At 40.8% G+C, this 144,179-nt stretch overlaps 2 protein-coding genes across 6 annotated transcripts; one reads left to right on the forward strand and one right to left on the reverse strand.

The window, feature by feature from the left end:
* Positions 1-8,619: 8,619 nt before the first annotated feature.
* Galc (galactosylceramidase) lies at positions 8,620-77,981 on the reverse strand. Of its 5 annotated transcripts, none has more exons than XM_087553367.1 (17): positions 77,932-77,981; positions 61,972-62,040; positions 61,729-61,792; positions 59,655-59,768; positions 57,475-57,614; positions 53,762-53,800; positions 49,759-49,889; positions 44,903-45,058; positions 42,443-42,567; positions 34,293-34,420; positions 24,329-24,418; positions 21,402-21,488; positions 19,314-19,464; positions 17,938-18,115; positions 15,025-15,188; positions 13,698-13,774; positions 8,620-10,368 (listed from the first exon to the last, which is right to left on the reverse strand). In XM_087553367.1, exons 4-17 carry the CDS (start codon positions 59,746-59,748, stop codon positions 10,222-10,224), a joined length of 1,707 nt encoding a protein of 568 aa, XP_087409493.1. In that variant the 5' UTR covers positions 59,749-59,768; positions 61,729-61,792; positions 61,972-62,040; positions 77,932-77,981; the 3' UTR covers positions 8,620-10,221. The 5 variants fall into 5 exon arrangements, with proteins under 5 accessions (XP_087409493.1, XP_087409494.1, XP_087409495.1 ...); XM_087553368.1 differs by lacking the exon at positions 77,932-77,981 and adding an exon at positions 69,951-71,544; XM_087553369.1 differs by lacking the exon at positions 77,932-77,981 and adding an exon at positions 69,284-69,406.
* Positions 77,982-80,732: 2,751 nt separating this feature from the next.
* Positions 80,733-88,740, forward strand: Gpr65 (G-protein coupled receptor 65). Its single transcript, NM_001106751.3, has 2 exons — positions 80,733-80,779; positions 86,776-88,740. Exon 2 carries the CDS (start codon positions 87,168-87,170, stop codon positions 88,179-88,181), a length of 1,014 nt encoding a protein of 337 aa, NP_001100221.1. The 5' UTR covers positions 80,733-80,779; positions 86,776-87,167; the 3' UTR covers positions 88,182-88,740.
* The last annotated feature ends 55,439 nt before the right edge of the window (positions 88,741-144,179 follow it).

A 144,179-nucleotide genomic window follows, 5' to 3' on the forward strand; every position in this document is an offset into this window, starting at 1 on the left:
GGACAGCCTTTGGAATATTAATTATAATATCTCCAAAAAGATATGGTGGGAGCTTTCTTGATTAACTTAACCACACGTAATCACCCCATCCACCCCAAAAGACCCAAGTAAGTCTAGCTAAACGTCAGTATTTTAATTTTTTTCTCCCATTACTGACAAAATTAATTTTTGTGCTTGATAACCTGCCTACTAGTCAGACAGACTTAAATCCCTCCTATTTGGGTAGGAAAATTCAGCCAGTAAAGTGCTGGCCATATAAAGATGAGGTCCTAAATTCAGATACCCAGCACCCATGTAAAAATCCAGGTGCATCAGTACATGACTGCAATCCCAGCACTAGAGAGGCAGATCCATGAAGATTCCTATGGCTGCTGATAAGACAGCCTGGAGATTATAGATATAGATATAGATATAGATTATAGATAGATATAGATATAGATATAGATATAGATATAGATATAGATATAGATATAGATATAGATATAGATATAGATATAGATATAGATATATAGAAGATGGTCTGCTGCTGATTTCTGACTTCCAAATACACACACATACATGTGCATGTACAAACACATGCACTCATCACATGTGCTTATACACATCTTTTCCTATTCAAAAATCATTTTAGACATTTCACATGGGACTCGGTGGCAATTTCCAGCTTCCCTGGTAATCTAGGAAGGAGTCCTGTGGACTAATCCAGGTGCCAGCACTCCAACATGCTGAGGGTTTTAGTTGCAAACATTATGTTATTTGGGAGGTTGTTACAGGTCTGAAATGACAGAGCACATGGGAGTTACTATTTAACATAGGATGTCTGCAACCTCATAAACACAGTTTACCCATCTGTAGTGGCTTGAATGAGAATGACTCCCTAGGCTTATATATTTGAGTGCTTTATATGTCTGAATGCTTGCTCCTGAATTGGTGGAACTTTCTTTTAGGAAGAATTAGGAGGTGTGGCCTTGTGGAAGGAAATGTGGTCTTGTTGGAAGATGTGTGTCACTGGAGGTGTGCTCTGAGGTTTCAAAAGCCTACACCAGGCCCATCCCCTCTCTCTCTGCCTCATGCCTATAGATCAGATGTAAGTTCTTACCTATTGCTTTAGCACCAAGCCTCCTGCTTCATGCTGAACTCACCCTCCAAAACTGTTAACACCTCAGTTAAATGCTTTCTTTTATATGTTGCCTAGCTCATGTTGTCTCTTCACAATAGAATAGAAACTAATACACCTACTAACAGCTACTTACTTGTTGACTCTATTATCAGGGGGTTATGCTAGATACTACAGATGTCACTCTGCATGGAATCAAACCTAATCCCTGTTTCCATGGAGCTTACAAACTAGTTCTCAATAAATGCCTGCTGATGGTATTTCAAGACACTAAAAACAGAAAGAAATCCATTCACTGGTTAAAAAAAAAATAGTACAAGTGGTACAGCAAGGACTTACAATCCTTTACTTGAACATCCTGTTTCCCAGGGGGGAGGGGGATTTGTAAAGTTTCCTGAAAAGAAATTATGTATTCCCACAGGGCTAGACAACTTCCTACCATTGATTAAGCATGAAGCAATGAAGACTGTGGCTGAGAGAGGCATCTCACCACATCCAAAAGTCTTCCCAAAGCCCAAGAGTCACCTGCTTCACCTCTCCTGGGTCTGTATGTGGGATGCAACCACATAAATTCAGGAGCCTTAAGATGTCAGAGGTGTTCTATCCCCTGGAACTGGAATTATAGGTGATCATAATCCACCTGATGCGGGTGCTGGGAACCAAGCTCAGGTCATGTGCAAGATCAATAAGCATTCTTAACCGCTGAGCCATCTCTCCAGCTCCTATAACATAGATTTTAAATATTGCCATTCAGAAAGACTAGAGAGGAGCTAGGGAAAATAGTACACACACAAGAATGGGTGCAGACTTCCCAGGAGACATTTTCTTGAGAAGTTATCGGATTCTTTTTTTTTAAATTTATTATTATTTATTTATTTATTTATTTATTTATTTATTTATTTATTTATTTTTACACTCCAGATTTTCTTCCCTTCCCCGTCCACCCTCTGACTATTCCATATCCCATACCTCCTCCCTGCCCCCGTCCCCACATGGATATCCCCACGCCATCCACCCCACCAGACCTCTAAACTCCTTGTGGCCTCCAGTCTTTTGTGGGATAGGTGCATCTTCTCTGACCTAACTCAAGACCTAGGAGTCCTCTGCTGTATATGTGTTGGAGGCCTCATCTCAGCTAGTGTATGCTGCTTGGTTGGTGATCCAGTGTCTGAGAGATCTCAGGGGTCCGGGTTAATTGAGACTGCTGGTCCTCCTACAGGGTCATCCTCCTTCTCAGCTTCCTCTAGCTTTTCCCTAATTCAACAGGGGGTCAGCAGCTTCTGTTCATTGGTTGGGTGCGCATATCTGCATCTGACTCTTTCAGCTGCTTGTGTCTTTCAGAGGGCAGTCATGATAGGTCCCTTTTTGTGAATGCCCCATAGCCTCAATAATAGTGTCAGGTCTTGGGGCCTGTTGCTGGACCTTCTTTTCCTCAGGCTCTTCTCCATTTCCATCTCTGCAGTTCTTTCAAACAGGAAGAATTATGGATCAGACTTTTGACTGTGGGATAGCAACCCCATCCCTCACTTGATGCCCTTTCTTTCTGCTGGAAGTGGGATCAACAAGTTCCCTCTCCTCACTGTAGGGCATTTTATCTAGGGTACCCCCCACTTGAGTCCTAAGAGTTTCTCATTTCCCAGGTCTCTGGAGGGCTCTCCCAACCTCCTTCCTTCCAAGGTCACCTGTTTCCATTCTTTCTGCTGACCCTCAGGGCTTCAGTCCTTTCCCCCCACCCAATACCAGATCATGTTCCCTTCTCCCCCAACCCCAGCCTCTTTCCCTCTCCTATGCCTCCCTCCCTTGCCCCCGCCTCCCCCCCCCCCCCGTGTTTCTTTTCTTCTCCCTCCCAAGTGAGATGGAGGTGTCCTCAGCTGGGCCCGTCAGCTTGTTTACCTTTCGGGGTTCTGTGGACTATATCTTGGGTATTCTGTACTTGGGTTTTCTTTTTTGTTGTTGTTTGTTTTGTTTTGTTTTTTGTTTTGTTTTTTTTGGTTAATATTCACTTATTAATGAGTACATACCATGCATGTTCTTTTGGGTCTGAGTTACCTCACTCAGGATATTTTCCAGTTCCATCCATTTGTCTGCAAAACTCAGGATGCCCTCATTCTTAATATCTGAGTAGTATTCCATTGTGTAAATGAACCACATTTTCTGTATCCATTCTTCTCTTGTGGGACATCTGAGTTGTTTCCAGCTTCTGGCTATCACAGATAAGACCACTATGAACATAGTGAAACATGTGTCCCTGTGGCATGGTGGGCATCTTTTGAGTATATTCCCAAGAGTGATATTGCTGGGTCTTTTAATAAATCAATTTTCAATTTTCTGAGGAACTTCCAAATTGATTTCCAGAGTGGTTGTACCAGTTTGCAATCCCACCAGCAATGGAGAACTGTCCCTCTTTCTCCACATCCTCAATAACATGTGTTGTCACCTGAGGTTTTGATCTTAACCATTCTGACTGATGCAAGATGCAATCTCAGGATCATTTAGATTTGCATTTCTCTGATCACTAAGGACTTTGAACATTTCTTTAGGTGCTTCTTAGCCATTCAATGTTGCTCTTGGTTTAGTCTACACCCTATTTTTTGATTGGGTTGTTGGGATTTGTTTGTTTGTTGTGGTTAGCTTCTTGAGTTTTTTTATATATTTTGGATATTAGCCCTTTATCAAAGTTTGTGAAGATTTCTTTCCCAATCTGTAGGATGCTGATTTGTCTTATTGACTTCGTCCTTTGCCTTACAGCTTTCCAGTTTCATGAGGTCCCATTAATCAGTTCTTGATCTTAGAGCTTGAGCCACTGGAATTCTGTTTAGGAAATTCCCCCCTTTGCCAAAGAGTTCAAGGCTCTTTCTCACTTTCTCTTCTATTACATTGCATGTACCTGGCTTTATGTGGAGGTCCTTGATACACTTGGACTTGAGCTTTGTGCATGGTGACAAATATGGGTCTATTTTCATTTTTCCAGAAACAGACAGCCAGTTATACCAGCACCATTTATTGAAAATGTTTTATTTTTTCCATTGTATATTTTTGGCTTCTTTGTCAAAGATCAAGTGTGTGAACTGATTTCCAGAATAATGGCATCTATGCTATAGATTCTCCAAGGCTGGTTGGCTGATTGGCTGATTAGAATATCTGTAACTATGGAGTACTGGGATATTACAGGTCTAGAACCAAACTATCTTGGGCTATCTTGACCCCTTATCTCACTGTCAACAGTTTCACATTAACATCCTTGTGATCCTCAAATAAAACCCTTTTGAGATTGCATGAAAAGGCCCCTGGCTTCCACTGACCCCAAACCAAGAACGTCATCAGCTAGCAGGCTGAGAACAATAGCGGAAACTCTCCCCCCAGCCTACTCGCTGTTGCCCATCTACTGATCCTGCCATCAACTGATCTTTAAAGCTACATTGATGATTTGTTGCTTTGTAACCGTAAGACCTTCAGGAAAATACTACCGTAGAAAAGCATGTGTTTGGGTTGACCTAAATCTGTGTTCCTGGGCTGGACTCAATCGTGTTTTGCTCCAGAATAAGCTATTACTCCCTTTGAAGTTTGATCTGCACATATTCACTGTCAGCGTTACACCTGCTCTAACACATTTCAGAGATTTTAGATGTTTGGCTCTTTGTCATTCTTATGTCCACCCCAGAAAGCAGTTTTCCTAGTTGCCAGCTCCTGCATGCATCTTAGCAAACTTGCAGACCTTCGGGGATACGTTAAACCAGCTTCAGTGAGAGCCAAGCATCTGCCTGTGAGAAAAGCCTCTACCAAACCTACCTTCTGCTATGTCCTTGTAGGCTTCTGCAGCCAAGGAAGTAGCTGGTCTCTATTAATGCTTTCCTTGCATTTTTTAAAAATCAGGACAGGGTGGAGATGAAGCAGTGCTTACTGTGCAGCGGAGGGTGGGTGTCCTTTAATTCACGCTCGGCCTCCTGGGTGTTGGGATTGCAGGCAAACTGCTAGCCCCAGTGGATTCTTGAAGTCCATTAGAGTTCTTTTAGTTCTTAGTACTTCATCTCACTTGGCTCGTTATCATCCTTTGTGTTATAGTTTTGTTGTTTTTTTTTTTTTATTTAATTTGATTTGTTTTTCTGGTGTAGTTTCTGTCTTCTGTCCTTCCTCTAGACCCTGACAGAAAGAACTTATAAATCCTTTTTTTCAATTGTATATTTTATTTATTTACATTTCAAATGTTATCCCCTTTCCCCTCCACAAACCCCCTATCTTGTCCTCTCTCCCTCCTCCCTGCTTCAATGAGGTTGCTCCCCCATCCAACCACCTACTCCCTCCCACCCTGGCATTCCCCTACACTGGGGGAATCGAGCCTTCCCAGAACCAAGGGCTTCTCCTCCCACTGATGTCCAACAAAGCCATCCTCAGCTACATATGCAGTTGGAGCCATGAGTCCCACCATGTGTACTCTTTGGTTGGTGGTTTAGTCCCTGGAAGCACAGGGGGGAGGTCTGGTTGGTTGATATTGTTGTTCTTCCTATGGGGTTGCAAACCCTTCAGCTCCTTCAGTCCTTTCTCTAACTCTTCCATTGGGGACCCCATGCTCAGTCCAATGGTTGGCTGCAAGCATCCACCTCTGTATTTGTCACACTCTGGCAAAGCCTCTCAGGAGACAGCTATATCAGGCTCCTGTCAGCAAGCACTTCTTGGCATCCGCAATAGGGCCTGGGTTTGGTGTCTCTTTTTGAGTTGGATCCCCAGGTGGGGCAGTCTCTGAATGGCCTTTCCTTCAGTCTCTGCTCCACATTTTGTCTCTGTATTTCTTCCCGTGAGTGTTTTGTTTCCCCTTCTAAGAAGAATTGAAGCATCCATGCTTTGGTCTTCCTTCTTCTTGACCTTCATATGGTCTGTGAATTGTATCTTGGGTATTCCCACCTTTTGGGCTAATATTCACTCATCAGTGAGTACATACCATGTGTATTCTTTTGTGATTGGGTTACCTCACTTAGGTTGATATTTTCTAATTCCATCCATTTGCCTAAGAATTTCATGAAGTCATTGTTTTTAATAGCGTAGTAGTATTCCATTGTGTAGATTTACCGCATTTTCTGTATCCATTCCTCTATTGAAGGACATCTGCGTTCCCTCCAACTTCTGGCTATTATAAAATAAGGCTGCTGTGAACATAGTAGAGCATGTGTCCTTGTTATATGTTGGAGCATCTTTTGGGTATATGTCCAGGAGTGGTAGAGCTGGGTCCTCAGGTAGTACTATGTCCAATTTTCTGCAAAACTGCCAGACTGAATCCCAGAGTGGCTGTATCAGCAATCTACACATCCTTACCAGCATTTGCTGTCACCTGAGCTTGTGATCTTAGCCATTCTGACTACTGTGAGATGGAGTCTCAGGGTTGTTTTGATTTGTATTTCCCTGATGACTAAGGATGTTGAACATTTCTTAGGTCTATCTCAGTCATTTGATATTCCTCAGTTGAGAATTCTTTGTTAAGCTTTGTACCCCAGTTTTAATAGGGTTATTTGGAGTCTAACTTCTTGAGTTCTTTATATAGATTGAATATTAGCCCTCTTTTAGATGTACAATTGGTAAAGATTTTTTACAGATCTGTTGGTTGCCATTTTGTCCTATTGACAGTGTCCTTTGCCTTACAGAAGCTTTGCAATTTTATGAGGTCCCATTTGTCAATTGTTGATCTTAGAGTATAAGTCATTTGTGTTCTGTTCAGGAAAGTTTCTCCTGTGCCAGGTGTTTGAGGCTCTTTCTCACTTTCTCTTCTAGAAGTTTCAGTGTATTTGGCTTTATGTGGAGGTCCTTGATCCACTTGGACTTGAGCTTTGCACAAGAATAATGGGTCAATTTGCATTCTTCCACATGCTGACCGCCAGATGAACCAGCACCACTTGTTGAAAATGCTGTCTTTTCTCTACTGGATGGTTTTAGCTCCTTAGTCAAACATCAAGTGACCATAGATGTGGGGGTTCATTTCTGGTTCTTCAATTCTATTCCATTGATCTACTTGCCTGTCTCTGTACCAATATCATACAGTTTTTATAACGATTGCTTTGCAATACAGTTTGAGGTTAGGGATGGTGACTCCCCCAGAAGTTCTTTTATTGTTCAGGATAGTTTTTGCCATCCTGGGTTTCTTGTTATTACAAAACAACTTGCAAATTGATCTTTCTAACTCTATGAAGAATTGAGGTGGAATTTTGATGGGAATTGCTTTGAATCTACAGGTTGCTTTTGGCAGGATGGCCCTTTTTACAATATTAATCCTACCAATCCATGAGCATGGGAGATCTTTCCATCTTCTGAGATCTTCTTCAGTTTCTTTCTTAAGAGACTTGAAGTTCTTGTCATACAGATCTTTCACTTGCTTGGTCAGAGTCACACCAAGGTATTTTATTTTATCTGTGACTGTTGTGAAGGGTGGCATTTCCCTAGTTTCTTTCTCAGCCTGTTTATCCTTTGAGTAGAAGAAGGCTACTGATTTAAGTTAATTTTATATCCAGACACTTTGCTGAAGTTGTTTATCAGCTGTTGGAGTTCTCTGGTGGAATTTTGGGGCTCACTTAAGTATACTATCATCTACAAACAATGATATTTTGATTTCTTCTTTTCCAATTTGTATCCCACTTTTTACCTCCCTTTGTTGTCTAGAACTTATGAGTTCTAAGATTTAAGAATCTCACAAAGTATTAGAGGGAAAAAAAAGAAAGAGAGACTATTTCCCAGTCAATTTCAGAAAGGATCACTCTGCGGCTGAAACCAGACAAAGATATAAATAAAACTAGGGCAATATTGCCCATGGTCATAGATGCAAAAAACCCTTATTCTGCCAATGTAGCAGCAGGGTTGGGAACCCCATTTGGCATGACATATCTAAAGATGCAGAGATATTTAATATCTAGACATTAGATAATACAATATACAACGTAAACAGATAAAATAGTAAAATATATACATAAACAGATAAAAGAAAAACCAGACAACTACCTCATCAAAACAGAGCACTTAACAAGTCTAATTCCTACTTATATTTAAAAAAATCTCAGAAAACCGAAGACAGGAAACTTTTCCTAGATAAAGGGATGTAAAGATAGTAAAGAGTGAAGAGAGAAGAGGAAAAAGAAGCCATTTAGGATATTACACAAATAGGAAAGATATTCTCCCTAAGACTGGGAACAAAGTGAGGGCATATGCCCTTAACACTTCCCAAGGATGGACCTCAAAGTTCCAGCCAACACAAAGGCAGAAGCCTCTGACACAAAGCAGCCATGCAGGGAAGGAAGCACAAACATCTGTAGCCACAGATGACATAACTGTATGTGTAGAAATCTTCATATATTCCAGACACGATGCAGAGCATTGGCAGCTCTAACACTGGTGGGAGTGTACATCACAGGACCATTTTAAGGAATAATGGTGGTTTCTTATGAAGTTAAACAAATCTTAACATAAGAGCTAGTAATCTCTCTCCCCCCATTAATCCGGAAGAAATAAATGCAAATTCTCAAAGATTTGTATGTTAATGCTCTTAATGAGTTTTATTTTTAATCTCATAAAAACAAGAGATGGGAAAGCAAAATTGTGGTACATCCATTCAATGTTCCCTTCAAAAATGAGGAATGTACCTCATTGGCAAAACCTTACACTCTGGACAAATCCTACAGCACTGCGCTGACAGAAACATCCACTCAGAAGAGTACACAGCATATCCTCTCACTTTCAAAACAAACATTTTTATTTTTAGCAACAGAGATGTCACTGCTGCTTGCAATGAGGAGTGATGAAGACTGTTGTACAGTGTAACAGAACTTTCTGGAGGGATGGAAATCGTCAATAGCTTCACTGGAGTGTGGGTTACCAGGGAATGTTTACATTTACCAAACTATACATTTAAAATGGAAACATTCAAATGTATAAATTGTACCTGTTTTGCTACTTTTCAAAAATACTCAAAGATTTAAATAGTAAATCATCTAGCCTTGGTTTCAAGTTTTCAAAAGTAATACAGACCTCACAGTTTATCTACCCATGTTAGAGCAGCACAAATTCCCAGGGAGTAGAGTTAATTCAGTGAGTAATTTTTCCTTACAAGAAATTCCAGAATTCACTTTACCCACATGGAAAATTCATTGGTGTCTAAGAGTTACATTAATGTTAAATGGATATTATTAGTATAATCATACTAATGAGAAACATGCTTGCCAACATGTAAATATAAATTGGGGATATAACAATTGCATCTATCCAAACTCTCGAGGAGATGATCCAACTCTGAGCTAGTTAAAGCCCCGGTGGCCCCTCCTGCCACACGTAGATAGATGAAGGCATTCGCTGGTGCTGGGCTGTGTCCAGAGCCCCTTGTGAGGACGAACTGCAAAAGGCACAAGAATCGTACAGGGAAGCTGCTAGACTTCCTGCAACATGGGAAATGTTCTCAAGAGGGTTAAAAGTTGGAAGTAAGAGAGTTTTAAAGTACAAACAACCCAATTAATCTGGTTGTGTTTTATTAGTGCAAAAATGGCTTTGGTATTAGTTTATTACTTTTCAAATCATCCCATCATCATTTGTGCAATTCCAAAAGTATCATCCTGGAGCAGGGAGGAGACAGTGATAGAGGAGAGAGGGGAAAGGAGAGAGGGATGGGGTGAGGGAGAGAGAACTGAAAGTTCAAGTATTCATGGAAGTGCTCATTGGTATCTTCTTAAGCATCAGCATCTTCTAAGGAAGCCTCGACTAAGGCATGGTCCAAGCTCACAAAAACACCCCTGTGGTCCCAGCCATCTGCATGAGCATTTACAAACAACTTAGGGTGAGCTACCTCGGTATCAGTGCCAAGGCTACAAGGCCAGAACCACTCAAAGCACTCCTGAAAGATGGGACTGACCAACAGTGGGCCGTAAGGGCCGCCACAGACAGTGCCAAAGACTATCTGCATCCCCTGTGTAATTAGCTCTAAATAAATCTTTCACGGGATCCAGCAAAAGTGCACCATTTCCCCTATTTACTCCTCATTGTGAGCCTCAAAGGATATACAGATCCATCAAAATGAGAACCAGCTCTGAACCAAAATCAAAAACAGAAAATCCAAATCATGTCTTGACGGCCTGTGAATATTAGCGAGCAGCTTCCACATGAAAGTTGTCAAACTGCGCAAACTCGAAGGTATGCGTTCCGATCGCAGCCCAGCCATGCCCTGGGTATTTCACGGGCACATTTTCCCACAGGATCTTGCCGTTCAACATACCAGAGGCGAGATAACCCTGAAAGAGAAAGAAATATGTTCCTTGAAATGGAAAAGAGGCTCTGAAGCAGATTTAAAAATATACTTCAAGCAACTTAGTGGAACAAACATCTCGTCTCTCTCATCCAAGGCCTAAAACTGTAAAATACAATTTTATATGTTTCAGCAAAAGCCCGAAATAGACCAATTTTTTTTCTGAAAGAATTAGTAAGAAGTACCTATTTAAACAGTTCCCCAAATACATTAGATCTTGATATTTCCTGATGTTTCACCCAAAATCAAAACAAAATATAAGCCCATAATATTTTCTAGTATTATGAAGCTTCAGAGAAAAATTCATTAAAATAACTCCGTAGTTGCATACTCTGGTACTTTGGCTAAGTGGAGAGATTCCTCCAGAGTGTTCTGGAGCCCAAATGCCTTCTGCAAGCGGCTACGTACTTAAGGTCTAATTAAGGGCTGTGCACTGAGCTAGAAGAGGAATTAGCGTTTACTTCACTCTTTTTGTCCCCACGAGGAGCGCGTCACTACAAAGTCATATGGAATGCTTTCCCTTACATCAGAAGAGCAGTAGCCATGGGTTGAACAGAACAATGGGGTAGAGTGGAAGGAAGAGGGAAATACACATGAGGTGGGATTTGCTGGTAACAATGAAAAGAAATCAAGTGTTCCCTTCTCAGAAAGTGGCCAGTCCATCCCCCTCACTGCCGGGCACACAGTAAGTTGTAAATGTCACACTTTTCCTCCACGCCGTAGTACACTATGAGCACACACTCAAAACACACCAAGTGTACAGCCAGCCGTGTGGAAGAGCTACTTTCAAAGGACAAAGAACTGGAGAGTCAAACCATCAGGCCGAATCCACCACAAATCTGTCCGTCTCAAAATGACAGTGCACTGCTCTTTAATTTTATGGATGGAGACACTGAGGCTTGGGCTGACTAAAATTCCATGTCAAAGATGTTCCAGAGGAGCCAGGAATTGAGTCCAAGTCACCTAATACCCAATGTGAGGCCAATGCCTCTGACTACACACCTGCCCAGTTGTCTCTATCTCAGAGCACTTCCTGGATATCCTCTGCTACTTCCTGAGCAATAACTGTTAGCACTGGGTCAATGGACGGACAGACAGACAGGCAGGCAGGCAGGCAGGAGGACACACACACACACAAGCACAAGCACACACACTATATTGAACACAGTTTGTCTCAGGGGGCCATGGTACCTCCTGGACCTACTGCCCAGGCTCCAGTCATCCTGGAGTCCCGGATGCCCCTTTCACAAGGCTAGACCAACAACCTTTTATACCCAGCTTGCTCTCTGCCTCATACATCTAACCTCAAGCATCACTCGCTTGACACAGTCTTCTCTAACTTCCACAGTTAGAAAGTCAGAGCAGGGGGCTATTTTATCACACTACCCCAAACTTCTTCATAATTAACGTGTGTTCTCACGTCCAACTTACTGACTTAGAACAAAGCTCAGGCAGACAGCGGCCTCACAGCCAACCCCTGTTTCTGCAGTACACCGTCACAAGAATCAGGTACACTCATCTTTCAGCGCCTGTCTCCCATGGCTTGCTCACTAACGGCTCAGTTGAAGAAGTGCAGCACAGACCACATGGAGCCCAAAGCCCAGCTATCTCCTGGCCAGCTTCTTCAAGTAAAATGCTTGCCCAGCCCCAGTATGACTTCCTCATACAGCATGTACCTCAAGAGTGTCAGAGGTTAACCGATTTGTCCAAGGTCTCAAACCGTTAGTGGCAGAATTGGACCTAGGAACAGAACTTATAGTGTTCTCCCTTACCTACCTGGCACCATTATCAGGACCAAGAAAGTTTGGCTAGACAAGTCTTAGGATCCAGGAGAGATCCCACCACTACTATCATTCCATTTAACATACATACTATTAAGCCAACTCTTAATGACTTACGCCCAGAGCCATAGACTAATGCATCTTTCAGCCACCATCAGAGAAGCCTCCTTTTGTAGTAGACGGTGATAAACAGAGACCCAAATTGGTATAGGTGCAGAGAGTGAGAGGCTTCTAAATGTTCTACCCTAATAGGACGCCCATAGCACTCATCCCATCTTCCCAAGGCTCAGGGATCACTGGTGGACGGGGAGACAGAGGGATTATAAGAGCCAGAGACTGTGGGTGACTATAAGGAAAACTGTTCCCTGACGTAGCAGGGAGCTGTACATACGAAATCACGGCAACTGTTACACCACACATGAGACCTGTACAAGCTAAAGCCGGACAAAATCCACACAAGCCCAGAAGAGATGGCTGTGAAGTCCCACCCTGGCTGAGAAGCCACTGGCCACTGACAGCAGCAGTGAGGGAGAAACTGTTTCCATTCTAAGAGGGTTGGATGGACGGAACATGCTTGAATGGAGAACCGCATACCCCAGAGGATATGGGCAACATAAACTGGACTTGAGGGGTTTTAAAAAAGAGGACACAGTTATGTGGGTAGGGATGAGAGATAGATCTGGTAGGAAATGGGGGGTGTGTGAATATAATAAAAATACTTTATATAAAATCCTCAAAAATAATTTAAAAAATAAAATGCAATTCTTCTTCTAAATACCCACCTTCACCAACAATACCACATAGGCAGTCAGGAGCTATGTCTGGGATCATTCTATCAAAGAACAGTTAGATCAAATTATAGGCAGTAAGAATAGTATGGTCAAAAAAACTACCTCACATCCCAACTAGATCTTCAACTCTTATATAAACACCTTAAAAATGAGAATTCTCATTTTTAGTGGTTGGATGGGAACAGAGAACAAACTTAAAACTTCTTTGGATCTCAATTTCAGTTTCTGAACAAAAGCAGGGAAGAACTGCTTCAGGAGAGCCACGCGTCGCAGACGCTTTCTCTGCACAGCATCCTCGGGAATGCTGTCTGTCTCTACCTTGACCAAGCGAGGCTGCTGATGAGGATGGTAGAGCCCCTTTAGCCCGTGCCTTCTCTAGTGCCCTCCTCTGATAATAAAACTGTAGAAAACTGTGCTTATACCAAACTACCAGAAATAAGCCTCTGATTCTGCATAGTACTCTAAGTTCTATTTCTACTCTCGGCTCAAGCACAGAGCGAACCACAACTCACTTGTTGACTTGACTAATGACTCTTGAATTCACAGGGCAACGACAAAGCTGAAGAAAGAAAACGCTGGGTCCCCATGAGCCACCGACATGCACCTTCACACTGTGGGTGGCTGTTTGGATTCCACAGCAGACTTGCTCTTCGTCACTTGTCACATCCCCCCATTTGTTTTATAACAGGAAATTCTAGAACATTACACATTTATCTCCATTCTGTCCCATCAGCAATACCCACCTTAATGCCTAAGGTGAGTGTATACCATCGCTTTGCTGTAACGTCAGCATGTCCTGAAGCATATGTTATCCACCCACCTGTAACACAAAACGAGTATCTCAACAGGCTTGCTTTTAGGCCCTAAGTCCTAGGATCATGCAACCCAGGGCACCTGTATGTACTTAAGTCTACCTCAGTGGGACACTGTTCCTTCATTTCCAGATCTATGCCTGATATAAAAGGAAAATACCTTATTCAGCTGCACACGACACAACATGTATTAAGGTTCTATTCTACACCACAGAGCATACATACACTCACAGCAGAGTGAATGAGATATACCTTAAAACTAACCGTAGTCTAATAGATTACCATCTAATGGGTAACATCTGGTTGGAGCAGCCTAAGACTGCAAAAGACTGCGAGCGAGTGGATCTGCTCACAGGAACTGCAGTGACTTACAATAGACCGAGAATAAGCTAATCTTGCACGTATGACATTTGAATGCTGGAAGAAACCCAGGACCAGACATCAAGCAGGTGATTTAATTCTGCAACAGTGGGAACTGAAGATGCAGACTGAAATTCCTAGTTCCAGTTCCACCACTAACTAGTTTTAGGGATTCAGGGAACGTCAATCCATGTCTCTGGTTCTGCTCTGAATCAAAACCTCAGTGAGGTTCAGCCCGGATGGGCCGCGCTCTTACCACCAGCTACCTCTACTTACAGAGCTGGGGTGAAGAGCGGAAAACTACAGAACAGATTGGTTTTGGTTTTCTTTGATTTTCTTTTTTCTTTCTTTCTCTTTTCTTTTCATTTTTTCTTTTTTTTTCTAATGCAGGAGTAAGTCGAGAGACTGAGAATCAAGAAGTTACCACCACAGGGGCTTGTGCCAGGACAGCAGTGTGAGGTAGGTGTAATTCAGTGTCGACCCTGCCCCAGAAGCTGTTCTGCACAGGCCAATGCTACTGAGACGTGCCAGCCAGGAAAGGCAAACTCTTTCCAAGTAGATTAGGGAAGAGGAGCTTTCCATTTTAAGAGGCTCCACTTGTTTTGATTTCTGTGAACACCAACATTTTAGTCTCGAGTGTCTCCTCAGTGTTTTTCTCCTGTCACTCCTTCATCGGGTTCCTCACAAACCTTCCCCTCATGGCACTGCATGCCCCAATGCCCTAAAGGCCTCCAACTGCTATTTTCTCAGTTACCAAGATGCCCTTTCCTCACAAATCAAATAGCTAGGACTCTGTACCGCTTACTACTTGCCAGCACATGCTGAAATTCATCCCAGTAGTCGCAGACACGTAGACAGGCTAAAAGTAAGTAATGACCCATGAAAGTATGTCATTTACCCAGGTCGGCTGTAACTCTGTAAGAGCCATTTGCAAAAATCCAGAAGAAAACTCCTGAAGCAGTTCTGATCAAGATACCACCTTTATTCACTCTTCCAGCAATGAACACACCGCCAGTCCGAGGAGTCTCTATGTAAACATCACACTGCACAGTCATGTTGCTCCTGCAGAAACAAAGAGTCCATTACATTACCCTCTTCAGCTACGCTCCAATGTAGCACCAGCACGATGCGTCACAGCCAACGCCTGCAGTCTTCAGCTGAGAGCGACTTGCCACATCTTAAGCTGGTAGCAAGGATGGGCCTCAAGAATGCTCACTGAGGGCTGTCTTAAGTTTTACGTGCTTATATTAATCAACTTTATTGATTCTTTTAGCGGGTTACTGGACAATATTTATGAGCTTTAAGCACTGTAACAGCATGTTTCTTGTCTAGAGACATTGAAACACTTTGTCATTCCGCAAGGGTGACATTAAAAGGAGGCACTTCTATGCTGCACATGGGTGGTTTACAGTGACTGTGAACAGAAAGCTTTACTTGCATTCCCATCAGCAGGGAAGCATGCAGCCCATGAAGAGATGCCTGCAGAACTTAAGCCACTATCATTTATACCTCTCAAGATTTAAAAATGCCCGAATAAAGAGTTAAGTAAGTTCTGACTCAACACGATGGCCAGTTTGGGGGCTGGAGGTGGACTCAGCAGTTAAGAGCACTGACTGCCCTTCCAGATGACCCTGGTTTGATTCCCAGCACTCACAAAGAGGCTTACAACCGTCTAAAAGTCCAGTTTCGGGAGACCCGATGCTCTGTATGGACTCTGCCAGGTCTGCACACACATGGCACACAGACATAGGCTTGTTGGACAACTCTGCCTGAGAGTACCGTCGCCCAGTGTCTAATTCAGTCAGTCTGAGGGGGGCCCTTGAATATCTCTATCTAAACTTCCCAGATGATGTTGTCTTGAGAAGCATTTTACACTGCACAGGCTGCCTGCCTGAGAGCCTTACAGATGCAGTAAAGGTTCACTGTCCACGGGAACGTATCAAGGATGAGGACTCTGGCAAGCAGCACCAGAGCCTTTACAACGAGCTCTCCTCCAGGAGCTTTCCTTTTAAAGATGTTACCGGGTGTAGCACGTTCCTTCTGAGACATTCCTGTCACGCTAAACTATCATCCCTGTAAGCAACACAGTTCACGCTCAGGACCTAACTGCAAATAGGAGAGGAATGTGCAAACTGTCAAGTAACAAACCCTACACCTTATCTAAAGTAAGACTGGGGACACAAGGTAAGGGTAACGGGTCCTCACTTGCCCTTTACAGTTCTCAACGTTCTCAAGTGAATTCTGCACAGCTGAACCTTATCCCATATAGACAGGGGGAGAAAGGGAGAGAAGGGAGGAGGGAGGAGGGAGAGAAGGAGGGAGGAAGGGAGGCAGAGAGGGGGAGGGAGCCTGGCCAATTAAAGCAAGGCTTCTGGCATAGACCACCGAACCAGAGAGGCCAGGTCCCGGTTCTGCCACTTATTTCAAAACCTCACTTTCTCAACCTGCAAGTTGAGCATGATGCATCCACCATCATGGCTGTGAAAGTTTTACGTGTGCCCCTGACTGCTCTCACCAGCCCACAGTAGCAGGCATGGCATCAGTGTGGCTCTCTAAACAAACCTTGCCACTTCCAATAGAGGATAAAACATTGGAAAATAAAACAGGATAAAACTAAAACACCAAATCACATGGAAATTAGGTAAAAAGGTGTGGGGCTGCCTTAGCACAGAGGAGCTTCTAGGCTCCTCAGACAGAAGAGCAGGATGGAAATGCCCTACAGTGGGGAGAGGGACCTTGTAGAGCCCACCTCCAGCAGAAAGACCGGGCATCAAGTGTGTGTGTTGCCACCCCACAGTAAAAGAACACTGGCCCAGAATTGTCCTTGTCTGAAAGAACTGTGGGTACAAAACTGGAGAAGAGACTTGGGGAAAGAAGGTCCAGTGACAGGCCCAAATTGTGATACAGCTCAAGGGGAGGCTGCAAGGTCTGACACTATTACTGATGCTATGGTGTGTTTACAGACAGGACCATAGCATGGCTGTCCTCCGAGAGGCCCAACAAGCAGCTGACTGAGACAGAAGCAGATACTTAAACCGAACCAATGGACAGAATCCAGGGACCCCTGTGGTTGAAGTAGGGAAAGGCTGGGAGAGGGCGATCCCATGGGAAGACCAGCAGGCTCAACTAATCCAGACCCCTGAGATCTCTCAGACACTGAGACACCAATGAGGCAGCATACAAGATCTGGTCCAAGGTCCCCAACACATACACAGCAGAGGACTCCCTGGTCTGGGCTCAGTGCCAGACTATGTGCCTAACCCTGGAGAGACTTGTGGTCCCAGGGAATTGGCAGTCCATCCTCTTGGAGACAGGGGTGGGGGTGGAGGAGAGGAGGAATGAGATGAGGAACCGTTGGAGGGATGACAGGGAGGAAGTAACAATTGACTGTAAAAAATAAAAGTAATAAAAGAAAATTTTAAAGTACATCTGGTCTACTTTTTAAGTAGCTTCCTGCACTAGCTAAGGCAGTGCAATTCTACTGTTTGTCCAGCAGGTGGCAATACCAGCTCAACAAATCAAGTCTGGAAAACTAATCACAAGGCCTACAATAAGTATTAAACTATAATCAGGTCCAGAAATCCTCAATTTTCCCATTAAAGTTAAATTTCTATGACTGCAGTTATTTCCAAACTGGAATGATCTGAAGGAAGGACATGGAAGCTAATTTGCTTATCTGAGGTCACATAATTCTGACCCACCGCATATTACGTTCTCCACCCAGATAGGTCTATTGGAACCTCTTCACTCAGAATGTACCCAAAGGCACAAGCGTATGCACCGAGGGCAACCGAGGGCAGCTCTCACACACCAGTGGTGATCGCCTATGACACTGATCGTGCTGGAGGCATCCGCGGCCCAGGTAATAGGTCGTTGGTTGAGAACTTGGCGCAGTGTGAAGCGATGCTCAAGGTCTTCGTTATTCGTGTAGTACTCGAACACGCCGGTCTGATCAGCAAAATTCGGAGCTTCACTAAATAATGGGTACTCTGTTCAGAACACAAAAATTCCTCCACTTAGTATCTCGGCGGGTAATTATCAATCTCCTACCTGATATCTGTGATACACTGCGAAACACTTGAATAATTTTTAAAACATAATACTTAGAAACAAAGTGTAGGTGTGTGTGTGTGTGTGTGTGTGTGTGTGATATATCTAGAAATAATCCAAATAATTGACCAGATGCCTGTAGCAGAGCCAAAGGCCTTTCTAAGCCAATCAGCTGAAAGATCACGTCCTGCCATGGGACTGTGAGACCCCGTAGTGAGTGGCAGAGTCTCCGTGGGGGGGGAACAGGAGGTGCTGGCCCCTGAAGTTGGGTACAGGTACATCACTCTGGCAACGCTAATCCTCTCCCTGTTGCTTTCGTACAGTTATCAAATTTGGGAACAGCTTACAGAGCTACCCGACTCACCTTTGAAAGAATCCTTCAATCCCACCAAACACTTAGGAAGCAAGGCAGTTCTTGCTGGGTCCTCTGAGGCCAGCACAATGAACACGCCTTCTGTTTTCCTACGGTTCTCCCCAGTTACCCAGCCACCATGACTTCCAATCACTCTACAGCAGATCCTCCTAAAGACTTGAGGGCTAAACTATGACCTCCCACAAACAAAGGACAAGTTGGAGCCCCTCACTGTGGCATAACTGTGTCAGGCACTCATGTCCCTCACACTCAGATAGAGACATGATACGGTTTAACCTCCACATGAAAGGGAGAGACCAGTGGTAGCCAGGACAGTAGTACCTAGTTATACCCTGCAAGTTGCACCCAGAACAACTTAGAATTAGAACTTTCATTCTCACAATGACTTCTGCATTTCTTCTGGAACTGAAAGAAAAAAAGAATTCACATCAAGGAGCTAGAAACACTAGCTCTCTTTTAACCAAACACAACGCTAAAGCAGTGCTTCTCAACCTGGAGGGTCGCAACACTGGGCATCCTGTATATCAGATATTTATAATTCATAACAGCAGTTATGAAGCAGCAATGAAAATGATTTTATGGTTGAGGGTCACCCCAGCATGAGGAACTGTATTAGAGCACTGCAGCATGAGGAAGCTTGAGAGTCACTGCTCTAAGGCCTAGAGGCGGACTTTTGACGTCATGCTATTGTTCATCAGTCTGAGAAGAAACTGCCCTACCTATACAGAAGGCGGATGACAGGTCACCTGGTTAAAACTGCTTACCAACGTTGAAATCATCCTTATAGCTGGTTGGGAAGGGCTGTGACTTGGGAGGGGGACGGTAGCTGCCTTTGTGCCCTGTGGTCAGAGTGGTGAGTGTGAACATCTCATCCTCCTCCAGTTCCAGTGAGAAACTGCCGCTGCCGTCAAGGAGCTGAAAAAGAAGACAGCCCCAGGTTCAAGGCCAGTGCTAGGTGTAAACAGCCATTCCAGTAGGACTTCCTACACGTGTGAGGAAGACCAGAAATAAACACCAAGGCCCTTGACGATTTTAAGGGTATTTTAGAAGCATGCGTAAATAATATTTTATAGAAAAAGCTTCAGCAGATGAAAGGGACAATGACAAGATTCCGGAAAGTCTCTATCTGTCATTCAACCCTTCCATTCCACTGTAGCTCTTGAATACTTGAGTACATTGAATTAATGCAACTCAGCAGGCTGCTTGTTTCTTTAAGAGCCTTACGAAAGGAAAGAACAGAAAGAACCCACAAAGCCCGACAGACAGCTCAGCTGCTAAGCACGAGAAACATCTTACAATTAAGAAATAAAACATTAAAAACCTGTTCATTATATGGTCAGTGTAAATTTCAATTAGTAGGCTAGCTTTGTGTCACAGTTTTGATCCTAGCAACTCAGCCTGTCTAAGTTTTTCATCTCATCCTTGAGGCTAACAATACATGCACCAGGGGACTGTTCTGAGGATTAAACCAGATGTTTATAGAGGCCTTGCTTAGCTCACCTCAGTGTGTGGCCAGGAGAAACACTCCCTAGAGCATAGGTCCTACAATAAGCATTTGAATCCCTGCGTAACTAGTGTGGGCACTGAGCCTGCGCCACCCTTGAAACTTCAATGAGTTTGATCTTTAATAAGTTTCACGTCAGATCATTGCTTTAAGAGTAAACAGATGCAGAACCATGAATATCTGATCACATTCTGGTTCAGCACTGACTCCAAACAGCACTCCTACTTGGGAGTTCGAGTTGATTTTATTATTTCTAGTAAATTATCATACAAGTAGAGAGTGGTCTAATGGGTATTTAACCATTGATATTGACTAATCATAATATTAATCATTAAAAACCCATTAGATTCAGTCGAGTAGATGGTGTAATATATTTGCTGGGGCCACTTTATTCTTTGAAAACTTTCTTGAGAAATCACCAAGTACCAAGCACCACATGCTTCTGGTCTAAAACCAAAATAAGGTAAAGCCCCAATCTCAAAGTCACAAAAGTGGTGGGGGAATCTTTAATGAGACCCACACATAGTCCTACACTGGGTACAGTGAGTAAGGTTTCAAAGAAACTGACACTTGAGGTTACATATCTTCACAGATATGAAGGAAGCTGAGAAGTTTACTCTGTGAGGAGACAACAGCTACTGAGATCTGCATCTGGAAAAGGAAATATGTCTTCTACTTCATGAGAGGACAGTCAAGGTCATGTGACAGGTCAGTGGGGGTCATGTGACAGGTCAGTAGGGGTCATGTGGTAGGCCAATGAGGGTCATGTGACAGGTCAGTGGGGGTCATGTGATAGAACAATAAGGGACATTTGTCAGGTCAGTGGGGTCAGGTGGGGAATGTGTATCTATGGGGAAAGCTGCTGATACATTCCTAACAGGGTTTTAGGCACAGCACTCTTATAGCATTGTGAATGGCTGGCCCTGAGAGTCAGACTCAGTACTGAGACCTGGACACTTTCTGAATAAGGAGGCATAATGAAATCCAAACAGAAACAAGCAGCAGGGAGGAGGAGGAACAATAAAGAGTAAGAGAAACCCAGAGAGGGCCAGACTACCTACAGTCAACTGCTATGGGGACATAGACCAAGGCAGAGGAGGACAGTACCGAATGAGGCAGCCAGGCACTGGCAGCACATCTACCAGTGTAAACCAGCATGTAAGGACAGAGCACATCTACGGCCCCAATGGCTTCCCAACACCTTAATCAGAATCCCTATTTAAGGAAAATATGAATACATTTTTATCTGTTCTGTAGCCATAAAATAACTTCATTTTAATTCATTAATCGAATTTGTTCCTTTTTACTGTTGTAACGTCCCAAACATAGAAATCAATTGTAAGACTACCCATAGAGTTTCCAGTTGTTTAAAATGAAGTTTCTCTGGTGTTGTTCCAAGCTTGGTGTACCACACCTGCAGCTCTTGTATTTCTTTCTGGGGAGAAAACACAAGAAAACACTGAGAAATTCATCAATGCCTGATATTAATACCTCAAAAAGAAAGCAATGCCTGCTGTTTCCAGTTGCTAAAAGACCGCCTCTGTCTAGTTTAAACTCTTCTGAAAACAGCAAGACTTTGTTTAAGCAAATTGGGTTTTTTTGGTTTTTTGGGTTTTTTTTTTGTTTTTTGTTTGTTTGTTTGGTTGGTTTTTGGTTTTTTTGTTTGTTTGTTTGTTTGCTTCAACTAAGACATTTCAGAGAAACCTGAGGAAAACTGACACAGCCCTGGGGACACCAACCCGCTTTGTTTTAGAGAACCACATCAGCTAGGTCACTGTGACACTCAACAGGGCATGCTCAGAAGCACTCCCGTCACGTCATTGTCCCCCTTCTGAAATGTGCCCTCTGACCTTCGCTGGGTAGGCACAGGAGGAGTCCACTCCCACTCCTGTCAAACTACCACTTCACTGAGCATGCTCGGGAACGTGCCTGCTTCTAGCATGCTCTCCTCCAGGGCTGTGACAGCGTCCCTGAGGAAACCTGCCATGCCTCCCTTTACAGAGGAGAGCACTGTAGTCCAGAGATCTCTACTCACTCATGTAACTCATTTAAGTAACCCACTGCATTAACACCAGAGAGCACTGGCGAAGATTAAGAACCGGTCTTAGGGCCTTGGATTCAAAACAATTTTCCTATGTAAAAACCTTGTTAAACATTTAACTATTTACTTTAAAATGTCTTTATTTATTATTATAAAATCTTAATCTGTTTTTTCTGCCTTCATGTATGTTACTATCATCATATAAAATTCACCTTGTTCAAAGATTGTTCTAACATTTTTTTCAATGAATATTTAATAACTCAAAACTGCTAAGTGAATAATGATCTGATAGGCTGACAGATAATAACCCAGGACAGAAGCTCTTGCATAAATAAGCAATAATGTTCTAAAAGACCTTAAAATGCTTTTCATATTTAATAATTATCATGAATTATGATTATTACACACACACACACACACTGAGAAGCTTCCAAAAGATTTTGAAAGGAGATAAATCTCCATGTTCACAGAACAATGGCATGAAAGTAACAGATCCACATGATTTTTAACAACTTGGAGAAAAGATGTCAAGTGGCATCTTCAGACTTCTGAGCAACAGCTTGCCCGTGTAGTTAGGTGGTCTTAGCAGTTGAAGGGTCTCTGGATGTCTTTGCCACTTGCTTTAGATAAATGGGAGGGAAGGCACTTGGTCCTGAGCAAAGGAGGATGCTAAAGGGGTGAAGGAGGGGTGGCTGGGTGTGTGGCAAAGCTCAAAGGCGAAGGGGAGGGGGATGGGATGTGGGGGTTGCAGAGGGGAGACTGGGAAGGAAGACAACATTTGCCACGTAAATAAGTAATCGATAAGAAAAAGCAGATAACATGAACTCGCAACTTTAAAAAATAGTTTTTGGCTTGATTTTGGAGACAACTGTTTGATTGCAAAAATTTTATATCAGTGCCTCTTTCTGAAGCCTCCCAGCTTAATGAAGTCAGATGTTTAATCAAATACAGAATACAACTATTCACCTTGTGTTTTGTGAGCAAATTTAAATTTCCCTTTGCTAGATGTTAGAATAACAACATTGCTTTCAGATTATAATGATTAGATGTTTTGGCTAATTTTCTTATAAATTTTGTTCTCTTAACAATTTTATGCATGTATATAATGCATTCTGGTTGGTTATCATTCCCCCCTCCCCTGCCTCTCTTATCCCCCTCCCAGCCCTGCTGGTCCTCTAATAACACTCTGGCATAAACAAACAAACAAACAAACAAACAAACAAAAAACTAGTCCTTATGACATTATTAGTAAGAAAGCACATTGGCTTCTTCCAAACAAAATCCAATAAGAGGCCTTTAAAATGGTGACTTTTGGGTATTTTGTTTGATTTGACTTTATTTTGTTTTGTTTGTTTCTCGGTATAGAATACTCTAAGTTTTAGTGCTTGACGACTCCTCAGGAGGCGGTGGTGGTGCATGCCTTCAATCCCAGCACTCAGAGGCAGAGACAGGCAATCTATGATTTAGAGGCAAGCCCCAGTCTACAGAGTGAATTCCAGGACAGCTAGGGCTCACAGAGAACCCCATTTTGAAAAAAACAAAAAGGAAAAAGAAAATTCCTAAGACCATGCAGCTGGTGCTCACCCCACCAAGGGCAATCATGCCCCAGGCAGGCAGCTTTGTTAGGTGTTGGCTTTTTTGCCCTATTTCATTACGGGGCTCAGAAGAAACCTCGCTTGGTGGAGGCTTTGCCTCACATGCAAGAAAGTCTGGGGTTCTCGCCCCACATTCCCTAAGGCAGATGTGCCAGCACATGCCTGCAATCCCAGCATTCTTTAAGTAAAGGCAGGTACGCAGAAGTTCCTGGACAACCACCACTGTTAAACAAGGCTACCTAGATTTCATGAGACTGTGTCTTTTAAAAAAAATGTCAAGAGATGAAGGCACCAGGGCAGGTGACTATTCATACACAAATTCTTAGCAATTTCTATAATAAATGACGCATAAAAATTGATAGCCTGCAATGGAACACAAAATTTTCATAAACTTTTAAAAATGTGTTTTATTTATAAGCTGTGTTTCTATAAGCTCACATGTGTGACCTTTCGAGGCCAGAAGCAGGCACCAGGTCCTCCGTAGCTACAGTTATATGTAGCCGTAGCTACCTGACAAGCGTGCAGGAAACCAGTTCCACTTTTAGGGGAAAAGCAGCAAGCACTCCTAACCACTGAGCCATCTCTCCAACCCAGAGATAAATTTTGAAATCAAAATAAAAGTTAAATGCATGTACTTACCAAAGACCCCTTTAGAATGAAGGTGGCCAGCTGACGTGAGACATTATAATACGGTAGATATGGCCGTATACACATAGAATGTTGACGACTCTAGGGGAAAAGTCAGGTAAGTTACCCAAGCTATTTTGTGGGGAAAACATAAATAATCAACGCCTGAAAAGCAGCAGGAATGGCAAACATTTATAACAAATATGAACTTATTTCAGTTTATTAAAATAAACTGCTAACGTAACTTTAATTAATGTACACTGTGTGTGCCTGGACAAAGCTCAGAGTGAGAACATGACCGTAATGGTAACTTAAATATAGAGACCAGATCCAAAGAGCCATACTGTAAATAAAATAAATGTAACGTGATATAAATAGATGCTCTTCTCTTCTGTTCTCATGGACTTTTTTTTAAAAATTACATATAAAGTAATGATTTCACAGCATTCTGTTATCCTTCTGCTGGGGCTGTGGCAGGTACAATAAAATTGGGAAATATAAAAAGTGAGAGAAGAACAGCGTTCCTTCTGTGTCCCAGGGTCCAGTCAGTTTAATCTGAAGTGGTCCTGAAGCAGGAAGGTATGTGTGGTAAACTCTGAAGCCATTGCTGAGATACGACCCTCTAAAGGGTCGCGGAAAGATCATTACAGGAACAGAAAAGCCTCAGAAAACACTCAGTCAACGTCAAAGAAAACAGCAAAGGAGGAATACCAAAGAGAAACAAAACCATGAACTGTGGAAAACAAAGACCGCAAGGCAAAAATAAACCAAACCATAGAAAACTAAGGCCATTCAACAGACAAGGCTAAGAAAAGCAAGATCAAACTACATGCTATTGAAAGGGGACATGCATCACATTAAAAGAAAAAAAGCAATAACAAATAGTAACAGAGAACGTTGATTTTAAAATAATAGGAAAAATATAAACAGAGAAAGTTTAAAGCCAGAAGTCAATACATTAAAATATCAGAAATAAAGACAAAATCTGAAAATGCCCCAGGGAAGCTAGCAGGTTGAGGTGGGAGAGGGTGATGGGTGGGTGGAGGAGCACTCTTTCAGAAGCAAAGGGGAGTGGGGAGGGAGTGAAGAACCATGGAGGGGGAACCAAAAAGGGGACAACATTTGGAATGTAAGTAAAATAAAATATTTAATTAAAAAAAAAAAAACCTAACAGGGGGGAAGACGAGAGACAATCCTGTAGTAGTTGAGATTTTTACTTGTTGAGATTTTTCAGGCAAAACAAGAAATGAACACAGACAGACAGACAGCAGACAGACAGACAGACAGATCTGAGACACAGCCATGGGGAATTCCACAGGCAACAAAGCAGCTATTCTTCCAGGGCAGCGCTCAGTGTGGCCCACAGTGAGGCAACGACTGCAGTCCTCTCAGAGGAACACCAGGGAGTAGCTCTCCAATCAGAATGGGATGAAATGAAACTTCAATACCAATTGCAAAAGTCACAGAAACACAGATATAAAAGTGTTGGAGATCGGCTCTGCGGCTTTGATTCACTCAGGAATCTGCATGTTCAAATGCTGAAGATCCTTGTCTCCAGTTGGTTTTTGATCAGTAAAGATGCCAGCAGCCAATAGCTGGGTAAAGGGAGACAGGGCAGGACCCTCAGAGTTGCACGGGCTGAGATGCAGGGGGAGACTACCCAAAATCGCCATGCTTTGGAGGAGAAGGGTGCGATGTAGGAGCTACGGGAGAAAAAGCCAACCAGCAATGTGACAATTCAGGTGGGTGGCCACTTCCCTGATTGGGCCTGGGGTAGCAGGGGAAGTGCCCAGCTTCAGGGTAGCCAAGGCATTTTAAAATTAACTGGCATATGTGTGCACTCGTCTTCCACTTCTGAATCCAGATCGCTCCTGGGCAAGTACGCATGTGCAACCTGCTGGAGCCAAAGTGTGGTAGCCCAAACTCACAGCTACATAAAAGGACCTTGCCACGAAGCAGTTAAGTCGAGGAGGAAACCACGAGTACAATAAAAAACAAACTCTGTGGTCGAAATATTAAAACAAAACCTAAAACAGATAAACTACACTAAAGTATCAGATACAGAGGAAGTGAAGGCTACTCGTGCCTATATATTTTAAGTGTTTTCTAAGAGTAACCTGGCCTTCTACTTTAAGAAACTGGACAGTTTCAAAAGAGCAAACCAAAACCATAGCATACAGAGGAAGAGAAAAAATACTGCTGTGAAATACTGAAACACAGAAAATGAACAAAACAGCATTGTTTCTTTAAAAAAAGACAAATAAGCCTTCCCGGAAGATCAATCAGGAAGAAAGAGACATGACTCAGTAACTAAAGAGAACGGCAGAAGGGCACCCTGCCAGCCTTATACAACTAAAACAGGTCTACACGAGGGGTTCCATGCTCAACCACACAGATCAGGAAGTCAAAATGACAGAAACACAAAATTCCATAGCCTCTGAAAAAATTTTAACACCTGACTACACCTACAATAAGTAAAAGAATTCTTAAACTGAAACTCATGAAGGAAAATCCTGGGGTCAGGTGACATCATAAATGAATTCTGCCAGACAACTGAAGACCATCAGACCTTCAGAAATTTTCCAAAAATGTTCCCAAATCACTCCATGTGGCTACTAATTACTCTGATACTAAAACCAAACAGGACATAACAAGGAAAGAAAATTCTAAAGGATCTAAGAAGTCGAGTCCAACAGCAAATACAAAGGACAATGTCACATTGAAGAATGATTCATCTGAGGGACGCATGGGTCTCCCCACACAAAACCAGTCAGTACAATGCAGCACACAGAGTTCACGGAGGACAAACGCCACATAAGTGCGTGCTTGGTGGAAACCAGAGCTCTGCGTAAAAAGATTCAACAAAAGACAAGCTCCTCAACCTAAGTTTTAAATACTGGCAAAATCTCCAGCTAACAAGCATACGCTACAGAGTTTCTTCTGGATGAACACCGGGCAGGGCAACAGGGCAAAGAAAAGAACCGTAAGGCTTCTAGGATGATAAAGAGAGGACTAAAAGCATCTTACTTGAAGTGGGAATACTCATGTAAACAAAATTCTCTAGTAACCATCAGAAAAAGCAAGTTGTGAGGCCAAGATTAACACATTAACAACAGCATTTCTACACACAAGAATGAAGCCCTGAGAATAACCTTGAGGCATCCTACTTACAGTAGAATAACCTTGAGGTGTCCTACTTACAGTAAAATAACCTTGAGGCGTCCTACTTACAGTGGGATCCAAAAGAGTAGGTAGTGTTACTAAAAAGAAACATGGTTCCCACAAGAAATGCCAAAGTATCATAGAGAAATTAATAACATAGAATGCTCAGAAAGACGGCCCACATTTGTTGACTGGCAGGATAGAATGGTAATGCTATGCACATTACACACTGACTGAGTAAGTAAAACATCAATCTTAGGTTGTATGCTCGCAATAGTTGATTATGTTGAAATCCAAAGTAACCAAAATAGCCAATCTTGAAAATGATCAAAGCTAGGAAACTGACCCCAAACCCTCACTTAGAAGTACAGTAACTAAGATGCATGGCTACCACAAAACCACAAGCATAGAAAAACTCTCAAATTTCTTACAGATTGCTTTTCGGTGTGTGTATGTATATATATATATATATATATATATATATATATGCAAAGCATGGTGGAAACCAGCTAGGTGCTGGGTGGAGCTTGGCTGCGTTAACGGGCAGTGTGACACAGTTCCTGCCCGTGAAGCATTGCTAGGTCATGGATCCCACTATGTGCTGATGGTTACTGTTGCCCTTAAGCTGATCTGCACTCTATTCAATTTGCTTTACTTCCAATCTCTCTCTGAGGAATACACTTCCCTCATTACTCAGAGCTAATCATTCCATAATAAATGAAATAGATGCACTTTTCAGGAATGAGGAATGGAGGTGGTCATGAGGCTCTGGAGGATGAGGAATATGCATTCTGCTTGACCTTTAGGGCCATGGGAAAGTATCCAGACAACAGAACCGAGTCCATAGAAACCTACATTGCCCACTGTAGAAACTGCTCATTATGTGACTTGGCCAAACTTGGAATTATGAGGAGATACATGTGCCCAATGACTGATGCATTAATAAGCCGAGTGAACTTGGGAACTTCATGAAGAGGGAGTAAAAGTGGTCTCAAGAAGAAAAGGCATAGACAGGAAAAAGAGGAAGAATCTATAGAGAACAAGCAAATGTTAGATGGGTTTACATGAGGAAGGGTTGTATACGATCCAGAAACAAAGAGTGTTAGAAGAAGAGTATGGTTTAATGGAAACGAGCTATGGGCTAGTGAATTAATGTTTATAGGGAGGTTGTCAATTTTGGACCTAAGGCCATGGAATTGCTAGGATAAGGAAACATAGTGGAGAATTGAAAGATGATGTACAGCACATAAAAAGTTGGTACTTCATTCTCCTCGCTACTTGAAGGATTAGAGAGATATCGGAGAGAGCTAGCTGCTTTACTAGCATAAAATTTAAAGCTTTGTAAGAAATCATTTTAACCTTAGTAATCTGTCACCTTTCTGTCCTTCCGTGAAAATAGCCACTGTAAAGATTGCTGTCTGCTGTACCAGGAAACCACAAGCAGCTACAGGTGAAGAACAGGCTGTGTAAAGACTATAAGGAAATGTACTTTTGATTTGTGTTTTAAGGAAGGGAGGGGTAGGACTAAAGATCTGGGGTTGTTAGAATTTATGTAAATTAAAGGATTTCTAACGATTAACAATGGTCAAAGCCTTGATGATGTAGCTCTGGGTTGGGGCTCCCTGGTCAAAAGAAGGAAGAAGGAAGAATGGGGAGACTGGTGAGGCAGAGAGCAAACACCTGAACTGAGAGCTGCATCCACTACTGACCCCGAGTAGTTACCCAGTCAGGACTGCTCCACTTCCCCCTTTCTCATGAACCCCTCACATGAGTGCTGAGGCTGGACCTCAGCAGCTAGGCATATGCACACAAATGAAGGAAGTGGACCAAATGCCAAGCACCTCAAGAAATAACAGGATCAGAAACTTACAGGAGGAGGGCAACCCAGTAGGAGGACCAGCAGCCTCAATTAACGTGGACCCCCCAAGATCTCTCAGACACTGGACCACCAACCAGGCAGCATACACCAGCTGAGATGAGGCCCCCGACACATACACAGCCGAGGACTCCCGGGGCTGGGTTCAGTCAGAGAAGATGAGCCTAACCCTCAAGAGACTGGAGGCCCCAGGAAGTTTAGAGGTCTGATGGGGTGGGTGGGGTGGGGACATCTTCACAGAGAAGTGGGGAGGAGGTATGGGATGTAGACCAGGAGGGGAATAAAAGCTGGAGTGCATAAATAAATAAATAAATAAATAAATAAATAAATAAATAAATAAGAGTTTAAAAAACTTAAAATAACAGCAATCTTACAAAAAAAAAAAAAAAAAGACTACCCTTCAAATCTGCATGACCCTGGATTAGTCAATGTTTTCCTGTGTCTGATACTAAATGTGCAGAAAACAAAAGAAAAAAAGTCCCAATCTGAACTTCACACAAGTTTAGAGCTTTTTTTACTTCAAAGGATGCCATTAAAAAGAAAGAAGTTGGGCATATTCTCCAGCACTGGAGAGGATGAGCTAGCAGGATTATGAATCTAGGATCCAGCTGACTTACCCTATAAGCATGAGAGCAAATATAGAAAAGCCACGTGAAGTATGTGCTAGACAGTGCTACCAGCCAGCACCCTGGCTCCCTTGGATCTGTCTGTGGATGAAAGACACACACACACACACACACACACACACACACACACACACACACACACACACACACACACACACACACACAAGCTTATTTTAATATGCTTTTTAGCTCAATGTCTGGGTTAAATCTTAAGATTCCCACAGCTAATATGCCCTTACCTTCACTCCTAGCTCAACACCCTAAGTCTGCCCTCAGCTTAGCTGCATTTCTCATCTCCCATCATGCTACCGCAGGCCCAGTGGGGGAAGCAGTCAATGGCCACTCCACCTGAGATCTCACATGACTAGTGGTTCTTTCTCCCTCCAAAGCATGGAACTTTTCTTTCCTCTGCCTGCCTCTCCTAGTATGCATGAGGGAACCTGGAAGTCCTGCCTCTTCTTCCCAGTCATTGGCCCCTAGCATCTTTCTTGATCAACCAAGAACCAACTGGGAAACAGGACCTTTAGCATTCACACACAGATTCCTGATCAAAGCATCAGAGCCACACCCTACATCTCATCTTTTTTGTCCAATTTAAAGAAAACAACTCTTCCCTCAGACATAAATTGGACAATACCATAACAATCATATAAATTACAAAGTATGATATGTAATTGACATCTAGTTCATCATGTTTGTCAGATAAAGTACTCTATCATCTCTAACTTGAAGAGTTATAATTTTATCTTTGAATTATGTTTAGACTTTAGCTTGTAACATTATCTGAAAACCATGTCCTTTATTTTATAACCTCTCTCAATGCTAAAAACTTGTTTGATTGTGAGACTATAACTGGTCTTTAACCCCGTTAGAAATCTGAGAACAAATTAAATATTGTCTAAGCATATAGAAAGTACCAAACATAGCTTTCAAAACTTAAACAATTATAGAGACAGCTGACTATCTGGTCAGCCTTTAATTTTTGGTGTTTTTGAAGACTAAGTAAATTGTTTTTGAACTGTTAAACCTTAACTGCTCAAGTCATTTTTATTTGAGTAAACTGAAAACATGTTATAGTATTAAATCAGACTCTAACATAACCATGACTTTGTTATCTGGACCTTAACTTGTGTTATTGAGTCATCTTAATCAGGTTGTGAAGTAGTTATTAGAAGAACTGAGTCAAGACTTGTATTTTTGAATAAGTCATACAGGCACAATGTCTATCTAAGAGTAACAATATTAATTTTAAATTTTGTATCAATATATACATTTATACCAGTGAAAACCACAATTTTATATTAGTATATAATTTTTATATCAATGTAAGAGATTACAGGTTTAATTTTATATCAATTATTAATATTTTTATCAATGTAAGGTTATGGCTATATAATTAAGAATAAAATTTAGTAATCTAACTCATCTATTTTCCCATTTAAAATTATGACCAATTTTACATTATTTCTTAAAATGAGTATCTATAATTTGTAAAGTAACCATTACCAGATATCCAAACCCAGGGAATTGGGCTGAGAACTCTATAGCTTTTTTTTGTTGAATAAGGATGATGAGAAATTTTTTAAAGTGATGGGAAGGGGTAAGAAAATTAGTAAAACTGGTTAGACTTTACAAAGCTAGCTTTAGCATCTGTTATCTAGTCTCTGTATTCTGGAAGGTTCAGATCTTGACCTAAATTTTAACCAGATTTGTCTGAAAGGCTGAATGAGGCAAGATAACCTGGAATTCAGGGCAATCCAGAAGCTGTTTTGGGCAGCAGCTGGAAGCAGGGCACCAAGCAGGTCAGTTCAACATCTCTGAGGATGAATCTCATCCTCACTACATTTTATAATATATCACAACCGAAATTTAGTATAATTAAGATATTTTTATAGATTATGAAGGATGTGTAGATCAATTAAGGATGCATTTTGTTCTGTGAGTAGTGAAAGACAGCTGTCTTTTTCGTGAGTTAATTTTATTAATAACCAATTGTAATGTCGTGTGAAGGATTGCATGAAGAATCTTTATCTGTCTTGTTTGATTTTTTTTAACCTTTTTAGTTCTTTAGGGGCCTCCCCCGTCATATGTGATCTATGGATGGAGTCCAAAGCCCTCTCTCCTTTCTTGTCAGCACAAACACAGAGTCTCTCTCCCAAAATAACATGTCCTTGGTCCAATAATCAGAAATCATTAAACATTTAGCTTGACCGCTCTCCCAGAGGAATTTTAATATAACCACCAAACTCTTAATTACATTTATTTTGATAATTAAAGCAATTTAAAGCTAATAAAACAATGTAAATAAACGTTAACTTGTGAGACAGTGTTTTTGTTGTTCCCTGTCCTGACCATCATGAGATCAAGGCCTAAATTATTTATATAATATAAGCTTAAATTTTCTTTTGTTTATTGTATAAGCCTATGTCTAGGCTCTCTCTTTATATGATTTTTAGGACCTAAATTTTTACTGTCTAAGATAGGCTAGGTTTCCTACCCCTTGCCTTTGGTCTAATTTTTTAAGATTGAATGTCTCAATATTTTTATTTCTCTGTATCTTACTGTAATTACATTTCCTTTTGTTTATTGTATCACTCTCTCTTAACTTTTCTCTTTCGTGGAGCTTAATACCTGTTTATTTGAGAACATCTGAACCATTACTATTATAATCCTTACTATCCTTAAAAACAGTTTAATCAAATTTTAAAAATCTGTCCTTTGATTTTTTTTTGATGGCTGGAGACAGGCAGCTTTATTGTTTGTTTCTCAGTGCCTCTCTTCTAGGATTTGGGGAACCAGTTAGCTTGTTTGCACAGCAGGCGTTCCCAGCCTCTGGCTTAAGCTCTCTCTGGCAGATGTGTTTCCTTGTTTCCATGTGCTGGAGCCATGTGACTCAGCTCAGCTGAGAAATCAATTCTCCCCTCCTCTCAGACTTCTCATCCGTGTGTGCAGGTGAAAGAAACACAACTGAGCTGAGGGCAGATTTAGGGTGCTGAACTAGGAGAAGGTAACCAGACAATTAAGGTGAGGGCAGATTTAGAGGTGTTGAGCTGGGAGTGAAGGTAAGAGCATGTTAGCTGCAAAAGGTTTAAAAATGCCCGGCCATTGAGCTAAAACATTTAAAAATAAACTAGTGTGCTCTCTCTCTCTCTCAATATCTCTCTCTCAATCTCTCTCTCTCTCTCTCTCTCTCTCTCTCTCTCTCTCTCTCTCCTCTGTGTGTGTGTGTGTGTGTGTGTGTTTTATCTATGAATCCAAGGGAACTACAGTGATGGCTCATACCACATTCTACCCAGAGCTTAAAACAGGGTAGTATGATCTACACATTACAGCGGCCATGTGTCTTCTGAGGGGCTTTTAGATAGATTATATGAAGAACTCTTACAATTCAAGAAGAAAACTAAAAATACTCTTAAATGGGCAATGGAGATTTAAATAGACATTTCTCCAGTGAGGAAATACAGATAGCCAAAAATTATATGAAAATATAACTGGCATCATTAGTCAGTAGGAAAAGGAAAGTCAAACGGTAATAACATCACCTCACACCCTCAAGAATGACTATAAGCAAAGAAATGGACACTAACTGCTGGCTAGGATGAGGTGATGCTGGAAGCCTTATGAACCGCTGGGAGCAAGGAGAAATGGGACAGGGAACTGGCAGCTCTTCACACTAGTTACTGTTTAACTGGCAGCCCCAGTCCTGGCTACACACCCAAAGGAACTGACACATATGTTCGCCAGTTATCCCAATATATTGTGGAGAGAATATCTTGTATATTATATTGCTACCTTTCGATTAAAAAAAACTATAGCCTATAGAAAAGAGTAGAATAGAAGGTAGGACATCCAGGATACAGCAAGGCAGGAGACCCTCCTGGGAAGATGTGACGAGACAGATGCTTGGGACCTGAGCACAGGTAACCAGCCACATGGCAGAATATAGATTAAAATAAATGGGATAATTTAACTTATGATCTAATAATAAAAAAGCCTCACAATATAACCAAGGTATTTGTAAATATATATTTTGAGTCTAAATCTTATTCTGGGAGCATGGGGCTGGTTGGAAGAACTGGTTATTACTTTACATCAATATATCTTTAAAAAGAGAGCTGTCTTAAAACAACAGAAGGAGCAAGGTAACCAATAGCCTTCTCCAACCTTTCTCCCAGGGCAGCAGTCACAAGAATCTTGGAGATATGCCCTCCTATGCCCAGAACACCACAATATCCTATCCGTCTGTCTAAAGACACAGTTCCTGGTGAAGTATGAGATGCCCACTACTTGAGTCCCAACAACGGACAATTACCATAGTTTCAACGATGATGGTGAAATTCCCCAAGCCATCAGTCAGAGCTACATAGCTTCCTCCTTTCTCTAGATGGCCAACTGTCTTCAGGTAATACCAGCCTGGTTGAGTAAATTGAGTTGTATGAGCTATGGAAAAGCAGAAAAGGATGTGAATGAGACGACTTTAAAAGAAAATAGCTCTCTATTGTCTGGTTGATTCTGTGCAGCTAGAGTCAGTTTTAAGTAAGTATCTCCCAAGTTTCTGCTCCTGTTTTTAAATATTTCAGCTGAAAAGCATATCTGCAGGAAGGCTTGCTGAATGACTGGTAAAATTAAATGAACCTGGTAATACAAGAATATTAATTATGCATTTCTTTTCCCAAAGGGCAAACTTGAGTGACTGTTCACACCCCTTACCCACTTACCTCATTCATCTTCCCAACCCTTGCCCACTTATCACACTTAGCACATTCTACCAGAACAAAGAAAATAATTAAATAAAAAAGACTTTTAAGTTAATAAATGTACCCCAGAACTACTTTAAGGTCTCAAATTTCTTTCTGAGTATATATGTATGTATGTGTTCACACACAACTCACACACACACATACACACACACACACACACACACACACACACACACATTTCCCAAGTCACAAAATTAGAAGAGTGTTACTTTACAAATTCCAACAACCAAGAGGCTATCCAATCAACACACAAGTCTTACCTAACTTCTCCACTATTTTGAAGAGTGATGCTGTGATTACAGATCTTAGAACAACACAAATCTGCAAATGATAATTATCAAAGCACGGGCTTAAAATTAACACAAGTGGACTTAGAATTGTCTTCCTTTGAAGAAACTGGTTTTAATGAAAGATAATGGTATAATTTTGAAGTAAAAAAATAATGTTGAGACCCAGTGGGAGAGAGACCTCACCGCCTGGTAAGGGGGGCACTCCTGAGGCTGCAGAGCGGAAGAGACCACCAACACTGCTCACCCCTGCCCACATCCCTGGCCCAAGCGGAAACGGTATAAGGCCTCTGGGTTCCCATGGGGGAGGGCCCAGGAGCGGCAGGACCCCTGCGCCTGAGACACCTCCGGAACCTGAAGGAACAGACCAGATAAACAGTTCTCTGCACCCAAATCCCATGGAAGGGAGAGCTAAACCTTCAGAGAGGCAGACACGCCTGGGAAACCAGAAGAGACTGCACTCTGCACACATCTCAGACGCCAGAGGAAAACACCAAACGCCATCTGGAACCCTGGTGCACTGAAGCTCCCGGAAACAGCAGCGCAGATCTTCCTGGTTGCTGCCGCTGCAGAGAGCTCATGGGCAGCACCCCGAGGGCAAACTTGAGCCTCGGGACCACAGGTAAGACCAACTTTTCTGCTGCAAGTGACCTGCCTGGTGAACTCAAGACACAGGCCCACAGGAACAGCTGAAGACCTGTAGAGAGGAAAAAGTACACGCCCGAAAGCAGAACACTCTGTCCCCATAACTGGCTGAAAGAAAACAGGAAACAGGTCTACAGCACTCCTGACACACAGGCTTATAGGACAGTCTAGCCACTGTCAGAAATAGCAGAACAAAGTAACACTAGAGATAATCTGATGGCGAGAGGCAAGCGCAGGAACCCAAGGAACAGAAACCAAGACTACATGGCACCATCGGAGCCCAATTCTCCCATCAAAACAAACATGGAATATCCAAACACACCAGAAAAGCAAGATCTAGTTTCAAAATCATATTTGATCATGATGCTGGAGGACTTCAAGAAAGACGTGAAGAACTCCCTTAGAGAACAAGTAGAAGCCTACAGAGAGGAATCGCAAAAATCCCTGAAAGAATTCCAGGAAATCATAAATAAACAAGTAGAAGCCCATAGAGAGGAGTCACAAAAATCCCTGAAAGAATTCCATGAAATCATAAATAAACAAGTAGATTCCCATAGAGAGGAGTCACAAAAATCCCTGAAAGAATTCCAGGAAAACACAATCAAACAGTTGAAGGAATTAAAAATGGAAATAGAAGCAATCAAGAAAGAACACATGGAAACAACCCTGGATATAGAAAACTAAAAGAAGAGACAAGGAGCTGTAGATACAAGCTTCACCAACAGAATACAAGAGATGGAAGAGAGAATCTCAGGAGCAGAAGATTCCATAGAAATCATTGACTCAACTATCAAAGATAATGTAAAGCGGAAAAAGCTACTGGTCCAAAACATACAGGAAATCCAGGACTCAATGAGAAGATCAAACCTAAGGATAATAGGTATAGAACAGAGTGAAGACTCCCAGCTCAAAGGACCAGTAAATATCTTCAACAAAATCATAGAAGAAAACTTCCCTAACCTAAAAAAAGAGATACCCATAGGCATACAAGAAGCCTACAGAACTCCAAATAGATTGGACCAGAAAAGAACCACCTCCCATCACATAATAGTCAAAACACCAAACGCACAAAATAAAGAAAGAATATTAAAAGCAGTAAGGGAAAAAGGTCAAGTAACATATAAAGCAGACCTATCAGAATCACACCAGACTTTTTGCCAGAAACTATGAAGGCCAGAAGATCCTGGACTGATGTCATACAGACCCTAAGAGAACACAAATGCCAGCCCAGGTTACTGTATCCTGCAAATTTCTCAATTAACATAGATGGAGAAACCAAGATATTCCATGACAAAAACAAATTTACACAATATCTTTCTACAAATCCAGCACTACAAAGGATAATAAATGGTAAAGCCCAACATAAGGAGGCAAGCTATACCATAGAAGAAGCAAGAAACTAATCGTCTTGGCAACAAAACAAAGAGAAGAAAAGCACACAAACATAACCTCACATCCAAATATGAATACGACAGGAAGCAATAATCACTATTCCTTAATATCTCTCAACATCAATGGCCTCAACTCCCCAATAAAGAGACATAGATTAACAAACTGGATACCCAACGAGGACCCTGCATTCTGCTGCCTACAGGAAACACACCTCAGAGACAAAGACAGACACTACCTCAGAGTGAAAGGCTGGAAAACAACTTTCCAAGCAAATGAACGGAAGAAGCAAGCTGGAGTTGCCATTCTAATATCAGATAAAATCAATTTTCAACTAAAAGGCATCAAAAAAGAGAAGGAAGGACACTTCATATTCATCAAAGGAAAACTCCACCAAGATGAACTCTCAATCCTAAATATCTATGCCCCAAATACAAGGGCACCTACATACGTAAAAGAAACCTTACTAAAGCTCAAAACACACATTGCACCTCACACAATAATAGTGGGAGATTTCAACACACCACTCTCATCAATGGACAGATCATGGAAACAGAAATTAAACAGAGACGTAGACAGACTAAGAGAAGTCATGAGCCAAATGGACTTAACGGATATTTATAGAACATTCTATCCTAAAGCAAAAGGATATACCTTCTTCTCAGCTCCTCATGGTACTTTCTCCAAAATTGACCATATAGTTGGTCAAAAAACGGGCCTCAACAGGTACAGAAAGATAGAAATAATCCCATGCGTGCTATCGGACCACCACGGCCTAAAACTGGTCTTCAATAACAATAAGGGAAGAATGCCCACATATACGTGGAAATTGAACAATGCTCTACTCAATGATAACCTGGTCAAGGAAGAAATAAAGAAAGAAATTAAAGACTTTTTAGAATTTAATGAAAATGAAGGTACAACATACCCAAACTTATGGGACACAATGAAAGCTGTGCTAAGAGGAAAACTCATAGCGCTGAGTGCCTGCAGAAAGAAACAGGAAAGAGCATATGTCAGCAGCTTGACAGCACACCTAAAAGCTCTAGAACAAAAAGAAGCAAATACACCCAGGAGGAGTAGAAGGCAGGAAATAATCAAACTCAGATCTGAAATCAAACAAGTAGAAACAAAAAGGACCATAGAAAGAATCAACAGAACCAAAAGTTGGTTCTTTGAGAAAATCAACAAGATAGATAAACCCTTAGCCAGACTAAGGAGAGGACACAGAGAGTGTGTCCAAATTAACAAAATCAGAAATGAAAAGGGAGACATAACTAGAGATTCAGAGGAAATTCAAAAAATCATCAGATCTTACTATAAAAGCCTATATTCAACAAAACTTGAAAATCTGCAGGAAATGGACAATTTCCTAGACAAATACCAGGTACCAAAGTTAAATCAGGAACAGATAAACAAGTTAAACAACCCCAAAACTCCTAAGGAAATAGAAGCAGTCATTAAAGGTCTCCCAACCAAAAAGAGCCCAAGTCCATACGGGTTTAGTGCAGAATTCTATCAGACCTTCATAGAAGACCTCATACCAATACTGTCCAAACTATTCCACCAAATTGAAACAGATGGAGCACTACCGAATTCCTTCTATGAAGCCACAATTACTCTTATACCTAAACAACACAAAGACCCAACAAAGAAAGAGAACTTCAGACCAATTTCCCTTATGAATATCGACGCAAAAATACTCAATAAAATTCTGGCAAACCGAATCCAAGAACACATCAAAACAATCATCCACCATGATCAAGTAGGCTTCATTCCAGGCATGCAGGGATGGTTTAAAATATGGAAAAGCATCAACGTATTCCACTATATAAAGAAACTGAAAGAACAAAACCACATGATCATTTCATTAGATGCTGAGAAAGCATTTGACAAAATTCAACACCCCTTCATGATAAAAGTCCTGGAAAGAATAGGAATTCAAGGCCCATACCTAAACTTAGTAAAAGCCATATACAGCAAACCAGTTGCTAACATTAAACTAAATGGAGAGAAACTTGAAGCAATCCCACTAAAATCAGGGACTAGACAAGGCTGCCCACTCTCTCCCTACTTATTCAATATAGTTCTTGAACTTCTATCCAGAGCAATCAGACAACAAAAGGAGGTCAAGGGGATACAGATCGGAAAAGAAGAAGTCAAAATATCACTATTTGCAGATGATATGATAATATATTTAAGTGATCCCAAAAGTTCCACCAGAGAACTACTAAGGCTGATAAACAACTTCAGCAAAGTGGCTGGGTATAAAATTAACTCAAATAAATCAGTAGCCTTCCTCTACACAAAAGATAAACAAGCCGAGAAAGAAATTTGGGAAACGACACCCTTCATAATAGACCCAAATAATATGAAGTACCTCGGTGTGACTTTAACCAAGCAAGTAAAAGATTTGTACAATAAGAACTTCAAGACACTGAAGAAAGAAATTGAAGAAGACCTCAGAAGGTGGGAAGATCTCCCATGCTCATGGATTGGCTGGATTAATATAGTAAAAACGGCCATTTTACCAAAAGCAATCTACAGATTCAATGCAATCCCCATCAAAATACCAATCCAATTCTTCAAAGAGTTAGACAGAACAATTTGCAAATTCATCTGGAATAACAAAAAACCCAGGATAGCTAAAACTATCCTCAACAATAAAAGGACTTCAGGGGGAATCACTATCCCTGAACTCAAGCAGTATTACAGAGCAATAGTGATACAAACTGCATGGTATTGGTACAGAGACAGACAGATAGACCAATGGAATAGAATTGAAGACCCAGAAATGAACCCACACACCTATGGTCACTTGATTTTTGACAAAGGAGCCAAAACCATCCAATGGAAAAAAGATAGCATTTTCAGCAAATGGTGCTGGTTCAACTGGAGGTCAGCATGTAGAAGAATGCAGATCGATCCATGCTTATCACCCTGTACAAAGCTTAAATCCAAGTGGATCAAGGACCTCCACATCAAACCAGATACACTCAAACTAATAGAAGAAAAACTAGGGAAGCATCTGGAACACATGGGCACTGGAAAAAATTTCCTGAACAAAACACCAATGGCTTATGCTCTAAGATCAAGAATCGACAAATGGGATCTCATAAACCTGCAAAGCTTCTGTAAGGCAAAGGACACTGTGGTTAGGACAAAACGGCAACCAACAGATTGGGAAAAGATCTTTACCAATCCTACAACAGATAGAGGCCTTATATCCAAAATATACAAAGAACTCAAGAAGTTAGACCGCAGGGAAACAAATAACCCTATTAAAAAATGGGGTTCAGAGCTAAACAAAGAATTCACAGCTGAGGAATGCCGAATGGCTGAGAAACACCTAAAGAAATGTTCAACATCTTTAGTCATAAGGGAAATGCAAATCAAAACAACCCTGAGATTTCACCTCACACCAGTGAGAATGGCTAAGATAAAAAACTCAGGTGACAGCAGATGCTGGTGAGGATGCGGAGAAAGAGGAACACTCCTCCATTGTTGGTGGGGTTGCAGACTGGTACAACCATTCTGGAAATCAGTCTGGAGGTTCCTCAGAAAATTGGACATTGAACTGCCTGAGGATCCAGCTATACCTCTCTTGGGCATATACCCAAAAGATGCCCCAACATATAAAAAAGACACGTGCTCCACTATGTTCATCGCAGCCTTATTTATAATAGCCAGAAGCTGGAAAGAACCCAGATGCCCTTCAACAGAGGAATGGATACAGAAAATGTGGTACATCTACACAATGGAATATTACTCAGCTATCAAAATCAATGACCTTATGAAATTCGTGGGCAAATGGTTGGAACTGGAAAGTATCATCCTGAGTGAGCTAACCCAATCACAGAAAGACATACATGGTATGTACTCATTGATAAGTGGCTATTAGCCCAAATGCTTGAATTACCCTAGATGCCTAGAACAAATGAAACTGAAGATGGATGATCAAAATGTGAATGCTTCACTCCTTCTTTAAAAAGGGAACAAGAATACCCTTGGCAGGGAAGAGAGAGGCAAAGATTAAAACAGAGACTGAAGGAACACCCATTCAGAGCCTGCCCCACATGTGGCCCATACATATACAGCCACCCAATTAGACAAGATGGATGAAGCAAAGAAGTGCAGACCGACAGGAGCCGGATGTAGATCGCTCTTGAGAGACACAGCCAGAATACAGCAAATACAGAGGCGAATGCCAGCAGCAAACCACTGAACTGAGAATAGGACCCCCGTTGAAGGAATCAGAGAAAGAACTGGAAGAGCTTGAAGGGACTCGAGACCCTATATGTACAACAATGCCAAGCAACCAGAGCTTCCAGGGACTAAGCCACTACCTAAAGACTATACATGGACTGACCCTGGACTCTGACCTCATAGATAGCAATGAATATCCTAGTAAGAGCACCAGTGGAAGGGGAAGCCCTGGGTCCTGCTAAGACTGAACCCCCAGTGAACTAGACTGTTTGGAGGAGGGCAGCAATGGGGGGAGGGTTGGGAGGGGAACACCCATAAGGAAGGGGAGGGAGGAGGGGGATGTTTGCCCGGAAACCAGGAAAGGGAATAACACTCGAAATGTATATAAGAAATACTCAAGTTAATAAAAAAAAATTGAAAAAAAATAATGTTAAATATCTTATTAGGATAGTAAAGGAAAAGTTTATTATTATTTATCTTATTTATCTGGTTGTTGGCTATTATATTGGTATACTCCATATTATACATATACGATAATATTTTATCTTTTTCTAAAGTTCTTATGTTCAAATATTTAGGAACCAATGCAGAGCCATACTATTTCACAAGCACACATATTTCTTTTGATTAGTGATTATAATTTTTGCAAAAATAATATACACTTAATTTAGTACAATCTATAAAATGGAACTGACATAAAGAATAATCCCCAAACTTCTAGACACACTGAGATGAATATAAGCACATTCATTCCATCACTATTATCATGACGTGGGACCACATACTTGAATGACCACCTCTGTCTCCATCACTGGACATCCCCACTCCCTGGGCTCCTTGCCTTTCCCTCTTCCCCCTTTCTTAAGGGCCTAGTCTTAAAATAACAAAGTATGGGGTTGGGGATTTAGCTCAGTGGTAGAGCGCTTGCCTAGCAAGCGCAAGGCCCTGGGTTCGGTCCCCAGCTCTGAAAAAAAAAAGAAAAAAAAAAAAAGAACAAAGTACGAAATACAGAAAGCAATCAGGTTACCCAATATAACATCATAAACACTGGCAGAGCTCCCTTACAACAGTCACACCCTTGAAGCATGGACAGCTTGCATAACTTCCCTTGGTGCTTTCTGGTTTGTCTCTTAAAAAGAATCTGTGAAAAGAGGATAGACTCTAGACATCCATACCTGATACCCAGATAGGAGATGCTACTACATAATGTCCACTCCACGGCTCCTGGGCTGTCATCAATCCACTTCGTCCATAGGGCAATTCTTCATAGTAACTAGCCACCAAATTCCAAGCAATTGTGCTAAAAGATTAGTTTGATTAAAAAAAGAAAAGAAAAAAACACCATGATACTATGTCTTTAAAACATAAATTATGTCTAAAAGACTGAAGGAAAAGTATCCTTCATAATTATATTTAAGTAAAGCAACATTAACTTTTAAATACCCCAAACAAAATGTATGTTGCCTCAGTTCACTCACAGTTTTAAAAATCCAGTTCAATGTCCACCCAAATATCTTAATGGTGAATCAAAGAACTAAAAGTAACACATACATGTAAGAATTCTGTTTAATAGTGATAAAGCCAAAAGACGAATGATGCTTGATGTGTCAAAGATTTGAAACCAGTACAAGCAAAAGCTTTTTCTGTAACTGCCCTCCCATTGACAGCTTTCCTAAGACCCAGATTTCACATAGGTGATGAACTTGACTTGGGAACTGCTGCAGTTTTAAAAGGAGAACTTTTATTAGAGTCAGGCTGCCTGGGTTCAAATCAGGCCTCCAGGAGTTGACCTCTTCTGACCCTGCTCCCTTACTTATGCACAGGACATGACTGTTCTGAATCAGTGGGTGGCAGAGGATGACACACATTAACGCAACTCTAGCCTGCTATTTCTGCTTCCACTGACTTACTAACTGGATCAGCTTGCTGGCCTGCCTCTAGGCCTTGCTTCAGATGACAGACACTAATAATTTACATCTCATACTGAGCTCCAGGGACAGAGTTGTGGCCCCTATGGCTTTCAGAAACTTCAAGCATAAGATGTAAATTTTCATATCTGAGTGTTTTCCTCTCAGCTGAGAACAAACAGCACTCACCCAGAGAACTTCACCTCCCTGACCAAATTTTCGCTCAACACACAAAGCTACTCTGGCATGCTTAGAAAATCTAACCTTTCTCATGACCTTATTGCAAAGCGAAAATAATAATAATGCTGACCAAGCACACAGAGACACACAGCAGTGGGTATCATAAGATCTTCCTATCTGGATCACACGTGCATGCCATCCTCTATTTTGTTACACTGGTGTTTCTCAAACTAGGGCATCTTCAGAATGGCCTGAGTACTGACCAGATGTACAAGTTCCAGGACCCTGGGTGTCTGAGCGGCTGCCTACACATCAGCATAACTGCAGACTTCTTACGACAGGGCAAAGTTAGGAATACTTCTTTATGTGACAGAATATGGAGGTCAGATAGTAAGTATCTGGATGTGGTGGTGCATGTCTATAATCTCAGTACTGGGGAGAGTTCAAGGCTAGCCTGAGCAATAATAGGAAGAGCCTGTCTCAAAAAATGACAGAAAAGATGGGGAAAAGGCATGAAGTAAAAATATACTTAATATGAGAGAAAAAAGTCCTAACGCCCTGTTAAATAAAAAGCAACTTACTCAACAGACCATATGTTAAGGTGTCAATTTCATATTTAAATGTATATAAAATCAGGAGAGTGCTTTAAGGACCACTGCCTCGAGGTGGAGAGATTATAGGCAGCTCTGTCTCACTCTCGTACGTATCTTCCCTTTCTCAACTGTCTGCAGTGAGCATGCACTAGCTGAACACCAAACAAGCCACCAGGAAGTCTGCACATCGGCTTGTTTTCCGTAGCTATAATAATAAGCCTCCTTTTAGACCCTAATTGCTCCTAAGCTGTCATCAAAGCATGTAGGAAGCATCCCTTTAATAACAAAAGGGATTCTGTTTTTTATTAACTTTGTTTTGTGAAGAGTCGGATAAAGTTAAGGGAGCTAGTCAGAGTGGAAGTAGGTACCAAGGGAAGGCTACAGCCCTGATTTTTTGTTTGTTTGTTTTGTTGTTGTTTTGTTTTTGTTTCATTTTAAAGGTAGTTATGAAAGAAGGGTGAGTAACAACTCTACATTAAAAGAGACTTTGGGATCAAAACTGCTAAATGTAATGCACAGAAATGTGCTGTATCTTTCTTTAAGTAAATAAATAAATGTTACAAATGACATTTAAAAAATATGAATGAAGGCCAAGAATTAGAAATATTTTATATGCTCATGTTTATGAAAATGAGGAAATATTCTTATGTTAAATATGATGGTATAATATGACAAAGTACAAATTGTAAATATATGTAAATTATCAAAAATCACTGTGCTGCCTGAGTAAACTGTACCCCAATAAACCCAACTTTACTTAATACGGACTTTCCTCAAATACAGAAAAGAAGGCATAGATTAGACAAATATGAGGCATATGCAGATTAAGTCAATAAAGCATATGTTTACAACCATTGGATCTAGAGTATAAAATTATAGTGATTCTTTTCTCCACTTCCTGTGTTTTCTAAAATTTGTGATAATAAACACCTTCAAGAGACTGTCAATAACTTACGCGGTCATATTGCCGTTGATGTAATTCTGGTTCAATATGCGACCCCAACAGCCTGCGCCAACATTACTGTTGACAGTGCTAAAGTCTTCCGACGACCAAAGCTTCTTCCCTGACATCTTTGCATTCCAGACTGTGTAGGTTCCGGGATAATGAGCTCTAAGAGAAAGGGTACAAGTGGAGAAGTCAGAAGCGCCACCTTCCATAACGTAGATGGGTGAACTCATATACGGCCCTGCACAAGGCTTGCTGTTAAAAACAGTCAAGCGGCTTCCAGAAGACAGTTGGGGGGGAGGGGCTCCCACTACTTCATCTGTGGGCACTCGACAAACACAGCAAGTAAACACAACAGCCCAGGCCTGCAACCACACGAGAATATTCTGACACCCATAAATGGATGCAAATGCAGTGATCGGTGAAGGCCCAAGAGGCCACTACCTGGACCACTCTAAGTGGAAAACAAGGTTAAAAAAAAAGATTCAGCCTTTCTGGGGCACCTAGGGAGCTCTGGAAAGGACAACAGCCAGAGGCCAAACAAGATGAGTCAGGCCAGGATGTCCGTGAAGAAGCGACCTCTCCTCTGTCTCTGTCCTCTTGAGACAGAAGCCTTGACATTTACTTCGAGGCAAAACACTGAAACAAATCCCCAAGAGCCCCAGAGATATCAGTGTACCGTTAATCCTTGTGTGACAAGAGTGAACTACACTGAGAAAATAAAGGTCCTGTCTCACAGCAGCAGGGATCCACAGCCCTGAATGGGCTACGTAGCAATATCTAGATGCTCTGTCAAGACCTCAAAAGAGATGCTTGAGAATCTGTCCCAGAAAACCAACTCCTTTCATGCCTGCATGTGATCAGCCAATCAGGTGAGGTCTACATAGATGCTGATTGTTACAACTGTAGACACTATTGATTAAGCTTGATTGAGTGACTCAACACTACTAAGATAGTAAATGTAAATCAGGTAATACAATCATAAGAGTGCATGTACTAACTTCAGGAATAAGACTATAAACTTCCTAGTTTAATTATTTACAAACAGTTTGAAAATAAAAGACACTTCTTATATCACAATTTTAACATCTGTGCTTTCTTGGAGTAGTACAACATCAGAAGAATGACAGTGAAGACTTTTTAATCAACATCATTTTAGTCATGGTCATTTTAGCAGAAAGCCCTGATCGGGAGTTGTTTGTATCAGTTCCTGTCCGGACTTGCTTCAATGATGGATTATGATCTGGAAATATAAGCCAAATAAACCCTTTCCATGGAAACCAATAAACTTGGCTTTTGGCCATGGCGTTTTCATCCCCACAATAGAAACCCTAAGCATTCTAGGTCATTCTGACCTAGGGAGGACTGTCTGTAGTGTACAGTGTCATCAAAAATCATAAACAGGTAAATTAGTGAGTCAAGCCTGTAACCACATCCTGGGCCAAAGTCAGAAGGATTGAGATCAGCCTTGGGCCAGAGAACACAACAAAGAAGAAAACCCCCAATAAAGGCCTTTCCCTCCTATCTGGAATTTGTTACTGACCAACCAGAAACCAACATCCTATGTGGCCAACAATGCATTTGTACAAATGGCTTGTTAAAATCTTGAGATCTGCTTGCTTCTGCTTTTTGAATACTGGGGCTAAAGGTGTGCATGGTTTCATAAGTTAGAAGAGGTAAATGTATATACATGATCCAAAAGGTTAGTAGCTCAAAGTTCATTCCAAGTTCAGACATGACATTAAAAAGAAACGTTTTCTTGTTTACTGATGGTGTGCACGTCTGGCTGATTTGCAAACCTATTTTCTTTCTGATAAAGCTATGATAAGAAGATGAGAACTGCTTTGTCTCCCTTCTCGATAAATGTCTAAGTGTTCAGTACAGGAAAATGCTACTCTCCAACATGAAAGAAATGCCATCTTAATAATCGGCAGATTGATCGCTGATGTTAGAGGTCAGATTAGTAGTTACAATATGAGGTAAATGTGTAGAAAGGTTCCCAACCTAACTGAGGACTTTAGGGTTTCCCTGGTGATAGGTCCACATGGATATTCACCCCCTCTGTGGTAACCTAGCTACAGGTCTATGTCTTAGACCCAAACTACCAAAAAGAGTAATCGCCTAACATGAGAAATGCCAACCCCAGATTCAGTCTGAGCCTCTTCACCACTGTTTAAAAACTAAACACCAACAAAGAAAGCAGCAGATGGGCATAAAGCAGTCTCTCAATTTCTGCATGACTGATACTACAGGCTCGTTCTTCTTTTACGTGGGAGAGCTGACCTGAGTATCAGGAATGTTTGCACACAGTTCTGGCATCTACCCATAAGATATTAAGAGCGCGACTTTACCTAGCTAAGATAATTACAAATACCTCCAGACAGTGCCAAATGTTTCCTAGAAGATAGAATTATCCCCAGCTGAAACACCTAGCATCAAGGTGTAAATGAAAACAACTGTGAACAGCAGAAACAAAGACAAGTCTTGTTAAACAAGAACAAATAACTCCTTAAATAAGAACCGAAAGGGCAAACACTACAGCAAAAGATCTTTGCATCAGCAGAATCATAATACAGATCGTTTGATAACAGAGAACATCTGTAACATGGAGAACACAGCATCAGTTATATCATAAACTGTAAGCATGGGGCTGGAAAGATGGTTTGGTGGTTAATAGAGCTGCTGCCCTCTTCAGGGAGCTGCAGATCCAGTTCCCAAACACACATCACACAACCCACAAACCCCTGTAATTCCAGCTCGAGAGGATTCGAGACCCTCTACTAGCCTCCAAGTGCATATATTAAATGAGGCATACACACACACACACACACACACACACACACACACACTCACACACACAGACACAGACACACACACGCGCACACACACATTTAAAAAGAAAAGAAATACAATGATTTTTCAGAGTCGTATTGAAAAACAAAACCCAATTTAATGCAAGAAACTATCTAATAAAATGATCTTGAAAGTAAAAGAATTAATTAAAAGTAAATAAAAATGAAAGCAAGATTCTCTTAATCATACATAGAGCAGATTTCAGTTTAAGAAGTACGTAATGGGTCACAGGACGGCATTTTCTATTGCCAATGGTTACAAAGCACAGTGATAAAACATTATCTGTGTGCAAGTAACAGGGCAGCCCGTCTCACAGACAAACTGTGTAAAACTGAAGGAAGTGAGAGGAAACATGCAGGGCAGCTCTGCACAGATCACATGGACAATGCAAGCTATATCAGTGAATTTATGGACTGAACCCATCTGTATCCTAACAGGAAATCTATCCTAAGTCAGAAAACAATTCTCTAGGAAAAACATTTAAACAATACATTGACCATTATATGACTTAATGTGAGCAAAAGAAACTAGTTTACTGAAGTGAGGGCTCAGAGGGAAAACAATTGCACCAAATATCCACCATAAGGAGTGAGTAAGCAAACAGCAGGTGATCTCCTGAAGTGCAGTAGAAAATATCCTTCAACTCAACAGCTTTCCTAGTCCAATCATTCAGAACACTCTCACTTCCCTCAGGCCTGAGCGAGCACAGCCATTCTAGAGAAAGCTAAAATCTTCCATTTTAGCGTGTGAGTGCTTAAAAATAAATTTATAAGTACACTTTTTTTTGCAAAAAAAAAAGGTCCACGTCTAATTTAATTGTATCAAATTCCAAAAAAAATAGGGTAGACATATGCTAAATAAAATACAAGAATGGAATTGGTAAGATATTGGCTAAGGAAAGTCACAGAGCAAGCAACCGGGTCCTGCATTAAGCTATAAGGACAAAAGAAGCCAGAAGCTAGCTGAGTCACAGATCCATTGGAGAAGACTTAATTACCATCCGATACATTAATACTGAATGGATCCAGATCCAATCAATTAAAACTATAAAACAAGAATAACCCATAAATCAAGAAACAATCATGTTTAGTTATAAAAATGATGTTTATGATAAAAAGGAAAAGAATCTATATCATTCGAGAGACATGATAAAATCTGTATAGAAGAGATACAGCACAGTGTCTAAGATTTGTTCCAAACCATGGAGAAGGTGGAAAGAGAAGTGGATGGACACGGGGATGAAGAGTGGCCACAGGCTCGTACTGTCGGAGGCTGCGTGGTCTGGTCGGAGCACACACTCACATCCGGCTTACTTCTGTATACACTGAAAAGTGGAGAGAGCACTTGCCCTAGCACAGATGAGGCCCTGGCCTTGCTCCCTAGACTGGAAATGAAAGACAAAATTAAAGTACTAAAAAATAAATAAATGAAATAAAGTCCAAGATTTTCATTTAGAAATAAAGTATGTGAAGAGATTAACCCATCTCCCAACGGATGAAAAGTCAAATCTCACACACAGCATGCTTATGTGCTGTCATGATACATAGTTTCAAAAACAAACTGCTGAACACAATTCAGGACAAAAGTAGGACCCAGAGAGCTGTAAGGCAGAAGCAGATTAGGAAATAGAGGCAAAAGTCTAAGAGTCAAAACACGGAGGGCACGAGAAACAGTTACAGTTCAAGCTGCACGTGAACAGCGTCACAAGAAAACCCAGTTAGGCACCAATTTCACAACACTGCCTTGGTAACTTGGAAAATTAAATACCTGCATTTAAATCTAAATAAAGCCCCGTTTTATTAATCTCAACATTAACTCATTTATTTAACAAGTCACCAATGCACTTCACCATTACAGGGCCCAAATACACATCTCAAAGAGAAAGGAGTGAGTCGTGAGCAACCAATGTCTGATGGAGTAAACACTGCCGTAGGAATGTCGTCAGAGGGGTAGAGAGGCAAGGAGAAAATCATAGTCGCAAACTGTCGGTGTTCAAAGTAAATTCACCTTACCCTATAACATCAACCACCTTCCAGAGCTCCTGGTCAAGCAGCACAGAAGAGGAAATTGGCTCCCAGAGATTATCACTTGCTATGATTCTCACTCGCTGGAGACCTTCATAATCAAGCATTTTTCTTAATTCCTTGGGAGACATAGACAGGACACAGCACAGGTTACATACAAGCGAGCCTTCAGCTACTGCAGTATGACCAAAACTAGCCAGTGTATCTTTCAAAGTCCTACGTTCTAATGTCAGTTTCAGCACTGCTTCTCACAGGAATGAGTTTCCGGCATAACACCATAGAGGCCACTATCTTCCTCCTGAGTCTAAAATTAAGCTTAACAATAGAAATGAGGGATTTGGAGGGGACAGGTGTACATAAAACTTATCAAATAGTATTATGTAGAAATAATCTATAATATGTGATAAAATACTCTAATATCATAGTTTAAGTATTTCTCTGTATATTTAAAAGTTCTACTATCGTTGAAAATGTAAGTCCTTCAATGTTTATAAACCATCTTTCCTACAAACACTACATATTTGCTTTTTGCTTTCCTGTCTCATGCTTATAAACAGGGCAGGAAATAAGATTAAATCGCAGGGCCATCGGCTGACAAAACCTAAGGGCCAACACAACATTCTACAGGAAAACATGCTCGCCAGAACACCAAAATGGATAGATTACTTCTGTGGAAAACAGGGACAGAGGGAAGGCCACCAATTTATCCACGATCAGAAGGAACAGATTCTAAACCAAAGGTGTTTCTTGATAAATTGACACCATCAAGTCTCTGACATACATATCAGGTGTTCGTTGACATTTGGACAAATTAACATAAGAAAAAGTGAAGGTTTTCACCAGCTTTTTTAATCTTCTAATTTTCCTGACTTATGAAATTTCCAACGAATATACTTTTAAAGAAGCAAATAATGAATTCTGTAATTAAATCCATGGTGTACTTTACAATAGATTTCTTAAACTTATGATATTGTATACTGTACTAGGTTAGGAAACATAATGACAGATAGATGACAAGTGGAATCCATCTCTCAAAGACTCTCAGTTGAACCCAAAAGGCCAGGAGATGAAGAATCAATCCCTCAGCCTACACCAGGAAATCAAATTTTCTGTTTCATTACTCAAGTTTTTTCTTATTCTTACAGAAAAGAAAAAAAACTTAGTCAATTTTGCATTCATTTATCACTGTCAACACTTCTAGTCTTCATAAACTTACTCTTAAACAATCATCAGGAATTTTGTGCATATTTCTATTTCTAAGTGCCCATAATCTGTAAGCTATGATTCATGGATGAGTTCCGATCCCACAGTCAGTATGATTTACAGCACTCTGTGCAGAGTCCGTGGCATCTCAAATGCATCTTAATTGAGCACCTGGCCCTCCCCAAAGCCACACCCACCTAACTACTTACGCTAAAGAAGGCAGGTCTTAGAGGCCCAGAGATTCACACATTCACATCTGTCTAAAACCCTCATATTCTACAAGGGAGTTCCCAGACACCATAACTACAAATTACCATGAAACCGAAGTCAATCTTAAACATACCTACATAGCAAAAATGATCCCAAAAGAACTGGTACATTTGACAGAATACATAAATAACTGGTATTATATATATTCAATCCTTAAGAACAAACCCTCTCTCCAGAGGACATCTCACCGCACAATAGAGGCTATGTATTCGTTAAGGCCACATGAGCTGACCTAAGGTCACTCTGCAATAGGAATTTCAAAAGATCACAGAATCCAATAAACCCTCCTGCTCTAAAAGTGGAAGGCATAGATTACATGCATCTATATCCTGAGACATTTAGGAAAATCCAAGGTCAGAAGAAAAATAAATGAAGTCTGACTACTCAAAAACACTGCTAGTGGATCTTAGAGCAACAATTCAATCACTAACTTAAAAGAAACTGGAAACCAACTGTTAATAATTCTAATGTCCCCCAAATGAAACAAACCCTATCATGGATACTACACTAGGCATGCACTAACTTGGGCTTCTGTTCCTGCCTCTTTCTGACTCACAAAGCTCATGCTCTCCCACTAAGGAGCTTGGGCTTCAGTTTTGTAGTAGACCCACGGTGCCATCTCCCATACCAACCCGGCCCCTCTGTGAACAAACACTCACAGCAAGATGTGGAGACTGATCAGAACTTCAGTTCTGGGGAGAGGCTGGGAGGTGCCAGGCCCAGAGCTTAAGTATAATTCATAGGCTACCTTTAGCCCTCTAACTCTCCACATCCAACAGATAAAACATCTGGGGATGTAGTACTGAACTACTTTCTGTTTTCTACCAGTCAACAGGCCCAAAGTGTTATCAGACCACATCTGATGCCTACAGTTGATCTTTCTGTTTTGCTGTGACCGCCTACTTAATGTTTCTACTAATGCATTTGACAAGTATCTCCGTTTATGACTTTCTTTATTCTGTTACTATGGAATTTCATAAATCTGCTTCCACACTGAACATGAAATTTGGAGTAAGATAAATCTGTGTTCTTAGCCCTACCATGTAACTTGCATTTGTCTCCAGAATAAACTACCTTTTAATCTTTGCCACTTCGCTGACATCACTTTTTTGACCATCCTACATCATGCCTGCAGCCTGGCACTGACTCTGAGTCACCTTACTGTGGCAACCATGAATCTCCTCAAAACAATACCCTGCCTCCTTCTAATGCAGATTTGTTAAAAAATGAATCTACCACAGCATGCCACAGTACCCTACTGACAAGACAAATAGAGATTAAAAAAAATAAGCTAGTAAACATCTAAATCCAAAAGGTAAAACTGCTGGGCTCTTCCAATGGCAGGAATCAAAACGTGCAATTGTCTGTTTCCTAAAACTGACAACAAGAGCAGCTGCCTCCTGGGAGGGACTTGAAGGTGCTAAAATGGCCTGAGAAAAGTAGTGCAGGATAAGATTTTTAAATACTGCGGACTACCTCTTCAGGGATTTCACACAGAATTATGTTATGTAACATATTCTGTCTATAACATGTTATATAACATATACTTACCTACAACTGTCACCTGGACACAGGCTAGAGTCCCATGAGAGTCTCGCCTGAGGCATTTCCCTATGCTCATGTTTGTGGGGGATTACCCTGACTGCTAACTAATACAGGAAGGCCCAATCCACTATGGGCGGCTCCATCCCTAGACAGATGGTCCAGGCTGTGAAAGGAAGCTGGTGAATCATGAACCCAAGGGTGCGCCAACAACCAGCACTTCCCCACACTCTCTGCTCATGCTTCTGAAGCTGGCACTGGCTCAGTGATGGACTAACCTAGAAATACAAGCCAAATAAGGTCTTTCCCTCCCAAAGTTGCTTTTGGTCAGAGTATCTTATAACAGCCAAAAATGTAACTAGAACAAACTCCACCAACATGATGAGGATTTCAAAGAAATTCAGAAATAGGATAAAGAATAAAACTAAATTTCTTGAGTCTTTAAAATCCAAAATAATCCAATTGTTGTAATGTTTATCAGGATTCTAAATTAAGATCATACAGATAAATATGTACATATCTGTGCATAACAGGTTTGTTTGTTGAGATCGGGTCTCTCTATATATCACTGACTTCACTGTGTAGACCAGGCTGTCCTCACAACCTCAGAGCCCTGGCTCTGCCTCCCGAGGACTAGGATCACAGATGTGCGGAAGTTTGCCTCCCTAATGCTTTTTTGTTTTGTTTTGTTTCTTCTGATGCTGATGGTAGAAGCAGTGAGTGTGAATCCCACCGTTATCCACAACCACACCCTAGTCCAAAGTAAAAGGAATGCTCAACCCAACTCTTCATATATAGGCCATTCCGGATGAAGAGTTCTATACATATTCTTCAATACTAGGGGTATAGACATTACTCCTAACTTTATGTCACATCTAGCAAATTAACTATGCTGTCAAAAAATAAGGTTTCTATCTAACTGTCCTCCAAATTTCCTTGTATGAAGTATAAGCAAAAAGAGATTAGTTTTACAAACCTTTATATAGTTGGCATCAAACGGCCTTTCATTCCATATCTGCAAAACAAAAATTCAAAATGTCTGAAATGAAACTTTTCAAATGTCAGAAAATGAACACAATCATTGAGGCATCACACCTCATTTACCTGGTGAGTAAGCTTCCAATCTTTAAAAACTGCTGTCATACAATTTAGACTTTTATAAAGCCAAATGACTTTTAACAGCTTACAGTTTTGAAAAAAGATTTTAAAAATATTTTTCAAAAAGCCATTTCTGGGGCTAGAAAGAGCATTTTTGCTCTCTTAGAGGACAGAAATCATTTCCCAGCACACCACAGTGCCCAACAACATCTCCAACTACAGTTCCAGGAGATGCAGGGCCCTCTCTGGCCACTATGGACAGCAGGCATACATGTGGTACACATATACACATACACAGCCAAACATTCATAGACATAATTTTTTTTCAAAATAAGGCATTTATTCCAGAGCTTTCCATCAACAGAATATTGATGTAAAAAATATTAGAATTATAATGTGCACAAAGCTTACATTGGACATTGGAGAACAAACAGGTGTGAGAATCATTGAAATAATTCTAATATGCAGACATAGTAAAAAGCAAAGTATTTATCATGGAATGGTTAGAAGGAATCTTAGAGGGAATTTGTGTATGCAGAGCAATGCAATGGCCTGCAAGAACACAAGAGCAGGATCTTCCTGAGGAAGTGTACAAGGAAACACGCTTTGCTCTCCTACGTTCAGAATCATGAGGGTGTGGTTTCAGTGCTGGAAGGGAACTTCTGGGCTCTTAGTCTTGTAGTCTAGACATGAGCCTAGGTGTGATAAAGAGCTTATCTAAAAAGTGCTACCTCACTGTGTGCAACTAACCAGAGACTAAAATGAGACCGTTTACCATGATTCACAGGAAATATTTTGTGACTGTACCATATCAGAAATCTCAGAGATCCATCTGCATTTTATCACACTAATGGGTTAAACGTACCAACATTTAACAAAAAAGTTCCCAGATACAAACTGTCAGTTCTACTTTGAAAAAGGAGAGCAAAAGCAGTGTGTCTTGACTGCCTTCCTGCGACCATGACTCATCCTCATGCCTTAACCATCCCATAAGAAGATCATGGATCTGCATCAGTGTTGGTCTCTCGCTGAAGAGCTCAGGATGCTGCTGGAACATGGCAGCCACTCTTCTACCACACAGCAGAAACTCTGGACAAGTTGACTGATAATTTATACTGTGAGTGCATGAAAACTTCAATACAACATCAATCTTAGTCAACGGTGTATTCAAATGCAAATGCTTATGGAGACCCACTATGGCTATGTGTGAGACTTTTGGGGTACAGTTTGAAGTATGTGGCTAGCATCCAACAGTCAAACTCAGTAAAGCTGCAATATAACGTTTTATACCTTTTAACACATTAAAGGACGCTAAGTAACAGTTTAGGACAGAAGGAGGCAGATTTCTAGCAGCCTGCAAAATCTTGTCCATCACTTATATTTTCAAAGTCTAAGAAGAGTGAAAAACAGCTTCAGTATGAAACAGTCACACTGTGAATGTGTATGTATCTTATACTGCCAATGACATAGCAACACCAATTTAATATTTATGCACTAGCTCTTTATTTAAAAAAAAGAGACACTTTGATCTCTGGTTCAGGGCACTAACAGAAAACTCAACAAATTAAGAATAAGTTTTAAAGTAAAAAGGAACCACATTGTTGTTTAAAAACTAGATAAAACCTTTAAAGGAAAGCCAGGCGGTGATGTCACACACCTTTAGTCTCAGCACTTGGGAGACAGAGGCAAGGCCAACCTGGCTAGTTCTAGGACAGTCAACTCCACACACAGAAACCCTGACTTAGAAAACAAACCCCAAAACAAAACAGACAAAACAGAACCAAAACAAACAAACATCAACAACAAAGGCTTCGAAGGAGAATTTGAATTGGATTTTATGAATAAAAAAAAAAATCCTAACCACAGCCAATTAAAATGCAGACTTGTGGAGTCCCGCCCCAATGGCTAGATCTACAAACACTCCCATACACACCCAAGTTCAGACAACATTCCAGTGGACAGAGGAGTAAGATTGCAAGAGCTAGATGCTCAGGAAGTTTGCTTTGAGACTGTGACTCCTAGGAATGTCACAAATGACACCCAGAAAGTCTCCCGACTATGACTGCATAAATGTGAGCTCAACAAGGACAATACCAATAGACATTCGATGTGCAGGGGAAGCATGAGGCCTCAAAGAACTCCAGGCAACTGAGGAAAGCTTTGAGGGGGAGGGGTGGTCTTCCCCAGAGAACAGCACACCAATTGGTTGTCTAAGACCAAATGGTCAGCCCTGAAAACATACATGCAATACATTATATGGACTGAACAGGCTATATGTGGGAATATATATGCATACACACATATGCTTGCAAGAACAATTAGTGGGGAAAAGAGGGGCTGTGAATGTCCAGGAGAGTCAGGAGTGGTATGTGAGAGGACTTGGGGAAAGCCAAGGAAAGAGAGTCACGTGAGATTATATTATAATCTCAAAAGTAAAATTAGAAAAAGAAAACTTTCTAATTAAAAATGTTTTACTGTGAAAAAATTTAAAAGAGGAAAATATTCGTACTGTTCAAAGGCAAGAATAATTTAGATTGACAAAGAAAAGCAATAAGAGGTCAGCTGCAGTTCATTCATAATGTTATCAGACACCAAAATAATAAATCAGTCTCATGACACAAAAGGGTTAGTCAACAAAGAGTCACAGTTCAAGCATTAAGTAGGAGGAAGGACTGAGTCTTTTTTCTTTGTTTCAACTCCATCATAGCAGGTTTAGTTTCGTTTTCTCATGGTAGATATAGGTGCTCAAGTTTCTTTCTACTGAAATAACAAGAACTATTTATACATTCCCTGAAAAGGGCAACATTGGTTTGGGGGGTTGTTTTGTTTTAAACCAAGGATATACACCTTGGGCTTCCTCTCAACCCCATTGACTAGGAATTAAATAAAACCAGTCTCCGAACACATTTTTCTATTTATCAATTTAGAAAGAGTACTTTTTAAAATCTGGTCTGAATTTTGTAACCTAAAGTATTTCCCTGTTTTCCTTCTTAAAACTATAACAAGGGGCTGGAGAGGTGGCTGGGTAGTTAAGAGTACTGACCGCTCGCTCTTGCAGAGATCTTTGGTTCAAGACCCAGTAGCTACAATCGGGTTCACAACTATCTGTAATTCCCAGGTCCGGGAGACATGATGTCCTCCACTGGCCTATGAGGATACTACATGCACATGCTCATAGACATACAAGCAAGCAAAACACCCATATACATAAATAATAATTAAAAATAAAACCTATATCAAGATACCCTGCTATGGTATTATGCAATATATAAAGTGTATTTGCCTATACCTAAAATATGGCTGTAAATTTTTTAAGATTTATTTATTTTATTTATATGAGTACCCCATAGCCATTTTCAGACACACCAGAAGAAGGTGTTGGATCCCACGACAGATGTTTGCAAGCCACCATGTTGCTGCTAGGAAATGAACTCAGGACCTCTAGAAGACCAGTCAGTGCTCTTAACCACTGAGCCATCACTCCAGCCCATAAATCTTTTTAATAAATCAAAATTGAATCAAATTACTTTCTAAAATTATACATACATATACAAAAATAAAATTAAAGTGTGTTAAAAATGTGTTACTAACCCCAATATAATCAATGTCCAGGTCATGATAATGCTTGGCACCCAAAATCCATCTCACAATATAGAAGGCAGTCAGCTGAAGATTTACATAAGGCCAACTGAAGCCTTTGCCCAGCCATCCAGGGAATGACCATGGCAACCCTGCAGGGAGAACAAAGGTGAAAGAGGAGCGTGTGAAACCATGCTGGCACCACTAGGACAAGTGAGAAAACAGTGTACTAGGCAAAGGCCACCACAAGGCTGGCTCAAAGGAAAGACTCTACCACACACAAATGTAAAAATGGTCTCTATTCAGTAAAAACCAAGCGTTCTTACTGACCCTTATAGCTGTGCCCTCTACTTCCAACTGTATATTCCTTTCAAGAAAATGAAATTAAATAAAAAACGACTCCCTCACAGCATTTTCTAACAAAGAAATGCACGTTTTAACATCTCTGTTCTCTATAGGAATGTTCAATATTACACTCCTGTTTTCTGTGGTCAAACAGGGAAACCCTGAAAGGCTTCTTCCAAAACAACCCTAACGTGATAAGTGCAAAATGAAGGTCTCATTCACAAGGATATCATCTTACAAACTAAGGTTAAATTGTCAGGCAACCAAGATCAGCAAAGCTAACTGGACCATTAGGTAAGCACATAAATGCCAAGTCAGGAAAGTGCTGCTGAGGGAGGGAAGTCACCCACGTGCATGACCTTCAGTAACTCTTGCCTGTGACCTTAGGAGAAAGCACCGGAAGGCACTAGTGATAATTCCTACCTCAACTACAATATTTGAAAATTACCAATCTAGTTTGCTGCTAAAAGAACCAAAATCAACCCAGCACAGTATTTTTTTCTAAGCTAATTTCACTACATGAAAAGTGTGACACTGAAACAACAGAACATTTAAAACAATGAGCTGCTCACGGGGGAAGGTGAGTCTGCCATGTGAGCCTTGGCTGGGATGTGGTTTAGCATGCCCAGCGTGTACACTTACATGAGGTCTCACCTTGGAAACGGGACAATGGGGAGCACGCGCTCAAGGGAGTGATGCTCAGACTCTTCCAAACACTTTTGGAATCTCTCATAAAAACCCACTTGGAGAACTACACTCTTCACTGTTCTTTCATTTTGGGAAGCAATACTCTTTGGCTTTAATTATCAAGAGAACTAATTTTCAGTAACAAGGTACTTAAAATAAGCCATAATTTGATTTATCTCAGTCTGAATGTAATCAAAAGAGCAAATTTACTTCAAGTGATAAAAGCCCTATGCTCTGGCTATTTAAAGCACTTCCTGCTGCTAAGAATTGTGAAATGAACACAAGCCAGCTTGAGCAAGTATCCAGTGTGTCCGAAGCTAATAACCTAATATGGGTAGAAACTGGACACCACCGGATTTGTTTAGAATCCTCAGTCTCTGGTGACCTTAACATCAACAAGACTGCCAGACAGTTTTATGTCAACTTAACACAAGCTAGTCATCAAAGAGGAGGAAAGCTCAATCAAGAAAAAGACTCTACAAGGTCGGGCTGTATGTAAGCCTGTAGGGCATTTTCTTAACTAGTGATTGATGGAGAAGAGCCCAACCCATTGTGGGTTGTACCATTCCTGGGCTGGTAGTTCTGAGTTCTATAAAAAGGGAGGCTGAGTAAGCCATGTTGAGCAAGCTAGTAAAGCAGCATTCTTCCATGGCCTTTGTATCAGCTCCTGCCTCCAGGGTCCTGTCCTGACTTCCTTCAATGACAATCAGTGATCCAGAAGTGTACTGCAGAAAAACACACAAACAACAACAACAACAATGCAACTTGCATTGTCTGTCATTGTATTTCATCACAGCAATAGAAACCCTAGGAAAGCAAGGTTTAAAATAACAAGCCAGGCATGATGGGAAGCCTAGCACTTCTGAGACAGCAGGAGAATAAGGTAGAGGTCAGTCTGGGGTAATAGCAAGGTCCAGGATACCTTAGGTCACAAAAGGAGACTCTGTCTCAAAAATCAAACAATCAATCAATCAATCAAGGCATGGATATACAACATGATAAACAGTGACAATGAAATTTCACTCCTGGTATATGCTTCATAGCTGGTAGTACAGAGGTAATATCAAAAAATTAGTGCTTTAATAATAAAAGAGACTTCACACACATGAGTCCAAATTTAAGAGTGAAAGGAAAAGAGAAGGCTAAGCACTTTACCTTACCCATAAGTATAATATTTGGGTTCCTCTTCTTAGCTTCCTTCATTAGCCACCACTCATAGCCTCGGAAATAATTCTCATCTAGCTCATAGTGCATGTGGGAGGGTTCAGTGCCGTCTGAATAGGGAGAGCAAAAGGAAGGACATGACCCAAGGATGTGCTTTCCAGAGCCTCTGAAGAACATACACATATACATATAGTCTCTTTCTCTCTTACACACACACACACACACGCACAGTCTCACACTCACACTCACACACATAGTCTCACACTCACACTCACACAGTCTCACTCTCACACATACACTCACACACACACTTGCATGCAAACACATACTAAAACAATTTTTTAAAGTGGTACTTTTCTTGTACTCTTAAGTCTGGTTCAAAAGTTGTTACAGATGAGAATTTTGTAAGAAGGTGGCTTTGCAAAGTATCTTTTTCATATTTTTATTATCTTAAACACAGTACAGTTCTTAAATAATAAAGCCATAATGTTATTTTCAAAGCAGTACGGAGAGAAATGCTATCACATTTTATTACTGAAAAATCCCAGCACTAAGTTCTGCTGAGTGTTCAATCTTCCTGAGGTTTCCCAACCTCAAGTGCATGCCCCTCTCAACCTTGGCTGTGAATCCCTGTACTCCGAGCCCCAATCCTTATATTCCACAATGTCCTGATACAGCAAGCTCTAAGACAAGGTAAATGTATATGCCTACCACAGTGATATCAAAGTCCTGTGCTAGCACCCATCCAGCAGAGGAAACACCAAGGCCAGAGGTGGGCCTCTGAGGCCAATGTCCTCATGTGCACTCATGGTTCACAGACACCAGTCTTTGCTAAGTGGGGCCTTATGAGGAGGGAGATCCTGCCAGCCCAGTTCTTCTTCAATGTCAGCATGAGAACTCCTGAGAGCTGCCCTAATGTGTCGCTATCTCTAACTCAGCTTCAGCAAATGCACTGCATCAGCCTTAGCTCCTGGTCTAGAAGGCTTTAACATAGGACATTTTTTTTTCTGAGAAAAGCTTCTGTTAGGAGGTTCCAGCTGTTCATCTGACCACAGCCTGACCACAGACGGTTACCTACTCTGCCAACTATGACAACTCCTGCTAACCAAACCACAGATGAAAGATCATTCCCCTTTTCAATAAAGCGTCAAAGTCCTGTCGCTCCCCAGACAAGCCATGGGTCCTGTCATCACCACTGCCATGTCCCTGATAAGGGGCCAAACCTAGTTTATTACACTGGAAGCCAGGGCTTTTGTGCTAAAACTCCAGTAAGAGTACATCTTCAGATGAGACTCGGCATAAAGGCTGCTCTTCTAGAGAGCAAGGGCTCGGCTCCCAGCACCCATTTGATGGTTTAACAATTATCGAAACCTCTCCTGTCAGGAAGTCCAACACTCTCTTCTGGCCTCTGCAGGCACTAAGAATGTACATGGACAATACATTTATATTCATAGCTTAAAAGTAAAACCTTTTTAAAAAATTACCTTGAAATCACTAGCAGGAAGACAAATATACAGAAAATACTCTCAAGTAATATTACTGGACTTGATCTATAAACATAAAATATATCTAATTACTGAGAGAAGTACTTTGAAATTTTGTTATGGTTGTGTCTTTATTTAAATGATGTTTGTTTTTTTAAAGCAATATCTGTGTCTCTAAAGTACATTTGATGTATTTTAAGTACATTTTTAAAGTTAATTACATCTAACATATTCTATGCATAATTAAATTATTCTCATAACTTTTCCATAAAATTCCAAATGTGCATGATTTTTAGAAAACTGGATTTGTTTCTCTAATGACTACATCAACTAAATGAGCAATGCAGAGTCTCAATACTATTTTGGAAATTTTGCATTTAACATGATTCTTAAAAATAAAAATAAGAAAAGCCAGACCGGCAATTTGATGTCACCCAGCACAAAGTATGCAATTCACACCTGAAAAGTGGAAAAGGAGAAAAGTAAAGCTCAGTCTGCTGAAGAGAATGAGGCTATCTTCCTTCTGTCCCATATGTTTAAGTAGAGGTAAAATGTCAGGGAAACCGCTTGTCCCAAATCCCCCTACCTGTTGTTTGTCCATCGCCACCTATTTCCACTTTTAGAATATGCAGAGAGGCACCGAAGTTTGGCTATGGAAAAAGTAACAGTGTTATTAGTGTGATCCGTCATGCAAAACCTCCTAGAGGCCTTGGGCAGTACGGTGGAAGAAGAGCCAAACTTCTATCAGAAAGCTGAGAAATGCCAAGGCTGGACTTCACCATGTACTTTAAAAACACCACAGGCCCATTAGGTGATGATTTTTCCTTACCTTAAATAGATAATCCAGTATTTCAGAACGATAGGGCTCTGGGTAATTTACTAGAAGCCGGGAGGTTGCCTGGGAAAAAAAGTTTTCAAAAATATCAAAACAATTATAATCTTCTGTATTTGTCTATAGTGTACACACACACATGCACGCACACACATACCAGTCTGTGGAAAGTCGTTTGCCATGCTATTGGTCTGTACCCAATCACTGGGTGCACAAGCCTATTGTTTTTCCGAGAGTTAAGAGGTTTTATGATGGTGTAAGAGTTGGTTGAGTGATAAGCCATTAAAACATTGTGATGGTCAGCATTGTCAACCTGACAGGATGGAATATCTATCACTGGGGAGAAAATCTTCTGGGTGTGTCTGTGACTGAGCTTCTAGAGTTAACTGAAGTAGGAAGGCCCACCCTGAATGTGAGTAGAAACATTTCATGGGCTGACACCTCAAAATGTATAAAATCTAAGAAGGCTACTTGAGCACTGGCGATCATCTATGTGCTAACTGCAGCTATGATGTGACCAGCTGCCATGATGAACCAAACCCTCAAACTGGGAGCCTTATATTGTTTTTGGGGTGTCTCATCATATCAACAAGAAAAATAGCTATTATAAACATGATTCTAAATGTATCTTGAAACTGAAATATTCTATCCTAAGAGCACTCATCTGGGGGCTAGGATAAATTAGATGAATCTCAGACAGTTTTACCCATCAATATCTTACAGCCATGTTAAGAGCTATCCTGAGGCAGACATCCCGAGGCCACAGGACAGACTGCCACCTCTGCACACCTCGGCCCACATCCCTGGTCCAAGGGGAAACTGCACAGTGCATTTGGACAGAGGGATATAGGAACAGACAGCCGCTGGTACCTGTGGTTCTGGTCTGCGCCCAGGACTGAATTGATCCAGCCAAACAGCTCCCTGCACCCAAATCCCATGAGGGAGAGAGCTGGAACCTCAGAAGTGTGGACTCCTGAGAAGTCAGAGGAGCATACCCTCTGCCTACAATCCAGACCCAAGAGGGAATCGTATAGTGCCAACTGTGCCCACTGGGTGCAAAGACCTACACAAGCAATCAGGCACAGGACCCTTTGATTCCTGCCCACGCCTAGAGCTGGAAGACAGTCTCCAGGAACGCTGCCACAGCTCAGAGCAGAGCACCTGTTCTTGGAAAAGGATGAAAGAAAACAGGAAAACAGTTCTACAGGAGTGCTGACACAGAGGCCTATAGCAGGGCCAAGTCACTCCCAGAAACAGCAAGACAAGCAAACACCAGAGACAACCCAATGACTAGAGGCAAGCACAGGAACCTAATCAACAGAAACCAAGACTACTTGGCATCAGCAGAGCCCAGTTCTCCCACAGGATATCTGAACACACCAGAAAAGCAAGATTTAGATTTGAAATCACATTGTTTGATAATAATGGAGGACTTAAATAAAGAAAGACATAAAGAACACCCTTAGAGAAATGCAGGAAAGCACAAGTAAACAAGTAGAAGCCATTAGAGAGGAAACACAAAAATCACTGAAAGAATTATAGGAAAGCACAATCAAACAGGTGACAGAATTGAAAATGGAAATAGAAACAATAAAGAAAGCACAAAGGGAGACAACCCTGGATATAGAAAACCAAAGGAAGATACAAGGAGCCATAGACACAAGCATCACCAACAGAATACAAGAGATAGAAGAGAGAATCTCAGGGGCAGAAGATACCATAGAAAACATTGACACAACTGTCAAAGATAATGAAAAATGCAAAAAGCTTCTAGCCCAAAACATACGGGAAATCCAGGACACAATGAGAAGTTCAAACCTAAGGATAATAGGTATAAAAGAAAGTGAAGACTCCCAACTTAAGGGGCCAGTAAATATATTCAACAAAATTATAGAAGAAAACTTCCCTAACCTAAAGAAAGAGATTCCATAAACATACAAGAAGCCTACAGAACTCCAAATATATTGGACCAGAAGAGAAATTCCTCCCATCACATAATAGTTAAAACAGCAAATGCACAAAACAAAGAACGAATATTAAAAGCAGTAAGGGGAAAAGGTCAAGTGACACATAAAGGCAGATCTATCAGAATTACACCAGACTTCTCACCAGAGACTATGAAAGCCAGAAGATCCTGGACAGATGTCACACAGACCCTAAGAGAACACAAATGCGAGCCCAAGTTACTGTATCTAGCAAAACTTTCCATTAACATAGATGGAGAAACCAAGATATTTCATAACAAAACCAAATTTATGTAATATCTTTCTACAAATACAGCCCTACAAAGTATAATAGATGGAAAACTCCAACACAAGGAGAGAAACTACACCGTACAGAAAGCAAGAATATAATTTCCTTGCAATGAAACCAAAAAAGAGACAAACAAACATAATTCCACCTCTAACAACGAAAATAACAGGAAGCAACAATCACTATTCCTTAATATATCTCAATATCAATGGACTCAATTCCCCAGTAAAAAGACATAGACTAACAGACTGGATACATAAAGAGGACCCAGCATTTTGCTTCATTCAGGAAACATACCTCAGACACAAAGACAAACACTACCTCAGAGTAAATGCCTGGGAAACAATTTTCCAAGCAAATGGCCTGAAGAAACAAGCTGGAGTTGCAATTCTAATATCAAATAAAATTGACTTTCAACCAAGAGTCATTAAAAAAGATAAGGAAGGACACTTCATATTCATCAAAGGAAAAATCCACCAAGATGAATTCTCAATCTTAAATATCTATGCTCCAAATGCAAGGGCACCTAATTCATAAAAGAAACCTTACTAAAGCTCAAAGCACACATTGCACCTCACATGATAATAGTAGGAGATTTCAACACCCCACTCTCATCACTGGATAGATCATGGAAACAGAAATTTAACAGACAGAGAAACTGACAGAAGTTATGAATCAATAGGATTTAACAGTTATTTATAGAACATTCCATCCTAAAACAAAAGGATATACCTTCTTCTCAGCACCTCATGGAACCTTATACAAAATTGACCATATAATTGGTCACAAAACAGGCCTCAACAGATACAGGAAGATAGAAATAATCCCATGCATTATTATTATGATGCATCCTATCAGATCACCACACACTAAGACTGGTCTTCAATAACAACAATAATGACAGAAAGTCCACATATACAAGGAAGTTGAACAGCTCTACTCAATGACAACTTGGTCAAGGAAGAAATAAAGAAATTAAAGACTTCTTAGAATTTAATGAAAATGAAGATACAACATTCCCAAACTTATGGGACACAATGAAAGCAGTACTAAGAGGAAAACTCATAGCTCTGAGTGCCTGCAAAAAGAAACAGGGGAGGGCATATGTCAGAAGCTTGACAGCATACCTTAAAGCTCTAGAACAAAAAGAAATAAATAAACCCAAAAGTAGAAGGCAGGAAATAATCAAATTCAGAGCTGAAATCAACCAAGTAGAAAAAAAAGGACTATTCAAAGAATCAAAAAAGCAGGAGCTGGTTCTTTGAGAAAATCAACAAGATAGATAAACCCTTAGCCAGAATAACCAGAGGTCACAAAGAGTGTATCCAAATTAACAAAATCAGAAATGAAAAGGGAACATAACAGAATCTGAAGAAATTTAAAAAACATCAGCTCCTACTACAAAAGCCTATATTCAACAAAATTGGAAAATCTGGAGGAAATGGACAATTTTCTAGACAGACACCAGGTACCAAAGTTAAATCAGGAACAAATAAATCATCTCAAGAACCCCATAACTCCTAAAGAAATAGAGGCAGTTATTAAAAGTCTCCCAACCAAAAAGAGCCCATGTCCAGATGGGTTCAGTACAGAATTCTATCACACCTTCGTAGAAGACCAATACTGTCCAAACTATTCCACAAAATTGAAACAGACGGAGCGCTACCGAATTCCATCTATGAAGCCACAATTAATCTTATACCAAAACCACACAAAGACACAACAAAGAAAGAGAACTTCAGACCAATTTCCCTAATGAAGATTGACGCAAAAATATTCAATAAAATTCTTGCAAATCGAATCCAAGAACACATCAAAATGATCATCCATCATGATCAAGTAGGCTTCATATGCAGGGATAGTTTAATATATGAAAATCCATCAATGTAATCCACTATATAAACAAACTCAAAGATAAGAACCACATGGTCATTTCATTAGATGCTGAGAAAGCATTTGACAAAATTCAACACCCCTTCATGATAAAAGTCCTGGAAAGAATAGGAATTCAAGGCCCATACCTAAACATAGTAAAAGCCATATACAGCAAACCAGTAGCTAACATCAAACTAAATGGAGAAAAACTTGAAGCAATCCCACTAAAATCAGGGACTAGACAAGGCTGCCCACTCTCTCCCTACTTATTCAATGTAGTACTGGAAGTCCTAGCCAGAGCAATCAGACAGTGAAACGAGGTCAAAGGGATACAAATTGGAAGGGAAGAAATCAAAATATCACTATTTGCAGATGATATGATAGTGTACTTAAGCGACCCCAAAAGTTCCACCAGAGAACTACTTAACCTGACAAACAACTTCAGCAAAGTGTCAGTATAAAATTAACTCAAACAAATCAGTTGCCTTCCTCTACTCAAAGGATAAACAGGCTGAGAAAGAAATTAAGGAAATGACACCCTTCACAATAGTCCCAAATTACATAAAATATCGTGGTGTGACTTTAACCAAGCAAGTGAAAGATCTGTATGACAAGAACTTCAAATCTCTGAAGAAAGAAATTGAGGAAGATCTCAGAAGATGGAAAGATCTTCCATGCTCATGGATTGGCAGGATTAATATAGTAAAGACAGCCATTTTGCCAAAAGCAATCTACAGATTCAATGCAATCCCCATCAAAATTCCTACTCAATTCTTTATAGAGATAGAAAGAGCAATTTGCAAATTTGTCATTTGGAATAACAAAAAACCTAGGATAGTGAAAACTATACTCAACAATAAAAGAACTTCTAGCAATAGTCATAAAAACTGTATGGTATTGGTACAGAGACGGGCAGGTAGATCAGTGGAACAGAATTGACAACCCAGAAATGAACCCACACACCTATAGTCACTTGACCTTTGACAAAGGAGCTAAAACCATCCAGTGGAAGAAAGATAGCATTTTCAACAAATGCTATTGGTTCAACTGGAGGTCAGCATGTAGAAGAATGCAAATCGATCCATTCTTATCACGATATACAAAGCTTAAGTACAAGTGGATCAAGGACCTCCACATCAAACCAGATATACTCAAACTAATAGAAGAAAAAGTGGGAAAGAGTCTGGAACACATGGGCACTGGGGAAAATTTCCTGAAAAAACACCAATGACTTATGCTCTAAGATCAAGAATCGACAAATGGGACCTCAAAAAACTGCAAAGCTTTTGTATAGCAAAAGACAGTGTCATTAGGACAAAACAGCAACCAACAGATTGGGAAAAGATCTTTACCAGTCCTACATCTGATAGAGGGCTAATATCCAAAATATACAAAGAAGTCAAGAAGTTAGATTCCAAAGAGCCAAATCACCCTATTAAAAAATGGGTTACAGAGCTAAACAAAGAATTCTCAGCTGAGGATTATCAAATGGCCAAAAAGCACCTAAAGAAATGTTCAACATCCTTAGTCATCAGGGAAATGCAAATCAAAACAACCTTGAGATTCCACCTCACACCAGTGAGAATGGCTAAGATAAAAAACTCAGGTGACAGCAGATGCTGTCGAGGATGTGGAGAAAGAGGAACACTCCTCCATTGTTGGTGGGACTGCAAACTGGTACAACCATTCTGGAAATCAGTCTGGAGGTTCCTCAGAAAATTGGACATTACACTACCTGAGGACCCAGCTATTCCTCTCTTGGGCATATACCCAAAAGATGCTCCAACATACAACAAAGACACATGCTCCACTATGTTCATAACAACCTTTTTTATAATAGCCAGAAGCTGGAAAGGACCCAGATGCCCTTCAACAGAGGAATAGATTCAAAAAATGTGGTACATCTACACAATGGAGTACTACTCAGCTATCAAAAACAATGACTTCATTTCATAGGCAAATGGAATGAATTAGAAAATATCCTGAGTGAGGTTATTCAATCACAGAAAAACATACTTGGCATGCACTCATTGATGAGTGGATATTAGCCAAAAAGCTCAAATTACCCAAGATGCAATCTACAGACCACAGGAAGCTCAAGAAGAAGAATGACCAAAATGCAGATGCTCCCACTCCTTCTTAAAAGGGGGAAAAATATTCATAGGAGGAGATATGGAAACAAAGTTTAGAGCAGTGACTCAGGGAATGGCCATTCAGAGCCTGCCCCACATGTGGCCCATATATATACAGCCACCAAAACTAGATAAGATTGATGAAGCTAAAAAATGCATCCGGAAAGGGACTGGATATAGATCTCTCCTGAGAGACATATCTAGAGCATGTCCAATACAGAGGTCAATGCTAGCAGCAAACCACCAAACTGAGAATAGGACCCCTTTGGGGGAATTAGAGGAAGGACTGAAAGAGCTGAAGGAGCTTGCAACCCCATAAAAACAATGCCAACCAACCAGAGTTTTCAGGGACAAACCACTACCGAAAGACTATACATGGACTGACCCAAGGCTCTAACTGCATATGTAGCAGAGAATAGCCTTGGGTAACCAGTGGAAGGGAAAGCCCTTGGTCTTGCCAAGGTTGGACCCCCCAGTGCAGGGGACTATGGGGGAGGGCAATAAGGGGGATGTATAGGGGAATACCTGTATTGGGGAGGGGGAGGTGAAGGAATGGGGGCTTATGGACAGGAAACCGGGAAGGGGAATAACCTTTGAAATGTAAGTAAAGAAATATATAATAAAAAATTAAAAAAACAAAACAAAAATAGCTATGCTGAAAGTAAACAGTACGCCCCCACACACAAAGCTTTATAAACTCAACCTGCTACTGTTAAGATTGACCTAACAATGATTCCCAAGGCAAGGCTGTATGAACAAAACCTAAGACTGATAACAGAACAAACGGAAAGACATATTAAGTACAGGCACTCAATGAGCAGCAGAAGCAACCCGTCTGGAATGGCTAAGAGCAGGTTCTCCCTTAAACTTTGCACTGAATACATCCTTGCCAATGCTTTCACCTACAGACTTCTGGCCCCTAACACTTTGAGTAAATAAACTTGTGTTATCTTAAAAGATAAAAAGATAGTACAGACCCTCCGTTCAGATGACAGTCTGAAAAAGAAAAAAAAAATAAAGAAAAGATAAACCAATAGTGAACCAAACACCTGTACTTTGGGAGGCCATATCACTGAGTAGGTAAGGATTAGTTACAAGGCAACCAGGGAAAACTGCAACTGTGCCTTCAGGGCTCTGTCTCCAGGTAGGCAGCACTAAAAACATGATAGGTCAAGGACTCATAAACAGTTTGTCTTGGCAACTGTATCTCTTGATGATCAAAATGTCCCCCTTTGTGATGACAAGCATTATTGAAGCTGAAGTATGTCTGTAGTCGTAGAAACTAGGGTACCAGGACACTTTCCCAACAGGCTGCCTCAAGATCTTAAAACAATTTGTTCTTCCATAAGACATAAGAATCACAATTGGCTAATCACACCTGTCCTCATAATGCTAATCCCAATCACCTTGTTCCCTCAGAAGAGAAACTGAAAGGGAAATGAAATAACTTTTCAAAACCAGAAGATGAGTGTCCTGTATCTCTGAAGCCCGCATGTCAACCCTTGAAGCAAAATGCTTTCCCTAAATATGTAAAAGTCAGGAAAGGGCAATCTAAATACTGCTACCACTGTGCTAGGTAACATGTTTTCCACACACGTTGAAAACTGGTGTGTAAATAAAACGTTCAACTATCTTCATCTATTCGATATTGTTCTAAACTGACTAACATATAATACAGTATAAAGATATTACTAATTGAATATTTTATAGATTTACCTGCTCTGGGGGCTGGAGAGATGGCAACTCCCAGTGACCTGCTTCTGGTTTCTATAGCTACCTGCACTCACCTAAACAAACATTCCCACCACCACCACACACACACCACACAAACACACACACACACAGTTAAAATAAACCTTTAAGAATGAACATGAATTTCTTGTTCTATGTTCTTAAGTGTCTTTAGAGTTCCATTGTGTAGCACTTGGCTAGCCTAGAACTGGCTAGTATACCAGTCTGTCTTCAAACTCAGAGGCAGATCCATCAGCCTCTGCCTCCTGAGTGTTGGTATCAAAGGCTTACTCCATCACACCAGCTTATAAAATTATTTTAATAACTTAAAATTGCGTAAACTAGGTAAAACTAGAAATTTCAATTTTTAAAGAAGCCTACACATGTAGAATTAATATTATAAAGATATCAAAAGGAGAGATTAAGGTTGTGTATGAAATATTGGCTATTTTAAATAAAAACCAGTACTGAGAATAAAGAGATTAGTACATAGTACACACACATGCATACATCCATTCATCCATACATAGATACATACATGTTGGGGTATATAAGAACATTTTATTATATTTTTAATGTTTCTGTAAGTCTAAAATTACACTTAAGGTTACAATTTAAAAGCAAAACCACTTCCCAGTCCCGAGATTTTTGAATCATCAAGAAATCTCTCTCAAGAACTCATCTTTTGAGAATTAACTGGTGTTTATTATGAAGACAGAATGGGAGAGGAGACAACTTAAAACTTTAACCAATAAGCCTGATGACCACCCCACCTCCCAGTCCCGCCGCCCCCCAACACACACACACACACACACACACACACACACACACACACACACACACACAGACACACACAGAGTTAGTGGATGAAGGTGGCCCTCTTTTAAAACAGGTCGCTCAGGCTTTACACAACCCTAAAGAGGAGGTGAAGTGTACTATTCACTACTCAAGAAGGTTCCCCAAACCCTGCCCTAGTGCCTAGTGGCCTATGTCTTCTGACTCAATGCCTCCACCAACTAACTCCCAGGGAAGGAAGAGAACAACTGAAGCATCCCGCTGAGGCTTCAAGGTCCCTCTTTGGCTTTTCCAGAGGCGACCTTTCCAGCGCGGCAAGGACAGCCCAGGTCGGCGATCCAGAACGAGTGTTCCCTCGAGCCCTGGCCACTTGACTGCAGCAGACACCTGTTCCTTCGAGACCTCTGGATCCCCATTCCAACCTAACTGCCAGCTCGGGTTCATCTCAAGCCCGCACGCGGATAGTGGCGTTTGCTCTCCCGGCAACGCCGCGGGGGCTTGTGGGAGGGGGCGGCCCCGGCGTTCCCTGCGTTCCTCCGCATTTCTGCCTCCCGCCAGTCCGCGCTCACCCCGCCGCCGCTGACTGCGCCGATGCCATCGAACTCCAGGCCCAGCCCGTCGGAGTCGTCTAGCTCGTAGGCGCCGCTGGGCGCCAGCATCGCGCACAACAACAAGGGCACCGCGACACGGCTCGCCGAGCCCGCGGCGGCGGTCATGACTTTTGCTTGGCGTTGCTGGGAAGCCTTAGGTCGGCTGTTAGCCATTGTGCGGGTCACGTGACTGTGGCACCCTGGGAGGCGGGCCCGATCGCCTCCCTGAGGAAAAAGAGCGGACGGCTGAGGAAGCTTTCGCCATTTTAAGTGAGGGCTCCGGGCTGCTTGCGCAGCCGCTGTAGTGTTGAGCAGGGAGAGGTTGAGGGAGTTTTGCCTTGTCACTTCTGTGTCAAAGAGGCGGGACCAGTCTCTGCGTGTAATTACTTAGTGACCACTCTTCCTACCTCACCTGATGGATCATCTTAATGAACGGGAAGTGAATGGTCAACAACTGTCAAAAGAAGAGGGCTGTGAGTGGTCCTACCCTAGTAGATCATTCTCTGTAGGAGACAGCAATGAGGACCTGGCTTGAAGCCCCAAACTAAGCCCCCAGTCAAGCTGTCAAGCTGTCACCTTGGTTGAGTCGCTTGGTTTTAGGACCCTGATTTTTTCCTAAACCACTGTGAGACAACAACAAGAAGTCAGGGAACTCCGGATAAAATAACATAAAAAGTAAGATAATAGGCACTCGGGTAATCTTAGTTGGGTGCACTTATTCTCTTAGCAAATGCTAGCTGACAGAGTTTCTGTTCAATTGAGTAGTGTGCTATATCCAGGTCTTTTAGCCTTAAAAGAGTTAATATAATTACCTGTCCAGAATGTTGCTAAAACATAGTATTTTGGATTAAGAGACTTTAAAAAACACACTAGGTCCAGGATACTTGGACCTTTATTGTGTTTCTTAAAGGACTGTGAAACTCGCTTATGAAAGATGCCCTGACTAAAATATAGGAAGTGGTAATGTTTGCCAACTCCTGTTACAGTAACCCTTACCTCCCTACTCACTTCTCCCTCCAGTTAAATACCCTAGCAGATGCATTCATCCTGCGCCTTGCAGACCACAAGATGGTAGCTACAAAAGCAGCCCCACCCCCAAAATTATACACAGACTTATCTCAAAACATCATATGAGACTTTATGATTAAAAAAGAAAGTCTCGATTGTACAAAGCTCAAGTGTGAAATCTATAGCTGACAACGTAATGTCACGATACGAGAAGATTGGACATGCCTGCTGGCACATTTTACAACATGACTGCTCCTGATCAGATTCAGCACACACGTCATTAACCTTTTGGGGGGGGAGGGTATTCATTTTCTTAGGGTGTGTCCCTGTGCCCTGCAACTTCAATCTGTGTGCTTCGTCCATCTAGTCTGTCAGAGCAGTTTAACTCTTAGGACTCAGAAGCTGACAAAGGTGAAATTATACTTCCTTGGAACAATCATAAGCTTCCTTCCACTGTCAGTAAACTGATCCAGGACAACCCTACATTGGTAGGAAAGTGTGAACTATCCTGGGAATTTGGATTCCCCTAATACTGGAGAAAATTGATGTCTGAAAAGCTGAAGAGAAATCAATCAATCAATCTCTCTGTCTCCCCCCCACACTCCCCTCTCTCTCTCTCTCTCTCTCTCTCTCTCTCTCTCTCTCTCTCTCTCTCTCTCTCTCTGAAAATTCTTTTAGTGGAAAGCATAGAATCAGTTGAGTCCCCACCCCAACCCCCAAGACACCAGAGTGGCAAGGACACAGGCCACAGGCACTGGCCCTGGGGCTTAAGGGAGCATAGGCCATTGCATAATTATCTTTGGAATAAGTCGTGCCATCCCTTAAAAACAAGCCTAAGTCTGTGTTTCAGGACTGTTGTCTTCAGTACTTTTCTCATTGCTGTAACAAAATATTTGATAAAAAAAAATACCTGATAAAGGGCTTAAAGACAGAAAGGCTTATCTTGACTTACAACTGAAAGGCTTCATCCTTCTTGGTGAGAGACTGATGCCAACAGTGCCCTGAGGCACCTGGCAGTGTTGCAACTCCAGTCAGGAAAGCCCAGAGAGGTGAATGCTGACACTCCTTCCTTCTTTTTGTTCCATCCAGGACACATGACATCTTCCCTCTTCAGATAAGCCTTTCAGGGAACACCTTCACAGATGCACCCAGAGGTGTGTTTTGTGGTGATTTTAAATTCAGTCAAGTGGATAATGAAGACCACCACAAACACAATTATGGGAAATTGTAGGAAGGGATAAAATCAAACCACTTGAAAATCCTGTAATCAGCCTATGATATCTCTAGGGTCTTTCTGGACGATACAGTATCTTCTTTGTGTGTGTGTGTGTGTGTGTGTGTGTGTGTGTGTGTGTGTGTGTGTGTGTGTGTGTTTTATATTCAAACATATTTAGGGATGTGCACGAGTCCTCAAAAAGGCCAGAACAGACACTCAGGTGTCTTGCTCTATCACTTTCTACATTATTCCCTTGAGACAGGATTTCTTACTGAACAGCAAGGTCCAGTAACCTTCCTCTGAAGCCCTGGGATAATGGTTGCCTGACACCTGTTATGCAGGGGCTGAAGACATGGACTCAGGTCCCTATGCTTGTGCAATAAATATTCTTACCTACTGAGTCATTTTCCCAACTCTTCCACCTTATGTTTTGAGGCAGGGTCTCTCACCAAACCTGGAACACATACCCGTCTCATGAAAACAGGAAGTTGAAGCCAACATCCAGCATATGCCTTCCTGTAGCATGCCATTCCAACTTTCTATTGGCAGACAGGTTAAAGATTTTGTGCATCGTGCAAACGATGCAGAATAGGAAATAGAAACCATTAACAAGACAAATGGTACCTCTCCTGGAAGCAGCACAGTTCATATATCAAAGCAAAGAGCTGTTGTCTCCAATTCGTAATCTATACTCAGGAAACAAATATTTCTGTTTAAGCAAAGTCATGTATGCAGACTGGAAAAGAAAATTCATCTGTATGTGAGATAAAGAGAAATCACAGTTATCAGAGAAGGAATTGTGTTCTTAGTTTCTCTTAAATGTATGGATTCAGGATCAATGGCATCAGACTAGAAGAGGAAGGTCTAGTGTTTCTAATGTATTCTTTTAAACCGTTTTAAATTGAATTAGAAGTGTTTCTGAGTAACCTATTTATGTTCCTCTAAACGTCTCCTTTTTGTAAATTAAGATAAGAGAAGAATCATAACCTTTTGAGAAAGATGAGCAGCCTTGCCTTTTAAGCCAAAGTGCTGACTAAGGTTCCTAACAGCCCATCCCATCTGTTCTGTCACATTGTATATGCACAAGCATTCTCTAAGCAGTGTCCAACTCATACACATATTCAGTATATAATTCTTGAACTTAAAAAAAAAATCACTGGTCACAAGAGAAGGTAAGACAAAACAATTACTAAAAGAGTTAGAAGCATTCCTTTGAGGTATCCCCAGAATGAGAAAGAATGTGAGGGCGTGCCTCTTTACAGACATCCTGTAGTGTCTCCTTGTAGGTCTGAGCTTTCGACTCTGGATAGAGTTGTTTCTGCCAGCAACTTATAAATCAACTTCTATCAAAAGAATATGTGATTGCGGGGCTGGTGCTATGGCTAAGCTAGGGTTAAGATCACTACATACAGAGGCAGGAGCACTAGTACTTTCCAAGTCTGGCATCAGCAAACGCCTTTAACTCTTCCTGTGCCTAGTCAGCCAACACCCTAGTCTGGCTGCCCCACCTCTGTCTACAGACATGCAGACCCACAAGTGTATGTGTGCACATGCTCACACAGACACATCCCTGCACATTACATAAAATATAAAATGTATTACATATGTTACACATACAAGACTCACTTGCACTCACAGACATATACACATAATTATATAATTAATAATATTGCAAATATATAATACTACATATATATATATATATACATAGTGCATGTTGTAATGTCATGTGCTGATCACTCTTTTGAGGGCTATGTGAATATTAACCTGACTGAATCTCCTATTGGTCAATTACAGGCATCAGTTTGGGGGGGGGGGTGCAGGACTCAAGTCCAAAGGGGCTAAGTGCCTTATCTATAATCTCTGCCTATTAGATTGGAGGAATATATATATATATATATATATATATATATATATATATATATATATATATATATATATATATATATAACACAGAATGGGAATCCGAAGGATTAAGAGCATTGACCTCTCCCAGATGACCCAGGTTCAATTCCCAGTACCCATATGGTAGGTTACAATCATCTATAACCCCAGTCTCAAGGTTACCCTCTTCTGGCCTCTATGGGCACTGGGCATGCAAAGTGGTACACAGACATAAATACACCTATATACATAAAATAAAATTTTAAAATAATGATAGAGTTCTGTTAACTCAGAGCCTTAGATAACAATGAAAGTGGTTCAGAGGAAAGAATCCAGCTTGTGGAATAAATTGTATGTTGTTTGCTGGGCTTCCCTTACGAGTACATGCATATAAAACCATGAATAACTGTGGTAACAGTATAGGCTCTTAAATCTCCAGACAACTTGGCCTCAAATCTCTCTCCTCCAATCTAATAGGCAGAGATTATAGATAAGGCACTTAGCCCCTTTGGACTTGAGTCCTGCACCCCCCCCCCAAACTGATGCCTGCAATTGACCGATAGGAGATTCAGTCAGGTTAATATTCACATAGCCCTCAAAAGAGTGATCAGCACATGACATTACAACATGCTACATAAATGATTTACAAGTTTAACAACTGTTTTGAATGTACCTTTTTTTTCTCACATTTCAGCAAATCCAGGGAAAATATATTTCTATTTTTGTATTGGTTTGGATTTATTAAAAAGTGTAGACTGGGAACACTTGTGTGTGTGTGTGTGTGTGTGTGTGTGTGTTCTTGTTTTAAGGCTTCTTATCTTTTTTTCTTCTTTTATGAGATCTTTGCTTATTGGGGAGGGGGTTTGCATACTCAGGACACTGTACACACATGGAGTTCAGAGGTTTTCTCCCACCACACGGCTTTCAGGGATAAGACTTAGGTCAGCAACCTTAATGATGGCACCTTTACTCACTGAGGCATTTCTCCAGCCCTTGCTTTACTTTGAGTTTTTGTTCTATAATAATCCAGACCTATCACCGCTTCCCAGTGCTAAGTGTGTTGGGAGGCAGAATTAGACTACCTAATTCTGAAGGAAGCAGAGTCTCCCTCTTCCTGCTTTCAGCGCAGGCTCTGACCGTAACCAGAACTCGCAGTCAGTTCCTTGAAGTTGTACTTTGACCTTGGAAGGGTGGCCAGATGTTTGAGGGTGGATCTATCACACTGGAATCCCAGAATGCCACAGAGATTCCAGCTAAAGTGTCCTCAAGGGTCCGGCACAGTAAGGTACTGCAGTGCTATCCTAACCTGACTGTCCAGATGGGGTGACCTGGTTTTCTGTTCATTCTCTCTAACCATTTTTATAAACCTCATCCTCAGAGCTCTGCATAGATCATAGACCATATCTGACTGCTTTCCACGTCACTTTTTGTGCCAGGTGACCACAGTTTCTGTTGTTTGCAGCAAAGAACGCTGGCTGAATGTAATCCTCAGTGAATGTAATCATGACAGCGAATTCTCTCACTGCGAAAATTGCCACCTCTCCCTGTAGTTCGTTAGTCAGTGATGTTTACTGCAAAGATTTGTTCAAGTAATAGAAAGCCAGGAGGTTTCAGTGCCATGCTTCAAAGGAAATACACTTAGTCTCCTTTCAACTGTCAATATCAACTGTTAGAGGGGAATTTTAGAGTCTACTGAGTTCCTAGAGCTGAAGAAAATGACAGTTTATGTTAATTACCCTCATTTTCTGTCACTGTAACCAAACAAGCAATAAGGCAAGAAGCAACTTGAGGGAGAAAGGGTTTATTTGTCTTAGAGTTGAAGTATAATTTATCACAACAGGGATAATAGGGCATCAGGTGTCATGGGCCTGGTCACCTTGTGTCCACAACCAGGAAACAGAGACAAAATGTGGGGACAGACTATAAAATAATCAAGGCCCATTTCACTGACTCTTGAGGGTTCCACAACCTTCCCCAAACAGCACGGCCAGTGGGGACGAAGTGTTCACACATAGGTTCTGCGAACATTTCATGTTCAAACCACAACACAGTACAACAGAGAGATTATTTCAATATACAGCACAATGCTGCCCAACAGAGAATGCCAAACACAGACAGCATTCGAACTATATATTAGGCACACTAATGACAAGACTGAATATTAGCCTTGGTAGTTTATTTTTACTTAACCCCAGATATTGCCCTCATCAACAACCTATATTATGCTCTTCATAACTTTCTAAGAGACCTTACTTTATGCATTTGTCACATCTGAATTTGGATATCAGCAGGATTTCCCCAAGCAAGTAGCCCAGAACCCCAGCCTTTCCATTCCTCTCAGCCGCCTCTTTCAAAACTAAACTCATAGCCTTTTCCACTCTCACTTTCTGCCAAGGACCCTTTCTCATTAGGCAACAAACACAACATGACTAATTACATGGACAAAAAAAGGAATAAAAATGAGAAAACATACCAGGGCGTCAGAACTTGATCCCACCCTGTTTGCTCGCTGCTTTTAATCTCAGAAATTGCACCAGACAAGTGATGCAGCTTTAAAAAAAAAAAAAGGAGAAAGGGGAGGAAAATGTCCTTCATCAGCAGAATAACTGCCTACACTGTCTGCCATATGGAGAAGCTGCAATCCAGAGAGTCTGCATTCATTTGCCCTGTTTCCCATTTTTAGCCCAAGCACGCTGCCTCTGACCACTGTTGAGGGCCTAGTGTGAGCTCAGAAGATCAGAAAAGACTGGCCAAGAATTCTGGCCCCATAGGGCCAATGTTCAAATAACTTTTTTATTGATTTGGCCTTTATATTATCAAAATGCCTCCATGTCTCTGGGCTCTGAAATTTCTCCAACTGTTCATTTAAATGCCACTGTAATTAAAATTCGGTGCCAGTGCAGTTTTAACAAGAGGCAGAATCCATGAAAGTTGGTGTCTCCTTATGTGAGGTGAGCAAGTTTTGCTCACTAACTTTTTATTCCTTCTTTAAGCAGAAGCAAAAGTTTGTATCTGCCGTGTTCTCTAACTACATCCTCTTTTTTCAAATGTTTGAAGAGTAAAGGGCATAGAGATTCCATATGGATGTGAAAATACTCTTTCTCTACAAACAGAAGTATGGTCTCCTTGGGTAAAATTAGATCTTGTGCAAATTGTGAACTACCCATGAAATAGAAACAATAGTTAGGCAAATGTGCAAAACCAAGCAAAAAAGAGATATGGGGATTATAGTCATAAGTAGATCGAAATTATTATTTCATTTTGGCAAATTTTTAATCCCCTCGTTTCTGTATGTGTGTGTATGCGCTTGATGTGTGCAGATTCATATGTATGTGTTCATGTGTGCAGATGCGTGTGTCAGCCTGAGGGCCACCTTGGGACTTGTTCCTCAGGCTTCATCATTCTTTTCTTTTAAATTAAAGACAAGTCTTTCTCTAACCCAGAGTTTGCCTGCCTCTACCTTCCCAGTACTGAGATCACGATCACATGCCACCATACTTGCTTTGTTTGACATTGCCCCTGAGGCTCGGACTTAGATCTTCATGGTTGCAAGGGAAACACTGCATTAAGTGAACCCCCACACCCCAACGCTGAAGCTTTAGGTCATTACTGCTTTTACATTTTACCTTAATTTTCCATCATCTCAATGACAATATATCCTGAAGTTTTCAACTACTACATGTTATTTACACATTCTTACTTCACAAATTCATTATTGTTACAATTCTTTCTTGTTATTATTGTTTGTTTTTGAGACAGTATGTACACAGAGTATCCTGGAACTCACTGGGTAGACCAGGCTGGCCTTGAACTCAGCGATCCAACTGCCCCTGCCTCCCAGATACTGAGATTAAAGGTGTGCCCCACCACAGCCCAGCGTATTCTTATGATTCCTGAAGACATTCTAAGAAAATTTCAAAAGCCTTTGCATCTCCCTTATACACCTCACTTAACTGCAGGAAGAAATGTCTCAGCTATGGCATCGCTTTTTTTTTTCAACTATAAACACAGACTTGGCATATCCTGAGTAGAGCCTAAAATTAAGTTAAAATTTTCCACTCTCGATTTCATACTTATAAAATAGCCTTGCCTTAATTTCTAATCAAAGTTTATTTGGATACAGTTTAAAGATGGTATCTCACTTTAGCTTTCTCAAAAGTAGAATGTTCTAGAAACTAATTTCACTTTGCATTAAACTACTTTACCTTGTTTAAAGTAGTTTTACCTTGTTAAAGTACAGCCATTAGTGTTTTAAAAGCATAATCTATAGCACTCCCGAACACATTTTCAAATTCCATGATTAGCTATTTGCCTGACCCAGTCCCATCAGCTGCTTTTAGCAATCACTGTTTCCTTTTCCCAGAGGATTACCAGAAGAGAAGATGATTCTGTAATCGAATACTATACATCTAATCCTATTAGTCCCCCAGGAGAGAAGTTCTCCCAGAGCTGTCTGTCTTGACCTGCTCAGATCCCCACATTAATCCCCAAACCCACTCTACCTCCTCTGCTTTATTCTCCATGAAACAACTCACCCCAAATCGGTCCACAGCGTCTTCTCCATCCTCACACCCAGATCACTCATCCTACCTCATTCATGCACATCTAGAAGTGTTTAAGCTTCTGTGGCATCCAGGGTGACAGCAAGTAGCCCTCTCTTACATGATGGTATGCTCATTCCCACGGAATAGTCAGAGCCTATGTAGATGCCCTCACAGTCGATCTAATAGGCAGGCGTAGTGACAGGATTAAGACATTAAGAAAAGCATCAAAATCAGAGGATGTAGAGATGAATCACCTGGGAAGAGTCCTTGATGTACAGTATGAGGACCTGAGCTGGGATCCTAGTGCCCAAATGTATGATCATAGCCCCAGCACAGTGGACAAGTAGAGACAGGAAGAGTTTGCTAGCTACCAGTCCAGTTCCGGCATCAGTAAGAGGCCCTATGAAAAGGCATAAGGCAGAGCAAGGTACACAGGACACTTTTCCTGGTTTCCAAAAGTGTGCACACATGCATACATCAGTCACACACATATGCATGAAAAAGGCATACAAGTATACATTTATAATTAAGACACAAAGAGAATGGATTATGAAAATCATAGGACAATACATGACCCAAACATCATTTCAAGTACAGAAGGATCCTTTTGTTTGAACTCAGATAAAGTAAGCCTTCTCATTAAAAGGCTGCTTCCTCATTGGCTTATGACAAAATACGAGCGCAATTTCCTGTCCCCACAACACTACTGGTTTCTCTTCTTGATACAAGCAGAGTTGCCACCCTCCTCAGACAAGAGAAGCATCACTCCAGAAACGGGTGAGTATGAGATTAAAAACTAGAACACGATTTCAAAGTAGATAGCGTACTTTTAGTATCTAGTGTACTTTTGGCAGAATGATCAAGAAGGTACTATGCATCTGCTTTGGGATTTGTGAGTGTAACAAGACCAAGCTTTGTGTGAGAGATGCGAATGAGGAAGACACATGGTTTCTTCTTCTTTGAGTAGTAGGACCAGGGATGTCAGAACTCAAACTTAGAAGTGGTTAGGTGATGATATGGGGTTAGCCAAGGGGACGCTGTGTGCCCAGCTCTCTCCTCAGGATGCAGTATTGGCAAACTGATGGTTTAGGAAGAATCTCTGCCAACCTGGGCAGGAGAGCTACCTGCTGTTACCTCCCCACCGGTGCAGGAGTCTGGGAATCGCTTTTACATTCATCAGAACTCGTGTGAGGTTAGAAAATTATGTTTCTGGTGTCATTTAGCATCCGCGGTAACTACTTGTTAATAAATAACAGTCATAGTAGCGGAGACTTGTGGAGACTCAAAAGGCAGCAAGCATGTTTTAGGTGAAAGTGTCTCTGTAATGCTGTGTGCAAGCAATTTGCCTTTAGCTATTGTCATCAATAATTTATATTACTTTTAGAGCCACACTATAGATTGCCTTTATTTTTTTTTTATAAAACTCAACCTTGGATCATTCATATTTTCAGTGAGGGTGGCAAAATTTCTCAAAATTTCACTAAAGCATCCTAAATAATATTTGGAAGGATACAGGAATAATGTGTTTTGTATATTTTTTTAAATGCATTTCCACCGACTCAACAAGAGCTATCTGACATGCTGGCTTGGTATCGCACTTGACGACAGTCAAGGATGACTTCCTTTTAGGAAATCTGTGGGGCGGTAGAAGGGAAAGCACTACATCGCTGACGTTAACATATGGTATAGACTTTCCCTGTGCTTGGCTCTGGGCCCCACAGGCCACCTCATCTAACTCTCAGAGCAACCCTGTGCCCTGAGCACTAACTTACATGAGAGGAAACAAACTTAGAAGAACCACAGATTCCCCCCAAGAACTTTGAGAACCTTTCCACAAGCGACCACAAGCACATATTATACTGCCTCTGTTGCTCAACAGACAAGATGCTATCTGGTTCATCAAGCCACCCTGGCTGGTGGCTGCTCTCGGCAAGGGAGGAAGTGCTAAAGAAATGTATTCCGTTCAGAACTGTAAAACCTCACTAAAATAATTCTCTCTGTCTTCGCTTTTGTAGAAACAAACATACACTCGCTTAATAACACAAAAAGGAAGACAGCAGTGCCTGCCCTTCCTTTCTTGGTCCTGTCTCAAGAGAGGAGACCTTTTTGACTTGGGTGTTTTCCCTCGGGTGCATGAGCCTACCCAAGGGTGTGATGCTGACATTCTTTAGAGCCCCCCTCCTTAGCAGCTCACCCAGGTCCTTCCCTTCTTGTGGTTCAGATTATAGAGTTTCATTTTCTGTCTTCACCAAGAACCTTTAAAAAAGGTTTCTTCAAGAACCGAAGAGGCAATTTGCTGAGTGTTAGTCACCTGTAAATGCTAGGTTTCACTCTGTTTCTTGAAATCTGGTAATAGGATGACAGCCATTTTCTTGGTATACAGTAATGTGAATACTCTGTCATCTGGTTTCAGTGGTTGCCGTCGATAAGCCCCTTGTCAGTCAGAAATGTGCCTTTTGTACCTAATCCATCTTTCTTTCTCTGGCACTCCCCCACCCCCACCCCTACCCCCTTAGTTTCTGGTCTCTGCCTTTTGATCACAGTGTATCTAGCTACAGAACTTTCACTTTGTCACATCTGACACTAGGCTTCATAATGCAGGGGGATTCATGTCCCCCGTAAGTTCTGGAAATCAGTCGGCCGTCGTATTTGTGCCCATTGCTTTTCACCGACCTCCCTGCCTTCCCTTACGGGACTCGAGTTACACGTGGACTTCACTGATCTTCCTTTCTCCCCTTGTGGGGCTCCAGTCACACGTGTGCTCATCTTCTTGGTTTACTCACTGTGTATCTTTCCTGTGTCTCTTTTTCCTTTACACAGATAACTTTTTTTTTCTGATTTCTTTAGTTTCCTGTACTGCTTCTCTTCTGAGGAATTTTTACTATGACATTTTACTCAACAAAGTCTACACTAATTTTTAGAGAAATTTTTCAGTTTTGACATTCTCTCCTCACTCCTTGCTCTCCTTTTCCTGAGACATGCTCTCATTCCATAGCACAGGCTGCTTGTCAGTCCATGGTGCTTCCCTAAGCCACGGCTCCCCAGACACTGGGATTACAGGCAGCAGCTATCACACACAGCTAATTCTCTTTCTCTTCGTTGATCATGTGATCCCATCTTTATTTCTTTAAACTGATTAGATACACATGGTCTGTGTATCCCTTTATCTCTAAAGCTTTTGTGCACCTAGTTCTCTTAGAGTCCCCCACCTCCCCAAACACCCCCCATCTCGGGTATTTTTTTAAAAAATCTTTATTAAATGATTTTATTTATTTACATTCTGAAAGTTGCCCCCCCTTCCCGGTCCCTCCTCCCTTCGTTCTTCACTCCATCCTTCCTCCCACCTCTGAGAAAGTGCTTCCCCACCATCCACCCACCCGCACCTCACCCCCACCTCTTCCCTGGGCATCTAATTTCCACAGAATTAAGCTCATTCTCTCCCACTGAGGCTATACAAGTCAGTCCTCTGCTATTCCCATGCCTGGGGCCTGTGAACCAGCCTATGTATGCTCCTTGGTTTTTGGCTTAACCTCTGGGAGCTCTGAGGGGTCCAGGTTAGTTGACACTGTGGTTCTTCCTATGGGATCACATTCCCTTCAGCTCCTTCAATTCTTCCTCTAACTCTTCCATATCGGTCTCTGACCTCAATCCAATGGTTGACTGTAAGTGTCTGCATTTGCCTCAGTCAGTGGCTGGTAGAGCCTCTCCGAGGACAGCCATGAGAGGCTCCTGTCTTCACGCACTACATGGCCTCAGTAATGTTAGGACTTATTGTGCACACATGGGATGGGTCCCAAGTTAGGCCAGTCACTGGTGAGTCTTTCTTTCAGTCTCTATTTTTGTCCTGGCATTTCCTATAGAGAGGGACAATTCTGGGTTAAAAATTTTGAAGATGGGTGGATGACCTCCTGCCTCAACTGGGGGCCATGAGTCCTGGTAACCTCTCATATCTCAGGTCTCTGGGACTTTCCTTGGCCCCTAACTCTTACTGCTGCATATTTCAATTCATTCTCCTGGCCCCCTAGATGACCATTCCTGATCCTGCCCCTCCTTTTCTCCTCCCCCCGCCCCTCTCCCACCCAGTTTCCTCCCTCCTCCTGCCTCCTGTGATTATTTTGTTCCCCTTCTAAATGGGTTTCAGGTATCAACACTTGGGCCTTCCTTCTTGCTACACTTCCTACAGTCTGTGAGTTAGACCATGGCTATCTGACATCCACTCATCAGTGAGTACATACCATGTATGTCATTCTGGGTGCAGGTTACCTCACTCAGGATGATATTTTCTAGTTCCATCCATTTGCCTGTGAAATCCATGATGTAATCATAGTTCTCAGGGCTTTTATCTCTTGGGCTCTCTGAAGCCCAGGCTGAGGAAGCGTCTCTTTATGAGAAAATTCTGCATTCATTTCTTCTAGATGCCTAAAACTCACTTTTCATTTAATAATCTTTCCATGACTGTTTAAATTATTTTTTATTGATTTTGTTGATTCTCATGTAAGAAAAAAGAAGCAAATTGTACTTCTTAGGAAAGCTTACATGTCAAACACGTTGTCAAGCCTCAGTCACTGTGGCCTGTTAATTACACCATTCACCGTCCTAAGCTTACCGCATAATCGGTTTTTACAAACTGAACCTGTTCAAACGGAGTCTACGGCTTGATACTTGTTGCATGTGTCCAGTCAACCAGCACCCACATTAAGAAACAGAGTTCTGCTGAGTATCGCAAGTCCCCCTCCCACCTTCTTTCAGTGAAACCTGACCCGGTCAAAGGTAATCACTCTTCTGACTCAGCATAAACTGTGGCTGGCTTTTATCCAATAGTATGCTCTCTATTGTGTTGGTCTTGTCAGTCAACATTGTGTTATTAGTCATCAACTCTATTATTTCATTTAGACCAAAATGAAAGCATTGAGATAGAGATGATGATGATGATGATGATGATGACGACGACGACGACGACGACGATATACCATGTGTGCTATGCATTCTACTGCTAATGGGCATTCTAGTTGGTGTGTTTTGCAAGCAGTGCTACTGTAAACCTTCTGATCTTAGTGCCTGCTGCTTAGCAAATGCTCATCTAGCAGCAAAATCACCAAATCATGTTACATGTGTACATTTTCCAGCCTAGTGTACGTATGGGTTCGGGTACTCTACATCACCACCAAACTTGGTATTTTCCGCCTTTCAGTTTATTCTAGCGAGTGTGTTAGTGGTGTCTCATTGAGGTTTCAGTTCATATTTCCATGGTGGGTGATGAAAATGAACCATGTAAGTAGTTCACATGAACCAAACTAATGGCGTGAATTCAGATCCTTTCATCCTTTCTACGTGAACATCTGCTAAACTCTATGAACACTCAGGGAAAGTTTTTTTTTTTAATGTAGCTCTTTGCATAAAAACAGAGCAAAGTAAGGAACTTGCCAGCTTCTCTTTTTTGTCTGTGAACGTCTCTGGCACTTGTTAATTTCTCTTCTGGTGTGCCCTCACCCAGAAGCTACAGCCTCCTAGGGTGTGGTGGCAGGAGAGAGCCTTCTGCCTTCCTGGTGTAAATTCTGGGCCTCGTTTCTCCGATCCAGAAGCCCTGGCTGTCCTCCCACCCACGTCTAACTCAAGCATATCTGTAGTGCCTTGCTCACCTCCCCCTCCTCAGCTCTGATTTCTCTGATTTCTGTTTTCTTTTCTTTTCTTTTTTTTTCTGGGGCTGGGGACTGAACCCAGGACCTTGTGCTTCCTAGGTAAGCGCTCTACCACTGAGCCAAATCCCCAACCCCTGATTTCTGTTTTCCATCGCAAATATTTTGCTATTGCTTTAACAGTCTGCTTTGCAGGTTTTATTCCTATCTTTAAGTGTGATGCGAACCAGACCATTTGGGAGTTTTACTTTTCCTCTTGAAGAGTGAGATGCGTCCCACGCGTGACTTTTCCCAGAATCATGCCTTGTGATAGAAAACTCATTTGTGCTCTGAACTCATCTCCACTTGGAAAGAGAGTGACGTCCAACGCGCAGCTTCCCGTAAAGGTCCCATCATGTAAACCATCAAAACAAGGCCCCACTTGCAAAGGGATTGGGAGCCCTTTTCTAGGACAGTGCCATTTTATAAAGGAATGAACCTCAGAGCCAGCCAGCTCTAAGGATAGAAGTTGATAATCACAACATCTTCAGAGAATAGAGGTGGCTCTGGGTCCCCATTTGTGGGATGTAAGTGAGACACAGTGAGCTACATTTCATAAGAAACAAAAGACACATAGAAGAGGGAGGACTGCCTGTGCATTAGTACTCAACAAATTATATTCACTCTACTTAATAATGTTATGAAAATATTCTCTTAACAATGTGACATTTGAAATGCCTTATACTGATATTGTATGTTAAGTTGAAACTTAAATTGTATAGCCATGTACTTTACCCTCCAAAGCAACAGAATAAAGTAGTATTTTCCCATCACAACCAAATAATTAAACTTTCTATTTTTTTAGCCACCAAAATAGCTTTAACAGTTTAAAAAACTTTGGTAATGGTTATTAGGCATCGTCTGGTGGGAAATACCATTCTCTATGAGCTAGCATCTTTTGAGCAATTCTTATTTGAAATAAAAAAAAATCTCTGATTTTATTTGCTAAAGTTCATTGGTTTAGTTAAATGGTGTTTGTAATTTGAAATTTTTTTATTTTCAATAAATGAAAGGAAACAACAGCTTTAAAGTCATGATTGGAATGGGGTTGTATACCTTACACATATCTAACCAATTCTAGTTTCCCTTTCATTGCAGAATCAGGACACTTTTAAAAGAACGCCCGGTGGTATGAAAATAAAACCAGGGTGTTCACAGCTTCACCAATCTCCAATCTCCTGTAAGATTCAAAAGAACAGATGAGAGGCTAAAATCCCATGATTCTAAACATGAAGACTTCTGATGGTTAAATCTAATTAACTGCTTTAAATCACCGCCAGGAGCTTGGATCCTGACTTCTGGCAGTAATAGTCTGTGTAAAACTTCGATCTATAATCACTCTCTCAATGCCTGGATGCACTAATCAGAAACATAAGACACTGAGAGAAAACCCTGAGAGAAAGAGACTTTAACATTGACAATTTACAAGGCGAGAGTCCTTTCCCCATTTACAGCCTAAGAAGTAATGTAATAGCCACTGTAAAGAAAAAATGACGATGAACAGCACATGTGTTGAAGAACAGCATGACCTGGACCACTATTTGTTCCCAGTGGTCTACATATTTGTGTTTATAGTCAGCGTCCCAGCCAACATCGGCTCTTTATGTGTATCTTTTCTGCAAGCGAAGAAGGAAAATGAACTAGGAGTTTACCTCTTCAGTCTGTCACTGTCAGATCTGCTGTATGCGTTGACGCTGCCTCTCTGGATAAACTACACTTGGAATAAAGACAACTGGACGCTCTCTCCCACCTTGTGCAAAGGAAGCGTTTTCTTCACCTACCTGAACTTTTACAGCAGCACGGCCTTCCTCACTTGCATTGCCTTGGACCGCTATTTAGCAGTCGTCTACCCTCTAAGGTTTTCTTTTCTAAGAACAAGAAGATTTGCATTTATCACCAGCCTGTCTATCTGGATATTGGAATCCGTCTTTAACTCCATCCTTCTGTGGGAAGACGAAACAAGTGTCGAATACTGTGATGCAGAGAAATCTAATTTCACTCTCTGCTATGACAAATACCCTCTGGAGAAGTGGCAGATAAACCTTAACCTGTTCAGGACTTTCCTGGGCTACGCAATACCCTTGGTCACCATCATGATCTGCAACCATAAAGTCTACCGCGCCGTGAAGCACAACCAAGCTACGGAAAACAACGAAAGGAGACGGATCATAAAGCTGCTTGCCAGCATCACGCTGACTTTCATCTTATGCTTTACCCCTTTCCACGTGATGGTGCTCATCCGCTGCATTTTAGAGCGCAACGTGAACTTCAATAACAAGACTGGAAAGCAGACATTTACGGTGTACAGAATCACAGTGGCCCTGACGAGTCTAAACTGTGTCGCCGATCCAATTCTCTACTGTTTCGTGACGGAAACCGGGAGATCCGATATGTGGAACATATTAAAAGTGTGTGCTAGGAAGCGCAATAGATCCCGAGGACAAAAAAGAGACATACTTTCTGTGTCCACAAGAGATACCATAGAACTGGAGATTATAGAATAAAAAGTAGAGGCCGGTTAAGTTACATGATATTATCTAATAAAAATTATACTTTGGAAAAGAAATCCGGCATAGGGCAATCAAGTGCGAATACTTTAGTCTACCCCCGTGGAGATATTTTGAAGGTGCATTGTACGACTCCTGTCCTGACTTTATTAAGTAAGGTACAAAAATGTATTCTTTTGTATGTATTCTAATGATCAGACATCATCATTTCAGTACCAGGTCTCTTTGTCTCTGTGCTATAACCTCCAAGAAGCATGTAGGATGGTACATCGGGGGCCATTCTATCTGATGGTTAGGATTCCTTTCGTTGTTGCTGTCTTCGGATTTTCAGTTTTATCATCTGTATAAACCTGTCTTCAACAAGGTAACTGCTAAAGACTCCTAACCACATTCATTAACAAATATTTGAAGCCATTCCATGAACTGGGATTTTCCATTGAGTACTTACTTGGGTTATAAAAGAAATGTTCTCATGAACTTTGATGTTTACATACATTTGGAGATCTAGTCACCACATCACATAAAGTAAAAGTAAATGGCTTTTTTATTTTGGTCTTAATTTCTTTACATTTATAGTTGAATATATGATCATTGAACCTAATGGAGGTTTTCATCCAGACAAGCACATATGTATAGGCAATCTTACACCCAGGCCTCCTTTTTTACTCATACTATGTAAAAGCAAATCTTGATATATCTTTCAAATCTTCATTGTGAAATTGTCCCTGCCTAGTTTTGGGTAGGCACCGGGTAGGCATTTCTTTTAACCAAAGAATATTTGGAGGTTTTTCTACCCTGCTTTCTCCTTGACTCCTTCTTTCTTCCCTTTTTCTATGTATTCTTTCTCATTGTGCAAAAAATGATCAGCTAGCAAGTGTCTTGATGTCTACTTGGTCCCTTTCATTGTGAAACAAAAGCTTGACCATCACAAGGACTGGTATGTTTGCAGCAGGATATGCGTGTGTGCATTTATGACAGTACTTTTCCATTGGTCTTCCATGATGCATGCACACTGTGAAAGGCTATGATGCTATCTATCCATGCACCGCATTTTTCAGTCAAAATGCTTTCATAAAGTCAATACATCCTGTGTGCGCTCAGAGACACATATATACTTAAAAGCTAAACATAAAATGTTAAAAATAAAGAGTAGCAAAAATCATTTGATTACTTTTAAATGTTATTGGTAACCTGTCAGAATACACATAAAGATTTTTTTAAATCCCAGCAATATTTTGCCCACTCAGATGTAGATTCAGTGACTTGACAGTCACTTGGATTCAGTCCTTGAACCCAGAATGCTAACTTGATTTCCAGACTCAACTTTTGTCTTTTATGGCACTTTAAAAATACTTTAAAATTTTTCTGTCTTTCTTTATGCATGAGAAATTAGTGCAGTTGTTGGGTTTATTCGAACGAGAGCCATATCACTAATATATATCTTTAGAAATAGAAATAATATAGACAGTAATTATACTATATTATTCCCTGTTATAAGAGAGATGGCTCAATGGTTAAGAGGACTGATTGCTCTTCCAGAGGTCCTGAGTTCAATTCCCAGCAACCACACAGTGGCTCACAACCATCTGTAATGGGGTCTGATGCCCTCCTCTAGTGTGTCTGAGGATGGCTACAGTGTACTCATGTATACTTATCTGTTATAGAGACTTGCTTAGAACTTTTCTTTAGTTACTGAAAGAGACATGACAGACACAAACTTCCACAACCATTGACGACAATATTATAATTAGATAAGTAACACTAAAACATTGGTTGAAAATTCTGTAGAATTAATTTCTCTAAAGCCAGGCTGCCAGAGCCTTCTAGCAACCTGCATTTTCTCTCAGAGCAGGGGCAGTGTTGGGATAGTCAGAAGGTACTCTTATGATGAGTACTCTAGACATGACTGAACTCAGTCAGCCTTGAAAAGTTAGCCCTTGGATCTTTAAAGACTTCCGGAGTTCCTCATTAAGATTCTTCCATTAAACAGAAAGTCTTTCTGGAAGGGAAAGGCACTCCTAGCTGTTCTTACTCGGTGTTTTGTTGATAAAGAATCTAAACTGGAAGGCCAATCCCTTCACTTACCCACTATTTGAAACATTGTAATGTTTTCCCCACCACTTGCTTCCTACAAAATGCAGAAACAGTGGCAGCACCTGCTCTCAGGGGTCATTTGTTATCTTTGGTGCGTGGGCGTTTTGCCTGCAGGTATGTCTGTGCTCCGTGGTAGCATCTGCTTTTAACAAACAGGCAGGAGACCAATGTGCACTTCTGTGAGCTGTCTACTTATGGCTAGTGGCTACACCTGCCTTTGTCAGGACTGTGGACAGCTACCCAAGAAGGAGAATGTCTCCTGACATATACCTGAAGAGTAGATTATAGCAAGGAGAATCAGCTGGAGCTGGCTCTAGGACACAGCTTTATAGTTCTGCTCTCCAGACAGTCAAACACTGGCATTTAAGGAGATTCCAGGTTCCTCCTGTTTCCTGGGTCTGTGGGAAATTCTCAATACTGCCGGCTCCTGGGCATTCCCCACTCAGAGGAAATACACTAAAGGTATCAACATACAGGTAGATACTCATTTTAATTTGCATATGTGACCTTTGTTTGCTTATTCAGACTGACTTTTTTAAAGCACATTTTTGGATAGCCGGAGAAAAGACTACACATAGGCAGTGTTTCTTTGTTTTGTTTTTGTATCTTGTTCGATTTTTGCCTCCACTTTCCCTGCCTTATTTAGGGAATTTTTAAGGGTGAAAAGGTGAAAGATGGAAAGGTATTTAAAAAAAATAACTCCTTCTGTTGTCCAACTTATATGTTATCTCCTTAAGAACATCTGTAGCAAATGTTTTTGTACCAAGTAATGTATTTCTTCACCTCTCAACTGCTAAGGTAAGGCTTCCATGAACACTGGTATGGATTCTTTGGAGTAATGGTTGAATAAGTCACTACTTACCTGTTACCTCTGTTGACTTTGTTTAGCTGATTTATTTAGTTTCAGTTAGGTGAGTTTGATTTCAAACCAGAATCCATGATACAGAACACATAGGGATCTCTTTGTCTTTATATATCAACTCTCTGATTCTGGGAGCCTGTTTTTCAAATCCCAGTTTCATCATTCTCTTATGCATGCATGGGGCCCTGTTCTCTGCTAGCTAAACCCATTCCCAGTTGCTATGGTAACAGTTGCTACTGTAGCGATGCTGACCCAAGACAGCTTTGTGATAAGTAGATTTATCTATGCTGGGGGAACCCTTTATGAAATCAAAAGAATTCTTGAAACAGAGATAGGAATACAAATGTGTAGATACAACCAACAAACTTGCTCTCTCACCAAAAAAAAAAAAAAAAAAAAAAAAAAAAAAAAAAAAAGATCCTTGTAACCTTTTAAGAGGAACTTGTGCTGTTTTTTATAATGTCTAATGCCAACTAACAAAATGTGTCATCTCTTTAACTTCTGAAGTAATGCACCATTTGGGTTCTTTTGGCTTTGTCATTTACCAACCAGCAGCTGGGGGAAACATTTCAAATCTTTTCCTTCCCTATTCTGTCTTTTCTTTTTCCCTGAAAGTGGCTGATAAGGGTGTGTTTGTTTTACTTCCTACGCCCCCCCATGTTTTATTTTTCTATTCAACATAGTAAACAAAATAAATACAGTGTATATATTAGGATGCTTTCGCCACAGACATTTTTACCCCCTCAAGATACAAGATCTTATTTTGTAGTGTATACATTAACCACATTCTATTTTCCTTCTTTATTTTATTTATCCTTCTCTCATACAATACACCCTGATGGCAGCCTTCTCTCCCTCTGCTTCTCCCAGTTTTCCCCTTCCCCAGATGAGGGGTTGATTTAAGAAAGCTTCTATCTTTATTTCCCTTTGGACAATTCTAGAAAATGTAGTCCTAAGTAAGTATACATACCCTTCCTAGGTAGACACCTCGGGAAGGAGGAAGTGGATGTTTCATGAATTCAAACGCAAGCTGTATTTTTTAAAGTTTTATTTATCCCTAGCATAAACCCAATTCAATTCAAGTAAAAGAAGAAAAAAAGATTTGAACACCATACTGTATTTTATTTTTTATTTTTGGTCCTCCTAATATATTAAAGATGGATCACATTGAGATAAACTATGTTGGTTCCACTCACTGAGTTCATGTGACCTTAAGAATTAGAAATCACAAAAGCAGGTCAGATACTGAGTGAAGTAGAAATGAGATGAAGGTTAAAATTGTTCTTCTCTTTCATTTGCTGCTGAGCAGGGCTAGTCCTGTTCGTGACCACTAGGGGTCAGTCAAGTTCTAGCACAGAATTTTTCAGGTCCTACATTCACTACAGTTCACAAACTGACCCAAGATGTGTTTTCTTATCCAAGCAAACAGCAAACACCTCCTGTAACCTGGAAATAAAAGAGAAAACACACCCATATTCCGTCCTCCTCTCTCTGCGAAGCTGGGTTATGGACTTCAAGAGCTGGCTCAGTGGTTAAGAGCATTTGTTACTCTTGCAGACGACCTGGGTTTGGTTTCCAGGTACTCACATAGTAGCTTCCAAGTCCCAGAGAATCCTATGCCTACATATGATCTCTAGGGGCAACAGGCACATATAATACATGCAGGAAAAAATACTCATAACACACAAAGTAAATAAACCTAAGATTAGAGGGCTAGCCAACTTTGAGTGTGTGTGTGTGTGTGTGTGTGTGTGTGTGTGTGTGTATAGGCAGTTTGCATGTGAACCTGCTATTATGAAATTACTGTGCTGAACTCAAGATGCAATTCAGTATATTTGCAGTTTTAATTTTTTAATTATTGTTAGATCACAGCACACAGAAATTGACATCTGTTATTTTGAATTGCTTAAATCCATCCTCCCACAAAGAACGGTAATGTCATCGTGTCCTAATTTAACAGCGTTTGCATATAATTAGATATATAATAGCCTGTAAGCTGTTTTTCTTCTGATTATAATTTTCAGACACTTTTCATAAAAGCACCACTGGCTATTTACACGTTCAAAAGAGGTTACAGTTCTGAAAATGATGCTGCAGTTAGGTGTTCAACAAGCGAACCAGGGGCTGTAGAGATGGCGTAGACATTAACAGCCTTTGCTATACAACTCAGAGGACCTGAGTTTGGATCCTAACATCCATGTAACATATTTCACATGTGTGGTTTCACATGTGCCTGGAATGCTGGTGTTGCAGGGAGTATGGAAACAAGTGGACCACTGAGGCTTGCTGAATGCCAGTCTAGCTGAAACACATAGGCTCCAGAGTCAGGGAAAGTGATAGAGGAGGACTCCCAATGTCTTCTGTCTTCTTTGCACACATGCTCAGACACATACTCTTACATACCCCACAAAATATCTCCTTCACACACACACACACACACACACACACACACACACACACACACACACACACGTAAACCATATGTACACTAGAAATAAATGAATGAAACGGAGCCTTCATATTGTTCAATTCCAGCTTTCAAATAAAAATATACACCTCATTCATTAGGAAATTTGGGCTATTTCAAACTCAACAGGACCAAAGAATTCTTCCAACTTGACCATGCCATGAAAATATTTCCAGATCTCGGTATTTTAAAGTTCTTGGATTTGCCTGAACCTGTAAATATCCTTCTAAAATAATTCATTTCAGAGTCATACTAGAAGTCTCCAAGGCTTGCTAACTCTAAGCCATGGCTGACGGTAACTGAAAGCTGTGGTTGGAAATTTCAGAATACCTCCTACCTCTACCCCCATGCCATCATGAGTTGTTACAATTATTGTAGGGAGTATGTTAATTAGTGGAATGGAGTATTGATGTGTGTGTGTGTGTGTGTGTGTGTGTGTGTGTGTGTGTGTGTGTATGTGTGTGTTGGGGGTGATTCCAAAAGCCCTTATAGATATTTGCATTTGAACTGAAGGGACTTTTTTATGAAAATATCTTTATTGTTTTAAATGTCCCACTACTTGATCTAAAAATCAGGATAGTGGCTTTTTTACAAGCTTTACTAATTACAGAAAAAAATGATTTTTTCTCTTTCTCTACAGAAATTTTATCCCCAATAGACAGGGTTCTTCCCTGGTCGAAGCCTGTAGGAAGGAGGGAATAAACAACACAGTAAGAATGGGTGGAGCTCCTCTGCTTACTGAAGCTCAGGCTTCTCTGAGGGAGACTCAGCCTGTGTAGACCTGTGGCCCACTGGGGCAGACCTCTGCCTTGAAGGCCACCAGGCCCCTGAAAGCCTAGGTGCTGTATATCAAGGTAGCTTCCTGGGAATGAGACTCTGGTGAGCCTATGGCTTGGACCCTTCTCGAGCTGAAAGTTTTAAAGATCACATGGAAACTGAGTTTGAGATAATTTTCCCTTTAGAAGGCCTCTGTGTCTTTCCTGTCTGTCAGAGTAAAGCAGTAGTCACATGTCCCTGATGAGTCACTCCTCTCGCTTTGGTAGTAGTGGGCATGCTCAGCGTAGAGTCCCAGCCATCACACCTTATTCACGAAAAATGTTTTCAGTGCGGTTCCCTCACCAAGCCAGACTCATAAAAACTAGTTTTCTTTTGCCTGTACATGCATGTCTGTGCATTACATGTGGGCCTGGTGCCTGAGTAAAGTTAGACGCCATCCCCCCATCCCCACCCCCGGAATTAGACCTACAGATGATCGTGAGCTGAGACATGAACCCTCTGAAAGAGCAGCCAGTACTCTTTAGTCTGTGAACTATTCCTCTGACACCCCCTCCCAATTGTTAATAATTCACAGACCCATTAAATTCACTGTAGTCTACATGGTGGCATCAATCTCTGTTGGTAGCACACACACACACACACACACACACACACACACACAAAGGCACACACGCACGGGCAGACACACACACAGTTGCATTATCTTTGTGACCTGTAGCTCCCAGACCACATGCTGACCTATGGGAAATTCCACTTGAGTCATTACTGGACTGTCCTTCCTCTTTGAGGTTTACACCAGAGTAAGCGAGATTTTCAAGATGCTAAATAAAAAAATGAAGAAGGGGCCTTTGATTTGTTCCTGCCTGTACTATCATCGTGACAATGAATTTTAGTTTTCAGTGACCCTGTAAACATCACTGGTACTTCCTACCTCTCAGAATATGGTGGCAAGGGGCTCACTGGCAAACTTTGGTAGGAGCCAGGGAATCGACATGTTCTTGTGAATCACTTAGATGTGTTTTCCAAATAAGGTGTCTTCCAGAGATGGCTCTTTAGGGGATGACTAACCACAACAAACAGGTTTTTAGCTCGAGGGAAGAAATATGCAGTTAGTAGCTGAATTAGTCAGCCTAGTCTCCTGGCTGTAATGAGTGATTCAGCGGTAGGTAAGTGACTTGAGTTGCTTACATGATCAAAAGGCTCTCTCTCTGGCTCCTGATGATGCAATATCCCACTAAGATGTCTGAAATATTTATGGCCATTTTGTTATCAGGAAGGAGCAACAGTAGAAGGAAAGAAAGCTTAAAGACACCGAAACCTGACACTGAATCCCAATGATGTGAGTCTCAGTGTAGAATAGTTGTATGAGGTTTGTAAATTACATCTTCGTTATGCTGAGCTTTCGGGCTAATATCCATATGCCAATGAGTGCATGAGTCCACACCATGTGTGTTCTTTTGTGACTGGGTTACCTCACTCAGGATGATATTCTCTAGTTCCATCCATTTGCCTAAGAATTTCATGAGGTCACTGTTTTTAATAGCTGATTTGAAATGTAAAGAAAATACCCAATAAAAAAATGAAAATACAAAAGAATAGCTGTATAAACCAAATAGACCTCTTCATTGAACCCAGTCTGAGTCGGATTTTTTTTTTTACTTGTATCCCAAAAGTCCCTAGTGGAAATTGGAATGTGGAAGTGAGGTGATGTTACAGTGTCTCATTGTCCAAAGAAGAGGGAAACAAGAACACCGCTAGCTCACAAAATTATCAGCCCTCATTGAGACATAGCAAGAGCCCTTCCTAAACCTCTGCCTTTGATAACCAGGACATTACAGTCCAAACGTGAAATGTCTCCCACAGGTTCAGGTGTCTGAGCAGAGTAGTGGCGTTCCTTTGGTGATTTGTGAAACTATGGAGATATAAGGTCCTCAGCTGATGATTCTGTCTTTGATAGTTTGTGTGGCCTTAAGAATATAAGGCCTACCTACCTATTGGTGTATATCACTAGGATATATCCTTAAAGATTCTATCTGTTAAGGCCTCAGTAAAATATTAAGGCTCAGGTGGAATGTTATGTTAAGGAAGGCCTAGATAAGACCGTTATCTGGCTAGGCCGCCATTTTGTGCTCTTACTAATATTATAAGGACATTTTCTCATGTGTTGTTTCTGCTGTTACTAGGAAACTCTTTCATACCCAAGTTGATTAGTTGATTACATAATTCTGTTATATTCTGTGCCCTTGGAAGCCAATCGCGGCAGAAGACAGTAGAACTGTTTTGTGTAGTTACCCACAATAAGCCTGAACACAAACCAACCACCCAACAGCACTTCCTGCACCTGTGTAGAAGCTTTTATGGTATTTGCTTTTGTAAGTTGCCCCTGGGACAGACCCCAACATAGGCGAGACATGTGCACCATGTAAGAAGCTATTTGAAATAAGACTTCCATTTTGAATAGAAGTCATATAAAGTTTAAGTTCCCAAAACCTCCTGGAAACTGACATCCTACTTGGCAGAAAAAGACATATACATGGGCAACTGACATCCTGGTTGGCAACTTAAAACGTGAATGTTAGACAAGTGCTATCCTGGTTAACAAGTTAAGACATGAATGTTAGACAAGGTAAGTCCCCTGCCACAGTTGAATACCCCGACCAATGGGAGCAGGATAAGTGTACAACGAAGACACATTCCTAAAGAAATCTCCTATCTCTAAATCTTGATTGGTGGAATAGCTTAACACAGATGTTTATGGAGTTTAGGCTTAAAAGCCCTATAGGATCTTAACTCAGTGTCACAGTTGAGCTCCTGTGTCTGAACCATATCCCCAATGGATCAGTCCTGGGGTGTATGCTCAATAAACTACCCCTGTCTGACTAAGACTGGTGTTTGCGTGGCTTTTGAGGAAACTCCTGAACCCCAACAATATCTGCTCTAGGTTTAGGCATGGATGTTCTTTTCCTGGGCCTCTATCTCACACACCCACTACCATGAAACCTATTATACCCTCTCCATCATGAAAGACAGATTTCTCTGAAACTGTGAACCAAAATAAAACATCTCTCTCTGTACTATCTGGGCTTATGTCAGCTTGACATAAACTGGGATTACCAGATAGGAAGGAGCCTCAACTGAGAGATAGACCTCCATACAATTCTAGCTGTAAGGCATTTTCTTAATTCATGATCCATGGGGAGGGCCCAGCCCACTGTGGGTGGTGCCATCCCTGGACTCTATAAGAAGGTTCTGGGTTCTAGAAGAAGGCAGACTGAACAAACCAGTAAGCAACACCTCCTATGAGCTCTGTTTCAGCTGTTGCCTCTGGGTTATCCCCTGTCTGAGTTTCTGTTCTGACTTCCTTCAATAATGAACAGCAATGTGGAAGTGTAAGCCAAATAAACCTTTTCTTCCCAACTTGCCTTTTGGTGATGGTGATGTCACAGCAGTAATAGAAACCCTGACTAAGATACTCTCTATCATTTATGTCAGGCATTTTATCAAAGCAATGAGAAAGTAACAACACATTAGTCATCAGATAATGTCTTCCTAGATTTTTCAGTTATGAAATTATTAGGTTAAAAAGGGTTCTTTTTTTCGTGTGTGTGTGTGTGTGTGTGTGTGTGTGTGTGTGTGTGTTCCTTTTTAAATTAAAAATTTTTTTTTACTTATTCACTTTACATCCTGGTAACTGTCCCCGTACTGGTCACCTCCCACACAATCTTTCCCTCCATTCCCTTTCCCCCTCTCCTCTACGCAAGTGGGCACCCCTCTGGGTATCCCCTACCATAGTACATCATGCCTCTGGGAGGTAGGTGAATCCTCTCCTATTGAGACCAGACAAGCTATCCCAGCTAGAAAAACATATCCCATAGACAGGCAACAGTTTTTGGGGTAGCCTCTGCTCCAGTTGTTTGGGACCCACATGAAGACCAATCTGCACATCTGCTACATACGTGCAGGGAAGCCTAGGTCTAGCCCGTGTGTGACTCTGGTTGGTGGTTCAGTTTCTGAGTCCCCCAGAGGTCCAGGTTAGTTGACTCTTTTGGTCTTCCTGTGGAGTTCCCATCCCCTTCAGGGCCTGGAATCCTTCCTCTATTCTTTCGTAAGAGTCCTCAAGCTCCATCTACTGTTTGTGGGTCTCTGCGTACATCTAAATCAGCTGTTGAGTGGAGCCTCTCAGAGGACAACAAGCTAGGCTCCTGTCTGCAAGCATAACAGTGTATCATTCATAGAGTCAGAGATTGGTGCTTGCCCATGGGTTGGGTCTCAAGTTGGGTTGGTTATTGGTTGGCCATTCTCTCAGTCTCTACCCCCTTCTTAATATCTTCCACAAGGCACCTAAAATTGTTGTAAAAATTTAAATCCCGGCCCAAGGTTTCTATACTGCCATAGACCATTTAAGTTCCCGAATGAAAGGCACACATCACCTTTATATTTCCAGTAAGCCTAAACAGCACAACAGCAGAGCAGCTGCCTAGTCTCCACGTTTTGGGAATCTACTTCTTATCGATAACCCTTAGTTAATATTTATTATTTACTATGTTTCATCTAGACTGCTTTAACTCCAGTTGGCCAGTCCTCGGGGTCATGTTTTTACGGCTCACCTAACCCATGATGGTTTCTCCCCCATCCACCTTCTTTCCCTCATGATCTCCTCCGACCCCAAGTCCGTGAAACCTAAACCCCACCTATTTTTCTTCTGTCCAGCTATTGCTGTTGGCATCTTTATTTATCAATCAGAAATTACTTGGGGCCCAGTCACTCAGAATCTAAGTGTAGACTTTCTCTGGAGCAATCAGTCTTGGGGGGACCAAAATTAGCATTGGAATACAAGCAGCATTAGGCTAACCCACTACATTTCCCATAAAAAGACTGGCTTCCCAGTCTCTTAAGTTGGAGGGATGGTTTGGGTCATTTTGTGAATTATAGATATTTTATAAGGGATAATTTACAAATAATTATAGTCTTAGACAGAGAGGAAACTAAATAGAGCTTAGACTCAGGGATTTCTGTCTTTCTTCTTCTCTCTCCTTTCTTAGGTAAAGTAAAGGAGTTGAAAATAAAAAGGGGGGATAGAGTAATATAAGAAATTAGATAAATGGGGATGGATAAATAAATTTCCTCTTACATTGGTAGAAATCTTTATATTTAGATGCAGAATTGAAGCTATACCACTTATTGGTTGGCCATTCTCACAGTCTCTGCTCCCCCTTCCTCTTAACATCTTCCACAGGGCACCTGAAACCCTTAAAGTGAAATAATCTTTAAACTCTGAAAATATCACGTGAGGTACCTCTCCACTGAAGAAGTATGCTTTTTGTGCTTTAGGGAAAAGACAAGGTTTAGCTTGAAAGAAGACCTCAGAATTGCAGGTCACTAGTAAATAGCTCAGAAGCAATGCCCTGGTCCAGTGGGTGGCAGGAAGGTAAATGCATGACTAGTGAGGAGAATTAGCTACTCTTCAAAACATACGTCCGTCTTTATCACAAAACACATTTGCTTGTTCGGTATTCATTTCATGGAAATGAATGTACTTTCTTCCAAAAAGGAGACACATGAAGAAGAATGCTGAGGTCCTCAGTGGCAAGCATCTGGTTTCTGATAGCGTCTGAATATTTCTTTCAAGTGCTGGTTGGATATTACAGTGCTGGGAGATGTTACAGAATTCCATTGTGTACCTGGTTGAATGACCTGAGGAGGGAAGATGAGGCGGGGTCTCCTTGGCATTTTAATGGGGCTAAGGAGGGCTGGACTCAGTCAATGCTTGCAGTGCCCTTCACTAGGTACATAGCAATGGCTGCCTCTCCACTGTGGTGAATGTTCTGGGAACAGAGGAAAAGCTCATCTTGAAACTAAGCTTTCCCAAGCTCCAATTGGGATGGGAGATTGGACACTACCCTTGTATGATCAGCTCTAGCAAAACATCTGAAGAATATCTGAAGGGGGAGGATATTGAGATGGCTCAGTGGGTAAAGCACTTGATATGCAAAATAAGCACCTGAATTCTGATCCTTTATATTTACCTAAAAAGCCAGACATGATTGAACATGTCTGTGACCCTAGTCTTGGGGAAACAGAGTCAGGAGGACTTCAGGGACTCAGTTACTAGCCAGTCTAGCCAACCCTTGAATTCTGAGTTCAATGAGAATGAACCTGTATACACATGCATACAAATAAATAAATAATACATAAAATATCTCAAGTTCCTCCAAGTAGAGCTTTTTATTTCTAATTGACCATTCTTCTGAATGAAGGTGAAATTTTACATTATCTATGGAAAAAAAATACAACAGGTTTGGAACGATGGCTCAGGGGTACTTGCTATGCAAGTGTGAGGACTAGAGTTCAGGTCCCCAGAAGCCACAAAGAAGCCAGGCATGCATAGTGGCCTTGTGAAATCCCAGCAAAGACAAGTGATCCCCCAGGACAGGCTAACTAACTAGAGTAGCTAGAATCAGAGAGCTCTGGGTTCAACAAGAGATGCTGCCTGGAAAAATAAGGTGGATAGGGATCAAGGAAAACATCTGATGCCAATTCCAGACTTCCATGCACATGGAAACACACATGCACATGTGTGTGAACCAACTTGCAGGTATGCTTCCATGCACACACACACACACACACACACACACACACACACACACACACACACACATATATATATATATATATATATATATATATATATATATATAGAGAGAGAGAGAGAGAGAGAGAGAGAGAGAGAGAGAGGAGAGGCAGTCAAGCAGAGAGACGACAGACAGAACCAACACACATTATGTGGGCTCTGGATCACAAAGAGAATTGATAGCACCATGTACACGATGCATAGGGATTTGTTTGTGTTCTAAGATGCTGAGAGCCATTGTTTATCCATTTACACATGAGGTAACAATTCCCTAGGTCTGTATGAGTCAGAAAAGTGAGTTGAGCTCAAGCATGAAGGTGCACATCACTCTCTTCTTCTGAGTGAAGACTTCGAGCTAGTATCCAATGGGGATGTCTTGCCAGGCCAGTCATTATTATTTTTGGGGGGTACTTTTTAGATATTCTTTATTTATATTTCAAATGTTAGTCAAGCCCCCTATCCCATGTCCTCTCCCTCTTCTTCTATGAGGGTATTCCCCCTCCCCAACTACCATCCCCTTCCTGCCTCCCCACCCTAACATTCCTCTACACTGGGGAGGTCCAGCCTTGGCAGGACCAAGAGTAGCCCTTGGGGTTAACTTCTGGGTAAGACTTAGTCTTCTCTAGGAGCGTTCATAGTGCTGGTAAGTGCTATGAATGCTAGGCAATAAGATTGATTTCTCTATATTCTATGACTTAAGAATGTGGCATCTTCAGCAACAGAGTCTAGGCATCAAATTCTGAAAGACCACTTAGTGGCAATAGCCTGTAATGTTTGGGTGTCTATGGGACCTCAGTGACAAACGACTTCAAGAGATAACCCATCTTTGGCAGTGAGCTGTTTGTTAGTCTAGTACGTTCTTTGTGACCCATTCTATGGTAACTCCATTCAAATTCTCTTTATTTGTGCATATGTATGTGTTTTTAGGAAGTGTCTATGGGGATAAGTTACCTTTTAGCAAAGTCTTTAGTGTTAATGATCCCATCCATCTATCCCAGTGCTTCTCAACACCCCAAGGGTCACATATCAGATATCCTGTATTACAGATATTCACACTACCATTTATAACAGTAGCAAGCTACAGTTATGAAGTAGCAACAAAATAATGTCATGGTTGGGGGTCACCACAACATAAGGAACCATATTAGAGTGTAGCAGCATTAGGAAGGTTGAGAGCCACGGTTCTGTTTCCTCCTCTACCCTCTCCTCCCTAACCTTCCCCCATTTAACCCTGCTTATTACAGTATTCCCTTTAACGTTTTATACCACATCCCCTGTTATATCTCGCCTCCTCTGAAATCCCCCCAATTCCAGTGGTCTTTTACTAATTTCCTGACCTCTATGGATATTTCAAACAAAGCATACATGGCTGAATATTCAAAGCTAACATACACAGTTGGGAAAAAACATGACATTTATCTTTGTGAGTCTGAGTTACGTTACTCATAATGACTCTTTCCTGTTCCATCCATTTACCTAATAATATCATAAGTTTTCTTAACAGCTATTGTAAGTAGCTGACTAATATTCTACTGTATAAATGTACTACATTTTTATATCCATTTATTAGTTAATGAACTTATATGTTGTTTCCATTTCCTGGCTGATTTCAGCCATTCTGATTAGAATGAGATGCAATTTTAAAGTAGTTTTAACTTGCATTTTCCTATGGCTATAGGTATGACATATTAACCATTTAAAAAAATTACGGGCCATTTGTGTTTCTTCTTTGTGTTTAATTCCATGCCACGAGTTTTAGTTCAGAGATTTGCTTTTTTGGTATTTAATTTGGTTTGCTTGTTTGTTGCAGTTTTTCGAATATTCTGGACACAAACACTCTGTCAGATGCATATGTGGTATTTTCCAGTTCTGTAGACTGACTCTCCACTCAGTGTTTTGGGATTTTCTGTGTGTGTATCTGTGGGTGTTTGTGTGTGTGTGTTAGTTAATTGTGTGTGTGTATGTGTGTGTGTGTGTGTGTGTGTGTGTGTGTGTGTGAGAGAGAGAGAGAGAGAGAGAGAGAGAGAGAGAGAGAGAGAGAGAGAGGCCTTCTAGTCCCATAAAGTTATCCATTTTTGAGTTTTGGTTTTGTTTTAAATTCTTATACTAAGGAAAATTCTACAGACCGCTCTTGACTCATTCCACAAAAGGCACTATTTTTCAGTATGGGAAATGAACTGCAAATTAGCCTCCAGTTTATCCCAGTATTACATTAAGGAAATGATTTACTATGATTCTATTTAGTGTTGGAAGAAGACTAAAGCAATCAGGTTTTTCTGTGTGACGAGTGAATCAGTGTGCTCATTATCTGTTTATGAGGAAGAGAGAGCACTGAACAGCCCTGGGGATCCAATGACTTATGAATGCCTCCTCAGAGCAGGACGTCGGCCATAGATCTCCCCGCCGGCTCACCCCCGCAGTTTCCTAAGAATGTTTTTCATGATAAAACTGAGTATAACATAATTTATTTCTGCTTTGTTGGCTCCAGCCTAGAGTTCTAAACTCAAGTTTGGAAGCAAGAGCTTAATTAAAAAGTACACTGAATGGGGACAAACATCCACACCCCTCTCACCTCTCCCTGGTTCCTTGGTTCCCAACATTCCCTGAACTTTCAGGCTCCTAAGGTATTTTAATCAGGTGTCCTCAGTGACAGGTGTCAAGCCTAGCACCCCACATCTTACACTGCACTTCTGAAAGCTGATGGTGCTTTTCTTCTACTGTATCTGAAGAAACTTCAGCTTAGAGGGATTTTAAAACAGGTTAAGAACTGGACATTGCATTCTTGAGTTGAAAGGCTGAAATTCTACCTACCCAGGTACTGTATACCCGTTTGTTACCCCTGATTTCAATAGGACTTGTCCTTCTTTTCACACAGCTGACCACTTAAAGATGTAGGTTTCAATTAAGGTCCAGAAATTTTGTCCTTGTAAGTTATAGAGATCCCATGAGCACACATACTACTGAAAATAAATGGTGCATTGCTGAAAAGAGGGCTGCCAATATCCCAGAAAAATAAAACATTTTAATATCCAAGATGGTAAACAGCCTTGACCGTTTATCTGCCATTATGAAGTCTAAATTATAATTATTATGATGTCAGATAGTGTCAGGGCCACGGGTGATCAGGAGAAGGCATATGCTGCCTCATGATTGGTCAGATGAAGACAGCACAAGATTTTTAAAGTGTAAAAATGTAGAAAGTAAGAAATGGTTAAGAAACTAGGTGCAGAGCTCACTTGTTCTTATAAAGTTTCTGACTGCCAAGACTCAGACAATACCCGTTTCTCCAAAGAGTGAAATGAGCTGAAGATTGTTCTTTTCAGTTCAAAACAGGGAGGTTATGTCATATTTAAGAAGTGGAGTGCATAGAAGACATAGGTCATTGGGGCTCTAGCCATTGGGGTGAATTAATGTCGTCTCTTCGGTGAAGTTCAGATCTTAAAGAAATTGACTTGTAACCCATAAGAATGGTTATTATAAAATGAACGGGCAGGAACCTCCTGTTCTCTTGATTTTCATTTGTCCCTCTTTCATGAGACTGGTCCCCTTCCTTCCTACTTCTGTGTCCTGTTGTGACAGAAGGACAACCTTGTCAAGATGTCAGCTCGCAAGCCTCCAGGATGCTGAAGCACTTTATCAGTTACTCGGGTATTTTATGGTAACAACACGAAACGGTCCAAACCATTGCTTATTGGAAGTTAAGCTCAATGACTTAAACTCTCCTGGGTAAAGTTCCCAATCAATTCCGTGTTGTTTGTACGTCATTGCATCATATTTGAGAACACTGGAGAGAAATGTGGGATAAAATATGATTAGCTTTTACATAATAGTATAAAATATGATAAACGATTTACTGGAAAGTAAAGAAAAGCATAACTCATTAACTTGTCTTTGTTTTTACTGGACACCAGGCATACTTGGGAGAATATAGTCCAATGGGGGAATCCAAAGATAAACAACCAAGAGAGGATACAGTAAGAGTTAAATGAGAATGGGAGAAAGACAGGACCAATCCTAGCTCATTCTTCAAGGGTCCAGGAGAATGTTTTAGGAAACTTGCTATTGCTTCTCAGGTCTCAAGGTGAAGCAGGATATAATTAAGTGGGGAGGAATCTTAGACAGGGCCAGATCATGCAAAAGTATGACTCCATATTTAAGGAAATGAAAGTGGTTCCTTATTATTGAAACTTACTGTAGGAGAGGCAGTAGAAAATAATGAAAGCTGGGGCAAAGCAGAAGTTATGTTAGAGAGTCTTATAGCTAAGAGTCATAATTTGGATTTTTATAGGAAGATCAATACACAGATATGAAAAAGTTTTAATCAGTGAATGAGCTAAGTTTTTCCTATACTAAGATAACTCTTGGCTTCGTGTCCGAGATACATGGAGGAGGAAAAATATAAAGCAGCATTAGCTGCTATTGGAAAGAAAGGTTTGATGACCAGAAGAAATGTGGGTCAGGGCTAGGCAGGTGGCATCTGGGTGGCAAGAATGGATAGATATAAAGGGTATTTAGAAGGACGGTGTGCCTTTCGGTAGAAAATCATACATCTAGAAGAAGCAAGAAAACACCATAAAACCAAGAATTGGATTTCTAAAGGCTCTGATGCTGGCAGGTTGGGCATTCAAAAAATAGCATTGACTGGATCAGAAGGAGCCCACACAAGTCTAGGTCCATTTGATATTACCATCTTATTGTCCAATAAAAGACCAATTGACACACATGATCAGTGAACCTTTTCCTCTGATTCTTGAGAGACATTTCAACCCTGTATATTCACTGATAGAAGTAATTGGTTCCTGTGCTATAGTTTAACTTTCACTGATCAAAAAGAATGTGTTCCCCAAGTTAGTAATTATATATACAGGGCAGAAAATATGCCAGTCTATTCCATTGAAGACGCCATGTTTTGCATGTAAATTTCAATGGCAACTGGTACCTCTTACATTTATAGTACTATTATAGTACTGTAGTATTATTCATTGTTTATGAGTATCCAGATGCTTCAATGGGGATGAAAGGAGGCCATGATATCTGCATACCTTAGATCTCTCTACAGTTCCTCCCGGGATGCATATTGCTTTTCATTCATTATATTGGACAGGAATGTAGATACGGGTATATATGTGCATCAGTAGGAGGAATTGTAGCAGTTTCTGAGGATTCTCTGTGGCCATTCTCGGTGCAGTAGGATAAACATCATGAAGACTTTACCAGTTGCTTAAGATAACTGTACAGTTGGAGACTGGGGTAGTAAATAAACTAAAATCCAGTGCATTGCCTAGCCTTCATTTATCATCTAGGTAACCACTAGACTACCTGGAATTCTTGATAAAGTTTTGAGTGCACCAGCGTCAGAAGGGTCGCATTTACATTTCACAGTTTTCACAAACTCTTTGGATTTCCCCCTTCCCTTTCTTCTGTGGAATGAGTTCACTGTGGAGAAGGATTGGGAGGGGGTTCAGTATCTGTGTATCTATTTTACATGTCATTTCAAGGTTATTGTTCCAATATTACTTGGTCTCCCTTTTGATAGGCTTTACTCTGAATACTGAGACTGGAGGAAGGGCCACAAATTTCCACTGTGGTAACTGATACCACACTTCTGCTCACTTCTACCTATTCAGAAATAGAATAACACAAGTCATCAACCTGAGTCAGCAGTCTAGCACGTCTCATATCCAAAAGCACTTCTCTGATAGAAGAAAATCCCGTGAAGACCTTCAGAGTGATACTCTGACCTAGTCATTATAGGCATTACGTCAACAGCTCTTCTAGTTAAATGAGTGGAATCCCAGGCTCTGCTATCAGCCTTAGTAACAACTTAGAGTCTGGTTTTATGGCAGTCCTTTACACAAGAAAGCTGCTTTCATCAAACTTCTAAACAACGGTCAGTGCCCCTGCGACCAGCACATACCTTACAGTCTTGATTAAGAAAGTGTCCTCTGAGTTTGTTCAGTGACACAGCACGTGAACGTTTTCCAGATCTTAAGTAATAATTAAACCTAAGCCCTAGCACCGCTAACCTTCTTATCCTTTTGTCAGTACCATATCAAGACAACCCAACATCTCTACCTCATTTTCTAGCATCCATCATTTTCTTGAGTCTTTTTAGGACTCATCCCAGACTCTTAATGTTGACCTTAGACTTACCCCAAGAGTTTTAACATCTGCTTGAGAAGTTTCCCGACATTGAAAACCAAGTTAAAATGAATTATTCTTGTATGTAAATAGTTCTCATCCAACTCCTTATCTGCCTTCTCCATTCCAGGTCATTGTGCTTCAGATCTACTCCTCAGAGCTGTGTGTCTTTTAAGTATAAATTTCTTTCCCATGTAACAGCGATTGTACCTCTTCCCTGACTGCATGCCAAGACTTGGGGAAGGCTTGGGGGTAGAGAAAAGTGAACTAATGCTATAGTGAATAGTGCCATAGCTGATCCCATTTATCTATCTCCTGGGAAGGGGAGGCTACTCCCAGAGAGGAGGAGTTTGCTTCAGTCATCCTGGAATATTCAGAGGACTTCAAGGTTCCCAATTCCTAGAATAAGTTCTTCAGATATACTCAACACAAGTCACAGAATTCCACCATCTTCACATCGTGTTACTAACTGTAGCTGAGGAGTCCCCCTAAAACTGTGGAGAACTTTTCTACCTAAAGCTATATCCCAGACATGTTTTTCAGTACAACTTGCAGGAAATGAGTCTCCTTTCTTTTGATGCAGGTAAGAGAGTCATTGTAGTTGAATTGTCTTGCAGCTAGCATTGCCCTCAAAATGCTCAAGTATCAGTCAACATATTCAATCTTCTACCTGAACATCACTCCAACTAATCTCAAGTGAAAGACTTAGTAGCTTCATGCTACTATTATGTCATTGTAGGCCAAAGATGACCACCATTCCACCTGCTATGAGATACAGAGTATTTGGGTTCTGCTACTATGTTACTGAGCAAACCAGCTTGAGAAATCTTACCCAGAAGGCTTGATTTATAAAGCCAGTGCCGATACCAATTGTTTTCAGCCTGACCTCCTTAAGGAAGCGCAGCTTACAACAAAGGGCTTGTGTATAATTCCTGAGATCAGGAATGAGTGACAATGGGGAAAGAAGAGATATAGGAAAATAATGTGAGAACTTGCTCACCCACAGGGTGGTTCTAAGCTCAAGTCTGTGCATCCAATCTTGCAACACCATGGAAAGAAAACCACTATCTCAGCATAATCTATTGGAAATGGAAATAACCTTGGTTATCGTTAGATTAGTCAAGAGAGGGTGGAGAGAGGTTTGAATTGGAAAGACAATAAAAGCCAAATGACTAGGTGTTCAACAGTACTCAGTCCTTTAGACTACATTTGACCCCTAGATACATTTCATTTGGCAGATACTGGATTTAAATATGTATGCAGATGATGGATTTCTCTCTTGTGTAACCATCTCTACTAACCACCACTGTATCACACCCAGCACACTCCACACGTTTTTTTTTTCTCTTACTCCTAAGTGCATTTTGGCTCAAAACCTGTGAGTCTTGGACTATATTCTGATAGCAAGGCAGGGTGCTGTCAACAACTGCAAGCTTTCCAGCTGGCTCGTCCTCAGAAGGGAACAGACAACAGTGACTCACGCCTCCTGGAAAAGGTAGGCAAAGGTTCTCTGCATTCCTGTGAGACTTCCAGCACAGGGGAGCAGAGAAGCAATGGGATTCGTGGATTCGCAGAGCCCGGGGCACATGGTCGATAGACAGGCACTCTCTTAAAAAAAGATTAAGACAAGGCATTAAATATGTTTAAGCAGCCTGTTTAGTGAAGATGTTTCATCATTGATCTTATTAGATTTGACAATGCTGTGCCTGGCTGTATTCCCTATCATTTCTCTTGCCCAGGAGTGGTTTCCAACTCAGCAATCATTTCCCTTCTACTCCAAAGGCAACATAAGAACTATAGTTACTGCATCATCAAAGCTGCGCTTCGGGGTTATTGCCCACATACTGATGATAACTTCATACTGTTAAGCGAGCTGTGTTTGCGAAGGGTATTGAATTTCTTAAGCTCATTTCCAGGCAGACAATGGATACTTTCAACATCTTCTTATGAAATTTATATCATAGACCTGTCTGAGGCTCCTTTTATGTCAAGTCATCGCATCAAGCTCTCTTGATGGTAAAAGCTAAAATCTGAGCACTGGCATGCAGTGCTAGGATTCTAGTAAGAAAGCATTTGATGTCCTGGAAAATTTTGGCACAGCGTCATGGAGAAAAGGTAGGTCTCATTGGAGAAGAAATGGCATTTTATTCTGAATCCAGAAGATGACTTGTTTCTGATGCTGAAGTGATGGGATGGGAAATAAGACAGTATGTGGAACTCCCTGTGCCATCTAACACCTCTACCTTTATGGCACTTGTCAACCATCTTCCTTAAGATGCTACTGCACCTTTACCAACAGTCCATAAACTCCGCCTTCCCACACATCAGAGACAGGCACATTGTACTTCATGCCTGCAAGGAGCAAGCTTGATGGGGCCCTGTATTAGGTGCATGGGAACTGATTGACTATGAATAATAATAATAGCCATTGTCACAATAAAACACCGTGGCCAAAAGCAAGTTGGGGAGGAAAGAGTGTATTTGGCTTACACTTCTATTTTGTGGTTCATCATTGAAGGAAGTCAGGACAAGAACTCAAGCAAGACAGGTTCTTGAAGCCAGGAACTGATGCAGAGGAAGTGGAGGCCATGCTTACTGGCTTGTTCAACCTGCTCTCTTATAGAATGTAGGACCACCAGCCCAAGGATGGCAGCACCCACAATGGGCTGGGCCCTCATCCAATAATCACTTCTTAAGAAATGTCTTCCAGCCAGATTATATGGAGGCGTAATTTTTCAATTGAGTCGCCTCCTTTCAGATAACTCGACCTTGTGTCAAGCTGGCATAAAACTAGCCAGCACAAATATCTATCTCTGGATATAAACTCCTAAGCATAGCATCACACTGTTGACACCTATCAGCAAAGCGACTGCTTGCCCTAAATCTATTTTCACATTTACCCAGGCTAGGATTTCAATGGTCAGGAGCAAGACTCACTTGTCACACTTCGCTGCATGGGCAGAAGGAAAGTGTATTTGCGGAGTGGTAGGTGACAAGATGAATAACTAAATGCTACTGTTAATATTCTGGTATATTCTGGTATATTCTTCCTGGCAGAACATTTCAGAGTCCCTGCTTGGGCTGATTTCATAACTGGTGATGTTTTCCACTTCCCCAGACCCTGTGTTTTAAATTAGTGATTCTGTAGTTTGATGTGCACAATTAAATTAACTACATATTTACAAATAGAGGCCTGGACTCTGCATCTTAAATCAGACTTTCTAAAGTTAGTCCATGGTTTATGAACTCCTTAGAAGGTTGTGTAGTGCAGCCAGAGTTGATTGCACACTTCCAGAACAACAAAGAAAGGGAAAAGAGAATTTATATTCAGTGAGCATGACCCCCTATTGGCCTCTTTCATGGTGTGTGTGTGTGTGTGTGTGTGTGTGTGTGTGTGCGTGTGTGTGTGCGTGTGTGTGTGTGTATGAACAGGAGCGCACATGCATGCCTGTCTTACTAGGTCTGTGTGGGCTTAATAACAATTGTATGGGAACTTGCAGTGTAAATTACCTTTACAGATGCATTCCACTAATTTGTATAAATGCTTTAATAAGCTGCTTAACTTAAGAGGTGCATCCTCCCAAAAGCATGCATAAGAAACAAAGTAACATTACACACCTAAGATATGGAAACAGCTTTGCATGAATGGGATAATGCAAAAATAGAAGGAAATAAAGAACCAAGCAAGGAGGCAGCAAACCGCCTAATCCCTCAAGCCCTGAATTCTTAGAGCTTGAAGAAAGCATTCCTGTTATTCAGAATTTTAGAGATACCTCCTTGAGTGATGTGGACATCTGGGAATCAGGGACAGAGACAACAAAAATGCCTCTGTGATGTCCTATGCAACCATGGCAATGGGTGATATTGTTATGCCTGTTGCATCCATGGTAACAGGTGGTACTGTGATGTCTGACTCATCTATGACAATGGGTAGTATTGTGAGGTCTGATGCACCCATGGCAACAGGTTGTACTGATAGAGAGGACATAAGACAATCTGAAGGGTCAGCTTGCTCTGGGAAATCCTGTCCCTACCTTCTGGGGCTAAAATGACAACATGGACCACTAGGGCCACCTAATACTTACATGGATACTGGGATTTGAACTGTTTCTCACAGATGGCTGGCACATGCTTAACCATTGAAGCATCACCACAGTTCTTATGAAAATTTATCCTTTTTAAAAATTTTGTTTGTTTTTTTTCACTCCATATTTTATTCCCCTCCTGGGCTACCCTCTGACTGTTCCCCCATTCCATACCTCCTCCCCACACCCTGTCTCCCCAAGGATGTCCCCACCCCAAACTCCCTACTGCACCAGACCTCAACTCCCTGGGGTCTCCAGTCTCTTGAGGGTTAGGTGCATGTTCTCTGACTAAACCCAGACCCTGCAGTGCTCTGCTGAATATGTGTTGGGGGCCTCGTCTCAGCTGGTGTATGCTGCCTGGTTGGTGATCCAGTGTCTGAGAGATCTTGGGGGTCCAGGTTAATTGAGACTGCTGGTCCTCCTACAGGGTCACCCTCCTCCTCAGCTTCTTCCTACATTTCCCTAATTCAACTACAGGGGTCAGCAGCTTCTGAACATTGGTTGGGTGCACATCTGCATCTGACTCTTTCAGCTGCTTGTTGAGCCTTTCAGAGTCAGTCATGATAGTTTCCTTTTTGTGAGCACTCCATCACTTCAGAAATAGTGTCAGGCTTTGGGGCCTCCCCTTGAGCTGGATCTCACTTTTGGCCTGTCACTGGACCTTCTTATCCTCCGGCTCCTATTTCAATCCTTGCAGTTCTTTCAGACAAGAACAATTATGGGTCAGAGTTTTGACTATGGGATGACAACCCCATCCCCGCTTGATGCCCTGTCTTTTTACTAGAGGCAGGCTCTGCAAGTTCCCTCTCACTACTGTAGGGCATTTCATCTAAGGTCCTTTCCTTTGAGTCCTGAGAGTCTCTAACGTTCCAGGTCTCTGGTACATTCTGGAGAGTCCCCCACCTCCTACCTCCCCAGGTTGCCTGTTTCTATTCTTTCTGCTGGCCCTCAGGGCTTCAGTCCTTTTCCCACACCTAATATCAGATCATGTTCTCCCCACCCCCCTCGTCCCCTTTCCCTCCCTTCCTCCCCCGTTGTGATTGCTTTCTTCTCCCTCCCAAGTGGGACTGAGGCATTCTCACTTGGGCCCTTTAACCTGTTGACCTTTTAGAGTTCCATGGACTGTATCTTGGGTATTATGCATATTTTTGGTTAACATTCATTTATTAGTGAGTAGAGCATGCATGTCCTTTCAGGTGTGAGTTATTTCACTAGGATATTTTCTAGTTTCCGCAAAATTCAGGATGTCCTCATTCATAATAGCTGAGTAGTATTCTATTGTGTAAATGAACCACATTTTCTGAATCCATTCTTCTGTCATGGGATAGCTGGGTCGTTTCCAGCTTCTGGCTATCACAAACAAGGCCACCATGAACATAGTGGAAGACATGACCATGTGGCTTGATGGGGCATCTTTTGGGTATATTCCCAAGACAGGTATTTCTGAGTCTTTAGGTAGATCTATTTCCAATTTTCTGAGGAACCTCCAGATTGATTTCTAGAATGTTTGTACCAGTTTGTAATCCCACCATCAATGGAGGAGTATTCCTCTTTCTCTACATCCTCAACAAAATGTGCTGTCACCTGAGGTTTTGATCTTAGCCATCCTGATTGGTGTAAGGTGGAATCTATTGGTCATTTTAATTTGCATTTCTCTGATCACTAGGGACTTTGGACATTTCTTCAGGTGCTTCTCAGCCATTCAAGATTCCTCCGTTGTGAATTCTCTCTTTAGTTCTATACCCCATTTTTTGATTGGGTTGTTTGTTTTTTGGTGGTTAGCTTTTTAAGTTCTTTATATATTTTGGATATTATTCCTCTATTGAATGTGGGGTTAATGAAGTTTTTCCCAATCTGTAGGGTGCCAATTTATCTTATTGACTATGTCTTTTGTCTTACAGAAGCATTCCAGTTTCATGAGGTCCCATATATCAATCCTTGATCTTAGAACATGAGTCATTGGAGTTCTGCTAGGAAATTTCCCCCTGTGCCAATGAATTCAAGGCTCTTTCCCACTTTCTCTTCTATTAGATTCAGTGTATCTGGTTTTATTGAGGTCCTTGATCCACTTGGACTTGAGCTTTGTGCAAGGTGACACATAGACCCATAGAAAAATATTCATTTTTCTACAAACAGCCAGTTAGACCAGCACCATTTATTGAAGATACTTTCTTTTTTTTTTCCATGTATATTTTTGACTTCTTTGTCAAAGCTCAAGTGTGCATGAGTGTGTGGTTTTATTTCTGGGTCTTCAATTCTATTCCATGGATCAACCTGTCTGTCTCTGTTCTAATACCATGCAGGTTTTATCACTATTGCTCTGTAGTAGAGCTTGAGATCTGGAATGGTGCTTACCCCAGCAATTCTTTTATTGTTAAGAATTGTTTTGGGTTTATTGACTTTCCAGGTGAATTTGAGAATTGCTCTTTCCATGTCTTTGAAGTATTGTGTTTGGATTTTCATGGGGATTGCATTGAATCTGTAGATTGACTTTGGTAGAATGGTATTTTTACTATCTTAATTCTGACAACCCATGAGCATGGGAGATCTCTCCATTTTCTGAGATCTTTGATTTCTTTCTTGAGAGACTTGAAATTATTGTCATACAGATCTTTCACTTGTTTGGTTAGAATTACCACAAGCTACTTTATATTACATGTGACTATTGTGAAGGGAGTTGTTTCCCTAATTTCCTTCTCAGCTTGTTTATCATTTTTATAAAGGAAAGCTATTGATTTGTTTGAGTTAATTTTATATCTGGCCACTTTGCTGAAGTTGTTTGTCAGCTGGAAAAGTTCTCTGGTAGAACTTTTGTGCTTATGTATACTATCATATCATCTGCAAATACTGATATCTTTATTTCTTCCTTTCCAATTTATATCCCCTTGATTGCCTTTTGCTGTCTTATTGTTCTAGCTAGAACTTTGAGTACTATATTGCATAGATATGAACAGATATGAGGAGAGTGGGCATCCTTGCCTTGTCCCTGACTTTAGTGGTATTGCTTCAAGTATCTCTTCACTTAATTTAATATTGGTTATTGGTTTGCAGTAAATTGTTTTTTACTGTGTTTAGGTATGCACCTTGAATTCCCGATCTCTTCAGTACTTTTAACATGAAGAGGTGTTGTATTTTATCAAATGTTTTTTCTGCATCTAAGGAGATGATCATGTAATTTTTTTCTTTGACTTTGTTTTTATGGTGGATTACGTTAATAGATTTTCATATATTGAACCAACCTTGCATCCCTAGGATGAAGCCTACTTGATCGTGGCAAATGATGGATGTGTTCTCGAATTTGGATTGCAAAATTTTTATTGAGTATTTTTCCATCAATATTCATAAGTGAGATTGGTCCGAAGTTCTCTTTTTTGGTTGGTTCCTTGTGTGGTTTAGGTATCAGAGTAATTGTGGCTTCATAGAGTGATGTAGTGTTCCTTCTGTTTCTGTTTTATGGAATAGTTTGAGGAATATTGGTATTAAGTCTTCTTTGAATTCTCAACTAAATCTGTCTGGCCCTGGCCTTTTTTTTTTGACTGGGAGGTTTTTAATGACTTCTTCTATTTCCTTATGGGATATAGGCCTGTTTAGATAGTTTATGTGCTCTTGATTTAACTTTGGCATGTGATATCTTTCTAAAATAACCATCCATTTCATCTAGATTTTCCAGTTTTGTTGAGTATGGGCTTTTGTAGTACTTTCTGATAATTTTTTTAATTTCCACCATTTCCGTTGTTTCCATTTCCCCAACCAAAAGAAAGAGATAACCATAAAAGTCCTCTCATCACATAATAATCAAAACACTAAGTACACAGAACAAAGAATATTAAAAGCTGCAAGGGAAAGGGGCCAAGTAACATAAAAAGTAGACCTATGAGGATTAGACCAAACTTCTCAACAGAAAGACTAAAAGCCAGAAAAGCCTTGTCAGAAGTTATGCAGACTCTAAGAGAACACAAATGCCAGCCCAGGCTACTATACCCAGCAAAACTCTCTATTGAAATAGATGGAGAAACCAAAATATTCCAGGACAAAACCAAACTCAAACATTATCTATATACCAATTTAGCCCTACAGAGGATTCTGGAAGGAAAACTCCAACAGAATGAGGGAAACACCAAAGAAAAGACTAGATATTAAACATTTCACAACAAAACTAAAAGGAGAGAACCACAAGCACATAAAGCTACCTACAAAAACAAATATAACAGGAACCAACAGTCATCTCTCTTTAATATTTTCAATACTAATGGACTCAATTCACCTATTAAAAAACATAAGCTAATAGGCTGGATATGCAAGCAGGATTCAGCATTTTATTGCATACAAGAAGCACACCTCAATATCAAAGACAGACACTATCTCAGAGTGAAAGGAGGGAAAAGGGTCTTCCAAGCAAATGGTCCCAAGAAAAAAGATTGGGTTGCCATTCTAATATCCAATAAAATAGACATTCAACCAAAAGTTATTTAAAAAGATAAGGAAGGACACTTCATATTCATCAAAGGGAAAATCCACCAAAAGAAAAATCTCAATTCTGAACATCTATGCCCCAAATGCAAGGGCATACACATTCATAAAAGAAACTTTACTAAAGCACAAAACACACACTGAACCCCACACAATAATAGTGGGAGACTTCAACACCCCACTCTCCCTAATGGACAGGTTATTGAAACAGAAACTAAACAGAAACACAGTAAAACTAATAGAGGTTATGAACCAAATGGATTTAACAGATATCTACAGAGCATTTCACCCTAAAACAAAAGAACACACTTTCTTCTCAGCACCACATGATACCTTCTCTAAAATTGACCATATAATTGGTTACAAAACAACCCTCCACAAATACAATAATATTGAAATAATTCCATGCACCTTATCAGATCACCATGGCCTAAGGCCCCTTTTCAATAACAGCAAAAACAACAGAAATCCCACATACATGTGGAAACTTAACAACTCTCTACTCAACAATAACTTGGTTAGGGAAGAAATAAAGAAAGAAATTATAGACATCCTGGATTTTAATGAAAATGTTGACATATCATACTCAAACTTATGGGACACAATGAATGCAGTGCTAAGAGGAAAATTCACAGCACTAAGTAATGAAACTGGAGAGATCTTACACTAGCAACTTAACAGCACACCTGAGAAGTCTAGAACAAAAAGAAGCAAATACACCCAAGAGGAGTAGACTGTAGGAAATAGTCAAACTCGGGGCCAAAATCAACCAAATAGACACAGAGAACAATACAAAGAATCAACAAATCAAAAGCTGGTTTTTTGAGAGAATCAATAGGATAGATAAACCCCTAGTCAAGCTAACTAAAGGGCCCAGAGGCAATATCCAAATTAACAAAATTGGAAATTTATCTTTTGAAAGTGTGGAAGACACTGCACATTGGAACAGATGAGAATTTGTGGGTGCCAAGAGAGATGACTTTCATCACGGACCCACAGAAATACCCACATTTTTGAGGTGGATAGCCATGATGATCCATGCACTAAGTTTCTGGAGAGTGATTACAAAGTAGGAGTCACAAAGGATGTTCTGTTGAATGTGAATCCTAACAAATGTTAAGTGAAAACTATTAACACAGTCAGAACTATTAACTATTAAATAATAACTATTAACATTGTCAGAGAGACTCAGGAAGTGTCATAAATGAACTATGAATGCACCTAACATGTGTGGTAAAATTCTCTGCATGGCTATCCGAAATATACCAAACAGTCAGAATCCCGGAGACTCCTTTTGGAAACACTACTGCAGATCTGTATATGACAAAGTGATAACACTTGGAATTTTTGCAAGAAATGACCAAAAGGCATAAATATATATGAACCTTTTAATTTTGTCTATTTTTTGAAAAAGTAAATCTTTTCATTTTCAACACTTTTTCCTAGAAAGATCTTTTAAAAGCTTTTAAAAGATTACTTTGAACTGTGGCAATGGCTCAGTGGTTAAGCATGTGCCAGCCATCTATGAGGAACACAGTTTGAATCCCCAGTATCCATATAAGTATTAGGTGGCCCAAGTAGTTCATGTTGTCATTTCAGCCTCAGAAGGTAGAGACAAAATTCCCCAGAGTAAGTTGACTAATGATACTACTCATTCATATCAATGAGCTCTAGGTTTGATTATTTCATTGAATAATATTCTCAAAAAAATAAATAAGGATATTTCTTGACATTACTGTGATATCTATATTGTATACACACACACACACACACACACACACACACACACACACACACACACTGGAAAATGTTAAAAAAATTTAAAAATCAAAACAAGCTTTCAAATCTGCCCAGAGACATCATAGTCTGTGGGTATTTCTCCCAAGATCATTGTTAACATGATGTAATAGCTCTTCCAGATTGTACTTCACCTCTGCAGACTAACATCCCTGGAGACTTGAAATAACATTCATGGGAAGGTAGAAATCATGTAGATTAGGGACTCATCCTACTGTGCTTCTATGTTACAATCATGTGACTCTGTAGACTGAAGGTAAACTCAGAAGCCTTTGGCTTTACACAGCAGGAAAGTTAGAAGGGAGTATGCTTGTTGTTAAGCCTTGAGTTTCCTTTATTTATGTAGAAGAATGTGCTGGGTATAGACAAAAAGTAGAATGTGCTGGGTATAGCCAAAGAGTAGAATGTGTTGGGTATAGCCAAAGAGACATGAATTCTAATTCCAGAGACATCACCCTCTATATGATCCTGATTGAATTCCAATTGCCTTAACTATTAAATGAGGATTCAGTTCTACTGAAGACTTCATCTAGATTATATGGCTCTTTATCTAGCTAGTTGTACAATCATAAATGTAAAACAAGTCACTACAAAAAAAAATCTTACTGAACTCAGAACCTGCAAAAAGGGTCTGTCTTAGAACTTCAGGATTTCTATTGCTGTGATTCTCAATGAACTAGTAGGAGGAGTGTGTGGCTTCCTTTAAGAAAGTTTTCCCACCCCATGAATCATTAATGCATCTTCCCTTCCTCCAGCAATCACACAAAACCCTGGAGTAGCAGATTGCAGGGAAGAAAACTGAAGAGTCCACAGTCAGAGAATGTTGGGAAACCCACACTCTTGATTTCAGTGTCCAGTTCTTATGCCCATGCACTCACTTATGGCAGCCCACCCTGTGGTCCTTCATGCCTGCTCAGTTTCTATAGCCCTTTGCCAGATACCCCTGACCTGCTGTTTTGACAGCTGCTTTCCCCCAACCCTCCACGACTTGGATGCCATGGGTTCCTAGAAAGCACACAACAAGGAAAACATTTTCTTTTGAGTTTGTGGAGAGTTCATTTATATAAACATCAGAATCATCTTCACAGCCCCCAGTGATGATAAGCACACCCCCTTCTTACAAATAGTAAGCTAACACAATGGTTGGATTACCAAAAGTTCACCCAGTTTTGTTCAATGGCTGAATTAAATAATTGGCAGATCCAGGTGTATATAATTTGAATAAAACTCTCCTCAAAATTCTAGTATTTTCTCCATATTTCTCTTACCTAAACTTGGGGCTTGTTCCTTCTGCCATTCCACATGTTACTTCTCCTTTCCACATCAAAGAAAATGCTTGCTATTCAGTGTGAAATCCTCTTTCCCCCATTTTGTTTTTCCTCAATTATAACCCATCATGTGGATGATTAACAATACTATTTCATCAGGTTGAGGATAATAACCACTCACAATCTGAGACTTATTTTGATGAGTAATGTAATAATCAAATTTCTGTTTTATGTTATTTTTCTTATAGAAAGAAAACTTGGGATACTATTCATCAGATAATGTTGATCAAATATTCTCCTTTTGCTATGCAACAATTCTACTCCCATATTTCCCAATTCTGCCCTACAGGCAGGGCCTTGCCTATTCCAGGAGAGGGTTTTCCCTCCTTGGTACAGCCCAGTTAGTTTTTACTCTTGTACCATTAGCACTCTGTGGTTATTACTATACAAATTATGATAAATCTATGTGGTGTAACGAAGGTTCCCCCCTTGGGTTTTATTTCCTTTCCTTCATGAAAATGGCTCTTGATATTCTTGGCTCTCTGCACTCAGTAGAATTTTAGGATCAATTTATCAAGTTTATAATAAAAATCATGATGTGTCATTGTTGTGTGTCCTGAAAATACAACTATGATTAAAAATGATATGCTAGTTGCCTTTCTACTGTAGTGATAAAAGATGACTTAGATGACTTAGAGAAGAAAGACTTTATCTGGGTTTATGCTCATTGGAGTCCATGATGGTGAAGCAGAAAGAAAGGCAGCAAGTGTCAAACATGGCGCAGGCGCAGAAGCGAAGGGCTCATATCTTGAAACACTAGCACAAAGCAAGAGAGAGTGAACTATGAGTGGAGTCTGAACTCTCAAAGCCTGCCCCCACCCCCAGGGTAGTTGTGGAAGCGATGTACTTCTTCCAACAAGGCCATAGTTTCTAGATCTATGCAAACACCATCACCAACTGAGGACCAAGTATCCGAACATGTATCATGACCAGGAGAGGCCTTTCTATCCAAACCAAAACAGATGGGATGAGAACACATTGAGAATACACAAAGATTTCAACAATTTTCTCAGCAGTCTGATGGGCAATCAATATTGGTGGCAGTATTAGGAGGCAACCACTGTATATGTAACAGAGAGTAAAGCAGTGAGTAGCCATAACTTATTCTATAGTTCACCACCATATGGTTCTTGAGAATCATATTTTGTACAAAGGAAAAAAGAAGCAATTAAGCTCGAGAAGGTTTAAGTGAAACAGCTGTCTTGAAGTTAAATATAGTTTATCACTCGGTTTTATCTATGTATAAGTACGTATGTGATTGTGGGTATTTAAATAGCCCTCATTTTAAGATCATAATCTGTATGTTAGATATATGTCTAGGTTGTTTCTCCATATGTTCACTGAGATTTTTGGAATTACAAAACATAAAACCAATGACAAGCGTCCCTAGCACCTAGAATATGGTATAAAATGAAGGCTTCTCAGGAATATGACTAAGTTTTGTACAAGGACAAAACCACACGAGTTACTAAAGTATCATGCCAAAATGAATCAACTCGAGAATGCTTTCTATGACCAAAGGAGGCAATTAAATATATTTTATATGTTTTTGTTATAATTCTAATTGTTCATGTGTCATAATTGGATTCTACTGTCAACTTGACACAAACCTAAAGTCCCCCTCGTAAGTCACGAACCTGGACAGAAGGAGCAACAGTTGACAAATTGTGTCCATCTGATTGGTCTGTTTGGCATGTATGTGGGGCCTTTTCTTGATTTCTGATTGATGTAGGAAGTCGAGCCCACTGCGGGCAGCCTGACCCCTGAATAAATGGGTCTGGATTATATGAGAACCCTGGCTTAACATGAGCCACAGACGATGAGCAGTGTTCCGTTGTGGTCTCTACTTCAGTCCCTGCTTCCTTCATGCTGTTAGGTATGTGAGCCCTCAGGTTCCTGCTCTAGCTGCCAAACTAGGTGGCAACCTGCTGCTATGCCTCCCCACCCTGATGGACTCCATTCTTTTGGATCCAAAATAAACTCTTTCTTCTGTAAACTGCTTTGGTCATGGTGTTTTATCACAGCAACAGAAAACTAACACATACAAGCTCCTACTATGTTTTAGGAGAGAAAACTAGGTCAAATCACACACAGTTAAATAATTCTTCTTAATACTTCATCTCCCTACCTTGTTGTCTCACTAAGAGGAGACAGTTTGCCCCATTCCTGAAGACTACTTTTCCTTCCTACCTAAAATAATTGTCATTGAGATTGTCTGTTCCCTGAACTGAAAATGTGCACTTCCATTTAAAAAGTATAATTTAACCTTCTGTTCCTTCCTCTAATCTCTAATCTTATTCCTTCTTGAGTCCACCCCAACATGCCTTCTTTCCCCTTGTAAGTTCACTGAAACAGCCTGTATCAAGGTTATAAGTGATCCCCAAGTTATCAAATCCTGGTAGCTATTTATTCCAAGCTTGAGTCATTCCATGGAGACATTAGCATGTGGGAGATCCCGTCCTTTGAGCCCAAGAATGTATTTATGGGAATCACTTTAACTGTTTGAGTATTCAGGTTAAGGTTACCCTTACATCACAGAACATAGTCTTTTTACTTTTTACTGGGTCTCTTTTAAAATTGTTCTCTGTCATAACTGATTTTGCCTCAAATCTTTTGCATAAAAAGGCTTCAGAATAAAGGAAATGTCATCAATGAGGAACAAAAACCATTGTCCAACAGCCCTTCAGAGATGGTTCTTCTCGTCTCTTCTCACATTACAACTTAGATGGATTCCTAAGTCCTCTATTTGTCCTGTTCTTGTTGTAACCAACCCCATCATTGATCTTAAAAAACTCTTTTGGTTGACCCATAGGCTCTGTCCACTAGTCTTATAATCTGTTCCATCTCTAGTATAACACTGACACTCAGAGATAATCTCCACACCAAAGATTGACACCCTTTGTCCCTTCTTGTTGACTGTGATAAAAACCACAAGCTGATCACAGCTGGCCTTTCCTCATCTTGGACCTATGAGGAGTTTTATTTTCCTGCTGTCCCTCTCAGGTGATAACATTCTCACCAATGAACATGAACAGAAATATTGTGGTCCATTTTTAGGAATCAGCCATTAATATATTCCACTCAGCCTCCTCCGGCTTCTTCCTCTCTGAGGCTGGCTTGTAATGATGACCCTATGGGAACCCATGTCAATTCTCCATTAGGTTTGAATTTGTGAAAAGCTGAGACACTACCACAGATGATCTGGAAACCATTCTTTGCCAGAAGAATGTATTTTTATTGAGGGCACTGATTTTGGAGTCTCTTTGCTTAACATTGTCCCTAATCGACAAGGATGAACAGATAAAAGTGAGTGTCATAAGAAACACCAGAATATTTGGCATTGGTTTGCTCCTTACACTAAAATGGGAAGGAGCTGATCATCAAAAATTAGAAATGTAGAGGTTCTGTGTTAAACAAGGATGGAGGAAACCCCCCTTCTCTCTCTCTCCCTCTCTCTGTCTCTGTCTCTCTCTGTTTCTCTCTGTCTCTCTCTCGCTCTAGCTCTATTTCTCTCTTCTTATATTCTAACTTAGAAAACACATTAAGAACTCCCAGGTTCCCTGAAATAAACACACAAGAAATAAACATGCTAAAGTATGTTGGCTCCTATCTGCTACTCTTAGCCAGCTATTATAAGAAAGAAATGGACTCAGATAAGAACTGGCTAATGGGCTAGATTATCATTTGAAGTGGAAAAAAATCAGGAGAGGCAAAATGAAATAAAATTAAATTAAAATTTAAAAAAAATTTTCAAGATTTCTCAGGGTAAGGGAAACTAATGATTTCTGTTTGTCAAATAACTGAAGATAAGATATTTAGGCCAAAAGTAAAAGGAAATCCAGCCCCATGACACAGATAACATCTAGGGCGTTGGCTTTGCTAGAGTTTGTCTCAGTACATCAATGGGGAGTAGATGTTGGTGAGTTAGACGGAGGAAGCATAGCCTACAGAAAACCTAGAACATAATTTGTGGTCTATTTAGCAGTGTTTGAAGTTGGGAAAGTAGGTCAGCAGCCAATGAAGATTTCAAGAAAACCATAGTGCCCAAGGAACCTCAAGACTAATTATGTAAAATTGCCTGCACACAGCATGAAGCAGGTTCTGAAAAAGTGCCAACACCTTATAATACACTCCCTGAGATCCACCTCCCAGACCACAGTACAGTAGTTCTCAACCTTCAGGGGTCAAACCACCCTTTCACATTGGTTGCTTAAGACGAGTGGAAAACATAGATATTTACATCACAATTCCTATACCTAGCAAAAGCACAGTTGTTTCGAGGGTCCTGCAGGAGCAAGGACAACGGGCTTCAGAATTCATGTAATGCAGACCACCAGTTAGCACAATCAGAACGGGTGTGTTTTGATAGGCATGACCCGAGAACTGAGTGTCCGGAGAGCTTCAGACTGTTATGGAGTTCTCCTCTGCTTGCTGCCCTCTTGATCTAAGTGTATGGAACGGGGACTTCCAGCCCCTCTCTGGACAGTATCTCTGGCACGGTAACAGCGCTTGATCTCTTTCTTGCATGGAGAAGATTAATGATTCAATCACCACCCTAGAAAAGAACTTAGAAATGTAGATTGTCAGCAATGACCACCAACCTTAGAAAGCATTTGAAGAAATAAAATTGTTAGTGACGCTAGGTTGAGGTGTTTCTGCTACTGCCGTTGATATAGAAAATCTTAAGGAGTTGAGAAAGGCACACTCTTATTAGTTAAGCTAGAAAATTCTTGAGGTCAGGGAACAAGAACAAAGTCAACACTGGCTGACATGATGCTCGCTGAGGCTGGACTGGTAATGACTGGTTTCCTGTACCCATTATTTCCCTCATCTTCCTGATAGGATTGCTGATGGCTGTAGATGTGCATTCTGAGAATGTAAAGTAGCTGTGGCTGACTTTTATGTCAAAGTTTAGATTTGTGATTCTTTTAAGATTCTTTTTTTTTATTAAATTCAGTATTTCTTATATACATTTCGAGTGTTATTCCCTTTCCTGGTTTCCGGGCAAACATCCCCCTCCCCCCTCCCCTTCTTTATGGGAGTTCCGCTCCCCATCTTCCCCCCTTGCCGCCCTCCCCCCAACAATCTAGTTCACTGGGGGTTCAGTCTTAGCAGGACCCAGGGCTTCCCCTTCCACTGGTGCTCTTACTAGGCTATTCATTGCTACCTATGAGGTCAGAGTCCAGGGTCAGTCCATGTATAGTCTTTAGGTAGTGGCTTAGTCCCTGGAAGCTCTGGTTGCTTGGCATTGTTGTACATATGGGGTCTCGAGCCCCTTCAAGCTCTTCCAGTTCTTTCTCTGATTCCTTCAACGGGGGTTCTATTCTCAGTTCAGTGGTTTGCTGCTGGCATTCGCCTCTGTGTTTGCTGTATTCTGGCTGTGTCTCTCGGGAGAGATCTACATCCGGCTCCTGTCTGCCTGCACTTCTTTGCTTCATCCATCTTGTCTAATTGGGTTGCTGTATTTGTATGGGCCACATGTTGGGCAGGCTCTGAATGGGTGTTCCTTCTGTGTCTGTTTTAATCTTTGCCCCTCTATTCCCTGCCAAGGGTATTCTTGTTCCCCTTTTAAAGAAGGAGTGAAGCATTCACATTTTGATCATCCGTCTTGAGTTTCATTTGTTCTAGGCATCTAGGGTAATTCAAGCATTTGGGCTAATAGCCACTTATCAATGAGTGCATACCATGTAAGTCTTTCTGTGATTGGGTTAGCTCACTCAGGATGATGTTTTCCAGTTCCAACCATTTGCCTACGAATTTCATAAAGTCGTTGTTTTTGATAGCTGAGTTATATTCCATTGTGTAGATGTACCACATTTTCTGTATCCATTCCTCTGTTGAAGGGCATCTGGGTTCTTTCCAGCTTCTGGCTATTATAAATAAGGCTGCAATGAACATAGTGGAGCACGTGTCTTTTTTATATGTTGGGGCATCTTTTGCGTATATGCCCAAGAGAGGTATAGCTGGATCCTCAGGCAGTTCAATGTCCAATTTTCTGAGGATCCTCCAGACTGATTTCCAGAATGGTTGTACCAGTTTGCAATCCCACCAACAATGGAGGAGTGTTCCTCTTTCTCCACATCCTCGCCAGCATCTGTTGTCCCCTGAGTTTTTGATCTTAGCCATTCTCACTGGTGTGAGGTGAAATCTCAGGGTTGTTTTGATTTGCATTTCCCTTATGACTAAAGATGTTGAACATTTCTTTAGGTGTTTCTCAGCCATTCGGCATTCCTCAGCTGTGAATTCTTTGTTTAGCTCTGAACCCCATTTTTTAATAGGGTTATTTGTTTCCCTGCGGTCTAACTTCTTGAGTTCTTTGTATATTTTGGATATAAGGCCTCTATCTGTTGTAGGATTGGTAAAGATCTTTTCCCAATCTGTTGGTTGCCGTTTTGTCCTAACCACAGTGTCCTTTACCTTACAGAAGCTTTGCAGTTTTATGAGATCCCATTTGTCGATTCTTGATTTTAGAGCGTAAGCCATTGGTGTTTTGTTTAGGAAATTTTTTCCAGTGCCCATGTGTTCCAGATGCTTCCCTAGTTTTTCTTCTATTAGTTTGAGTGTGTCTGGTTTGATGTGGAGGTCCTTGATCCACTTGGACTTAAGCTTTGTACAGGGTGATAAGCATGGATCGATCTGCATTCTTCTACATGTTGCCCTCCAGTTGAACCAGCACCATTTGCTGAAAATGCTATGTTTTTTCCATTGGATGGTTTTGGCTCCTTTGTCAAAAATCAAGTGACCATAGGTGTGTGGGTTCATTTCTGGGTCTTCAATTCTATTCCATTGGTCTATCTGTCTGTCTCTGTACCAATACCATGCAGTTTTTTATCACTATTGCTCTGTAATACTGCTTGAGTTCAGGGATAGTGATTCCCCCTGACGTCCTTTTATTGTTGAGGATAGCTTTAGCTATCCTGGGATTTTTGTTATTCCAGATGAATTTGCAAATTGTTCTGTCTAACTCTTTGAAGAATTGGATTGATATTTTGATGGGGATTGCATTGAATCTGTAGATTGCTTTTGGTAAAATGGCCATTTTTACTATATTAATCCTGCCAATCCATGAGCATGGGAGATCTTTCCATCTTCTGAGGTCTTCTTCAATTTCCTTCTTCAGTGTCTTGAAGTTCTTATTGTACAGATCTTTTACTTGCTTTGTTAAAGTCACACCGAGGTACTTTATATTATTTGGGTCTATTATGAAAGGTGTCGTTTCCCTAATTTCTTTCTCGGCTTGTTTCTCTTTTGTATAGAGGAAGGCTACTGATTTATTTGAGTTAATTTTATACCCAGCCACTTTGCTGAAGTTGTCTATCAGCTTTAGTAGTTCTCTGGTGGAACTTTTGGGATCACTTAAATATACTATCATATCATCTGCAAATAGTGATATTTTGACTTCTTTTCCGATCTGTATCCCCTTGACCTCCTTTTGTTGTCTGATTGCTCTGGCTAGAACTTCAAGAACTATATTGAATAAGTAGGGAGAGAGTGGGCAGCCTTGTCTAGTCCCTGATTTTAGTGGGATTGCTTCAAGTTTCTCTCCATTTAGTTTAATGTTAGCAACTGGTTTGCTGTATATGGCTTTTACTATGTTTAGGTATGGGCCTTGAATTCCTATTCTTTCCAGGACTTTTATCATGAAGGGGTGTTGAATTTTGTCAAATGCTTTCTCAGCGTCTAATGAAATGATCATGTGGTTTTGTTCTTTCAGTTTGTTTATATAATGGATCACATTGATGGTTTTCCGTATATTAAACCATCCCTGCATGCCTGGGATGAAGCCTTCTTGGTCATGGTAGATGATTGTTTTGATGTACTCTTGGATTCGGTTTGCCAGAATTTTATTGAGTATTTTTGCGTCGATATTCATAAGGGAAATTGGTCTGAAGTTCTCTTTCTTTGTTGGGTCTTTGTGTGGTTTAGGTATAAGAGTAATTGTGGCTTCATAGAAGGAATTCGGTAGTGATCCATCCGTTTCAATTTTGTGGAATAGTTTGGATAATATTGGTATGAGGTCTTCTATGAAGGTTTGATAGAATTCTGCACTAAACCCGTCTGGACCTGGGCTCTTTTTGGTTGGGAGACCTTTAATGACTGCTTCTATTTCCTTAGGAGTTATGGGGTTGTTTAACTGGTTTATCTGTTCCTGATTTAACTTCGTTACCTGGTATCTATCGGTCTAGGAAATTGTCCATTTCCTGCAGATTTTCAAGTTTTGTTGAATATAGGTTTTTATAGTAAGATCTGATGATTTTTTTAATTTCCTCTGAATCTGTTGTTATGTCTCCCTTTTCATTTTTGATTTTGTTAATTTGGACGCACTCTCTGTGTCCTCTCGTTAGTCTGGCTAAGGGTTTATCTATCTTGTTGATTTTCTCAAAGAACCAACTTTTGGTTCTGTTGATTCTTTCTATGGTCCTATTTGTTTCTACTTGGTTGATTTCAGCTCTGAGTTTGATTATCTCCTGCCTTCTACTCCTCCTGGGTGTATTTGCTTCTTTTTGTTCTAGAGCTTTTAGGTGTGCTGTCAAGCTGCTGACATATGCTCTTTCCTGTTTCTTTCTGCAGGCACTCAGCGCTATGAGTTTTCCTCTTAGCACAGCTTTCATTGTGTCCCATAAGTTTGGGTATGTTGTACCTTTATTTTCATTAAATTCTAAAAAGTCTTTAATTTCTTTCTTTATTTCTTCCTTGACCAGGTTATCATTGAGTAGAGCATTGTTCAATTTCCACGTATATGTGGGCATTCTTCCTTGATTGTTATTGAAGACCAGTTTTAGGCCGTGGTGGTCAGATAGCACGCATGGGATTATTTCTATCTTTCTGTACCTGTTGAGGCCCGTTTTTTGACCAATTATATGGTCAATTTTGGAGAAAGTACCATGAGGAGCTGAGAAGAAGGTATATCCTTTTGCTTTAGGATAGAATGTTCTATAAATATCCGTTAAGTCCATTTGGCTCATGACTTCTCTTAGTCTGTCGACATCACTGTTTAATTTCTGTTTCCATGATCTGTCCATTGATGAGAGTGGGGTGTTGAAGTCTCCTACTATTATTGTGTGAGGTGCAATGTTTGTTTTGAGCTTTAGTGAGGTTTCTTTTACGTATGTAGATGCCCTTGTATTTGGGGCATAGATATTTAGGATTGAGAGTTCATCTTGGTGGATTTTTCCTTTGATGAATATGAAGTGTCCTTCCTTATCTTTTTTGATGACTTTTAGTTGGAAATTGATTTTATTTGATATTAGAATGGCTACTCCAGCTTGCTTCTTCAGACCATTTGCTTGGAAAGTTGTTTTCCAGCCTTTCACTCTGAGGTAGTGTCTGTCTTTGTCTCTGAGGTGTGTTTCCTGTAGGCAGCAGAATGCAGGGTCCTCGTTGCGTATCCAGTTTGTTAATCTATGTCTTTTTATTGGGGAGTTGAGGCCATTGATGTTGAGAGATATTAAGGAATAGTGATTATTGCTTCCTGTTATATTCATATTTGGATGTGAGGTTATGTTTGTGTGCTTTTCTTCTCTTTGTTTTGTTGCCAAGACGATTAGTTTCTTGCTTCTTCTAGGGTATAGCTTGCCTCCTTATGTTGGGCTTTACCATTTATTATCCTTTGTAGTGCTGGATTTGTAGAAAGATATTGTGTAAATTTGGTTTTGTCATGGAATATCTTGGTTTCTCCATCTATGTTAATTGAGAAATTTGCAGGATATAGTAACCTGGGCTGGCATTTGTGTTCTCTTAGGGTCTGTATGACATCAGTCCAGGATCTTCTGGCCTTCATAGTTTCTGGCGAAAAGTCTGGTGTGATTCTAATAGGTCTGCCTTTATATGTTACTTGACCTTTTTCCCTTACTGCTTTTAATATTCTTTCTTTATTTTGTGCCTTTGGTGTTTTGACTATTATGTGACGGGAGGTGTTTCTTTTCTGGTCCAATCTATTTGGAGTTCTGTAGGCTTCTTGTATGCCTGTGGGTATCTCTTTTTTTAGGTTAGGGAAGTTTTCTTCTATGATTTTGTTGAAGATATTTACTGGTCATTTGAGCTGGGATTCTTCACTCTCTTCTATACCTATTATCCTTAGGTTTGATCTTCTCATTGAGTCCTGGATTTCCTGTATGTTTTGGACCAGTAGCTTTTTCCGCTTTACATTATCTTTGACAGTTGAGTCAATGATTTCTATGGAATCTTCTGCTCCTGAGATTCTCTCTTCCATCTCTTGTATTCTGTTGGTGAAGCTTGTATCTACAGCTCCTTGTCTCTTCTTTTGGTTTTCTATATCCAGGGTTGTTTCCATGTGTTCTTTCTTGATTGCTTCTATTTCCATTTTTAATTCCTTCAACTGTTTGATTGTGCTTTCCTGGAATTCTTTCAGAGATTTTTGTGACTCCTCTCTATGGGCTTCTACTTGTTTATCTATGATTTCCTGGAATTCTTTCAGGGATTTTTGTGCCTCCTCTCTATGGGCTTCTACTTGTTTATTTATGATTTCCTGGAATTCTTTCAGGGATTTTTGCGATTCCTCTCTGTAGGCTTCTACTTGTTCTCTAAGGGAGTTCTTCACGTCTTTCTTGAAGTCCTCCAGCATCATGATCAAATATGATTTTGAAACTAGATCTTGCTTTTCTGGTGTGTTTGGATATTCCATGTTTGCTTTGGTGGGAGAATTGGGCTCCGATGATGCCATGTAGTCTTGGTTTCTGTTGCTTGGGTTCCTGCACTTGCCTCTCGCCATCAGATTATCTCTAGTGTTACTTTGTTCTGCTATTTCTGACAGTGGCTAGACTGTCCTATAAACCTGTGTGTCAGGTGTGCTGTGGACCTGTTTTCCTGTTTTCTTTCAGCCAGTTATGGGGACAGAGTGTTCTGCTTTCAGGCGTGTAGTTTTTCCTATCTACAGGCCTTCAGCTGTTCCTGTGGGCCTTTGTCTGGTGTTCACCAGGCAGGTCACTTGCAGCAGAAAAGTTAGTCTTACCTGTGGTCCCGAGGCTCAAGTTTGCTCGTGGGGTGCTGCCTACGAGCTCTCCACGGCGGCAGCAACCAGGAAGATCTGTGCTGCCCTTTCCAGGAGCCTCCGTGCACCAGGGTTCCAGATGGCGTTTGGTGTTTTCCTCTGGCGTCAGAGATGTGTGCAGAGTACAGTCTCTTCTGGTTTCCCAGGCGTGTCTGCCTCTCTGTAGGTTTAGCTCTCCCTCCCACGGGATTTGGGTGCAGAGAACTGTTTATCTGGTCTGTCCCTTCAGGTTCCGGTGGTGTCTCACGCACAGGGGTCCTGCCGCTCCTGGGTTCTTCCCCACGGGAACCCAGAGGCCATATATAGTTTCTTCTTGGGCCAGGGATGTGGGCAGGGGTGGGCAGTGTTGGTGGTCTCTTCTGCTCTGCAGCCTCAGGAGTGCCCACCTGACCAGGCGGTGAGGTCTCTCTCCCATGGGGTTTGGGAGCAGAGAGCTGCTGCGTGCCGGGATCCGTGTGTTTGGGACTCCCGGTAAACACACAGTAAGTGCCCGGTCCTAGAGGAATTTTGCCTCTGTGTGTCCTTAGTTCACCAGGCAGGTCTCTCCTGTTCTCCAACACCACAGTGACTTCTTAGGCCATCAAGGACGTTTATGTGTCAACTCTTTCCTGTCTACACTTGTGAGTATTGAGTTGTAAAGGTTTTGAGTGCCCAGGGCCCTTCAGAAAGCACAACTTCCACCCGTCTCTGGTGTCCAGACACTGTCGGTTGGGCTTCACATCAGTATCAAAGTGGGAGCATGGCAGCATCCGGACAGGCACAATGCAGGAGGAGCTGAGAGTTTTATGTCTCCATCTGAAGGCTGCTAGCAGAATGCTGACTTTCAGGAAGCTAGGATGAGGGTCTTAAAGCCCACACCCAGAGTGACACAACTACCCCAACAAGCCCACGCATACTCCAACAGGACCACACCTTCTAGCAGTGCCACTCTCTGGGCTGAGCATATATAAACTCATCACAGTTTTTTTTCCTTTTGTTGTTGTTCCTATTGTATTCCCATCTCAAGCATTTAGATGGTTCTGTGTGTCCATCTTCTGTCTTCCTCCTCTTCCTTAAGTCTCATCCCTACCCACTCCTCATCACAATCTGTTCATTCTGGATGGCATGGCTCACTCCCCACTGGTCAAGCTCTACTTGCTTAAAAGACTCTTAGCCTCAGTACTCTGTAACTCATTCACTTATTGAAGATGGCTCCTGGGACATTATCTTATCCATCAGACACATTCTAACTACTTTGTAGAAACTAGGATCGCCACTTTTCTTTTGAGAAAGCAATTTCTTGACCTATACTAGACCCAGATACTCACTGAGTCATGGTGGATTTAAGCCAGAGATTTAAGACACAAAGTTTGGCTTATGGGGGCTTTAGTTATGTTTCCCATATGATTTGCACCAAGACTCTAAGCTCATTCCCAAACATCCACAGTGGATATCATATTTGGTTAATATAAAATTAGTTTCAAAAACCAATATTCCTAGTTCCTTTTCCCCATCCACTTATACCCATCACCCAGTTGGATGGTTTTCCTTCAAATAAAAAGGATAAAGCTTCTGCTTGAGAGACAACAGACAAAACAAGATCACAGTCCCCCAACTCTGCTGTCATATATTCTCTTGCTTTACTAATTCATATTAACCTGGTTCTGAAAGAAAAAGTTTACTAAGTGGCCTAGGATATTTTGGTTCTCCTAAATTTAGAAAGAAATACTCAAAAGATAAGGAGGCATTTTGAGGGCCCCAAAATGAGTTTTCAGTGTGGCATCACAGGCATCAGAGAAATTCATTTCCCTTGGTAGCTTTTCCTATCTCCGGCTTCTCATCTCCACTAGATGACTTTGTAAAGCCGTGTGACTCATTCCGGGAGAGCTGTTTGCTTTGGATCAGAATCCAAGTCTGTTTTCTTTGGAGATGTCCATGCAGGACAACCAGGCCTTGAAGCTATGCAGAGACGACTACAAACAAATTAATCCTTCCGAAGAACGGATCTAGCCTGGTGCCAAGGAACAACGATGGAATACAATAGAAAGGTTAATCACATTATTTGGTGGGCAAATGCACTATTTGCAAGTCACTAATTGCGTTGATCTGAACCACTGTCAGTTCAAGTTAAGTTCATATTCTTCAAGGTGAACAGTTCATGAAATATTTGTGTAGAGTCCAGTAGTGCCTGTTACATATTTATGTTTCATCTTTATTAGAAGAAAATACTGTTGTTTCTATTTTGACTTTATATTGTTTTGGGATTGCTTTCATGACCAAGTAATGGAAAAAAAACCAATAAAAGGCACTTTGAATGGAACTCCAGGACTTTCGGTTGATCCGTGTATCTGAGATTAATAATTCATGTGAAATTGCTCCATTTGCTTGTTTGTTTATATTGTGTGTGTGTACACATGTCCCTGGGCATGTGTGCATGCCAGTGTGGGTGTGTATACATGTGTGTGTGGACACAGGGAGAGGCCAGCCATTCACATAGAGTGTCTTGTCCTCACTCACTCACTAAATATTTTTAAAATCATAGCCTCTCCCTCAACCTGAAGCTTACCTAATGGCTAGATTGGTTGGTTAGTCAGTGAGCTGTAGGAATCTGGCTGTCTCTGCCACCTCCTAGCAAGAGGAGTATTAAACACATACATCACATGTCTGGATTTTTACATGAGTACTGGGAGTTCGGCCCTCAGAGACACATGCTCTCATGGCAATCGCTTTACCAACAGAGTCCCCTCCCCAGACCCCACCTTGTTTTTCATTCAACAGTATCTTAAAACACATATTCATCTAGCAATAACAGTCATTTTTACTAGGCACTACATTTACAACAGGAGAGGAGAGAGAGAGAGAGAGAGAGAGAGAGAGAGAGAGAGAGAGAGAGAGAGCTAAGGCTTCAGTTTTGGAGATTGTGGTCTGATACACATAAGGAAAGTATAAAAAAATGTGAAGATGGGATGGTGCTCTGTTTACATCACAGCAGCACATGAAGTTTAATGAGACGAAGAGCCTGAGGGAACCCGAAGATTAATCAGCAGGAACGCTTGCTCTGTGGCTGTAGTGATGGAGTAGTACGTGGGTGTGTATATCTCGGCTCAATCTCCCCCCAAAATATGGTTGCCTTATGCTGTGGTGACTAAAGACAGCTGAACAAGGCAAATAAATGTTTTGAGACACAGATCCATGCTTTGATTTCTGTGCTCTAAAATGCTGGAACTGTTGTAAAACAAGGAGCTCACGTATGCACACATTTGGGCACGCAGGTATGTCCACACCCTGAGAAGTTTGATACTTCCTTTTATCTAAAGCAAAGCAGACATCTGCTCCAAGCAAGGCTGTCTTGTTGAGAGATGAGTCTGCAAGATGAAATGTTTTCTGTGAAGGGTCCACATGCTCTCATGGGATCCGGGACTCCTCTGAGCTTCTTTAGAAAACCAGAGAGGGAATAACCTTTGACTCGAGCCCCCCCTTATTTTCCTGGGGTTGGTTTGTCCTTCTAGTGGGTGGTTCCTAACTGCCTCAGTGTGTCGACTCAGAACTTTGTGCATATGCTTTGTACTCTGCTGCACTGGCAGAGTTTTGTCAGGTATTCCCTCTCTCTCTCAGAAGTTCTAGAAAGATGGTATCCTTACTCTCAGACCTCAACTACACTGAGCAGAGACATAAATATACATACCGAAGGGATGACCCTAATGCCCTTTTGATAATCATGAAACACCATGTCCTTAGAGTTGTCTGAAGACTCTGACAAGAACTTTCCAGACCATAGTCATATTCTTGAGAGGACATGATTGCCAGCCCAGGTCAACACAGGGCATGTAAAATGCTGAAATGAGGACTGCAGTGACCTAGTTCATGATAAGGGACTCCCATAAACAGAACAGAGTTGTAACATCAGCAAAGCTGCTCATAGATCTGTGGCACTGCCCTGCCATGGTTACTGTTCGTGTCCCTCTTTCTCCCCATTTAAAAAGTTATATTCTCTTTGGGTCTGTGGCATGTATCACGGGTATTCTGTACTTTATGACTAATATCCAATCATCAGTGAGTACATACATACCATGCTTGTCCTTTTGGGACTGAGTTACCTCACTCCAGAACATATTTTCTAGTTCAAACCAATTGCCTGCAAAATTCATGGTGGCCTTGTTTTAATAGCTGCATAGTATTCTGTTGGGTAAATAAACCAGATTTTCTGAAGGGAATTGGATGGGAGGAAGAGAGGGAGGGAAATGAGGAGTTCCAGGGAAAGACAAGAGAGAGGCCCAAAGGGTGAGGAGAGTAAATGGAAATCTACAGCTGCAGGGGGTTGGGGGGAGAGGAGAAACTTTAGTATGTCCGAGAGACCTGGGATAGGAGGCTCCCAGGAGTCAATGTGGATGACCTTAACTAACATGCCTAACAGTAGGAATATGGAACCTGAAGAGGCCACCTCCCAAAGCCAGGCAAGAACTCCAGTGGAGGGATAAGGACATCAACCCGCCCACCAAACTTTGCCCCCATATTTGTCTTGTCTAAAAGAAGTGCAGGGATGAAGCAGAGACTAAAGGAAAGGCCAATCAGTAACTGGCCCAACTAGAAACCCATACCATGGGCAAACACCAATCCCTAACACTATTAATAGAGATAGGAGGCTAGCATAACTGTCCTCTGGGAGGCTCTACCCATCAGTTGACTGAAACAGATGAAGATATCCACAGCCAAACATTAGATAGAGGTTGGGGACTCTTATGGATGAGTTGGGGGAATGATTGAAGGCCCTTAAGGAGTGGGAACCCCAAAGCAAGACCGAGAGAGTCAACAAACCTGGACCTCTGAGAGCCCCCAGAGTCTGAGCCACCAACATACATGAGCTGGAATGAAGTCCCTGGCACATATATAGCAAACAGGCAGATCAGTCTTCATGGCTGCCTTGTCTGGCAGTGGGAGAGGATGTGCCTAATCTGGCAGAGACTTGCTATGCCAGGGAGAGGAGGCTACCTTCTCAGAAGAGAAGGGGAGAGGGAGTGTGGGGGAGGAACTCTGTGAGGGAGGGACCGTGAAGGGAGCAGTACTCAGGATGTAAATTAATTAATTAAAAAGTATTATAGTCTCAATTCCTCTAGGTCTTGTGTCTGAAGTGTATGCTGTCTTCAGCAATAAGGGCTTACATTTCTTCTCTTGGGGTTAGGACATAACAGATGACAAAAGCTATAGCCTATAATATTTTGGGAGTGGGAGTCTCTTGGATAACTCTGATGAACAACTGAAAAGAGGGCTATTCATGCATAGTGTTGGAGTTTTGTAAGATAGGATATGCCCTTGTGGGAGTCATTGTTAGTGCAGATGGCAAAATTCATATATATATATGTATAATTTATATAATATAAATTCTTATATGCATGAAACATATATGATGTCTACTTAAAACTACCTATTTTTATTACAATATATTAAAATATGTATTATAGTATTTTAGATATTATGTTATATATTATCTATTTATATCTATTTATATATTATATATTTTACTATTATAATAGGTATTTATGTAGATAGTTAATAATGTTTTCTTATGACTTTTTCAGACATCCTTACTGTTATTCTACTATATTTATCCTGCCAATACATGAGCATAGGAAATCTTTCCATCTTCTGAGATTGTCTTTGATTTCTTTCTTCAGAGACCTTAAGTTCTTGTCATACAGATCTTTCATTTGCTTGGTTAGAGTCACAACAAGATATTTTATATTATTTAGGACTATTGTGAAGAGTATCATTTTCCTAATTTCTTTCTCAGCCTGTTTATCCTTTGAGTAGAGGAAGGCTACTGATTTGTTTGAGTTAATTTTATACCCAGCCACTTTGCTGAAGTTGTCTATCAGCTTTAGTAGTTCTCTGGTGGAATTTTGGGATCACTTAAATATACTATCATATCATCTGCAAATAGTGACATTTTGACTTCTTCCTTCCCAATTTGTATCCCTTAGAACTCTTTGTTGTCTGATTGCTCTGGCTAGGACTTCAAGTACTACATTGAATAGGTAGGGAGAGAGGGTCAGCCTTGTCTAATCCCTGATTTTACTGGGATTACTTCAAGTTTCTCTCCATTTAGTACCAGTTTGCTGTATATTGCTTTTACAATGTTTAGGTATGGGCCTTGAATTCCTGATCTTTCCAAGACTTTTACCATGAAGGGGTGTTGTATTTTGTCAAATGCTTTCTCAGCATCTAATGAGATGATCATATGGGTTTTTTTCCTTTTAGTTTGCTTATATAGTGTATTCCATTGATGGATTTCCATATATTGAACCATCCTTGCATCCCTGGGATGAAGCCTACTTGATCATGGTGAATGATCATTTTGATGTGTTCTTGGATTTGGTTTGTGAGAATTTTAATGAGTGTTTTTGTATTGATATTCCTAAGAGAAATTGGTCTGAACTTCTCTTTCTTTATAGTATCTCTGTGTGGTTTAGGTATAAGCATAATTGTGACATCATAGAACAAATTGGGTAGTGGTTCTTCTGTTGATATTTTGTGGAATAGTTTGGAAAGTATTGGTATTAGGTCTTCTTTGAAGGTCTAATAGAATTCTGTGCTAAACCCACCTGGTCTTAGGCATTTTTTTTTTGGTTGGGAGACTTAATGACCGCTTCTATTTCCTTAGGGGTTATGGGACTGTTTAAATGATTTATCTGATCCTGATTTAACTTGGGTACCTGTTATCTGGCTATTTCATGCAGATTTTCCAGTTTTCCTGAGTGTAGGCTTTTGTTGTGGAATCCGATGATGATTTTTTGAATTTCCCAGTTTCTGTTGTTATGTCTCCTGTATTATTGTGTTAATTTGGATACTGTCTCTGTGCCCTTTGGTTAGTCTGACTAAGGGTTTATCTAGCTTGTTAATTTTTCTCCTGGTTTTGTTGATCCTTTGTATAGTTCTTTTTGTTTCTACTTGGTTGATTTCAGTCCTGAGTTTGATTATTTTCTGCCTTTTACTCCTCCTGGGTGTATTTGCTTCTTTTTGTTCTAGAGGTTTCAGATGTACTGTCAAGGTACTAGCATATGTTCTCTCCAATTTTCTTTTTGGAGGCACTCAGAGGTATGAGTTTTCCTCTTAACACTGCTTTCATCATGCCTCATAAGTTTGGGTGTTGTGCCTTCATTTTCATTAAATTCTAAACAGTTATTAATTTCTTTCTTTATTTCTTCCTTGACTAAGTTATCATTGAGTAGAGTGTTTTTCAACCTCCATGTGTATGGGGACTTTCTGTTGTTTTTATTGTTTTTGAAGACCAGCCTTAGTCCATGGTGACTGATAGGCTGTATGGGATTATTTCCATCATCTTGTATTTGTTGATGCCTGTTTTATCACTGATTATATGGTCAGTTTTGGAGAAGGTACCACGAGGTTCTGAGAAGAAAGTATATTCTTTTGTTTTAGGATGAAATGTTCTATAGTTATCCATTAGATACACTGGGTTCATAACTTCTGTTAGTTTCACTGTGTCTTTGTTTAGTTTCTGTTCCCATGATCTGTCCATTGCTAAGCGTGGGGGCTTGAAGTCTCCCACTATTATTGTGTGAGGTGCAATGTGTGCTACGAACTTCAGTTAAGCTTCTTTTATGAATGTGGGTTCCCTTGCACTTGGAGCATAGATGTTCAGAATTGAGAGTCAATCTTGTTGAATTTTTCCTTTGACGAGTATGAAGTGTACTTCCTCATCATTTTTGATAACTTTTGGTAGAAAGTTGATTTTATTCAATATTAGAATGGCTACTCTAGTTTGTTTCTTCAGAAATTTTGCTTGGAAAATTTTTTTCCAGCCTTTTACTCTGAGGTAGTGCCTGTCTTTATCACTGAGGTACATTTCCTGTCTGCAGCAAAATGCTGTGTCCTGTTTACATTTGCAGTCTGTTAGTCTATGTCCTTTTATTGGGGAATTGAGTCCATTGATGTTAAGAGAGATTAAGGAAAAGTGATTGTTGCTTCCTGTTATTTTTATTGTTAGAGGTGGAATTATGTTTGCGAAGCTATCTTCTTTTGGGTTTGTTGAAAAAATATTACTTTCTTACTTTTTCAAAGTTTCCCCCCTTGTGTTGGAATTTTCCATGTTATCCTTTGTAGGTCTGGATTTGTGGGAAGATATTGTGTAAATTTGGTTCTGTAATATTTGGGTTTCTCCATCTTTGGTAATTGAGAGTTTTTCTGGTACTTGATACTAGCCTGGGCTGGCATTTGTGTTCTCTTAGGGTCTGTATGACATCTGTCCAGGATTTTCTGGTGTTTAGAGTCTCTAATAAGTCTGGTGTGATTCTGATAGGTCTGCCTTTATGTTACTTGATCTTTTTCCCTTACTGATTTTAATATTCTTTCTTTGTTTTGTGCATTTGGTATTTTGATTATTATATGACAGGAGAAATTTCTTTTCTGGCCCAGTCTATTTGGAGTTCTGTAGGCTTCTTGTATATTCATGGGCATCTCTTTCTTTAGGTTAGGGAAGTTTTCTTCTATAATTTTGTTGAAGATATTTACTGGCCCTTTAATTTGGGAATCTTCACTCTTTTCTATACCTATTATTCTTAGGTTTATTCTTCTCATTGTGTCCTGGATTTCCAGGGTGTTTTAGGTTAGGAGCTTTTTGAATTTTGCATTTTCTTTGACTGTTGTGTCAATGTTTTCTATGGTATCTTCTGCCCCTGAGATTCTCTCTTCTATCTTTTGTATTCTATTGGTGATGCTTGCATCTATGACTCCTGATCTCTTTCCTAGGTTTTCTATCTCCAGGGTTTGTCTCCATGTGTGATTTCTTTATTGTTTCTATTCCCATTTTTAAATCCTGGATAGTTTTGTTCAATTCCTTCACCTGTTTGGTTGTGTTTTCTTGAAATTCTTTAAGGGATTTTGTGTTTCCTCTTTAAGGGCTTCTACTTATATACCTGTATTCTCCTGTTTTTCTTTAAGGGAGTTATTTATGGCCTCCATAAAGTCCTCTATCATCATGTGATAGAGATGTGATTTTAAATGCAAATCTTACTTTTCCAGTGTGTTGGGGTATACAGGACTTGCTGTAATCTGAGAACTGGGTTCTGATGATGCCAAGTAACCTTGGTTTCTGTTGCTTAGGTTCTTGTGCTTGCCTCTTGCCATCTGGTTATCTCTGATGTTAGTTGTTCTTACTATCTCTGACTGGAGAATGTCCCTCCTGTGAGCCTGTGAGCCTGTGATCTTAGGTATGTCAGCCATCCTGGGAGACCAGCTCTCTCTAGGGGGGATTTGGGTCTGGAGAGCTGTGCCACAGGGTTAATTCTGGGGCACAGATGGAGACGGGAAGGATCCTGTCCACAGTTGATGTGCTGTTTCTGAGCCCTGTGGTCTCCTGTCAAGTTCCACTTGGCCAGTTATCGGAGCAAAAGTTTTTGTCTCATCTGTGAACTTAGGAATAACAGCACTCCTGGGAGACCAGCTCTCTCTGGGGAGGACTCGGGTATGGAGAGTTGTGCCACAGGGTTAACTCCAGGGTGCAGATGGAGACGGGAAGGCTACAACTCACTTCCAATGGACACAGCACAACTGGGTATGTGCACCTCAGGGTTTATTGTAAAACAGGAGTCAGAAAAATTATAAGAGCCAAAGGGACATGAATTTTGCTGTGTCGATGTGTCTCCTAGAAATTTCAGAGGGGCTAAACTCATGAGTTCTAGCCAACATGGCTGCCTAAACATGGCCTGAACAAGAAAGACACCAATAGACAAATGAGTCCTAAACCCTAAACAAAAGAACTACGGCCCATTAAGTAATGATGAGAGCAGGAGAAATAGTCTTATCCAAAGAAGAGTTTACTAAATAGTCGATTTTGCTAAACCTACAAGTAACGATCTGTGGACGGAGCAGGTTGTATTTATATGTTTAAGAATATATGAGACCCTGAATTTGTAAGAAAACAGAGAAGTACATAGCAGGGGTGGAGGGAGAGAAGAAAGGAAGTGATGCAATACCTTATAATCTTAAAATAAAACTATATTTCTTGAGTGCTTGCTGAAAAGCAATCCTAATTGGATTCATTACAATAGATTCCTTATGCTTAGAGTCATGTTTTATTCTTTTAAAAGGTTAATTCATTCTTTCAAATGTTCAAATATATAATGTGCTGTTTCTTGTTTTCTCCCCTCACTTTCCTTATCATCTCTTATCCTCTTGTTCATATTGTTTTAAAAAAACATGAAAGTTAAAACATTGTGTGTAGGGGTTCTTGGTAAGGACCCCTCTGCCTACCTGAAAAGGTTTTCCTAAAGTTTGTGCCTTAGAACATCAGCCCCTTTGGGAGCTCCATTCTTTATGTGAAAATGCATTATTTCCTTTGTTCTGACCTCTGACCTGGTCAAACTATCTGGCTAACAACAACTAGGAAGGATGTAGTTAGCTAGTGGACTTCTCACATCTACTTCCTCACTACCAGCTTCTGTTACTGGTACTCCACTGAAACCACCCCCATAGAGTAGCCAATGACCTCTGGCATTCGTGAACAATGGGGGCAACTGTACACCCACTCTTTTGCTTCTCACTGTTCTTCACTTGACTAGGTTTTGCTGAGTGCCCCAAGGGCTTCAGTCTATGTACCAGACTTTAGATTTGTAATTTTCAAGTAGGTAGGCAGACATGCTTCCAATCCTCATAGGGCTTTTTGCCTAGTAGAGGAGACAGATAAGTAGAAAATATGATGTGTTTGGAGATTTTTTATGAGCACATAGATCCCTTGTTTGAACTTGAGGCATCAAGAGATATTTCCCCAAGCAGGTAGCACTTAGCCAAAATTTGAAAAGTGAATAGAAGTTAGCGAGGGAAGAATGTTCCTGAAGGAAGTAAATAGATTGCAGGGGCAAAATCTTCATGAGTAAGATTAGTGCCTTTACTAAGAACTGAGGGCAAATGTAATAATGTGTCGTTAAATTAAATGATGATTATACCAGAAGATCACTTCCTGCTACAGAATTCTTAGATGATGGAGCGCTCTCTCTCTCTCTCTCTCTCTCTCTCTCTCTCTCTCTCTCTCTCACACACACACACACACACACACACACACACACACACACACACACACCTTCCTTAAATTTTTGGTTCAAGAATAGTGCTGAGTGCTGAGAATCATTTTAATTGGATTTATCCTTTTACAACTACTATTCTTTCTCTGAACCCATTATTCTCACCACAGCATTCTTGTGCCAGCCCCACTGCCATATGCAACACTTCCATTTTCCTCCACAGCAGGAGCCCCTGAGCAACTGATTGTTAATATCCCACAGTCACTTATACTATGTGACAACAGAAAATAGAAAAGTATGATGTGAGGTCTCTGTACTGGAAAGCAGGTGGACTTTATTAGGGAAATGGTCCTTCTTCAAACAAAGGATGCAACTACAAAGCTGAAAATATACGGCAGTGAGTACCTGAGTTAAGACCTACTGGTCTCACCACAGAACATGCTAAAGGGATAGCCCTTTGAATGCCTAGCTGAAGTACCAGATTGGATCTGACACTCTGAAGAAATGAGTGTCATCCTCTAGGATATGGTATACTACCTTAAATCAATGGCCATTGACTGGCATCACATCCCAGGCACTAGAATACACAGATGTATACAGTAAGGAAAAGAATTAGGGTTGGGCTTGCTTCTTTAACACTCAGTGATTGATAGCACAGTATCCAATGTCCTGCTGGGAAATCGGTGTTGCCCAGTCTCAGTTCTCACTCACATTTCCTGTCTTCCTTCCTTTGGGTCATTTCCTAGTCTTCTATACATCATAACCCCCCTCAAACTGATCTTTTGTCCTGAGGTATTTAGGAGAGATCTGAACTAAGAAATAAGGATAATTCTAACACATATCTCACAAGATTGATAGGAGAATGAGGTGAGATAATGTATCAGGACCACATCTGATTTAGAACAAACATTCAGTAAATGTCAGCTGTCATCATAATAGTCACTGTCTTCTTTCAAACTGCTGAGACAGGGCTGATTCAAAGTCCTAAGAGAGCTACCATTAACACACTATACCAACCGCTTCCATTGCTTTCCTTTACAAAGCGAATTGTTATAATATTAACATCTGCAACTTCCTGCTTGCTTTGCAGCTGAGTGCTGGGATACTCTCCATGTATGCATTATTTTAGTGCAATGTAGTCTCCCTGACCTTGACAGATTACAATAATTAGGAGCGTAATTATAATCCTAATAATTATAGGCAACATATGTTTGTAGAGAACAGAGGGCTAAACGGGTCAATTTGTGTTTAGACAATATGGAACTGATGCAGCTATGCAGTATGGGCCAAGAAGCCTGATGCTGGACATCAATCAAAGGGCTGTGAATCAGCACAAAATGATTGATATTGGCTGTCCCAGGAACCTGAAAGCATTGATGTGATCTGTTATATAATTATTCCTGTAGAATGCTACTTTTACATGGGTCTTGTATAAACAAGGCCTTGAGGTCAGAGACCTTAGTCTGAGCCTTTGTCAGCCTTCATCTGTGTATCCATCTATAGGCATATGTGCCAATCCCCATGTGGCCTGTGTGCTGATCTGTATGTGTGCCTGTGTGCAGCCTGTGTGGGTCTGGGTACTTGTCATCATAAGCCTGCCCCAAGGCTTTCACTTGAAGGAATCTAGTACGTCTTATTTGCCCATTGCTCCTTGTAGTCTCTTCAATCTCCTAGACTCCTGTCACCCCCACCCTACATTTCCTGGTGTCAAAGCTTGAACCTCATGATGCTGAGCTATTTCTATAAAGTAGGAGAGTCTAGTGAGTTCTTTGCATGTTTGTAGTAATGAAGGCTGTTCATTTTATAGCTGAGACAATGGGCTCAGAGACAGTGAGTTGCCATTGGCTACCCAGGGAGCTTCATCCATCCACCAGACCAGTCACCATAGCTTTTTATTTCTCTAGATGGAACTGTATGACTTTAATTCTTTTTTTTTAGAATTACAAGACACTGTCCTTAATGGGAGCAGAAAACTATGGTCATCTGTTCAAACAAGTTCACAGGAAATCCAACCCTGAGACAACAGTTTTAAGGAACAAGAAGACATGAGACATGATCTAAAATAGAAAGAGTAAAGCAGAGATTTCTGCTTATGCCAAAACATTCTCTGTGATTTAAACAGATGCAGGGACTTGATTTCAACCAGAGTGGTTATGGGAAAGGGAAGTTCTGGTAATAGCTGAACTGTAGACAGAACAAAATTTGACAACTTAGACACTTTAAAGTGAGCATATTTAATAAGCGTCTGAAACATAAATGTGTCTGTTTAATAATTACCTTCATAATCCATGTTTAGATATTTTATATGTCTTAGTTTATGCTAATGCAGAATCACTCAGAAAACTAAGTTTTGATCTTGTAAAAAAAATCCACTGATATGTCCAAGTTGAGACAAACTCACCAGTCTAGACCTTTCTTACTGTCTTCAGTTACATTAGAAAAATGGAGTCACTTAGGCCATGGAAAACCTAACTTTGAGAGTCTATGCTCCGCTATGCTAATTTCAGTCATCACGATAACTGATAATTTTAACAACTGGCTTTTCCCTGAGTAGAGCTAAGGAATTTTCACTTTTTAATTCTCATATCAACACTAAAAGTATTATTATTAGTCTTGCCGTGTGGAAGGAAACGTTGCACAAAAGAGGTTGTAATCTTGCACAGTAACACATAACTACCAATGTGGAGAATCAGCACACATAATATGAACAAAGGTCATAGTGGGAATGTCTAAGCTTTCAGGTATGAAGCTTGAGGGGTCACTGTGACAGCATGTATTTTTAGGTAACAGACTTTTCTATGTTGTTGGTACCAGAGAGGACACAAAAGCAGCAGTGTAGAGGAGACTTCGAGAAGATAGCAGGCCCACATGAGAGAATGGGAGGCCCTATTTTCTAAGCTTCATTGGAAAAAGTCAGGGAAGGAATGTGAAGCTTCCCACTCTTACTAATTACTAGGCTGTTACTAATACCAGTGAGTGTTCTGTCAAATAATGCCATGTGACCAGTATACTTCTCTCCTGGTGACCCTTACTGTGGGTTTCAAAAGCAGAGAAGTCAAGAATTTGGGGACATAAGTTTCTTTGCTTCTAGGGACCAAATTACTTTGGATTCTGACTAAATTATTGTTTGACTGAAAGGGAAGATCTTCACAGGAGGGCAGAGACATTGCTATACCTCCTGACTTGTCTGTATTAGTTAGGAAAACGGGACCAGGGTTGTTTTCATGAATCTTCCCTGCTGGACAGGGGAAGAGTGGATGAGAAGGTTCTTGGCCCAGAACCTTCAGAAATCAGAATCAGAAATTTGGAGAAAGAGGTTG

Source organism: Rattus norvegicus, chromosome 6 (assembly GCF_021556685.1).
Source record: "Rattus norvegicus strain SHRSP/BbbUtx chromosome 6, alternate assembly SHRSP_T2T, whole genome shotgun sequence".
In the NCBI taxonomy this organism is placed as follows: Eukaryota; Metazoa; Chordata; class Mammalia; order Rodentia; family Muridae; genus Rattus; species Rattus norvegicus.

What these genes read in the sequence shown, in the direction of transcription:
- Gpr65 (NM_001106751.3), top strand. Translation starts at nt 87,168, where the DNA reads ATGACGATGAACAGCACATGTGTTGAAGAACAGCATGACCTGGACCAC.
- Galc (NM_001005888.1), bottom strand. Translation starts at nt 71,476, where the DNA reads ATGACCGCCGCCGCGGGCTCGGCGAGCCGTGTCGCGGTGCCCTTGTTG. An exon ending in TCATTCTAAAGGGGTCTTTG is followed by an intron (nt 21,489 to 24,328) that starts GTAAGTACATGC and finishes TTTTCTCCCCAG; the next exon opens with AAAGAAATACAAGAGCTGCA. An exon ending in GTCATAGGCGATCACCACTG is followed by an intron (nt 15,189 to 17,937) that starts GTGTGTGAGAGC and finishes TTGTTTCTGCAG; the next exon opens with GAGCAACATGACTGTGCAGT.